General features: G+C 45.2%; 9 protein-coding genes across 13 annotated transcripts in view; 8 read left to right on the forward strand and 1 right to left on the reverse strand.

Moving 5' to 3' along the window:
* LOC121304179 (tenascin-X-like) overlaps positions 1-3,806 on the forward strand; it is a 42,364-nt gene extending 38,558 nt beyond the window's left edge. The window contains exon 19 of the mRNA XM_041235147.1: positions 1,729-3,806. Coding sequence (XP_041091081.1) covers positions 1,729-1,830 — 102 coding nt within the window. The 3' untranslated portion in view covers positions 1,831-3,806. The remainder of the gene's footprint in view (positions 1-1,728) is intronic.
* Positions 3,807-11,527: 7,721 nt separating this feature from the next.
* LOC121304324 (proteasome subunit beta type-7-like) lies at positions 11,528-18,600 on the forward strand. The gene is made up of 8 exons (XM_041235396.1): positions 11,528-11,695; positions 12,858-12,951; positions 13,619-13,716; positions 14,291-14,431; positions 16,811-16,926; positions 17,194-17,252; positions 17,791-17,942; positions 18,149-18,600. Exons 1-8 carry the CDS (start codon positions 11,631-11,633, stop codon positions 18,258-18,260), a joined length of 837 nt encoding a protein of 278 aa, XP_041091330.1. The 5' UTR covers positions 11,528-11,630; the 3' UTR covers positions 18,261-18,600.
* A 603-nt stretch (positions 18,601-19,203) lies between these two features.
* LOC121304334 (histone H3-like centromeric protein A) lies at positions 19,204-28,099 on the forward strand. Of its 2 annotated transcripts, none has more exons than XM_041235409.1 (5): positions 19,204-19,241; positions 21,545-21,739; positions 23,418-23,554; positions 25,076-25,150; positions 25,820-28,099. In XM_041235409.1, the coding sequence occupies exons 2-5, from the start codon at positions 21,580-21,582 to the stop codon at positions 25,952-25,954; spliced, it is 507 nt and encodes a 168-aa protein (XP_041091343.1). In that variant the 5' UTR covers positions 19,204-19,241; positions 21,545-21,579; the 3' UTR covers positions 25,955-28,099. The 2 variants fall into 2 exon arrangements, with proteins under 2 accessions (XP_041091343.1, XP_041091342.1); XM_041235408.1 differs by having other exon boundaries at positions 19,240-19,324.
* Positions 28,100-30,622: 2,523 nt separating this feature from the next.
* On the forward strand, positions 30,623-35,654 carry LOC121304180 (BOLA class I histocompatibility antigen, alpha chain BL3-6-like). Its single transcript, XM_041235148.1, has 5 exons — positions 30,623-30,969; positions 32,382-32,645; positions 33,381-33,494; positions 33,796-34,074; positions 34,995-35,654. The coding sequence occupies exons 1-5, from the start codon at positions 30,915-30,917 to the stop codon at positions 35,132-35,134; spliced, it is 852 nt and encodes a 283-aa protein (XP_041091082.1). The 5' UTR covers positions 30,623-30,914; the 3' UTR covers positions 35,135-35,654.
* Positions 35,655-38,713: 3,059 nt separating this feature from the next.
* LOC121304181 (cyclic AMP-dependent transcription factor ATF-6 beta-like) lies at positions 38,714-56,578 on the forward strand. The gene is made up of 16 exons (XM_041235149.1): positions 38,714-38,987; positions 39,911-39,993; positions 40,332-40,413; positions 42,511-42,596; positions 43,872-43,998; positions 44,169-44,348; positions 47,601-47,809; positions 48,219-48,404; positions 48,565-48,662; positions 48,859-49,074; positions 51,379-51,486; positions 51,751-51,847; positions 54,013-54,080; positions 54,299-54,410; positions 55,231-55,315; positions 55,982-56,578. The coding sequence occupies exons 1-16, from the start codon at positions 38,915-38,917 to the stop codon at positions 56,212-56,214; spliced, it is 2,043 nt and encodes a 680-aa protein (XP_041091083.1). The 5' UTR covers positions 38,714-38,914; the 3' UTR covers positions 56,215-56,578.
* Positions 56,579-59,406: 2,828 nt separating this feature from the next.
* LOC121304335 (40S ribosomal protein S18) lies at positions 59,407-64,042 on the forward strand. Its single transcript, XM_041235410.1, has 6 exons — positions 59,407-59,507; positions 60,771-60,869; positions 61,478-61,564; positions 62,852-62,953; positions 63,344-63,435; positions 63,916-64,042. The coding sequence occupies exons 1-6, from the start codon at positions 59,505-59,507 to the stop codon at positions 63,989-63,991; spliced, it is 459 nt and encodes a 152-aa protein (XP_041091344.1). The 5' UTR covers positions 59,407-59,504; the 3' UTR covers positions 63,992-64,042.
* Positions 64,043-66,188: 2,146 nt separating this feature from the next.
* Positions 66,189-73,412, reverse strand: LOC121304320 (E3 ubiquitin-protein ligase RING2-A-like). 2 transcript variants are annotated; one of them, XM_041235391.1, is made up of 7 exons: positions 73,195-73,412; positions 71,292-71,391; positions 69,624-69,784; positions 69,223-69,438; positions 68,101-68,391; positions 67,546-67,729; positions 66,189-66,920 (listed from the first exon to the last, which is right to left on the reverse strand). In XM_041235391.1, the coding sequence occupies exons 2-7, from the start codon at positions 71,367-71,369 to the stop codon at positions 66,819-66,821; spliced, it is 1,032 nt and encodes a 343-aa protein (XP_041091325.1). In that variant the 5' UTR covers positions 71,370-71,391; positions 73,195-73,412; the 3' UTR covers positions 66,189-66,818. The 2 variants fall into 2 exon arrangements, with proteins under 2 accessions (XP_041091325.1, XP_041091324.1); XM_041235390.1 differs by having other exon boundaries at positions 71,259-71,391.
* Positions 73,413-92,702: 19,290 nt separating this feature from the next.
* LOC121304311 (zinc transporter Slc39a7-like) lies at positions 92,703-104,706 on the forward strand. The gene is made up of 8 exons (XM_041235377.1): positions 92,703-92,835; positions 97,693-98,092; positions 98,966-99,134; positions 99,840-99,917; positions 100,737-100,871; positions 102,623-102,745; positions 102,834-103,036; positions 103,995-104,706. The coding sequence occupies exons 2-8, from the start codon at positions 97,697-97,699 to the stop codon at positions 104,244-104,246; spliced, it is 1,356 nt and encodes a 451-aa protein (XP_041091311.1). The 5' UTR covers positions 92,703-92,835; positions 97,693-97,696; the 3' UTR covers positions 104,247-104,706.
* A 7,184-nt stretch (positions 104,707-111,890) lies between these two features.
* Positions 111,891-129,099, forward strand: LOC121304310 (retinoic acid receptor RXR-beta-A). Of its 3 annotated transcripts, XM_041235374.1 has the most exons (11): positions 111,900-112,633; positions 116,887-117,098; positions 117,995-118,148; positions 121,312-121,491; positions 122,650-122,673; positions 123,414-123,577; positions 123,686-123,815; positions 125,006-125,138; positions 126,014-126,105; positions 126,824-126,929; positions 127,372-129,098. In XM_041235374.1, exons 1-11 carry the CDS (start codon positions 112,618-112,620, stop codon positions 127,517-127,519), a joined length of 1,359 nt encoding a protein of 452 aa, XP_041091308.1. In that variant the 5' UTR covers positions 111,900-112,617; the 3' UTR covers positions 127,520-129,098. The 3 variants fall into 3 exon arrangements, with proteins under 3 accessions (XP_041091310.1, XP_041091309.1, XP_041091308.1); XM_041235376.1 differs by lacking the exon at positions 116,887-117,098 and having other exon boundaries at positions 111,891-112,633; positions 127,372-129,099; XM_041235375.1 differs by lacking the exon at positions 122,650-122,673 and having other exon boundaries at positions 111,895-112,633.
* The last annotated feature ends 5,901 nt before the right edge of the window (positions 129,100-135,000 follow it).

Consider the following 135,000-nt stretch of genomic DNA (forward strand, 5'->3'; position numbering starts at 1 on the left):
GGGGTGTAGTCATGTGTTTCTGGGTGTGTGTGTGTGTGTTCTATGGGGTGTAGTCATGGTGTGTGTGTGTGTGTGTGTGTGTGTGTGTGTGTGTGTGTGTGTGTGTGTTTCTGTGGGTGTAGTGTTTGTCACACACACACACCACAAGATACCCCACATCAGTGTTTGTGGACACCACACCACACACAACAGGGTGTGTGTGTGTGTGTGTGTGTGTGTGTGTGTGTGTGTGTGTGTGTTTCTATGGGGGTGTAGTCATGGTGTTTCTGTGTGTGTGTGTGTGTCTTTCTATGCGCTGTGTGTGTGTGTGTGTGTGTGTGTGTGTGTGTGTGTGTGGTGTGTGTGTGTGTGTCTGTGGGGGTGTAGTCATGGTGTCTCTGGTGTGTGTGTGTGTTTCTATGGGGTTGTAGTGCATGGTGTGTCTGCGGTGTGTGGGTCTGTGTGTTTTTATAGTGTGTTGTGTGTGGGTGTAGTCATGGGGTTTGTGTGGTGTGTGTGTGTGTGTGTGTGTGTGTGTGTGTGTGTGTTTTTCTATGGGGTGTAGTCATGGTGTTTCTTTCCGTGCGTGTGTCAGGTTCTGTGTGTGGTGTGTTGTTGTTTTTCTATGGGTGGTGTAGTCATGGTGTTTCGGTGTGTGGTTGGGTGTGTTCCAAAAAGACCCACACCAACACACAAAGTACCCCACATGGGTGTGTCAGACTACAAAGTGTGTGTTCTATGGGGTGTAGTCAGATACCCCCACATCAGTGTGTGGTGTACAAAGACACACACAGTGTGTGTGTGTGTGTTTCTATGGGGTGTAGTCGTGTTGTTTCTGGGTGTGTGTGTGTGTTTCTATGGGGTGTAGTCGGGTGTGTGTGTGTGTGTGTGTGTGTGTGTGTGTGTGTGTGTGTTTCTATGGGGTGTAGTCATGGTGTTTCTGGGTGTGTGTGTGTGTGTTTCTATGGGGTGTAGTCATGATGTTTCTGTGTGTGTGTGTGTGTTGTCTATGGGGTGTGTAGTCATGGTGTTTTTGTGTGTGTGTGTGTGTGTGTGTGTGTGTGTGTGTGTTTCTATGGGGGTGTAGTCATGGTGTTTCTGGGTGTGTGTGTGTTTCTATGGGGGTGTAGTCATGGTGTTTCTGGGCGTGTGTGTGTGTGTGTGTGTGTGTGTGTGTGTGTGTGTGTTTCTGTGGGGTGTGTGTCTATGGGGTTTTTGGGGGTGTGTGTGTGTGTGTTTCTATGGGGTGTAGGTGTTGGGTTTGTGTGTGTGTGTTTTCTATGGGGGTGTAGTCATGGTGTTTCTGTGTGTGTGTGTGTGTCTATGGGGTGTAGTCATGGTGTTTCTGGGTGTGTGTGTGTGTTTCTATGGGGTGTAGTCATGGTGTTTCTGGGTGTGTGTGTGTGTTTCTATGGGGTGTAGTCATGATGTAGTCGATAGGTCTGGTTCTAAACAAACATCTGAACAGCTGATCTCTGAACAGGAATTAGGAGGAAATACCAAGAAATAATGGATTATAATAGCAAAACAAACAGGACTGTGTAAACCAAATTCTCTCTCTCCTCTCTCCTCTCTCCTCTCTCCTCTCTCCTCTCTGATCTCTCCTCTCTCTCCTCTCACTTCTCTCCTCTCTCTCCTCTCTCATGTCTCCTTTCTGCTCTCTCCTCTCTCCTCTCTCTCCCCTCTCTCCTCTCTCCTTTTGCCTCTCTGCTCTCTCTTCCCTCTCTCCTCTCCCTCCTCTCATTTCAGGGAGTGAGTTGGTTTGACTGGAAAGGTTTGGATTTTTCCATCCCCTTCAGTGAAATGAAGATGAGACCCACCAACTTCCAGCCAGCGAGGAGAAGCGTGTAGACACCACCCTGCCTCAACCTCCCTCCCTCGCAATAGAGACCACCCTGCCTCAGCCTCTCTCCCTCGCAATAGAGACCACCCTGCCTCAGCCTCCCTCCCTCGCAATAGAGACCACCCTGCCTCAGCCTCCCTCCCTCACAATAGACACCACCCTGCCTCAGCCTCCCTCTCTCGCAATAGAGACAACCCTGCCTCAGCCTCCCTCCCTCGCAATAGAGACCACCCTGCCTCAGCCTCCCTCCCTCACAATAGAGACCATCCTGTCTCAGCCTCCCTCCCTCACAATAGAGACCATCCTGCCTCTGCCTCCCTCCCTCACAATAGACACCACCAGTTTAAGATCACTCCAGTATAATGTTGTCAGGTATAGCCGACCCAGGAAGTAATCGTGTGGCAGTGAAGGTCACGTTGTTACGATCTGGAATCTTCTTGTCATCATTCTTCAAAGCAGTTTGTCACTTTAGCGCACACCTTTCGATGACGTACTTCCGCACAGCACAAACACGAGATGACAATGATGAGCGTCGGTGGAACACCTTCCAGCTGCGGCTCGCCAGACCGGCCAGCTCAGCTATACCCCGGGGGAGATAGTGGAGACGAGGCCGGAGCTTGACGGTCCTCATGAGAAGACACTCCTCTCTCGTTTCCACGACACTGTGACACTGCAGTGCCAGTGCGATGCCAGTGACGTCGCAGTGCCAGTGCGATGCCAGTGACGTCGCAGTGCCAGTGCGATGCCAGTGACGTCGCAGTGCCAGTGCGATGCCAGTGACGTCGCAGTGCCAGTGCGTGTCTTACCCTGTGTGAGAATGTCATTCTTATTCTTATGTTAAGTAGCAGTTCCTGAATACAAACCCAGTTATTTGTGATTTTTAATAATTAATCTGTGGGTGTCTCGTTATAATAGGAATCATTTCACCCAGTTTGAGAAACTCAGCTTCATTTCTTTTATAAAGGGTAATCTACCGGTATATTTCTATTGCCTTTAAAAAAAAAAAAAAAGGTACTCTCCCATAGGCAGCTGAAACTGATCGGCAGGTGCGACAGCCAATGTTTACAGAGTTGTAGAGATGGAGGCGTGGCTAATATTGGATGTGGGTGTGGTTTGCTGTTTTAAATTATATACAAAGGGAGGGGATTCTAATTGTACAGCATAGCACTTTCAAACCCCAGAAAAAAAGCTTATATTTTGTATTACATGAATGTCTTTATATATAAATATATTATATATATATATAAGTATTTGTGTTTTTTTATTATACACTTCTATTGATAAATGCAGCTAAACCTTAAAGACATTGGAAATGAATAGAGAAATGTTTTGTCTTCTAAATGTCTCCAATTCAATCAAAGCTACATTTTTATAGTGCCTTTCACCTAGGCATCATAGAACGCTTTGCAATATATATACTGCCCAGCCACTTTATTAGGACCTGTCCCCAGTATCGCACTGGGACACCAGTGGCCCTGATCACAGTCTTGACATGATCTAGACAGCACAAGGTGCTAGAAGGTGAGGCAGTTGATTCAAGCTCATCCCAGCCATGCTCGGCTGGATTGAGATCACTGTGGTGGCCATGCAAGATGCCTGAGAACTCCCTCTGTCTCGCGCCTCGCTGGCAGGATCAGGGTTCAGCAGAATTTTTTGGTTCGATGTTAATGTCAGAGACTGGGTCCTTTGCTAACGTGTTGTTAGTGTGTTGTTCTCTTGGTGTCACACGTTGTTAGCGTGTTGTTCTCTTGGTGTCACGTGTGCTTCTTGTTCAGGTGGACAGGTGGCATCATAAAACCAGGCCAACTGTATGTGTGTGTGTGTGTGTCTAAAACATTTTTAAAAAATAGCTATCAGGTCACTCTGTCTTGTGTGTCTGGTATATTTACATTGATATCTGTAGGTATACATGTGTATATGCAGGAGTGTACCCGGGGAAACACATCCCAGCTGCAGGTTTATATAATAAAACGTCTCCATACTCTGTGTGTGTGTCGCAGTGCTGTTCCAGCTATCACAGGTTCATACACAAAGACAGTCTGTCTTCTCTTCAAAGAGACGATCTGACTCTCAGAGGACAGGGTTTGGTTTTCAATGTAAGCACCAGCATCTTTTAATATTTATCACATTGGAAAAAATGAAAGGAAAGCAGGAGAGAAGGAAAACACAAGAAGTCCTAATAAACACAGTGACACCATGGTAAAGCACAGTAAAGTGTGGTAAAGCACAGTGAAAGCGTGGTAAAGTTTCACACAGTAAAAGCACAGCAATATAGGACGAAGCACACAGAGGTCTGAAGCATAGGGAAGCATTGTAAAGCATAGAGGGGTCTGGTAAAGTATAAGAAGCATTGTATAGCACAGAGAGGCCTGGTAAAGCACAGGGAAGCATTGTAAAGCACAGAGACGTCTGGTAAAGCATAGTGAAGCATTGTAAAGCAGAGAGGTCTGGTAAAGCATAGGGAAGCATTGTATAGCACAGAGAGGTATGGTAACGCATAGGGAAGCATTGTAAAGCACAGAGAGGTGCACTGCAGTAAATGCACAGTACAGCCATGGTAAAAGCATATAGGGATTCCTGTGCATAGTTACAGTGTTAAGCAGGTGCAGTTAATAAACACTTCCTCTGGACGATAGATTCAATCAAGTCGTTTATTTAAAGTCTCTGTGGTGTCACGCCACTGCAGTACCCGGGAGTCCCACAGGACAGAGGGAGGAGAAGCATGGGACAGGCAGGCAGGTTGGCTGAGAGGACAGGCAGGGGAGAGGGGGGAGCGTGAATCCACTCAGCGCTCATCTTCAGCACTGCTCTCCTCTGGCTTCCCACCCCTGAAACACAGAAACAGGGAGGGGGTGGAGAGGAGAGGGGGAGGGAGAGAGGAGAGAGGAGAGAGGGGAGAGGGGAGGGGAGATAGGAGACAGGAGAGAGGAGAGAGGAGGAGAGAGAGAGGGAGAGAGGAGAGGAGAGAGAGGGGAGAGGAGAGAGGAGAGAGGGGGAAGAGGAGAGATGAGAGGAGAGGAGAGAGGCTCGGGAGCGTTGAGGGGGAGAGGAGAGAGGGGAGGGGGAGGGGAGAGAGGAGAGGGAGGGGGAGAGGAGAGAAGAGAGGAGGGAGGAGAGAGAAAGAGAAGAGAGGAGAGAGGGGAGAGGAGGGAGAGGAGAGAGGGGGAGGGAGATAAAGGGAGGAGGGTTGAGGGAGGGAGTGTTTAAGAGATTCATCCCCTGGCTGCTCAGTGACTCACCTTCTCCTGACTCCCAGTGCCAGCAGCAAAACAGCCTGGAGGAGAGCAGCCATGACAATCCCTGAGCTGAGAGACAAGAGCAGCAGAACCAGGATATCATCCTGAGGGAGCTCCGAGCAATTGCAATCCCCTAGCACTGAGAGAGGAGAGAGAGATCAGATACACTCCATCGTGACTTGACCAATCCCGAGTATATGATGAGAAGAGTGCAGACTTGTAGCTCTATTCAGTCCTGATATGCGGGGGTCGGGACAAATTTGTCAAGTTTTGTCTAGTCTTGTCTTGTTGGAGGATTTGGGAGCATCAGACTACTCCTCTCGTCTCTATTAGTCTATATGAGGGATCGTGACTCTCGATATACTAACAGCGCTATGTGAGGGGAGTCTATGTGACTCTCTATCATTCCTGAGGGTGAGGGGAGGGATTTTCATGATTACATTCTATCTCCTATAGTGTATTGTGAGAGGGGACGGGGAGCGTGACTCATGTCCCCTCTCTCCTAGTTAGATGTGAGGAGGAGTTGTTCAGACTCTACACTCTACTCTATAGCTTATGATGATAGGAGAGAGAGATCAGTGAACTTCTCCCATCGTCTCTGAGATAGGAGACGGTTGAGTGTTGGGTCTCTGATACACCCTGACTCCATGTGGGGAGAGGGGATCAGTGACTATGACATCTCTATCCCTCTAGTCTATGTGCCGAGGTTAATGAAGCGTGACTATCCTCTCTCTAATCTGCTCTAGGTATTCTATATTGTATAGGGGCTCGTGCAGTCTCTCACTTATCTCTTTCAGTCTTCTGGAGCTCACCGAGTCGTGACCTCGTGTCCTCTCTAGTCTATGTGAGGGGTTTCCGGGATACGTGTGATGATAGTGATACTCCGTCCTCGCTATCCACTTCCGTTATTGTTGAGGTATGTGAGGGGGTTCATTGTCGGCACTATCTACTTATCGACGTTACCCCTTTCTCCCCAGCCCTTAGTGTTTTGTCTTATATACTCTCTCCTACGGGTGTGTATACGGTCGATAGGTATCTCTCAACGTTCTACAATTTTTCGTTTTTTCTCCCTGTGGGCGGGGTACCGACGGGCCGTTCTTCACACCGCAGTGACGAGCTCCCTTGGGCACTCACGAGAACGTTGCACCCGTGACTGTACTCACACCACCAAACAAATTTTATGAAGGATGGAGATAATTGATAACTATTCCTGTAATATCATTGTTTTACTTTACTCTATTCAAAGTTAACGTTTCTTCTTCAGTTTTCCAAATTTTTTTCTACTGTCCCCCCGTGTTCTTGTCTTGCTCCAGGACGACGACCTACCTGTGTGTAGGGGTCACACGAGGGTCATTACAAAAAACAAGGGACAGTGACGAACAATGACGAGATCACCTCTGTGTACATCCAAGACGAGAGAAGAGACGAGAGAAGTGCTTTCAAACGTGACTGTCCTCCCCACCAACAAATAAATGTTAAGATGGTAGATAATTGATAAAGTAGAAAAGTAATTAAAATGAAAAAGTATTACAAAACCCAGGATAGTTTGTAGCTGTATATGTTCTTTACAAACGAGATGAGGCCATTCGGCCCATCTTGCTCGTTTGGTTTTTAATAGCCTATCGATCCCAGAATCTCATCAAGCAGCTTCTTGAAGGATCCCAGGGTGTCAGCTTCAACAACATATTATTGGGGAGTTGATTCCAGACCCTCACAATTCTCTGTGTAAAAAAGTGCTTCCTATTTTCTGTTCTGAATGCCCCTTTATCTAAATCTCCATTTGTGAACCCTGGTCCTTGTTTCTTTTTTCAAGATGAAAAAGTCCCTTGGGTCGACACTGTCAATACCTTTTAGAATTTTGAATGCTTGAACTAAGTCGCCGTGTAGTCTTCTTTGTTCAAGACTGAACAGATTCAATTCTTTTAGACTGTCTGCATATGACATGCCTTTTAAGCCCGGAATAATTCTGGTCGCTCTTCTTTGCACTCTTTCTAGAGCAGCAATATCTTTTTTATAGCGAGGTGACCAGAGCTGCACACAATATTCAAGATGAGGTCTTACTAGTGCATTGTACAGTTTTAACATTACTTCCCTTGATTTAAATTCAACACTTTTAACAATGTATCCGAGTATCTTGTTAGCCTTTTTTATAGCTTCCCCACATTGCCTAGATGAATATATTTCTGAGTCAACAAAAACTCCTAGGTCTTTTTCATAGATTCCTTCTCCAATTCAATATCTCCCATATGATATTTATAATTTACATTTTTATTTCCTGCATGCAGTACCTTACACTTTTCTCTATTAAATATAATTAGCCATGTGTCTGCCTATTTCTGAATGCTACCTGGATCATTTTGGAAGACCTTTTCTGCTACAACAGTGTTTGCCACTCCTCCTATTTTTGTGTCGTCTGCAAATTTAACAAGTTTGCTTACTATACCAGAATCTAAATCATTAATGTAGATTAGGAATAGCAGAAGATCTAAAATTGATCCCTATGGTACACCGATGGTTACCATACTCCATTCTGAGGTTTTTCCTCTAATCAGTACTTTCTGTTTTCTACGTGTTAACCACTCCCTAATCCATGTACATGTTTTTCCTTGAATCCCAACTGCGTTTAGTTTGAGAATTAATCTTTTGTGCAAGACTTTGTCAAAAGCTTTCTGGAAATCTAAATAAACCATGGCATATGCTTTGCAATTATCCATTATCAATTGTTGCATCCTCAAAAAAATCAAGCAAGTTAGTTAGACACGATCTCCCTTTCCTAAAACCATGTTGACTGTCTCCCAGTACCCTGTTACCATATAGGTAATTTTCCATTTTGGATCTTATTATAGTTTCCATAAGTTTGCATATAATAGAAGTCAGGCTTACTAGTCTGTAGTTACCTGGTTCAGTTTTGGTTCCCTTTTTGTGGATCGGTATTACGTTTGCAATTTTCCAGTCTGTCGGTACCACCCCTGTGTCAAGAGACTGCTGCATGATCTTGGTTAGCGGGTTTGTAAATTACTTCTTTCATTTCTTTGAGTACTACTGGGAGTGATCTCATCCGGCCCAGGGGATTTGTTTATTTTAAGAGCTCCTAGTCCCTTTAACACTTCTGCCTCAGTTATGCTAAGTTATTTAAAACTGGATAGGAACTGGATGACATGTGGGGCATGTTGTCAGTATCTTCCTTTGTAAAAACTTGTGAAAAGTAATCATTTAATATATTTGCTATTTTTTAAAAAAAAGACGTCGAAAGGAGTACGATTTTGCCATTTGTATCTCTTAAACATTTAATCTCCTCTTTGAATGTTCTCTTGCTGTTGTAATATTGGAAAAACATTTTGGGATTGGTTTTAGCTCCCTTAGCAATGTTCATTTCTATTTCTCTCTTGGCCTTTCTAACTTCCTTTTTGACTTGCATTTGCAGTTCTAAGTACTCTTTCTGTGTACTTTCTTTTTGGTCCCTTTTTAATGCTCTGTAAAGTGCCTTTTTTCGATGAATCTTTTTTTTTCCGCTGAATATTTTTTTTAATTGATCTATTAAACCATTTTGGCAATTTAGTTTTACATTTAGATTGGTCTACTTTAGGGATATAATTGTTTTGCGCCTCTAGTACTACATTTTTGAAGAACAACCATCCTTCCTTCTGTGGATGTTTTCTCTATTTTACTCCAATCTACTTTTGTTAGTCTCTGTTTCATGCCTTCATAGTTTGCCTTTTTAAAATTGTAAGCCTTAGCTTTAGTCTTTACTTTTGGGGTTTTAAAAAACACTTCAAATGAGACCATGTTGTGGTCTGAGTTTGCCAGTGGTTCTCTGACCTCTGTTTTAGTTATTCTATCTTCGTTATTTGAAAAGACTAAATCAAGGCATGCCTCCCCTCTAGTGGGTGCCTTCACAAATTGTGTTAGGAAGCAGTCATTTGTCATTTCCACCATTTCTATTTCGTCCTTCGCGCTACCCACCGGTTTGGCCCATTTTATTTGGGGGAAGTTGAAATCCCCCATTAGTATGGCTTCTCCTTTGCTACACACATTTCTAATGTCATTGTATAACAGATTATTGTGCTCACCGTCTGAATCTGGCGGTCTATAGCATGCTCCTATTATTATGCCTTTTGAATTTTTGTCTGTTATTCTGACCCATATTGATTCGGTTTTATTTTCTTTGTCCAGGTTTAACACCTGGGCTTCAAGACTGTTTCTTATGTATAGCGCTACCCCTCCTCCTCTTCTGTCCTGCCTGTCTTTCCTATACAGTGTATACCCACAAATATTATATTCGTCCCCATCACTCTCAGATAACCACGTTTCTGTAACACCTATCACATCATAGTTACCTGTTAGTGCAGTAGCTTCAAGTTCTAGAATTTTGTTTCTGATACTTCTAGCATTTAGATAAATACATTTAATGGTTGTCTTACCTGAGTTGTTAATAGTTCACTATATGTATTATATAGTGAACTATTAACTGCGTTGCAATATCACCAAGGTTGAATTTGAATAGGCGAGAGAGAGGAGATGGGAGAGGGGAAGTAGGGAGGTACCTACCTGAAGCAATGTAACTGGTAATCATAGCTCCCAGTGCTAGGGTCTCAGTGGGCGGGTCCTTAATTTCATTGGCTATCTCAGACTCAATGTGCGGCTTCTGATTGGCTATCGGGGCTGTTGGTTTTGACGCTCCCTCATTGGTTCGTTGGGCAGAGACAGGCTGTGCTGGGCGAGTGACATCAGCAGCCCCGACAGAGAGGCAAACCAGGAGCAAAACACTAAGAGTGAGCCGAGAATACATCACCACTCCAGGACTGTGTGTGTCTGTCTGTGTGTTCGTGTTTGTCTGTGTGTGTGTGTGTGTGTGTGTGTCTCTGCCTGTGTGTTTCTGTTTCTGTGTGTGTAGGGGTCTGCCTGTGTGTTTGTGTTTCTGTGTGTGTGTGTGTGTGTGTGTGTGTGTGTTTGTGTGTGTGTGTGTGTGTGTGTGTGTGTGTGTGTGTGTGTGTTTGTGTGTGTGTGTGTGTGTGTGTGTGTGTGTGTGTTGTGTGTGTGTGTGTGTGTGGGTCTGTACGGTACACCCCCAGACTTGTCTCACAAACACACTGACCACACACCACCTGCCAGACGGACAACGTTTGTGTTTGTGTGTTTGTGTGTGTGTGTGTGTGTGTGTGTGTGTGTGTTTGTGTGTGTGTGTGTGGGGGGGGGGGGGGTGTCTGTGGGGGGGGGGGGGGGGGGGGGGTGATCTTGCCTGTTTAGGACTGTCTCTGTTTTTCTTCAGCTGTCCTCTCGAGTTCTTCTTTTTCTTTTTTCCTGTACTTCTAGTGTCTTCTTCCTTATGTTTGTTCTTTCTCTCTCTCCTCTCTGTCTCTGTCTGTTATGAGAAGCACAGTGACCTCAGAATAAAACAACGATGTCATAAAAGCACTGGCGATGACATCATGGGTCAGGGCAGAGCCAAGCAGCACCTCTTGGCTGATCTTGCCTCTGTGACAGATAGCTAGGACTGAAGGGTAATTCAGTAAGATGGATTTATTTTGCGTTCGTGAATCAAACAAATCTGTTGAATTGATTCACTAAACTGAACGAATCGATTTAATTATTTTTTTTCTTCCCTGATTGAGTTGCCTATGAAAAAATATTATTCTGTTTATATATGTTATTTTAATAGCTTTTTAAGCATACATTACCAACAATATTATTACATACACATGTAAAGACGGTATAAGTAATAATTCAAAACTGATTTTTAAGCACTTGATGCCCACTTTCATTATTCAAAACAAAATTTAACAAACAAATAGCTTCTCAGCACTTGTTAAACATAGTCAGGTCCCTGACGACCTCGCAGGACAGCTTACCTGTCATACAGAACATGAGGACACTTTTACACCATATAAACCAAACATAGGCTTAATCTATACACAGAGCTCTCCAACAGCAGAAGCCTCTAGCACAGAGGTACCCCAACCTTGATCTTTGGGACCCCCAGTGTCTGCTGGTTCCCCCGTGTCTGTCGGCTCTCAATTACGTAACTAGACCCTTAATGAACGGATCATTTGCTTAATTAGACCTTTTAATTGTTTTCAGCTCTTAAACAGTTGCAGATTTGAAGTTAGCCCTAACATTTTCTAAGTAACTTTGCAATAACTCAATTTGCAATAACTACCAACACAATTAACAAATAACAATACAATTAAACGATTTACACAGTAAAACTTGGCAGAAAGGCTTTTCTCCCAGTCCCTGCCATTAAACAAACATTTTATTCAGCTACAATGTATAGCGTAAATGAGTGCCTTTGAATAACCGAACCCATTATACACGCAGCCAGGTTGCAATACACCCGGTTCGCCGCGAGAGGGAGACAGAACACCACAGACAACTTCTGAACTGTCCCGCACTGAGAGGTAATTTTGCTGTAAAGAAATCATGTGATAGAAAATATGAAAGTGAAAGTTTAATTTTTTTTTTTTTTGTTGTATGCATGTTTGTGCGCACGCAGCAAGCAAGTCATCTTCCTGTTTCTCCCTCTCTCTCTCTCTCTCCATCTCCATCTCTCTGTGATCGACTCCCATTCCACGATGCTGCTCAGAGCAAAACCTAGCTTCGCTCCTGTCGGGGGATTCAACTTTGAAAATGTTCAGAGGTCAGTTTTTGAGTTTCGTTCAGGCAGAATCGACACAAGCCGTGTCACGCAGCTATGAGGCCAGTGACCGCGCTGCGCACAACCTGTGTTACCAAATTAAGGAAGTTATAATATGTATATTTATGTATGTTTTAATATATTGTTTTGTTGCAGATAGACGCGATTTTATATGAAATAAATACAACGTTTGGATAAATTTAACCCCCTCCTATAAATAAAAAATAAAAAAAATTACAATGATTTCTTCGGGTATTTCAAATTATAAATGTATGCTGCATCATTTTTACACGCATTGTATTACCAAGAGTTTAAAAAAAAAACAGGAATGGAGTTTTTGTTCACTGGAGCCGGATCATATAGTTCGGCTGTATAAAGTGAATCAGGATCGAATTCCACTCACCCGTAGATTAACTTTTACCCACCGAGTCACCCGCTGAGCAGAGTGGAAAAGAGGCCAGAATTAACAGCTAGGTCCTGCAGACTAAGCTGTGCAATACGTGTGTTGCATTATGATTCACTTGTTGTGGTTATCAGTGAGGTTATGTGCAACAATGCAAGTGTGTTTTAACATTATTTCAGTTGCTCTAGCGTAAGAGTAGACAGGTGCAGTTATAAAATAAATCAGCGTTTTACCCTGTAGAGTAGATAGGTGCAGTTAGAAAAGAGATCAGCGTTTCACCCTGTAGAGTAGACAGGTGCAGTTATAAAAGAGATCAGCGTTTCACACTGTAGAGTAGACAGGTGCAGTTATAAAAAAGATTAGCGTTTCACACTGTAGAGTAGACAGGTGCAGTTATAAAAGAGATCAGCGTTTCACCCTGTAGAGTAGACAGGTGCAGTTATAAAAGAGATCAGCGTTTCACCCTGTAGAGTAGACAGGTGCAGTTATAAAAGAGATCAGCGTTTCACCCTGTAGAGTAGACAGGTGCAGTTATAAAAGAGATCAGCGTTTCACCCTGTAGAGTAGACAGGTGCAGTTATAAAAGAGATCAGCGTTTCACCCTGTAGAGTAGACAGGTGCAGTTATAAAAGAGATCAGCGTTTCACCCTGTAGAGTAGACAGGTGCAGTTATAAAAGAGATCAGTGTTTCACCCTGTAGAGTAGACCGGTGCAGTTATAAAACGTGCATTTATTTGGTATTATGGTGAAATGTGTTCACAGGAACGCCATGCTGGAAGAGCAGATGTCTGGACAGGGGTTCAAGGCCCCCAGAGCACGGAAGACTGGCACCACCATCGCAGGGATTGTATTCAAGGTACCCGCGGTGTAATAGATCTGCTCCCAGCAGCTGATGAGTTCATAACATTGACACTTTACAATGAGACCCTACCCTATCAGTGACACTGCACAATGAGACCCTACCCTATCAGTGACACTGCACAATGAGACCCTACCCTATCAGTGACACTGCACAATACAATGAGACCCTACCCTATCAGTGACACTGCACAATGAGACCCTACCCTATCAGTGACACTGCACAATGAGACCCTACCCTATCAGTGACACTGCACAATGAGACCCTACCCTATCAGTGACACTGCACAATGAGACCCTACCCTATCAGTGACACTGCACAATGAGACCCTACCCTATCAGTGACACTGCACAATGAGACCCTACCCTATCAGTGACACTGCACAATGAGACCCTACCCTATCAGTGACACTTTACAATGAGACCCTACCCTATCAGTGACACTGCACAATGAGACCCTACCCTATCAGTGACACTCTGAGTGACAGCTCACAATGAGACCCCTTTCTCAGCTCCTCTGAGTGACAGCTCACAATGAGACCCCTTTCTCAGCTCCTCTGAGTGACAGCTCACAATGAGACCCCTTTCTCAGCTCCTCTGAGTGACAGCTCACAATGAGACCCCTTTCTCAGCTCCTCTGCAGGTGACTGTGTTTTATCCTGCAGGATGGTGTAATTCTGGGAGCTGACACCAGGGCCACTGATGACATGGTGGTGGCCGATAAGAACTGCATGAAGATCCATCACATCGCTCCCAACATCTAGTGAGTACGAGACCAGAGACACTGAGAAACCCTGCTGGGTTGTATTCATGTGGAGCTGCATTATTATTGCCTTGTTATAAACGGGAAAACATGGAATCACTTTGAACCCTTTGTGAAAGTGTCACATAGTGAAAGCACAGCAAAGTGTAATAAAGCACAGTGATAGCATGGTACTGCACAGTGATAGCATGGTACAGCACAGTGATAGCATGGTACAGCAGTGGATTGCTTGGGATTGTTCTCTCCACAGAAATCAGGGGCTGACAATCAGGTGAGGGTCATTGCTGTTGATCTGTCTGATTCACTATTCCAACTAAAACAACTGAAGAAACAGCTGCTTGGGTTTGTGAGGACCGCTGCTTTTCCTAGACTGCGAAGAACAGCGATCCACACAAACCCACTGTTTCTCTTGGGATGGTAAATTCAGCCCAGTCCACAGGAATGCCCTTCCCCTGTGGAGAGCTGTGCCTAGCAGTTTCGCGCAGGTCTGTATCAGACCTCACCCTTGCAGAGGTGCGAGAGGCACTAGCCAGACCGTGTTGAGTTGATTCAGCCCCCCCCTCTCCTCCCCCAGCTGCTGCGGAGCGGGCGTGGCTGCGGACGCCGAGGTCATCACGCAGATGATGTCATCGCAGCTGCAGCTGCACGCCCTGTCGACGGGACGGGCTGCCCGCGTCGTCACGGTTACCACGCTGCTCAAACAGATGCTGTTCAGGTGAGGAAACCGAAACGAAACCGAGGCACGCGCTCAGCTCCACTGAGATCAACCTGTTTATATTGTAATGAAACCATAGTATATATGGATCGAAAGAAGTCTTATTGCACAGCAGTTTCACCCAACCTAGGTTTTACTACAAGCTTGATCAGCCACAGTGTTTAGGTACTATTAGTGACACTAATAGTAAAACCAGGAATGGCTCTTATTTCCTAATACATATTAGTTTTGGCTGTATGGTAACTGTTTGGATGATTTGATTGTTCTTCTAGTTTATGAAGTTTGGTCTCTCTCTTTGCATTAGTGCTGTATATACACTGCCAGTCAAGGCTGGTCAACGACAGGAAAGTGCACACAGGCTGCATTGCAGTTTAAACGCTTTGTGCTCACTTTTATACACACAAAACAACACAAAAGCCTTTCCAACTTGGAGCACTTTGTTACACAAAACAATTCCCTCAAATGCACCAAGGTGTTTCCCCGTGGAGCCCTAGAGGCTTATGGGATATGTAGTTTTATTTTAATGCTGTCGGCCATGACACCCCTCACATGGACTACACAGTTTCTACACAGAGAGGGAATACCCAGTAATTATACAGGCGGGACTCTCATCAACTCCTTTTAAATATTGAATTTGTGATGCGCGTTTTCAACATGTATAAGTTATATCTGAAAGCACAGATTTCAAAAGTTAAGAGCGTGTTGTAAAAGAAATTGAAAAATGAAAACAAAAGTGCTCCTACTTTTCTGTTCCGTTATTGCTGTGTGACAATGTGGGCAATAATCCTGACACTGCCAGGGCACTACAGCAGACATTTTGAAAAGAGCTTTGAAACAGACTTTAAAGTTAAAAGTGTAAAGTTGTCAGGATGTTTGCAATGAAAATAACAAATTGCAGGTATGTTGTCTAACACAATGGAAGTAATGTCAAAACTTTACAATGCATTAGTAAGACCTCGTCTAGAATATTGTGTCCAGTTCTGGTCACCTGTGCTGAATTAGAGACTCAGAGACAGGAGCTGCAGTGAAGCGCTGAATTAGAGACTAAGAGATAGGAGCTGTAGTGAAGCACTGTACAGAGACTCAGAGACAGGAGCTGTAGTGAAGCACTGTACAGAGACTCAGAGATAGGAGCTGCAGTGAAGCACTGTACAGAGACTCAGAGACAGGAGCTGCAGTGAAGCGCTGAATTAGAGACTCAGAGACAGGAGCTGCAGTGAAGCGCTGAATTAGAGACTCAGAGATAGGTGCTGCAGTGAAGCGTTGAATTAGAGACTCAGTGACAGGAGCTGCAGTGAAGCGCTGAATTAGAGACTCAGAGATTGGAGCTGCAGTGAAGCGCTGAATTAGAGACTCAGAGACAGGAGCTGCAGTGAAGCGTTGAATTAGAGACTCAGTGACAGGAGCTGCAGTGAAGCACTCTACAGAGACTCAGAGACAGGAGCTGCAGTGAAGCACTGTACAGAGACTCAGTGACAGGAGCTGCAGTGAAGCGTTGAATTAGAGACTCAGAGACAGGAGCTGCAGTGAAGCGCTGAATTAGAGACTCAGTTGAATTAGAGACTCAGTGACAGGAGCTGCAGTGAAGCACTCTACAGAGACTCAGAGACAGGAGCTGCAGTGAAGCACTGTACAGAGACTCAGTGACAGGAGCTGCAGTGAAGCGTTGAATTGGAGACTAAGAGACAGGAGCTGCAGTGAAGCATTGAATTAGAGACTCAGTGACAGGAGCTGCAGTGAAGCGCTGAATTAGAGACTCAGAGATTGGAGCTGCAGTGAAGCGTTGAATTAGAGACTCAGAGACAGGAGCTGCAGTGAAGCGCTGAATTAGAGACTCATAGATAGGAGCTGCAGTGAAGCGTTGAATTAGAGACTCAGTGACAGGAGCTGCAGTGAAGCACTCTACAGAGACTCAGAGACAGGAGCTGCAGTGAAGCACTGTACAGAGACTCAGAGATAGGAGCTGCAGTGAAGCGTTGAATTAGAGACTCAGAGACAGGAGCTGCAGTGAAGCGCTGAATTAGAGACTCATAGATAGGAGCTGCAGTGAAGCGTTGAATTAGAGACTCAGTGACAGGAGCTGCAGTGAAGCACTCTACAGAGACTCAGAGACAGGAGCTGCAGTGAAGCACTGTACAGAGACTCAGTGACAGGAGCTGCAGTGAAGCGTTGAATTGGAGACTAAGAGACAGGAGCTGCAGTGAAGCACTGAATTAGAGACTTCTAATGCAAAGTGTGTAGCAAAAGCTATTAGTGACTGAAAATGAATTTAACTTCCCTGAAACAATGTGGATACCCAGAATACCTAACCTAACGTTTTCATTGTGGGCGGAGTCTTGTCATTGTGATGTAACAATGTCCCCTGTTTCTCCCCCCTAGGTACCAGGGCCATATTGGCGCCTCCCTGATTGTGGGCGGGTATGATGTGACTGGGCCACACCTCTACACCATCTACCCACACGGCTCCACTGACAAGCTGCCCTACGTTACCATGGGTACGGGCTAGAGGGTGAGGGGGCGGGCTGTAAATAGAAATCCACTTTCACCTGAAAAAGAAACTTTTGAGGTCCTGAAATCTCCTTTATATCATCCCCAGCCAAGGTCAGCAACCAGAGAATAGGATTCAAACCCAGTGGCATGAGTCACCCTGCACTCGACTAGAGCAGGCACTCTTCAGTGTCTGTGTAAAGCCCCTGTTCCTCAGTGTGTCCAGGACTCTCGTGTGTAAAGCTCTTGTATTCAAGTAGATTTTTCTGTCACAGGGTCTGGATCAGCATCTGCAATGGCTGTGTTTGAAGACCGGTTCAAGCCCAACATGGAGGTAAAACCGACACTAGAAATATAATGTTATAAATGTGTTGGTGTGTGATTCTGGACCCTCTCTCTCTGTCTTGTCTTTGCAGTTCTGTGTGTGTGTGTGTGTGTGTGTGTGTGACTCTGGACTGTGTTCTCATGGCTGTTGTAGTTCTGTATAATTTCTAGACCCTTGTGTGCTCTGTAGTTCTCTGTGTGCTCTAGACTATTTCATGACTAGTCATGTGTGTTCTAGACTATACAGTGAATAGTTGCGTTTGTGTTCTAGACTTGCTGTCATGTGACTAGTTCTGTCTGTGTTCTAGACACTCGTGACTGCAGCCCTGTGTGTGTTCTAGGCTCTCCCATGACTGTAGTTCTATGTGTGTTCTAGGCTCTCCCATGACTGTAGTTCATGATGTGTGTTCTAGGCTCTCCCATGACTGTAGTTCTGTGTGTTTTAGGCTCTCCCGTGACTGTAGTTCATGGCCTGTGTTCTAGACTCTGTTCTGTGTCTATTGGGTTTCTCTGCTGACACTGTTTTTTGTTCTCTCTCTGTGTCTCAGTTGGAGGAGGCCCAGCGGTTGGTTCAAGACGCCATCACGGCCGGTATCTTCTGTGACCTGGGCTCCGGCAGCAACGTGGACCTGTGTGTGATCAGCAAGGGCAGTGTGGACATCCTGAGACCCTTCGACCAGCCGGGCAAGAGGGGGCGCAAGTGAGTACAGAGAGAGAGAGGGAGACAGAGTGAGAGGGTACACATAGAGATCCACTGAGAGAGATCAGAGTACAGAGGCAGAGCCGGAGAGAGAGGCAGAAACAGAGATTGAGATACACACACACACACACACACAGCTATCGTAAAGCTAGTTCCAATAATATGATGAACCTTTCAAAGTAATATTGTCTCTCCCTCTTTCTTAGGCACGGGCAGTACCGTTATAAGCAGGGTACTACGGCCGTCCTGACGAAGACGGTCACTCCCATCGCAGTGGAGCTTGTAGAGGAGACTGTCCAGCGAATGGACACGGAGTAGCGTCCACTGCGGGGACCCTCACCCGTGTATGTGTCTCAGAGGGCTCCTACACACCCCCAGCAGCGATGTCATTCCATAAAGCAGCACACTGCATCGTTCACAGCTGAAACAGCTGAAGTTTCAGAAACAGTTTTTACCAGGATGGTTAGTGAACAGCAGTAAAGAAGAATGACACAGAACACACACACTATAAGATATAAAATCTATTATAAAATGGTCCAATGGTAAAAGCGTAGTAAAGCATAGTAAAAAGCATGCAAGGCATAGGTAGCATTGTAAAGACCAGTATGGTAAAGCATATACAAAGACATGCAATTCAATTAAAAGGATTCTAACTTTATGATGATGTTGTGTTTTGTTTGTGTCAAGTGCCACATTAAATCTCGCTGTCATATTGTCAGTAAGCAACCAAATCAAGCAAGACGGGCCGAATGGTGTCCTGTCGTTTGTAAACTTTCTTATGTACTTATATAGAGAGGATACACCTGAGAGAGTGCTGTGTAGTTATTCCACAGTGTCACCATCCTATATAGAGAGGATACAGTGTAATATTAACACAACACACCCAATAAAGCAAAAGCAAAGCTTTCTACTTTCTGGTTTGGAAACCAGCCATTTCAATCTAACTAGCATCTTCACATTCGCGGCTCCGCCCACGTCGAGGTTCCAGGGCGCTCTGATTGGTTGCTCATTTAAATCCTCTTTCCAATCCGCCTCTATTTTTTTTTTTTTTGTTTCAAAACTCCCCCCGTCTTTTTTTTTTTTTTTTTTTTTTTTTTGTCGTTTTCTGATTGGACGGTGAGCGGCCCAGAATTAATCCCATTGGTTCTCTTTTGGCAATCTCTTACCAAAGCGTTTCGCCTATGTAATTGGAGCCCTTGGCTGCTAATCTTGCGGTTCTCGTCGCTCATTGGTCGCTGGGGCGGGGCGCATTGTTTGAATTTGAACGCTGCTGCTGGAGTTGTGTTTTTGTTTTTAACAGTAAGTGAATATTTGTTGTTGGTTTTTTTTCATGAATGTACCGGAATGGTAAATACATTCTCGGGCGGGTAAATCTAGACAAGGTAAGGCTTTGTTTTATAATATTAATAATAATTTCCAATAACTTTTTAAACTAAATTAGGGAAGATAAACGTAGCTACACCGTCACTAGCGTGTAAACCAGCGTCTCTCAATTGAAATATTTACACAAAATCTTAGTAAATAAACAGATAGCCCACAAAACAAGACCTGTATGTTATGAAACAAAAGAAAAACACAATTTGTTTAGCATGAAATCAGAGATATTTAGTGATCGTAGGCTGCAGTAGCTTTTAATTCAAGCAGTATTTATGTATTTTATTTTTGCATTGATTACAAAAGTGCTGGTTTCATGAGTTTGGCATTGCTGTTTTATAAAACACGATATTTATTTATGTGTTTGTTTTGGGGGGCGTTGCTAAAAACAACAAAAAGCGTTTAATTTCTGTGTTTTACATCTTGCCCGAGTTTGTGTTGAAATTGGATGCCATTTGTAGAGAATGACATGCGTGCAAACAAAGTAAAACTGTTTGTCTGCTGCTTTAATGAAACTTCACTGTGGGAAAAATGCAATAAACGGACCCAGGCACTAGAAGAAATTGTGAAAATGAATGAAAATGATCCAGTCTTCACACGGCGCAAACAACCCGATTTTAACAATTTGATTAGATTTTAAAATGAAAAGTTGAGTTATACCGCGGTGGAAATAAGCCTGCCATTGCATAGCAGTGTGATCCATTCCCTGTTTTACTACAGGTTTAAAACCCACCCGAGCGTGCTACCTATTCACAAAGACCAATTAGAAAGTGGATCGGAGATCTCTTTAACCTGATTGGTCGATACGAGAGCTTTTTAATCTCTGATAAAGGCCTTGCATACGGTTTTCGTGTGCTTTCTTTCTGTTTGAAAGAACATTTCGGTTCTTTACAGACCCTCTGCATGTTTGTCAGTGTAGACAGTTCTGCTTCCCAGCTATCTGTTTAAATTTTGCATAGCAAATCAAGTGGGGGAAAAAAACGAGACGAGTTTATGCTGTCAGAGACAATACAGTCACCACAATAGCAGTGATCTCTGGTAGCTTTATTTCAGCATGTCACTGTAATGCAGGCATGGTGCTCTACTCTAACAAAGCCAGGAAGAGGCTTTGAAAAAACTTGAAGGCACTGTGAACAAGTTACTGAACAAACAGGACTATCAGGATTAACATATAGACAACTAGATAGCTTTAATTACTAAAATTGTTAATGTTAGGGCATAATGGAAACTCTGATTCTGAATCTAGCAGAAATGCCCAAACATGCACTCAAATCCATATAAGTTAGCTGTAGTTGTTGTTCTTTACATGGAAGTATAAGCTTTTATTATTTGGAAATACCCAGGAAGCGTGCGCCTCTGGATTGACCCAAGGCTGACCCTCGGAGCCAGCATTGCATGATAATATAAGTTTATATAAAATGTTAATTAGAATTAATGCAGATTTAAAGAAAGAAGTAAAAATGATGCCACAATATATAGAACACCATTAGTAAGAATAAGTCATGGGTTTGAATATAAACAATAACAAGTAGTTGTCACGTGACAGCTAAGTTTGTATGACTATTTTATAAATACGTTAGAATGCATTGATTCAAAATGGTTATTTATTAAAGATCTAATGCCACCTTTTGAATGTAAACTTCATCTCTCTTTCCTACTACTCGCCTGAAGAGACCTTTGATGTATTGAAAGCTTGTGATTAATTATGGTTTCGTTAGTCCAATGAAAGATATCGCATCTCCTTCTCTTTGTCTATCATATACAGTAAAAAAGCAAACCAAAACTTTCAGAGATTCACCACTGGGTCATAACCTAACAACCCTGTGAATTTGAACTCAAATCTAGTAGGGGGTGTTTTGCTAAAATTGTGCTTTTGTTTATTTCCAGTGGTCACCTAGTGGTGAAGGATAGTAGTGTAGTTATGCAAATTTATATTATGCAGTCAGAAAACAACTGACAGTAAATGTTCAGCTGGTTCATTCAGATCTTTTAAATGATTGCTCTTTTTTTAGAAATGTCAAATCTGGCTTTTCTGCCAACATTGAAATGGCTGCCATTCTTGACTAACACATTTTTTTACCCATGATCTTCTGGTGTGACCCCATTTAGGGAGTAGTCTTGTTTTGTAGAATCGAAGGTCCTGCAACACCGTTTTGAAAATTGAAGTATCGACCCCTTTGCTTGGAACGCCTGTTCCAACTGATGTGTTTGTACCCTGTCTGTCTCAGAGTTCCTGTGCTGTGATTGGCTGGCCAAGGGAACGATGCGTCGCGACAAGTCGGGAGCCTCAAAGAAGCGCAAGGGGACCACCCCCCAGAGGAGGGACCGGTCACCCCCCAAGTCCCCCGCAAGGAGACCCCCGCAAACCCCCCTCAGAAAACCACCGCCCCAAAAATCACCTGTACGAAGAGTGAGTGGTCCTGGTGAGGCACACTAATGAAATGCATTTATAAATAAATAAATCATGCCACCCTACACCAGTGAAAACTCAGTGGGTCATTTGCAGCCTGCCAAATTTAGTGATGTATCTAACTAGTGGATTAAGCAGGTTTAGCCCACTTGATTGATTAAAATTGGTAGCCCTGCTAATCCCTGTTGCAGCGTACCAGAAGTTAATCCTCACAAATGGACCATCTTCTCAATCTGACCATCCTGATTGCAGCCGTGTACCCAATCGGATTCCTGAGGTCCTGTTGAAGTGGATTATCTTAGTACTGTGAAGTTATGTTTTGCAGACGGCTGCATTTTTTCCCCTGAGGTGACTAGTACATCTGAAAACATTATTCCCTACATTTACATGATCTCTGCAGGTAAGAAATTGCAGTGTCCAGTGTGAAAAAAACAACACCAAATAATAAACCAACATCCAAAGTAGCACTATTGCATTCAAATGTTTAATACAAAAAAATGCCTGCTTACAAGCTCTTGCAGCGTTTAAATTTGTAATGTAACAGGAAAGCCTGAATGAGACTGGAGTCTGTATCATCTGATCAGAAACCGCTGAACCCCACGTCTGCTTCATCTGAACCTTCATCACTGATGATGCAAGCAATTGTCTGACTCCAAAGCAACTACTGGGCAGTTTATTTGCACATGCACCGCAATATTTCAGCTCCTGCATTGTTTGCACATGGTTATTAAACAGAATGGTTAAAGGTTACTTTCAGCTTTAATGAAATTAAAGAATGTAGTATATGAACAGACACCGAGAAGGAATTATATCGTAGTGTCAAACTGAACAGGATTAGGGAACATGCAGATACCGTTTTGTTTTTACGCCTTGACTCAAATACAGGCTGCGTATCCCAGATCCCCAGAAGGACGAATCTCACTGTGAACTGCATATTCTCTTAGATTTCTGTCTCTTCTGGGCGTTTTGAAAATAGATGCTGTAACAGAGGTGTTGTGTTGCAGTGTGGGTGTCTGCTGAGACGAGAGACACACACAGGTTTTGATGTTGAAACGCTGCACAGGTGTCCAGGTTTTATTTACAATCGCAAGGGTTGCAAGGTTATTCAGGGTACCTAAAAAGTGCTTTATAGTTGAGTTGTTTTATAAGCAAGGCTATAAAAAATACTGAAGCTACTGCAAATAACAATGTTTTACCCTTTGATTGGTCATCGGATAGCGGATTGCTTTAGCCTAGACTTTTCGGTCCCTTCGCAATAAGATTGTACATTAGCTTTATGCATTATCTGTCATGATTACCTATGAGAGTCACGTTTTAACCAAAATGTGTATTAAATTAGCATAGCTGTGTTATAGCTGCGTGCTGCCGACACCAGGCTTGAGCGATTACCTTTAGAGTTAAAGTAAGATCTCTAACTTGATTCATTGAGCGGGAGTTGTTTTAAAAATACAAAAACATGAAGAAATACCAGCCGATGCCACGATTTTGTGGAAAAATACAAATACGGAGCTAATATCAGCTAGTTGTACACTGCAGTTGTACCTTCTTTCATATAATCTACATTAATCTATCTCTAATCTCTTCCTGTTTCAGGCAGTGCTCAGTCCTTGCTGCTGTGTAAACTCTATATGTGTGTGTGTGTTTCAGGCAGTGCTCAGTCCTTGCTCCTGTATAAACTGTGTGTATTTCAGGCAGCGCTCCTTCCTCGGCGGGCCAAAGCCCTCGTAAGAGGAAGCGGTTCCGACCCGGCACTCGAGCTCTGATGGAGATCCGGAAATACCAGAAATCCACGGAACTGCTGATCCGCAAGGCCCCCTTCTCCAGACTGGTGAGTGACGGGCAGGGGAATAGAGATTGTTTAAAATGCTCTTAGATTAGCTAGTTTACCCTTCACTGTAATGCTCCACTTAGCCTGTGAGTCTCTACCATTCATCTACTGGGGCACTGCTTTTCCAATACAACTGTACTAACCAGGGGCACCTAACTGGGTTTAATAGTAAGGTAAAGAAGAACTGCCGAGCGAAGCCAGGCGAATATACCTTTGCAAAGAAGCTCTGGGAAATCTCATTTCTACTGTTCAGTCTTTTTCAAGTTACTGTTTTTGTAATAGTTGAAATTGTAAAAATTGATTTGCCAAGTATGTGAAATTCACCTGCCCCAGACCCTAGACAAATGATTGTGTATCATGAGCTACACTGGTAAATACTGAGTGGCCCTTTTCATCAGTCAGCATGTATTTCTGCATTTTATACTCATTCAGGGACATAAAACACCTAAATGATTAGTATAAAGTGAATGTGAGATTAAATTAGGGTTCAGTACGCATGTTTCAGTATGAAAGCTGAACATTAATATCAGCGGAAACAACTATGTTACATTTTTTATGAAAGTTATAGCCAATGTTTTCATTAAGATAAAATCAGGCTTGTGTGATTTTGAAGTGCTGCATGTTGATATATTTACTGCATAATCTAAGTGACAAAAAAGATCTTGGTGGGAATTGAACTTGTTCATGGCCTGTGGCAACATTAACCCAATTCTGAAACCCAACATTAATTAATAACTATTATCAATAACTTGTTTACCTTTCCTTCAATAATGATTTTATCAATGTGGCCCATCCTCTGAAATATTTTTATATTTTACTTTAAAGCAAACCAATGCCAAACACAACAAGGTATAATACATAAATAATGAACGAAAAAAGTGGAGGGGGGACCCCCAACCCCCCCCCCACCCCCATATTCAAAGTTGGTGTCAATAATTTTGTGTAAAAAAAAAAAAATTAAAAAAAATAACGAAATAATTAATAATTCCCTGAATGTCCACCAGGAGGCATTTCTGCTTATTGAAGGTGCTTCATTCAGCCCTTAGAATTCTACCCTGCATTCCTCGTCCGTAACCGTTAGTGATGCATTTCGAAAAGCTGAAAGTGCTTCTGTATGCTTCTGTACTGCATGACGCAGCTGGCATCCCCAAGGAGGTTCTGTGACTTTGAGAAGTTTATTCAGCGTTGTATCCTACCAATATAAATAAATCCTTCTTGCCGCTGAAGTTGTTCAACACATACAAACATGCACACATTTCAGAGGTTTAAATAATCCTAGCAGTGATGTGCATAAGAATGGAAGTTTTAAATGATGCCTTGTAACTGATAAGAAGTTGAGCCCCTATTGGAACCTATTAGTAGCTACACTTCTAATGTCACTGAGAGTGTAGATCTCGCACCCTGCATGTCAATGACGAAGCATTTGAAACGTTTAACCAAAACAGGTTCTATGTGTGACAGACTCCTCGACACAGCAAAGAGTTCACGAGAATGAGTCTGTGTGTTTGTGTCTCTTGACAGGTGCGGGAGGTGTGTCAGGGTGTGTCCTCGCAGGATCTCAAGTGGCAGAGCCTGGCGCTCATCGCACTGCAGGAGGTGAGAGGCAGGGGTTTGGAAGAATTTTTTAGGAATCCCACCTAAGTGTGGCTACCTTGTGATCAGTCAAAAAATAAGTGGTGCATTCTCCACTGGGAAGGGGATTGAAGTGGCTCATCTGCTAAAAGCCCAGCTGAGTGGTGTGCAGGGTGAGTCGTACAGTCAGGGGAGCACAGACTCGCGTCCTGGCTGTGCGAAGTCGTCGGTCTTCAACTGGGATTTCGAGGGAGCGTCGCATTGGCTCTGATGCTCCTGTGGGTTTAGGGAGGCAAAACCAGCCGGAGAAGTTGCTTGGTTATGGGACACCCACTGATCCTTCAGTTCTCCTGAGCTGTGGGGGGGGGGGGGTGGAAATCGGGCGTAAAATTATTGGACACTCGTTTTTTTCTTTTTTTAATGTTTGTTTTTTGTCAGATTAATATTGGTTACGCTCTGATGTTGCCTACCATTGACAACATAATATAGGGTATGCACTATGCAGGCGAAATATAGGTGGTAGTAGTTTTCATGATAGATGTACTGTGTAAGACAATTCATGCAATGTTCAATATTCAGTCTTTTCTATACATAAGCAGTAAAATGCTGTTGCAGTCATTTATAATAGCTGTTTATACAATAAACCTTGTTGTTAAGATATTTTATTGGCAGTCTTCTTGTCCCTCTGCACAGGCAGCCGAGGCGTTTCTGGTGCGCCTGTTTGAAGACTCGTACATGTGCTCCATACATGCCAAGAGGGTGACGCTGTACGCCAAGGACCTGCAGCTAGCCAGGAGGATCAGGGGGATCCACCATGGGCTGGGCTGAGACTCAACCCCTCCGCCTTGCGCTGTGAAGCAACCTGAGGTCACACCTTCATGAGCAATTTCACTGTGCGAGCAGCTCTTCCATAACTGTTATTAAACGCTGAAAGAAGCTTCACGAACTCAATAGAGCTGCACAGATCTACGGTTCGAATCAAGATCTCCGCAGGTGAGGGTCGCTGGTGTTGATTGGGCTGATTTACCATTCGGAGTGAAACAAGTAAAGAGACAGCTGCCTGGGTTTGTGTGGATCGCTGCTCTCCACAGAGAAAGAAAAGCGTCGATCCACACAAACCCAGGCAGCTGTTTCTTCATTCATTGCACTTTGAATGACAAATCAGCCCAATCGAGATCTGTGAACCTCGTCTTTGGAGCGCTCAATCCCATAATAAAAGTTTGTGCAGCGCTAAAATTCAGTGACCGACGTATGGACTTTGAGAAAGACATCCATTGAATTTATGAAGTTCCTTTTCCTTCACGTGAAATAGTTTTTGAATTTGACTAGTCTTGTATTATATTAAATCCATCCCTTACTATTGTATGGTGTTTGCAGTCATTCTGATGCTCCTCCAGTATTGCTTTCTTATAATTGTATTCTAAATCTGGCTTTGCGCTTGACTGTAGAATCGAAGTGCCAGGCACTGTACAGCCTTCCTCGTTCCATTCAAATCGTGTGACTTAATCTAACCCTGCCTACTCTACGTGCATATAGAGAGTAGATAGGTAGAGCAGAGTTAAAAGGTCAGTCGCATGATTTGAATGGAATGAGGAAGGCTGTTCAGTGCCTGGCACTTAGGTTTCTCCAGACAAGCTCAAAGGCAGATGACTCAATATTGGAGCAGCAGAACCCAGAGTCCATCGGAATGATTGCAAACCCCACCAAACTTTGTGTTTGATGTATATACATTCTAGATTAAGCTGTGTGCTCCTTTTAAAGTGATGCAGAACAGAGCTGTTTTTAATAATGGTAAACTCAGTCTTCCTGCTGGTTACAGTGTGGCAGTACTGCAAGTCTGTTTTATAGCAACCCTCAAAGAAACTTAAATTCAATAACAGGTGTTTTGAAGTCTTCGGATCAAGGTGTAATTATTGACCAGCCACTTCATGAAATAGCTGACCAATAGTGCTTTGAGGACACTTATTCAAAGCAGTGTGTTACTCTTTCAATACTGCTGAAAGCTTGAATGTGCATACTTATACAAAGAAATGAGATATATGTGCATTAAGCAAACTTAAATGGTGACAAGCCAAAAACAAACAAACAGACAACATCCATGTGCTGGTAATATAATATACAGGTGAGGGAGGCTCCAATCACCAGGAGATGAATCAATTCCTCAATTGTTTTTAATTTAGGCTCGCAAAATTAAAAGCTAGGTCAAGCAGTAAAGGATGATGCATCTGTACTTGTCAAAACGTTTCACGTTGAATTCATATGCTTCTTCCCATGCCTTACAGCTATGGACAAAACTGTGCCTTCACCTAGAATTTTAAGATTGAAACAAAATCGAAAAATATATATGAACACAGTTTTGATTTAACCTCTTGTGATCAAAGAAACGCCAAAATGATATCGCAAAAGTCTACCGGGGAAGTCATAATACTAGTACAGTACTCCATGTTAGATTTTGAAATGTCACATTTTTTTTTAGTTAAGTATATGGAAAACTACCAAGCGGTATGTAATTTTAATATGTTAACGTGACATTATTCAGCAGGTTTCCTTTGACTTTCCGAAGCAAAATCAGTTAATTCTGTAGGGAGATTCTATAGCAAAATATTTGGCCATAGCTATAGTCGTGTGCATCGTTGTGGGTGTGGGGTGTTTTTGAAGTCTGCAGCTGCTTTTGTGGATCCTCGCTGGCTATTCAGAGGAGCTGGAAACTGGTCTCAAAATGAGTCTTGACTGATTCAATCTTCTTGTTCCTAAGAGGGGTTTTAGTGAATTCCGAGGTAAATTGATTAATTGAAGCTAGACTGGGTAGTTGTAGTAAGAATTGAATTTTGAATGAATCAAAACTGTTGTCAAATAGCAATCCAATCAAAAACAGCATTATTATTTCATATGAGGAGACAGACCTCCCAAGGAAGAGACAGTGGGTCATGTTTATTTTAAAATAAATACATTTTGCGTGTTCTGCATCATTTTAATGTACTTTTTAAAATGTTTGTCTTTATTTAGATTGTTTTGGGTTTTTTTTGCAAATGAATAAAGACTATTTACTTTAATTTATCTCTTTGCAGTAGATTGTTTTGCTACACTGGCGTTGGAAACCATGTATTTTTGTTTTTATCAAGATCTGCCTCTCCCTACTTGTCTCTCTTTCTCTCCAAGGTCTCGTTTAGAATGCAGTGGGGTCTGAGGACCTGCGATATAATTAGCAATTAGCTGTCTGTCTCTGTGTATGAGAGGGTGCAACTGGACTTGAAGCTTGTCTGCCCCCCCCCCTGTAGAATAATTACTTGAGGTGTGATCCCCTCCCCCCTCATCCCAAGGATTAGTGTTGAAACGATTCACAAAACTTCTCTGTTGCCACACTAAAGTTTTTTGCGTGCTTGAATCCCGTGCAGACCAACTAGTGCATTTTACTCATTTAATCCAAACGTCATCCTTGTGTGTGTGTGTGTGTGTGTGTGTGTGTGTATATATATATATATATATATATATATATATATATATATATATATATATATATATATATATATTATTATTGTCCCCTTATATTTAATGGTGTAAACTAAAGTCTCTTTAGGAAAGTAACACTAGTTTAGTTTTTTTCTGGCAATACACTGACGATGGACACTACCTGATCTAACCTGTATTGCATGGTGTCTGGCGAGCAGCTCCTGAGCTCGGTGTCTGTCTCCTGTCAGTGTGTATCATCCTAAATTATATACTGAGCATCAAAAGAAACGTATCACTATTGTAATAGTTTTATTTTCGGGGGGGGGGGGGGGGGGGGTATATAAATGGACATTGTCAAAATGCTTTTTGGTTTCTTTTTAATTCATTTGATCGTTCATCCTTGACCATGGCACACTTGAGCGACTATGACTGAAGCACATGCACTTAATCACCTTATCAGCGAGGCAGTTGATTGGACGCTGGATATGGAGTGATTTCAGCTGTTGAATTGCAAGTTTGAATAAAAGCAATGAAGAAAAGCCACGTCTGTTGAGAGCAGCGCCTTCGTGCGATCGGTGTGTTGCAGGCTGGACTGGGGCAGCGGACTGTATTAATCTGTATTATATCTGTATTAGTCTTTGAGTGATAGTGTGTGTATATTGGTCTATGTGTGTGGTGGGGTGTAGACTGTGAACTCTATTGCACTGTAAAGAACTCTACACATTATTATCCCTTGGAGATTATGGTCTGGGACGGTTTGAAAAAAAACAGGTGACTCCTACAAGCACAAAATAAGCATTCCCCTGGGGACAATTGTCCTTTCTGCCAAGTCACGTTTCCCTCGAATCTCTCTCTCGCATTCAAATTCAGAATGGGCTCCATTGTCATAACAAGTCTGTGTCTATCTATTGATCTATGTATCTATCAAACATGTATACAAAATTCCCACTTTGAACAGAGCAGATGTGTTGAATGTATTGACAGGCCTCTACTCTAGACTTGTACAGTGGAGGATGAAGTGTCTCGAGTCTCTCTACTGTCTGTGTTTTATGCAGTGGAGGATGAAGTGTCTCTTGTTCAGTCTCTAGTGTCTGTGTGTTTTATACAGTGGAGGATGAAGTGTCTTGTTCAGTCTCTAGTGTCTGTGTGTTTTATACAATGGAGGATGAAGTGTCTTGTTCAGTCTCTACTGTCTGTGTGTTTTGTTCAGTGGAGGATGAAATGTCTTGTTCAGTCTCTACTGTCTGTGTGTTTTGTTCAGTGGAGGATGAAGTGTGTTTTGTTCAGTCTCTCTACTGTCTGTGTGTTTGTTCAGTGGAGGATGAAGTGTGTTTTGTTCAGTCTCTCTACTGTCTGTGTGTTTTGTTCAGTCTCTCTACTGTCTGTGTGTTTTGTTCAGTCTCTCTACTGTCTGTCGCACTGTTTACAAAGTTCAGCTTTCTGGGCTTCCAAGCTCCATTGCACTAAAATATGATCCCTGTCTGTCTTGGTTCATGCGTTTCACTGCAGACAGCATTCACTGCTCAACCTTCTGGGAACCTGAACTTCATCTGCAATGAGACCTTGTTGGCTTTCCAGTTTGTTTACATACCCCGAAGTTGGGTGCAGCTGCAGCTTGTGTGTCTGTGTATGTATGTATCCTGGCTGCTCATTCCAATCAGGAGGTAGTTCTGGAACCCTGGACTGGGAGCCGGTACCAAGCCCAATCACACCCCTGAACAGGATAAGGGAGTTCTGGAACCCTGGACTGGGAGCCGGCACCAAGCCCAATCACACCCCTGAACAGGATAAGGGAGTTCTGGAACCCTGGACTGGGAGCCGGCACCAAGCCCAATCACACCCCTGAACAGGATAAGGGAGTCTGGAACGCTGAACAGGATGAGGGAGTTCTGCAACCCTGGACCCTAGGATAATCTATGATTTTTTTATTTTTTTTTATTTCCATTATTATTACCATTCGTCTATATATCAGCTCATTGAAAATATGTTAATCAATATGTACTGAAAAACTTCTGAATATTAATAATTTCTACTGTTTTACTTGACCTGTTGTGTGTGCGTGTGTGTGTACACACATTGTAAAATCCCTAGACCCTTGAATATACTGTAGTACTACTATTGTTATAAAATGCATGATTGATATGTATACTGTTAAAAAGAATAAGTGAAAACGAAACTCTCTACGCGCGGTGTAAACTTCTCATTTTGAAAGTACCGAAGTTAGGCTGCAGGGCCGGGTGAAGCTGGTTTTGTTCTGCGCCAGGTAGACGGAAAGTGGTAAAATAAGGCATTCACAGTTCATTTGACGCTGTTTTCGGCTGGATAAAATATATCCATCATGTTGTGGGTCATTTTTGTGTCGTTTCTCTGTGTTTTTGAGACGGTCAGCTCCGGTAAGTATTATAATTCACAATAGAAATTATTAGAACTGAAGAAAAATCATAAAGTATTTAAATTCGTACACGATCCAGTGCTTCTTAATAAGTTTATTGTACAACAAGGCATAATACCCTACGGTTTATATATTTAGAATTAAGTGTTTAATGTCATATCCTTCTATTATACTGTATGACTTACACCCGACGATAATCTTCAATTGCGCTCTTTTGTATGTAAATGTATATTTCACATTTGGAAATGTGTTCCTGATAATATTTCTAACACTGGTGTTTTATGAAGAAGGTTGTGTGGCATTATATGTAGCTGCACCTACTGTTGTTATTATTATTATTATTATTATTATTATTATTACACCGTGTAAAAAATGTTTTTTTTGTTTTTTTGTTCCGGTATTTACAGTATAATCGTAAATCTCGAAAAACTACTCGCTTCTAAATCTTTTGTAGTCATCTTTGTATTACTTTAGTATAAATACATGTTAATTTGGATTCATATGTTGTTTTTTTCTGACTTTATGTGCCCGTTTTCCCATTGGAAATAGTGATATTTTGAAACATCACTGCCCTGGTCACAAAAGCAAAGTTTGTGGGGAATAATAGCCATTTTCTATACTTTTGAGGCATAAGCAATTAGGAAATAACACTTACTACCCATGAACAAAAATTGTGTTACACAGTGTAATTCTTATTATCCAGTGTTCACGCTGTCTGGTTTCCAGGAATAGAGAACAGCTGCGCAGTATTAATGATTTCAGTGGGAGAAGGTGATATACTATTAGAAACTATAAAGAATTTAAAATATATTTTTTAAAACTATTAATAAAATAAATAAATATTGATGATGTGCTTATTTATTTATTTCATTTGTTAAAAGCTATTATTGTATTGTCACACTGCCTCAAGATAATTAATCACCAGAATCAATTTTGCAAAGGTTTAGGGCTCAATTCACATGTTGATTTCCTTCAGTTTAAAGGCAGCTTCAAAATCCTGTTCTGTCTCACAGTGCTCCGGAATTATAGGGCCAGGTAGCTACCCTACCTACCAGCCCTGCCTGCCTTCCCCGTGCACGCTACAATACTTTTCCATTCACAAAATCGTATGATAGACTAGATAGGGGTGTAACGCGACACTGTCACCATACAATAAATATCACGATGTGCAGGTTGCAGTACAGCATGCATCGCACGGAATGGTCCTGAGGGGCTAGAAGAGGAAGAGTTTGGAAACCAACAAGAGCTGCTTTCTGAGTCTCATGGCTAGGAGAGAGATTAGTAGACTTACCAAGAACAGTACTGATTAAACACAGGGCAGTCATATCTGTCAGTACTGAACTGAACACTGTGCCTCATCCCTGTACAAGCGTAACCGTTCTGTCTCCTTGTGTGTGTGTTTCTTTTTCTCAGAAACCTACAGTCTGAAGTATATCTACACAGCCATATCCAAACCCCAGGAAGGGTTTCCTGAATTCATAGCCATGGGTCTGCTGGATGACATGCAGATTGATTACTACGACAGCATCAATCAAGTGAAAGAGTCCAGGCAGACCTGGATGAAGGAAAAGATGGAAGCAGACAACTGGAAGAAAGGAACGAAGTCTCGCAAGAGCAAGGAGCAGTGGTTCAAAGTCAACGTCAGGATTCTGGAGAAAAGGTTCAACGAAACACAAAGTGAGCAACACAGTGGAGGCTTTATTTGTTTGTTTGTTTGTTTATATTTCAATATAAACTGATTTGAAAAACAACCAGGTAAGTAGTGTTTGTACCACTGTGCCCCTGGGGTTGTAGTCCATTGTATCATTATTTATATGCTAGCCATTACCAATTTAATTTATTAACCATTTTTTTCTGTAAATCTTTTTTTTTTTTTTTTTTTTTACAGACAAGATTTTTTAGGGCAAAGTACCAATTCTGCCCCCCCCCCCCCCCCCCCCCCCACACACACACACACACACACACACACACACACATACACCTTAAGTGGGAATTGTAGAACTTCATGAAAACATGATTTTGCTTCTCAAAATCTAACCGAATTTTACAATCTTGAAACTTGCAGTAGGTGACACAGATTTCTAGAGCCTATGTATTGACACTGTCCACAATGGTAATTATCCTGTTGGATCATTTAACCCTTGGCGGTCCGTTTATTTTGTGCTTGTCAGGCACGTCGGGTCCAAGACAGCTGCTTTTGATTCCAGCGCTCAGAGAATATCACAGACATTTGTAGAGCTTTTTGAGATGTTATGGTAATAAAATAATGCCTTGAGGAGGTTGGTGAGAAAACGAGAGATCAGGAGAGGATTTATCAGTATGCACGTCTATAAAAAGGCAAGTACAGTTGAAAGTGCACATTGGCTGCGTTGGGTGTTGATGCTCAAACAAAGCTGTGGTGTCTGATTTCAGGCCCACGCGTTCTGCAGTGGATGCACAGCTGCACGCTGGACGAGGACAACAATGCAGAGGTGCAGGGGTACGACCAGTACAGCTACGATGGGAGGGACGTCTATAAAGAGGTATGTGAAAAACACAGCGAACAAGGGGTGGGGCTTGGGTGGAGATGCAGTACTGAGTGTCCTTTTGCCGTGCACTGCCTTTTAAACCTGTTTTACTGTGAAAAAAATATTTTAAACAGCGTGTGTAAAATAAACAGCGCGTGTGAAAATAAATTGGACTCGACGCGCCTGACAAGCTGAATAAATGGACCGCTAAGGCTTAATCTAACCTGCGCATTGTTACTCTAACCTGTGCATTGTTAATCTAACCTGTGCATTGTTAATCTAAGATTTGTGTTGGTCTTGTTTTATCTCTTGGTGAACAGACAAGCCTGTAGTAACAGTTTTTGCGAAGCCAGTCAAAGGTAAAAATACCCTAACTCTCACCTGCATGGCTACGGGCTTCTACCCCAAGACAATCCACATTCACTGGAACAAGGACAGGCAGAGGCTGGGTGAGGAGAGGAATTCCACTTGGGCCCTGCCTAACAACGACAACACCTTCCAGCTGAGATCGAGTTTGGAGATCGACCCAGAGGAGGGCGTGGGATACTCCTGTGAAGTGCTACACCACAGCTTACCAGAACCGCTCTTCACACCCTGGGGTAAGAGGCAGCATTTAGACTTGCAATGGACAGGACTGAAAAAAGTCCTTCATTCAGAAGACGGCAGAAGTCTGACATAGATGCACAGACAGTGGTTTGACCCAGAGCCTGCACTGCACTGTTTACAACATCAGGAGACGACAAAAAATAATGACACAATTATAGGCTAGGTCGTTGTTAGTTTAGTTTGTTTATAGATATATATACAGTGCAGTGAAAAAGTATTTGCCCCTGTCTGATTTTCTGCATTTTTGCATATTTCTGACACTGAATGTTATCAGATCTTCAACCAAAATCTAATATTAGATAAAAGGGACCCTGAATGAACACATAACACAACATTTTGATACTTATTTCATTTATTTATTAAAGAAAGTTATGCAACACCCAATGCCCCCGTGTGAAAAAGTAATCCCCCCCTTAGACTCAATAACTGGTTACGCCACCTTTAACAGCAATAACTGCAACCAAACACTTCCTGTAGTTATTGATCAGTCTCTCACAGCACCGTGGAGGCATTTTGGCCCACTCCTTCATGCAGAACTGCTTCAACTCGGTGACGTTTGTGGGTTTCCGAGCATAAACTGCTGGTTTCAGGTCCTGCCACAACATCTCAATGGGGTTTAGGTCTGGACTTTGACTAGGCCGTTCCAAAACTTTAAATTTCTTGTTCTTCAACCATTCTGATGTAGACTTGCTTGTTTGTTTCAGGTGATTGTCTTGCTGCAAGACCATTGTTTACTGTTTAAACCAGTTATTCTTTGTGTGACCTTGGCATCCCAGAATTTGTGAATGTAGCCCAGTCTATACGTGCTTGGATAATAATAGCAGCAAAATAGCAAAGATACAGTGGTAACTGTGGTACAGTGTGTGTGTGACTGACTGACCCTGTCCCTCTGTGTGTGTTTTGTCTTGTGAAGATGGAGTCGTGCCGGGTGCGAGGACCTCGAATGGGATTGTGGTTTGGGTTGGGATTTTCGTTCCGATTGGTCTTGCCGCTGCTGCTGCAGGGGTCTGCGTCTTTATCTACAAGAGGAGATCAGATAAGAGACAGAAATAGAAGGAAGGGAGAGAAAAACAGATTGATCAACAGACAAAGAGGAAAAAAGAACACAGACTGACCCAGTACAAAAAAAAAATTGTAATAACAATACCCATTCGGATTTCAGAGATGAGAAAAAGACACTAACAGGGTAGCCGTGTACGTGCATTCGCTGCTTCCTGACAGGCAGGAGATCGAGATGGAGGCTATAGGTGATTCGCCCCTCAGGCAAACAGGATGACATACAGACAGAACAGCTCACGTGACACTGCCAGCAATGGTAGTACATGCAAAAAACAAAAACACTGCAAACAAAACTACGAACTCAAAGGTGGTGTGAAAATGGCGTGTGCTGCTCCTGATAAATGGAGGTCCTGCTTATTCACCTCTCTGTACTTTAGTGGGACCTACAATCCCCAGACCTTAACGCTGGTTCACACACACACAGCTGTCGGCGAATTTCAGCTTTTTATCCGTTCTGATCCCGGGTCACGTTTTTTAAAATTTTTTTTTTTTTTTTTTTAGATTATACTTAACAAAAACCTGACAAATGAACCAATGTGACATTTTAACATCTAACCTGAAATACTCTGCTGCTATTATGGCTTCTGGTCGACTTTTGCGATATCATTTTGAAAATTCTAGCTCTTGCGAAGCTTTTGGCTGTAACAGGCTTTTCCCCTCCCTTCAGGTGTCTCGCTGTTTAATCACTTTCTGTTTCTCTTGTATCAGCAGCAAAGACTGACTTGTCAAGCGAAGGTAAGGATCCCATTGATGGGGGAAATGTTTTTGAATTTAAGAATTGTTGTTGTACTGGTTAGTATGCGAATTATGTTTCTTTTCTTGGCAGAAGAAAAAGTAAATTTGCAGAGACACGGCAGTGAATCCTCTGACCCCAGTAACTCCAGCGAGTCTGTTAACTCCAGCGATTCTAAGTCCAATTAAAAGTGAAAGCATTGGTGACACGAGACAGGAGCAAGGGCTGTGAGGAGTAAGCCCTGGGCCTTGAAATAGGAATTATGCGCAGACAGTAGTGAGGTTAAATGATAGCTTGGCTTGATGAGCTAGGGAGGAGCCCCTGCTCCTGTCCCCTGAGCCACACCCAGTGGTTACAAAACATTCACCCTGTAGACTGTCTCCCTATGTGCTATGTGTTGTAAATGTATTTATTATTAAAAAAAAATATATATATATTGTATATATTATATTGTAATCTTTAATATGTGGATCATTAACAATTGGATTGTACATTTTTCTAGTTCAGAGAATTGGATATATTATTATATATATAGTGCCTTTCATAGCGGACCACCATCACAAAGTGCTTTACAAGATATGAGACTAGGGTGTGTGAACCATGCATCAGCTGCAGAGTCACTTACAACAACATCTCACCCCAGAGACGCAGAACAAGGAGGTTCAGTGACTTGGGTCACACAATAAGTCAGTGGCTGAGCTGGGATTTGAACCTCCTGGTTACAAACCTGTTTCTTTAACCACTGGACCACACAGCCAACTGTATTTCTTGATGTACCATTAAGAGGGCTACCTGTTAAACAGTTATTATTTCATTAGTGTGTGCACGAGCTCTGTCTAGGCTTGCTCCTGTCCTATGTGGTGCTTTTGTGCTTGGTAGGGGGTGTGTTGCTAATAATATTTACGCAGGGTTGTTATTATTTCAGATGATGCCAGTGAAGCAGTCCCGGCAGGATCAGTACCACACACTTCATACCCAGTGCTGGGGGTTCTGCAGCGGCAGGAAAGGAAAGGAACCCAGCACCGTCCCTCATAGCCGTCGTGACTTTGTTATCCTGCAGCTGTGGCTTCAGCCAGACCCCGAAGCACTGCAAGATTCAGGGAGAAGGTGGCACCGAATCCCACTGATTTTACATTGCCGACGCGGCACTTGGCATTTATTTAATTTAGAAGATTTTCCATGATCCTTTTATCTATATATTTTTTTAATAAACTTGAAGGTAACATTTAACCAAACAAACCAAAAAAAAAAAAAAAAAGGATTCAAGAAGAAAACGCACAAGTTATTTTTTTTCTATGCTGTGCAAAATCTACAGATTTATATTTAAATGTTTTGAGCAGGTGTGGGTTTAATGTTTCTTTATTTTAAGTATTGGTCAGCTGTTTCATTTCTGTGTCCCTTTAGTTGGTTTGAATATATTTCCCATCTTTAAATATTGATATAAGGCACGCTTGCGAAGTAATTGGTTATGAGTTGAGGTTGCTGGAGCTGACCAAAATGTAAAAATGAATATTGATCGGTTTTCAAGTCTTGTTTCAAAAGAGAGCTATGATATTTTCACTGAATACTCATATTTTGTAACCATATTGCTATTGCTCAGAAAAACAAGACCCGATCTGCTATTGACATGATGACAAGGGCATCTTTACTTTGACAAATGTTGAAATGCCCAGATAAATTACAAGAATGTGTTAATGGCAAGAATACAGGGAGCAGTCTCTTCGGCTAACGAGTGTTCCGGCCTGTGCAGAAGTGTCACCATAGCAACACAGCGCAGAACTTTCAGACCCACTCTGCCTGATGGATTGGACCAGTCCACTCTGGCAGGGGTGGAGGGGGTGCATTTTAATAGCGCAGTAACACTCCAGGGTGTTCAGATAGGGTTGTAACAACGACACCCCTAGCCGTTCGGACTTTGAACACTCTGGAGTGTGCTTCTGCGTGCATTCACCTCAGTTGAGCTAAGAAATAATTCAAACAGAGAGAGTTTTGTTTCTGAATAAACAGTTTTGCCATGTATGTCTTTTTGGGCTTACAAAAATGGTCGTATTTTTTTATTTGGTTAACTACTGTATACCGTGGTCACAATGTGCATATCCGATGCCTTCACTACAGTTAATGTTAGTGATGTATTTTGAGCAATACAAGTATTTAAAATCCCAGGGTTGGGTCTATATTAATAGGTGTGTTCAGATGAGTGAATACACGGCTGTGTTTTTAAATCTGTTCGAAGGTTCGTTTTAATGTGAGAATTACAGCTGTAATAATTCAAGACAAGCGGTTTTAATGCCTTCATCCTCCTGCAGGTGCGCCTTTTAAAGCGCGATCAATTCGTAGCAAACAAGCTTTGTGTTCGTAGTTCTAAACTCGGGGTTTTTAAGGATGTATTGAATTTAGGGTTATATGTCACTATTACATGACATTTATTTTCAAACAAAACTGAAAGCTCGAATAAAAGCAATAAAGACAATCACAGAAAAACAAAACCCAGTTCGATCTCTAGAATCTATCATTCCACTGGAACGCTCCAAAAACAATCGGAAGGGAAAATCGGAATTCTCAAGATTCGATTTGCCTGTGGTCGTGTCACTCAAGGAACATCACCCTCCTGATTGGACTAACGGGCTTCCTGAGACCGCGTATCTGACAGGGGTGCGTAATTAGCCACGCCCTCTCTCGTATTGCTCTTTAAACTGCGCCCGAGAAACTAGCCCTCTGAGGATTGGCTGTTCTCGAGTGCCAACCAGAAATCAGGCGTCTGATTGGTTAGATATTGGAAAAAGGCGGGGTTTTGTTGTGAAGGGGCGGGTTACAGTTGCTGTAATGTTTCCTTGTATCAGCGTGAAGCGAAACATGGTGATATTTATATTTGCATCTTAACAAAATATATAATAGAAATAGCTTTATATCTAAGATTACTTTTTTTTATGAATAACGAGTTATATCTGTATCTAGCCAGGCGGTTTCATCGCGGTTTATTCAGGTTTATTTTTATTTTTTTTTTTATTTATATTATATTGTAAAGCTCTTTATTCGCGGCGATGGGGACCGAGTTGCTTTCTGAACTCGACAGCCGCTTTTTTGCTGATAATCTTCTGACAAGCGAAGACTGGGGTGAGACTCCAGGTTTAATAAATTCATATTCGTGTAAATGTGCGTGTTTGAAATTGAATTGGTTTCTTAAGTTGCGTTTATAGTGTGGTCTTCGTTATTATCGAATGCATCTGAGGCTGCTATTGCAAGAAACGGCAATAATGTAAAATTGACATGATTCAGATTCGTAATTGTCATTCGTTCTGCAAAAAAATAAAGTCTGACTTGTGAAAACCAGCAAATCTGACCATGTCTAAACAGATCAGAGTCATAAACTAATACATAGTTTACACAGACACGCTTAACAGATATACACCAAGTTATACAGCAGTATATGTTAATACAATCAAATAAAATAAAACCTAATTGTAGATAACGCTCTAGTTGGTCATAATATTCGCGCATAGTTTTCTTTTTTAATTTCCTCCCTCACACGCGTGTGATTTCGTATTGATATCACAGGCCGGCTAATATACCAGGCATTACACTATTACACTATTCGGGTCATGTTGAAATTAACAACTGAGGCAAAGTGATGTTTCTTATTTTGTTTAAGTCTCTTTTGTCGTTTCAATTCAGCTGTACTGCGAGTGGCTTTTAAAAAGTGACGGGTGGAGATCATGAAAGCAGCAGTCTCAGTTATGTTGGGACAGGGTCTGGTGGTTGGGGGCGCTCAGTTGGCAGGTGCTTCCTTCATAATACAATACAATGCAATGCATATAGAGTAGCATACAGGGTATCATCCACTCCATCATTGAGAGGTCACAGTGGTTGTGTGTGTGTCACTGTGTGTTGTGTGTGTAGAGATAGCTCAAGTAGGAAGTGTGTTTGCAGTTAGCAGGCTGTGTGTTAAAATAGCCTCTCTTTCACAGAAGTCACAGTACTGAAAATCTCTCTCTCTCTCTCTCTCTCTCTCTCTCTCTCTCTCTCTCTCTCTCTCTCAGATGCCTGTCTGTATAACTGTGAGAGTATGGAGGAAGGAGAGGAGCCTGCTGACTGTCTACAGAGACTGCACTACGACTCAATGGTAAACATACAGCCCAGCTCCTCAAACCCACTGCCTTCCACACTGCAGCCCAGCGATTTCTCTAACCACTGAGCTCCTCAAACCCACTGCCTTCCACACTGCAGCCCAGCGATTTCTCTAACCACTGAGCTCCTCAAACCCACTGCCTTCCACACTGCAGCCCAGCGATTTCTCTAACCACTGAGCTCCTCAAACCCACTGCCTTCCACACTGCAGCCCAGCGATTTCTCTAACCACTGAGCTCCTCAAACCCACTGCTTCCCACACTGCAGCCCAGCGATTTCCATCTTTCTGTCTCCATTATAAACGCTCAGTTTTGCTTGTTTCCTGGTTCTCAGTTTGATAATGATCTGGTCTTGACGCTGGACCCAGGAAACGTGCGGTCTCCGTGGAAACAAGCAAACGAAGACATACTGACAGGTAAGCCAGCCCAGACCTGTCAGTAGACACCTGACACCTAGCGGTTTAGAAGGAAGCACGCATTGTTTTTGAGAGGGTTTTAAATATTTTTTCTTGGCAATAAAAATTGACTGTGTATCACTAATTGAGGGTTGAGGTGTAGGTAGGCTTTTGCTATAGGTATACAGCGACAGCTGCTATTTGATTTGAAAATGGGGCGCAAGAGGAAAACACTTAATGAGTATTGTGCACAATACCTTGTTAGCTCTGTTCAGCTGTCTATGTTTTGTCCTGTGCAGATTATTTTTACTTGGGGAATGTATGCTATAGAAACTGGTGTAATACACTTTTATAGGTTGTGTTCGCTATGGTTTATTTGAGAACATTTTTAAATTTTATCTATACAAGGTATAGCACCGCTGTGACCAAACGTTATTTCAGTTATAATGCTGGTAACCATATTTTTGGTGCATGTTGAATATGATTAAAGGGGTTTCATTAAATGAGATGTTTCTCAATCTCATAGCAAGCCTTATTTTTTTAAGCATAAAGGTCGATTTCACCCATTCTGTAAATTCTTCCTAAAATAAACGTCAATATTAATCGTTGTTTTGGCAAAAAAATAAAAATCAAATAGTAGCAAGCCTAAATATAATCTGAGAGAGAATCCTACAGTAATAACACAGAGAAATCCACAGCGTCTGTCATATAATCTGAGAGAGAATCCTACAGTAATAACACAGAGAAATCCACAGCGTCTGTAATATAATCTGAGAGAGAATCCTACAGTAATAACACAGAGAAATCCACAGCGTCTGTAATATAATCTGAGAGAGAATCCTACAGTAATAACACAGAGAAATCCACAGCGTCTGTCATATAATCTGAGAGAGAATCCTACAGTAATAACACAGAGAAATCCACAGCGTCTGTCATATAATCTGAGAGAGAATCCTACAGTAATAACACAGAGAAATCCACAGCGTCTGTCATATAATCTGAGAGAGAATCCTACAGTAATAACACAGAGAAATCCACAGCGTCTGTCATATAATCTGAGAGAGAATCCTACAGTAATAACACAGAGAAATCCACAGCGTCTGTAATATAATCTGAGAGAGAATCCTACAGTAATAACACAGAGAAATCCACAGCGTCTGTCATATAATCTGAGAGAGAATCCTACAGTAATAACACAGAGAAATCCACAGCGTCTGTCATATAATCTGAGAGAGAATCCTACAGTAATAACACAGAGAAATCCACAGCGTCTGTCATATAATCTGAGAGAGAATCCTACAGTAATAACACAGAGAAATCCACAGCGTCTGTCATATAATCTGAGAGAGAATCCTACAGTAATAACACAGAGAAATCCACAGCGTCTGTAATATAAGATGAGAGAGAATCGGAGAGGGTGGCGGAGGTCAGAGTGAAGACGAAATCGCCTCTTAGTTGAACACAAGTTCTCAATGGCAGATATCCAGGGCTGCTGTATTCTGGGGCTGGACCTACTGGCACTAGGTTGGCCAGGGTGTCCTCAGCTCACTGTGCACCAGCTCCCCTGCAGTCTGGCCGGGTGCCTGCGGGCTTGCCTGTAAGTCTGCCCAGGGCTGCCTCCCTCCCTGTCCTTCCTCTCTCTAGCTCTGGGTAAATCTCCTTCCCTCCCTCCCTCCCTCCCTCCCTCCATCTCCTGGGGGACATTATATCTGAGAGCTCTTCTCCATTTCTCCCTCCCTGTGTGTCTGCCAGCAGGTAAAATACTTGCTCTTCTCCATATATATATATATCCCTATATCTATTAGCAGGTAAATCACTCCTTCCCTCCCTCCCTCCCTCCATCTCCTCTACCACTGCTCAGCCTCCTCTCTGTCCTCCAACACAGACACACTCCTCTGCCAGCAGGTAAAATACTCCCTCCCTTCCTTCCTCTCCTCTGCCAGCAGGTAAATCACTCCTTCCCTCCCTCCCTCCCTCCCTCCCTCCATCTCCTCTACCAGCAGGTAAATCACTCGCTCTTCTCCATTTCTCCCTCCCTCTCCTCTGCCAGCAGGTAAAACACTTGCTCTTCTCCATTTCTCCCTCCCTCCCTCTCCTCTGCCAGCAGGTAAATCACTCCTTCCCTCCCTCCCTCCCTCCATCTCCTCTACCAGCAGGTAAATCACTCTCTGTCCTCCAACACAGACACACTCCTCTGCCAGCAGGTAAAATACTCCCTCCCTTCCTTCCTCTCCTCTGCCAGCAGGTAAATCACTCCTTCCCTCCCTCCCTCCCTCCCTCCCCCTCCCTCCCTCCATCTCCTCTACCAGCAGGTAAATCACTCGCTGTTCTCCATTCCTCCCTCCCTCCCTCTCCTCTACCAGCAGGTAAATCACTCGCTGTTCTCCATTCCTCCCTCCCTCCCTCCTCTACCAGCAGGTAAATCACTCGCTGTTCTCCATTCCTCCCTCCCTCCCTCTCCTCTACCAGCAGGTAAATCACTCCTGTTCTCCCTTCCTCCCTCCCTCCCTCCCCTCTACCAGCAGGTGCTCGTCCAGCAAAATCACTCGCTGTTCTCCATTCCTCCCTCCCTCCCTCTCCTCTACCAGCAGGTAAATCACTCGCTGTTCTCCATTCCTCCCTCCCTCCCTCTCCTCTACCAGCAGGTAAATCACTTGCTGTTCTCCATTCCTCCCTCCCTCTCCTCTACCGAGAGCAGTGCAGCATGCTAACTATTCTATAACTCCTGCTCACACACTGATGTAACATGAAAAAGGATGGTGAGTAAATAGAGATGGTCCACCTCCTCTTTCTCTGACACTTAATCAATAGCAAAAGGACAACACGTTATTCTCTTACTATGTACCATATGTATTTAATTTAGTGTGTGTGTCTGTCTGTCTGTCTGTCTGTGTGTGTAGTCTAGTGAAAAAAACACCAGTGTAGCTATGCCAGTCCGCATGCATAGCAAACTGTTACACAGTTCTTGTTTCATGTTTTCCAACATACACAGATAAGATTACCACTGCTGGACACTCACAGGAGCCCTCCTGTACCCAGTCCTGGGTTCAGAACCCCTTATTCAGGTATATAGATGACCAGGTAGATGCAGGATTGAACAGTCAGCCTCCTGCTGTGAATGAGCTGAATCTCATCACAAGAGGAATCGGTCTCCCCTGTGTCTATAGCATTACTAATACAGCTTATGCAGGGGGACAGTCCTGGCTCCTGATCATTTTCTATAATCTACTTCATTGAGACCCGGGACTGCGTGCAGCACAGCCAGTGTGAGTTTCAAGCCATGGAGTGAAGGTGGGTTCAGGTGATGAAGACTCTGTGCTTTGAGATGTTGCTGCTTACTCGGTACGTAGCTGCATTCTGTGATTCTCTGGGTCAGGTTCGATTGCTGGAATCGTACAAGAAAAGTCACCCTTCCGTGGCAGTTATTTTGAGGAATGTCTTCATAACAGCAGGGTTATAATCTCCAGCTTTTTTCTCAGGGTGTGGTCTCTAACGGGACAGTTGATGGGGTGAAGGTTGAGAACCCCCCCACGCCCCCCTACATGTTTGGAGACATCCTGACACCCCCCCTCAACACCGTGCAGATCAGCATCCCGACTACCACAGGTGAGAGGGGGAGAGAAGAGAAGGGAGGGTGGAGAGAGGTGAGGGGAGAGGGATACCAAAGCAGTACACTTTGAGAAGGGGGCTGGTTCATTATCTTCTCTGAGCTTTGAGAAGGGGGCTGGTTCATTATCTTCTCTGTGCTTTACTACACTGTGCTGTGTTTTTACCAGGGGATACCAAAGCGCCTCTTCATTCCACAAGCTTTCGGAAAGCCAACACGATCCTGAGCAGCAAGCCGGCGATCCAGCCCAAACCAGTGTGTGTGACCGCCATCCCAGTAGCACAGACCAGCAGCCCGGCCAAAACCATCATCCTGCAACCAGTACAGAACATCGAACAGACACTGCCAGGTACTGGGAGAGGGAAATGGAGACAGTGTGTGTGTCTCTGTGTGTGCGTTGGTCTATGTGGGTCTGAAACAAGACCCTGCAAAGTAGAAAAACCTGACTAATCCTACTCATTCATCCCATAATGTTTCAAAGAGATTTGTTGGATGTGTGCTGATGTCACAATTGCAGAATCGTATGTCCAAATCTGATTGTGATGACCCTTGCTATGGGGGGGGGGGGGGGGGGGGGGGGCTGTCTAGTTCTGTCACACTTCACATTTTTTCCATATATCTGAGTGAGGAGGGGGAGTCGTGGTGTACTGGGGAGGGTGTGTGTGTGTGAGTGAGGAGGGGGAGTCGTGGTGTATTGGGGAGGGTGTGTGTGTGAGTGAGGAGGGGGAGTCGTGGTGTATTGGGGAGGGTGTGTGTGTGTGAGTGAGGAGGGGGAGTCGTGGTGTATTGGGGAGGGTGTGTGTGTGTGTGTGAGGGGGAGTCGTGGTGTATTGGGGAGGGTGTGTGTGTGTGAGTGAGGAGGGGGAGTCGTGGTGTATTGGGGAGGGTGTGTGTGTGAGTGAGGAGGGGGAGTCGTGGTGTATTGGGGAGGGTGTGTGTGTGAGTGAGGAGGGGGAGTCGTGGTGTATTGGGGAGGGTGTGTGTGTGTGAGTGAGGAGGGGGAGTCGTGGTGTATTGGGGAGGGTGTGTGTGTGTGAGTGAGGAGGGGGAGTCGTGGTGTATTGGGGAGGGTGTGTGTGTGTGTGAGTGAGGAGGGGGAGTCGTGGTGTATTGGGGAGGGTGTGTGTGTGTGAGTGAGGAGGGGGAGTCGTGGTGTATTGGGGAGGGTGTGTGTGTGTGTGAGGAGGGGGAGTCGTGGTGTATTGGGGAGGGTGTGTGTGTGTGAGTGAGGAGGGGGAGTGTGGTGTATTGGGGAGGGTGTGTGTGTGAGTGAGGAGGGGGAGTCGTGGTGTATTGGGGAGGGTGTGTGTGTGAGTGAGGGGGAGTCGTGGTGTATTGGGGAGGGTGTGTGTGTGTGTGTGAGGAGGGGGAGTCGTGGTGTATTGGGGAGGGTGTGTGTGTGAGTGAGGAGGGGGAGTCGTGGTGTATTGGGGAGGGTGTGTGTGTGAGTGAGGAGGGGGAGTCGTGGTGTATTGGGGAGGGTGTGTGTGTGAGTGAGGAGGGGGAGTCGTGGTGTATTGGGGAGGGTGTGTGTGTGAGTGAGGAGGGGGAGTCGTGGTGTATTGGGGAGGGTGTGTGTGTGGGTGAGTGAGGAGGGGGAGTCGTGGTGTATTGGGGAGGGTGTGTGTGTGAGTGAGGAGGGGGAGTCGTGGTGTATTGGGGAGGGTGTGTGTGTGAGTGAGGAGGGGGAGTCGTGGTGTACTGGGGAGGGTGTGTGTGTGTGAGTGAGGAGGGGGAGTCGTGGTGTACTGGGGACCCCTCCCACACCAACACTCCTCCTCCTCATGTGGTCAGGGGACCTGTTGACAAGGGGGGAAGCTACCCCTCCCATTGGGCACTTACACATGTGTGAGTGACACACAGTCACTCCTCCCCCCACATGTGTGTGTGATGTGACACACCACAGTCACTGGTCCACCTGGGGAGGGGTGTGACCCTCACCACACAACCACACTCACTTCCTCCCCCTGTAGTCAGGACACCACATAACCCCTCCAAGGGGACACACACTCCTCCCCTCCACCCACATAACACCTCTCCCATGTGTGTGAGGAGGAGGGGGAGTCGTGGTGTATTGGGGAGGGTGTGTGTGTGTGTGAGTGAGGAGGGGGAGTCGTGGTGTATTGGGGAGGGTGTGTGTGTGTGTGTGAGGAGGGGGAGTCGTGGTGTATTGGGGAGGGTGTGTGTGTGAGTGAGGAGGGGGAGTCGTGGTGTATTGGGGAGGGTGTGTGTGTGTGAGTGAGGAGGGGGAGTCGTGGTGTATTGGGGAGGGTGTGTGTGTGAGTGAGGAGGGGGAGTCGTGGTGTGTTGGGGAGGGTGTGTGTGTGTGGATGGGTGAGGAGGGGGAGTCATGGTGTATTGGGGAGGGTGTGTGTGTGAGTGAGGAGGGGGAGTGTGGTGTATTGGGGAGGGTGTGTGTGTGAGTGAGGAGGGGGAGTCGTGGTGTATTGGGGAGGGTGTGTGTGTGAGTGAGGAGGGGGAGTCGTGGTGTATTGGGGAGGGTGTGTGTGTGTGAGTGAGGAGGGGGAGTCGTGGTGTATTGGGGAGGGTGTGTGTGTGAGTGAGGAGGGGGAGTCGTGGTGTATTGGGGAGGGTGTGTGTGTGTGTGTGTGTGTGTGTGTGTGTGTGTGTGTGTGTGTGTGTGTGTGTGTGTGAGGGTGTGTGGAGTGTGTGTGTGCTGTGGGAGGGTGTGTGTGTGTGTGAGGAGTGGGAGTCGTGGTGTATTGGGGAGGGTGTGTGTGTGTGAGTGAGGAGGGGGAGTCGTGGTGTATTGGGGAGGGTGTGTGTGTGAGTGAGGAGGGGGAGTCGTGGTGTATTGGGGAGGGTGTGTGTGTGTGAGTGAGGAGGGGGAGTCGTGGTGTATTGGGGAGGGTGTGTGTGAGGAGGGGGAGTCGTGGTGTATTGGGGAGGGTGTGTGTGAGTGAGGAGGGGGAGTCGTGGTGTATTGGGGAGGGTGTGTGTGTGTGTGTGTGTGTGTGTGTGTGTGTGTGTGTGTGTGTGTGTGTGAGGAGGGGGAGGTCGTGTGTGTGTGCTGTGTGAGTGAGGAGGGTGGAGGTGTGTGAGGAGGGGGAGTCGTGGTGTATTGGGGAGGGTGTGTGTGTGTGAGTGAGGAGGGGGAGTCGTGGTGTATTGGGGAGGGTGTGTGTGAGTGAGGAGGGGGAGGCGTGGTGTATTGGGGAGGGTGTGTGTGAGTGAGGAGGGGGAGTCATGGTGTATTGGGGAGGGTGTGTGTGTGTGTGAGGAGGGGGAGTCGTGGTGTATTGGGGAGGGTGTGTGTGAGGAGGGGGAGTCGTGGTGTATTGGGGAGGGTGTGTGTGTGTGTGAGCGAGAAGGGGGAGCTCCTGTGTTTATATGAAAGCTCTAGAAAGACTGTAAAGTGACAGGGATCTGAATGAACTAATGCAGTGCTGGTTTTACAGAGGGTTTATTGGTCTGTAATAGTTTTGTTCTTGTACTTGTATGTTTAATTATTTTAACTTTTTTTAAAAATATTGTAGCTTTAGTTTATATTTATAATGATAAAATAAAGGGATTTTAAATCTCTCTCTCTCTCTCCCTCTCTCTCTCTCTCTCTCTCTCTCTCCCTCTCCCTCTCCTCCAGTCTCCATTCCCCCAGTGGTTCTGTCCCAGTCAGACCTGCTGCGTCTTGGCCCAGTTCCCAGTTTGATTAAAATGGAGCCCACATCGCCAGTCACTGGAGCCACTGGTCCCAGTACCGCCCCCTTCAACAGCGCTGCCAGCAAACCAGTAACCAGCAAATCCATTGTACCAGCACCCTGTCATACTGGGACCAGCAGCTTCGACATTGACGTGAGTTTACAGTGGGCTAGAATACACTCACCTGCACATTCATTCATTTTGTATTAGAGATGGTAGTCTGGTACCATAAGAGACGGTCTAGTTTAGTGAGAAGACAGGCAGTTCTTAACCTGAAGGGGTCAGTTCTGTTTCTGTCCACTAGGTGTCAGTGTAGACCAGACACGTCAGATTCAAAACTGATTCAGAGGTGAAGTGATTAATGTCTGAAAACCCAGGTCACAGTTTGAGATAATAATAATACTAATAATAATAATAATAATAATAATAATAATAATAATAATAATTTACATTATATTGACTATGCATCTATTGTAGTTTTTTATGAAAGTACAATCCCTTATTGTATCTCCGCACTAAAACTAAACTGAGGGGATGCATTATTTCTCTGTCTCTCTCTCAGGTGAAGGTGTTGAGAAGGCAACAGCGCATGATAAAGAACCGCGAGAGCGCCTGCCAGTCCCGCAAGAAGAAGAAGGAATACCTGCAGGGTCTGGAGACCAAACTGCAGGAGGTGCTGTGTGAGAACGAGAGGCTGAGGAGAGAGAACACAGCGCTCAGGAAGAGACTGGACTCCTTCATCACAGAGGTGAGGGGCTGGGAGACTGTGTGTGTGTGTGTGTCTGTCTCTCGGTGTGTGGATTCTGACTCTCTCTCTCTTTCTCTGTGCATGATGTTTGTAATCCTGTGTCTCTCTCTCTCTCTCTCTATCTATCTCTCTCTCTCTCTCTCTCTCTCTCTCTCTGCAGGGTTCTGATCCGGTCCGGTTTGGCTCCGCTGGCAGCAGGAAGGTTGTGTGTGTGATGGCCTTGCTGCTCTTCATTGCGTTTAGCTTTGGACCCATCAGGTGAGTACAGAACTGAACAGAACCGCGCAGTACAGTACAGCGAGGCTCTGACCAGCAATGCCAGCGCACTAGATTGCAACTCTATAGACACCATGCTGGATAGCTGATGTAGTTCTATACAGGGCTTTATAGTCATGTAGGTGTTTTTTGTTTTATTTTTTTAATTATCTTTTTTTCCCTGATCTTACCCACACAGTATCACGGACAGGAAGTTGAAGCCGGCGAGACAGGAAGGGGCGGTGCCTCCTGCAGGAAGACACCTGTTGGAGTTCCAGCAGAGACAGGAAGTGGAGCGAGAGAAGGAAAGAGAGAGGGAGCGAGCGATCACATTGCAGGAGGAGGAGGAGGAAAAGAGGGGGGTGGTTGAAGGGGAGGAGGAGAGCGAGAGAGCTGGTAAACAAGCATTGTTCAGGTATTCTATCTCTGTGAGATTATTATCAGCTCTTTTCAGCTTTGCACATATCTAGAGAACCACTTGACCCATGAAACTTGCTAAGAACATTCTTTGGCAGTTATTGAAGCTCTGGGTGGGGGCGCTTGACTGCATTCCAGGTCCTTGTTCGTTCGTGTGGGAGTCTTCACTGTGGTTTGCTAGCCGCCCCCAACAAGCTGAGTGGTCTTGTGCTTTCTCTATTATCCCTGATGGGTGCAAAACTCGGGGCAGAGTCGCTTGATCACAGATTCCAAAACCCGTTCAGCACGCTGATGACGAAGAAGGCGCTTGCGTCTCTCCTTTACTTTTTTATTTATTGTCAGGGATGGAAATTAGACTCCTGTTGCATAGCAGTTCCACCCATTCCAGGTTTTTCTACAATCTTGATTAGCCCCACTGTACAGGTAACAATCTCAGGTGTTTAAACCTGTTTTACGCTGAACAAAAATATATTTTAATCAGCATGTGTAAAATAAACAGCGCGTGAGAAAATAAATTGGACTCGACGTGCCTGACGAGCTGTGAATAAATGGAATGCAAAGGGTTAAAGGCAGCTGCTGATGCTTGCCTTTCTAAATCTGTGGTGAGGTTTCAGTCAGAAGTGAGACAACATGATAGAAAAGCAACTAACCCCACGTAAAGACTCTGTCCCAGGTGCAGCACAGTGTATACAGCCCCTACAATCAAAGAAACTAAGGACAAACAGATACAAGCGTTTTAGCTTGTGCCTTCGTCAGCGCTACTGAGGGGAAACTAGAAGAAACTGATCTCTTGTGGTGAGGAGGGGGTTAAGGCTGCAGTTCCGATCAGCAGCCGCTCTCTTATCTTTGTTTTAGGGAATGTGGGCTGAGGGAGGGCGAGAATCTGTTGAACTGCGTTTTCTGTGACAAGCTTGTTAGAGTTCCCGTTCAGAGTAACCATTCTGCACGGTGTCACCAAACTCGTACATACACAGAAAACCCATTCTCATAGACGCAGTGTAATGTATCTGAAAATGTGAAAAAAACGGCAAGTCATCAAAAGTGCCCAGCCATTTAAAGATATAAAAAACACAAGCCGAGTTTTCAAAATCTCCAATTTAAGAGTCTGTAGAATCTCAGCTGGCTGACTTCATCTTTCAAAATAGTGCTTGTTTTCTAATCGAGTAGCACTGAGACTAACACGACCCGCTTATAAACTGAAGATTATAGGTTCAAATCTGACGTATACTAGACCTTCTTTTATATTTATATAAAGAAAGATATGGTTTGCATGCAAATGTTCCATTGTAAAACAGAAATATAGATGTCACAGTAAGCGAGTTCCCTAGTAGATTCCCATGTTGACAAAGAAAGTTAACTATCATTTAACTCAGATGTCCTGCAATATAATAATAATATATGCATGGATTAAAACGGGGATCTGCAAAGAAATACGTAAGAAGGAGGAGAGGGACATTTTTACCTTACATTGGCGACTTATTTCCCTTACTGTATGACAGGTATTGACTTTTATTTCTACGTTTCACCTAAGAGTTTTGGGATCTAAATCCCAAGTAATAAGCAGTCTAGGCGGTCCAGTGCTTCTACAGGTTTAGCAGCATTAGTTCTTCAATACAGTAATACGAATATGGTTATCATCTGCTTAGCTTTTATAAAATGCAAAAAGCTGAAGAGGCCACAGCTACATCCTACATCACTCTCCGCAGCTAAAATATAAATCATTTTCCTTATAGCAATGCATTCAATGTAAAGGAGATTAATAAAGACACACATCGCTAATAAATCAGCTCGATTCGAATTCTCCTCCTGGCTCAGTGAACGCCACAACAGGCCTGTGCACGCAGCGTTTTACATCACAGGTGTGGGCGACCAGGGTCAATACTTGATACCTGCAAAAACTTCAGTGTTGTTAGCTGGGCTGCCATCTCTGCATTCTCATTGCCATCATCGGTGGGCAAACCTCAATTAAGTTAAGCTGCTTCTATCAAAGAAACATCTCTGCCGCAGTCACCTTTCACTCAAAACAGGGCAAACGGGCTTTAGGGTCACTCCGTGACGAGATGTTTCAGATTGCATTGGGAAACAATCCGATAAACTCTCGATTTTATATAAGTCTTCTTAACCTCTCAGGCGCTGTGCGACTGTTCGTGATTATGAGGACCCCCTCTGTGTGTGTGCGTGCGCGCGCAGGTTCATTTTCTTGTTTGTGTGTTCATTTCCGTCTTGTTGCTTGTTTGTTTGTTTGTGTGTGTGTTTATGTGTCTGTTTACCCTTTCCTTCTTTTCTGCGTTGTTTCTCTCAGGAATGTGACGGCTGCGTTCTCGGATGTGAAGGACCTTGTTCTCAGAGACATCGACCGGCTCTTCACCTCCACAGATTGCCGGCAGTTCAACCGGACAGAGTCTCTTAGGTACAGCCCCCTGTCTCCCTGCCTCCCCTCAGATGTAATTAAACAGTTACCTGGATATTATCCAGAATTAGCTTAGTTGTCGTGCCCCTTTAAAGTCACTCAGATCTTTCTGCTGTCCCGTAATTGTTTCTGAATAGTTGCACAAAGGGAGCACGCATTTTCAGTTTGGTTGATGAATGCCCCCTGCCCGTGTCTGGGCTGGGATCGGCCAGGATCGCAGTTTCTGCTCTCGTCCCTAGTTTCGCTCCTTTTCTTCTTGTTCAGGCTGGCTGATGAGCTGAGGGGCTGGGTCCACAGGCACCAGATCAACCGCAAGAAAGGAGAAAAAAGCCCCAGGGCAAAGAAAGCCAAGATAGCTCAGGTATCCCCTCAACACTGAACATTATACACTGCAGCACTGAACATTATACATTGCAGCACTGAACATTATACACTGCAGAACTGAACATTATACACTGCAGCACTGAACATTATACACTGCAGCACTGAACATTATACACTGCAGCACTGAACATTATACACTGCAGCACTGAACATTATACACTGCAGAACTGTACCACTGCAACACTGTACATTATACACTGTACATTATACACTGCAGCACTGTACATTATACACTGCAGCACTGAACATTATACACTGCAGAACTGTACCACTGCAGCACTGAACATTATACACTGCAGAACTGTACCACTGCAACACTGTACATTATACACTGCAGCACTGAACATTATACACTGCAGCACTGAACATTATACACTGCAGCACTGAACATTATACACTGCAGCACTGAACATTATACACTGCAGCACTGAACATTATACACTGCAGCACTGTACATTATACACTGCAGCACTGTACTGCAACACTGTACATTATACACTGCAGAACTGTACCACTGCAACACTGTACATTATACACTGCAGAACTGTACTACTGCAGCACTGAGCATTATACACTGCAACACTACATTATACACTGCAGAACTGTACCACTGCAACACTGTACATTATACACTGCAGAACTGTACCTTACCACACTGCAAAACACTGTACATTAATACACTGCAGACACTGAACTGATACCACTACACACATACACTGCAGCACTGTACATTATACACTGCAACACTGTACATTATACACTACAGCACTGTACCACTGCAACACTGTACATTATACACTGCAGAACTGTACCACTGCAACACTGTACATTATACACTGCAACACTGTACATTATACACTGCAGAACTGTACCACTGCAACACTGTACATTATACACTGCAGAACTGAACATTATACACTGCAGAACTGTACCACTGCAACACTGAACATTATACACTGCAGAACTGTACCACTGCAACACTGTACATTATCACTGCAGAACTGTACCACTGCAACACTGTACATTATACACTGCAGAACTGTACCACTGCAACACTGTACATTATACACTGCAGAACTGTACCACTGCAACACTGTACATTATACACTGCAGAACTGTACCACTGCAGCACTGTACATTATACACTGCAACACTGTACATTATACACTGCAGAACTGTACATTATACACTGCAACACTGTACATTATACACTGCAGAACTGTACCACTGCAACACTGTACATTATACACTGCAGAACTGTACCACTGCAACACTGTACATTATACACTGCAGAACTGTACCACTGCAACACTGTACATTATACACTGCAACACTGTACATTATGCACTGCAGAACTGTACCACTGCAACAATGCAACACTGTACATTATGCACTGCAGAACTGTACCACTGCAACACTGTACATTATACACTGCAGAACTGTACCACTGCAACAGTGCAACACTGTACATTATGCACTGCAGAACTGTACCACTGCAACACTGTACATTATACACTGCAGAACTGTACCACTGCAACAATGCAACACTGTACATTATACACTGCAGAACTGTACCACTGCAACACTGTACATTATACACTGCAGAACTGTACCACTGCAACACTGTACATTATACACTGCAGAACTGTACCACTGCAACACTGTACATTATACACTGCAGAACTGTACATTATACACTGCAGAACTGAACATTATACACTGCAGAACTGTACCACTGCAGCACTGTACATTATACACTGCAGAACTGTACCACTGCAACACTGTACATTATACACTGCAGAACTGTACCACTGCAACACTGTACATTATACACTGCAACACTGTACATTATACACTGCAGAACTGAACATTATACACTGCAGAACTGTACCACTGCAGCACTGTACATTAAACACTGCAGAACTGGACCACTGCAACACTGTACATTATACACTGCAGAACTGTACCACTGCAACACTGTACATTATACACTGTAACACTGTACATTATACACTGCAGAACTGTACCACTGCAGCACTGTACATTATACACTGTAACACTGTACATTATGCACTGCAGAACTGTACCACTGCTCTGTTGTATGCAGCTCAGCTCTGTCACTGATCTTGCTGTGTGTTACAGAAAGCCCAGCAGAGGAAGATTAACCTGGCAAGATACCTTCCAGTACATCCACAGAGAACGCTTGACAGGTGAGAGAGAGAGAGAGAGAGAGGAGGAGGAGGAGGAGGAGGAGGAGGAGGAGGAGGTTGAAGAATTGAGAGATAAGACGAGATGACTCTGGATAGTATGACCATGATTTCTAAAGGTCTGTGCACCACAGTGAGCATCAGGACTATATGAGTCGTCGCTTTGGCTTACTAATATAAACTCCCTCTCTCTCTGCCCACCTTCTCCTCTCTCTGCTCAGAGTCTCCTCCAGTCAGCTGGAGCTCTACCCCGGACTCCAGCCCAGGCACCAGGACTTCATGGAGGCCATCGACCGCAGAGAGGACACCTTCTATGTGGTGTCTTTCAGGAGGGTGAGAGTGAGGGTGTAGGGGCAGAGGAGAGGGAGGGAGGAGAGGACAGGACAGGACACCTATGTGGTGTCATTCAGGAGGGTGAGACAAAATGTAACCATTACCGTACGGGTATTTACCTCCTAAAGACCTGAAAGCTGATATTGACATGCCAAAGCTGCTCTCTGAGCCAGTGATGCAGTCATGACCCGCCCCCGAGGGCACAAAAGGACTGTGCTCGCAGATCTCAGAGTCATTATTCCTTTAAAGGCTGACCTGACCGGAGAGCTATGTCCTGTGGGCTACTCTCCATACCTTTACTAGGTTCTAAAGACTTAATGCCGTGGATCCTCAAAACCCTGGTTCTGGAGCTAGTGTTAAGAGTGGTTTTTCAGTCGACCCTTACAACAGAGGAATAGAGTATTCCAGTCGTTCTGCAGTCTTGCCCTAGCGATGGCTTTGGCGCACATTTGGTTACATTTCGTACTTGAAAGGGAACATTAGGTTATCATCATAACCCTGGTCCCTGAAATAGAAGTGTAACCATTAACCTTCAAGGTCGCTGTGTTCGTGATTGCAGCAGGCTTGAAGGAGAAATAGAGATCTTTTGTGCCCTCGGGGGGCGGGATTCGGGTCTCCAGGAGGTAAGTACCCCTACGGTAATGGTTACTTTTCTATTTCTGGGAGCCAGAGTTATGATAATAACCTAACATTTGTATTCATTTCACGAATGTGAGAGGGGGAGATGTGTTTATAGTGTCCCCTGTGAAGGACGGGCAGGTTAGTCTGGTGCAGGGCAGTCCTGTGTGTCTCTAATTCCTGTGCCGTGTCCCCCCCCCAGGATCACCTGCTGCTCCCCGCTATCAGTCACAACAAGACCTCGCGCCCCAAGATGTCTCTCGTCATGCCAGCCATGGCACTCAACGGTACCTAACCAACGCACCCCTCGCCCTTCTTTGTCTCTCTCTCTCGCCTTTCCATCTCTTTACCTTTCTCTCCCTGTCTCCCTTCACCTTCTCTTTCCCACATTCTTACTGTACCACCCTCCTCTCTCTCCCTCTCCCTCTATCTCCTCCCCAATCGCTTCCCTCTCCTCTCTCCCTCCCTCTTCCTCTATCTCCTCCCCCTCACTTCTCTCTCATCTCTCCCTCTACCTCCTCCCCCTCGCTTCTCTCTCATCTCTCCCTCTACCTCCTCCCCCTCGCTTCTCTCTCATCTCTTCCTCTATCTCCTCCCCCTCACTTCTCTCTCATCTCTCCCTCTATCTCCTCCCCCCTCGCTTCTCTCTCCTCTCTCCCTCACTCTCCTGTCTCAGCTTGCTGTATCTTCTTGCTTTTTCTCTGCCTCTGCTTTGTTGGCTTGTTTGTTTTATTTAGCTCTGCAGGCTGTAGTGTGTGTGTGTGTGTGTGTGTGTGTGTTTGTGTGTGTGTGTGTGTATGTGTGTGTGTTAATGTTCCTGGTTCATTGGAGGCTGTGGTGTGTGCGTGCGTGCGTATGTGTGTGTGCGATGTTAGTGTGGGTCAGTGCAATGAGCTTCAGGACTGAGGGCACTCTTGTTTTAGATTAACCCATTATTTTATTCTCTCTCTCAGAGACTGTGTATAACTCCTCTCACGGGTACGAGGTGATGATGCAGATAGACTGTGAGGTGATGGACACACGCATCATCCAGATAAAGAGCTCCACAGTGCCCCCTTCCCTGAGAGAGCAGCACAGCACCCACAATGGCACCGCCTCCTCCCTGCACAGTCACCAGGGCAACCAGCATGCCACACCCACCCAGCCTGACCCCGCCCTCTACATCACACAAGGGGGCGGAGACTGAACCCGGCTGCAGGACAGAGGAAACTCCCTAAAACCATTTACAAATGAGGTCATTTAACCCATACACTTTGATGGCAGATACAAGTAACCCTCTTTCTATCCAATGAATTTTTTTTTTAAATAAAAATCCCATTCATAAGTCCTTCAGTTTGTGTGCTTTGCTACATAATGCGTTTGTGTGACTCATTTTAGATTTAAACAGCGCCTGCTCATAATCCTGGCGTGCACTAGAATGGCCCCACCCTCACATTATGGTATGCCAAGAGGGGCAAGGCAGGAGTGGGATTGGCATGTGTGGTCCAGTGGTTAGAGAAACGGGCTTGTAACCAGGAGGACCCCGGTTCAAATCCCAGCTCAGCCACTGACTCCCTGTGTGTGACCCTGACCCTGTGCTCTGTCTCTTGGGTGAGACGTTGTTGTAAGTGACTTTGCAACTGATGCATGGTTCACACACCCTAGTCTCCTATTTTGTAAAGCACTTTGTGGTGGTGGTCCACAATGAAAGGTGCTAATAAATATAAATTTGTATTGTATTGGGGGGACCTCGGGAGATCTATATATATATATATATATATATAAGTTCAAACCAGCCTTATTTCATGATTGTAGTGTGATTTCTAAAATGTAGTTATAATTTCTTATTATTGTTGTTGTAATGACTATCAATTGTCTATTATTATTATTACTGGTAATTTGTATATCTAAGTTTCGTATTTAAGTGTGCGTGTTTTTTTTTTGTTTTTTTTTTATATGTAAAAATATGTACCCTCCCACTCAGACCCCTCCTTCAACAATTTAGACCCCTCCCCCTGTCAATCATACCCCTCCTCCTCTCCCCCAACACTCAGACCCCTCCTCCTGTCACTCAGCATCCTCCTCTGACCACTTAGACCCCACCCTGTCACTCAGACCCTGTCCCATGTCAATCAGACCACTTAGACCCCACCCTGTCACTCAGACCCTGTCCCATGTCAATCAGACCCCCCCCCCCCCCTGCAAAAAGTTGTGCCCCGTATTTATTTATTGTGTTCTTGGATAATAATGATAATGAAATACTAAAAGAAACACATTTTGTGAGACTTGGTCATTTGAAGACGTTGAGAAAGACTTCTAGTGGAAACATGTCTCCTTGAATTCAATTCCATTTGCTTTTATATTTCTACATTTGAGCTCTGTGGCGTGGATGATAACAAAGTCAAACTTGTATTTTTGTTTTGTTTAATTTCTTTTTTGTAAATATTGACTGTTCTGTATTTTGTTATGTAAAATAGATTCGTGATTTTAAGAATGTTTAGGAATTTATTAAAAAAAAAAAAGTTTCATTTTGTTTTTAAAGTAAAGTGAGGTTGAGGTTTAAAAATGACAAGCAGAGATACTTCCTCTATAAATCTGAGATTGTAAATATTAAATACTTTAGAGTAAGCTTGTCTGGTTAATCATAACACACGTACATGTATTTCTATTTTAACAATAGACGAGATGTATAATCTGACTGTTTGTTACATTGCCAGTGTGTGTGTGTGTGTGTGTGTGTGTATAACAATGTTCTTGTGTTTCTTAGTTTGTTGAGCAGCTCTTACAATATTATTGGTAGTTTAATCTAGAACTTCAAAAAAACACTCAATTTTGAAACTGCACAAAAATAGAAGAAGCTAAGAAAGTCAAGCTGCTTGACTCAGTCTCGTCTAGTGTCAGTCACACTGATGAAGGCACTAGCTGAAACGCTTCTCTGTTTCTAGTAGTTATTTCATTGTATCAGAAGCTCTGAATTGTAGTGAAATAAACTGAGACTTCCCTGACTATCTGTACGGCTCAGATCTGTCGGATGGAATGTATTTCAAGGTGTGTTTTGTTGCATTTTGTCCTGTACAGTGGTTGAGTGGGTGCTGTGTACAGCTCTCGGAACAGTGACCTCATTGCCTTGCTGTAGTTATGGTACATGGTGGCATTCTGGGATAGTGAGCTGGAACACATTCTCTGCCATCTGATTGGACCGCAGGGCCTGGGGTTGAGAGACAAGCATAATAGGGGTGGAGCGAGAGAAGCAGACAGACTGACAGGCTCTCACACACAGAAATCAACAGGCAGCTCGCACAGACAGACTCAAACACACAGAAATCAACAGACAGCTGTCACAGACTGACAGGCTCTCACAAACTCACAGAAACATACAGACAGCTCTCCCGGACAGACTGACAGGCTCTCATGATGAATCTCTTTAGACCAGTAAACATGGTTCTGATTTAATGTACTGTTATTGGATAGGTCTGTTGCGGTGGTATTCATCGAGCTGCAGCGCACAGCAGGCTAGCACACAGAACATAACACAGCCCATCTTTATACCTGAAGAGAGAAGAGCTTGAAGCAGGGCTGCCAAGAGCGAAGACTGCCTGTGTATCCTACTGCTGTCTGACTACATCTCCTCGTCTGAATCACAAATCAGCCGGTCACTCGGGTCAGGATCTCTGCAGATGTAATTTTGGGAGTGAAGCAGCACCCTCTACTGGGCAGTGTTAATGACACAGATAAGGGGTTGTCTATTGTATGTACTGTGCAACGACAGGAAGCTTCCATAATCCCCGTCCTGTAAAGATAACGTGGTGTCGGTGACTCCTGCGACAGTGTTTTCATTTTTGCTATCATTTGGACGAGAAGCAAGACCCACTTCCAACGCCATTGCTGTCAACATCCGAGTACCACCCGAAACTACCCGAGCAAAGATGACAACATGCAAGATATATCAGACAGAGTTATTTCTGACAATACTAAAATGCAGCGTCTCGTAGCGGTGGCGAATTGTTCCCTGATGCTAATCTGGGAAAGACAGCTGAGAAGAACTACTATTCCCAGAGGGCTTTGCGGCACTGAGTGCCTCAGGTTTATTACTAAAAAGTAATAAAATTAACCCACTTCAGTTCAGTATTGTGTGCTAGCACAATATATAATTCATTCACAATTTCTCAATTAACTATTTTTTTGAAAGGAGGAAAAAAATTAAGGTTTTATTAAGATGGTCCAGCCCAACGGAGGTGGGTAGAACTACCCAGCAAATTCTACTAACGACTAGTCAGTTCTAGAATGAATAACACAGAGAACAGTTTTAACGTGTATAATATCAAATGCTGCTTTTATTAAAATGAATAACATGGATTGTTGATTTTTTTGTTTGTTTGTTTGTTTGTTTGTTCCCCGGTCGGGCGAGTTCTAAAGGGGAGCCGCCCCCCTCTCGCCTGTGATATAGTCTCGCGAGAGCGGCTTCCTTTCCTCTTTCTGACGGGACAGGCGGACAAGATGGTGAGGAAAATAAAAAAAGGCAGTGCGGCGAACGAAATCTGAAAACATCGCCGTTAAAACCGGCCGGGGCGCCGCAGAAACCCGTCAGCCGGCCGCCGAAGCGATGCACTCAACGAACTAGCCCGTTATCGGGGGGGGGCAAGACGCGGATTATTGCTTAAAAAGTTACCTAAAAAAATAAATGCATGTCTGTGAGTTGTTTTGCGCTCCGGTTTAAGTGCCGCCACGCTGCGTTTAAAGGCAAATGCGTGCGGATTAACGAGCCGCTTTTAATTGCCCGTAGTGATTGGCATGTTTAATGCGGTTCAGGGGCCGTGAGTCTCTGCAGAGCACCGACTGCGCTCACTACACGAGTGAGGGCTTGCATTTGCACTCAAGTGTTTACTCGCTTCCCCTCGGCGTGCGTCCCCTGTGGGGTGTCCCGTTGCCTCGGTTACTGCAGTTTGTGTCGCTATAACGCGGGTTGCATGCGGGAGCGTTTGTGTTTTAAAACGAGAATCGTGTGCCCGCGTTTTGATTTGAAATGTCTCGGCTCTTTGCGTTGTGTGTTTCGGTGGTCGTGTTGCAAGGACTCGAGGTGATGCTGTCTCTCTGTGTTTGTAAACGTGTGTTCGCGTTTGATGGTCGTGTTGCAGGACTCGTTGATGTTAGAACATAAAGTTTACAAACGAGAGGAGGTCATTCGGCCCATCTTGCTCGTTTGGTTGTCAGCAGCTTATTGATCCCAGAATCTCATCAAGCAGCTTCTTGAAGGATCCCAGGGTGTCAGCTTCAGCAACATTACTGGGGAGTTGATTCCAGACCCTCACGATTCTCTGTGTAAAAAAGTGCCTCCTGTTCGACGTTTTAAACCCAGTGCGTGTATTTAATGTGACTTGTGAAGTTTAGCTGAGCAGAATGTGTATTGTAAAGCGGTCCTGTACCCTGAATGCGTGTTTTTTTTTTGGTTCTGCAGTGTCCCTGGCTGGAACCGTGGGCTTTAACATTCCCTACACAAATCATTCAGCGTCTCTGCCTTTGGACGCCTGAAATCGGGTTGCTGTTTCTTTTAGGAGTATTGGTTTCAGTAGATTGGGTCGGATTTCAGCGATTGGTTCAGGTCTCGCATTGGGTGCTGTGGCTGTATACACTGAAGGCCCATCAGGAATGAGACTAACTGCTCTCTCATGAGTTTAAAAGGGTGATCCGGACTGTGAGATGCACAAACCCGTTTAATATTGTACTGTGTTGCTCTGGCAGTAACCCATTTTTTTTCTCTTGCAGTCTCTTGTAATCCCAGAGAAGTTCCAGCACATTCTTCGTGTTCTCAACACCAACATCGATGGGAGACGCAAAATCGCCTTCGCCATCACTGCCATCAAGGTAGAGAAACGCAGCGCTGTGCAGTTTGGCATGGCTGTGAAATGCCCTCGTGGTGTCTGTGTGTCGAGTGCATTCTTCCAGAGGTATCTTTCATGAGAGGGACAGTGTGATGGTTGGTGTATTTATCTGTGCGCCCCTATGTGGGGTTGCTGCAGATATATTGTAAGGACTTGTCACACTTGAGCAGTTAGAGGGAGAGTATTTGGGTATTCAAACATTGGTATATTCGAATGTTGATGTTCAAAATTCCCTGTGTGTATATATAAAAAAATAACATTTATTAATTTCGCATATAGCTCGAACTCTTGTTAACTTGCAATTTTTTTTAAACTGTCTTGCAAATTCTGGTGAGCCAGTAAATAATTTGAAGGTATTTCTAGCCCCATTCAGTTTGACCTATGCATTTACAAATCACACACTATTTGTTAACTTCATCACATTATTTTTGCAGTAATATTGGGGTCAGAAACCAACTTGCATTGGAGTAGAAAAAAATAACTACTATACAAGGGTGTAGAAGGGCAGTTGTGTGTCTGATTCTTGTGTTGTCTAATCAAAGTTGCGTGGTTTCAGTGTTTTAACCCTGTGTGTTTCCTCCTCTCGTTCAGGGCGTGGGAAGGCGTTATGCTCATGTGGTGCTGAGGAAGGCCGATATTGACCTGAGCAAGCGAGCTGGAGAACTGAGTGAGGATGAGGTGAGACAGGGAGGGAGGGGAGATGAGAGCAGAGTGAGGATGAGGGGAGACAGGGAGGGAGGGGAGATGAGAGCAGAGTGAGGATGAGGGGAGACGGAGGGGGGGGGGGGGGGGGGGGGGGGGGGGGGGGGGGGGGGGGGGGGGGGGGGGGGGGGGGGGGGGGGGGGGGGGGGGGGGGGGGGGGGGGGGGGGGGGGGGGGGGGGGGGGGGGGGGGGGGGGGGGGGGGGGGGGGGGGGGGGGGGGGGGGGGGGGGGGGGGGCGGGGGGGGGGGGGGGGGGGGGGGGGGGGGGGGGGGGGGGGGGGGGGGTGGGGGGGGGGGGGGGGGGGTGTGGGTGGGGGGGGGGGGGGGGGGGGGGCTGGGGGGGGGGGAGGGGGGGGGGGGGGGGGGGGGGGGGGGGGGGGGGGGGGGGGGGGGGGGGGGAGGGAGGGGAGATGAGAGCAGAGTGAGGATGAGGGGAGACAGGGAGGGAGGGGAGATGAGAGCAGAGTGAGGATGAGGGGAGACGGGGAGGGAGGGGAGATGAGAGCAGAGTGAGGATGAGGGGAGATGGGGAGGGAGGGGAGATGAGCAGAGTGAGGAGGGAGGGGAAATTCTGCATTGTAATTCTGAAGTGTCAGTAAATTGAATTTCAGAGATTAGTACAAGACTCCCTTTGGGAGCTGTTCCTGCTACCCCTGTGGTCTTGGGGTGCCCAGTTATTTGTAGAATTAGTTGGATAATTGTAGCATGTTTTGGGGTCACGGAATGCAGGGCGCTAGATTAACTGCGGCCATGCCCCTCCAAATGTACAGTGTTCTTTGTAATTTAAGACGCCCTCGAATTTAAGACACAGCCCAAATTTCCCACCTTCTAAATATTTCTTATTTTTAAAGATACAGCCTCAGTTCAAGTTGAAATTGTCTACCTGTATATCATGGTTGATTTGAGATTGGACAGTAATGTTTTGTTGGGCAGTCAGTCACGTTGCTGTTTGCGTTCTTGGGTAGTCGCGTTTCTTGTTGCCTGTTTTTTGTACCCGCATCACTATACTCGGTAAGACTTTAAAAAGTGCATCCTATCCTCTAAGGGATATGGAGTGTGTGTGGATAGATCGAAAACACGTATATACCAGCACTAAAAGATTGTTTCCACACTTACTGCAAAGATGATGACAAAAATCCCAAAGCGCAAGTCTATTAATTGCAACATAATCTTCATCAGAGCACTTGATAAAAGTTTTATTAGGTTTACCAGCAGTACGGGGTCTGGAACAGCCTCTCACTCCCCCTCTCCTATGTGTGTGCAGGTGGAGCGTGTGATCACGATCATGCAGAACCCCAGGCAGTACAAGATCCCAGACTGGTTCCTCAACAGACAGAAGGATGTGAAGGATGGCAAATACAGCCAGGTAACCCAACCCTACCTCTCTTCCTGTGTTTCTTATTCAGATTCCTCTGCCTTGCAGGTCAAATGTCAATAGTTTTAGAAGACCATTTCCTTTCATTTAAACTTGCATGGCTCTCTAGAAATCTACCCAGAGTGTTTATCTAGCAACAGAACAAATGCAGTGAGAGGAAAAAAAACAAAACCAGAAAAGATTTAGTTTTAATGTAGCATTGGAATATGCACTCTGAATCTGGGTAAGACTAACCCTACTCCCATTGTATGCAATGCTGTTATAGTCTGAGCCTCTATTCTGTGGTGTGGACTTGAAGGTCAATGACTGACCAGAAATATATTCAGTACTGTATGAAGTTTGTAGATGTGGATGGTGGGTTGAGTTTGTTCTCTGTCTCAGGTACTGGCCAACGGTCTGGATAACAAGCTTCGTGAGGATCTGGAGAGACTCAAGAAGATCAGAGCTCACAGGGGCCTGCGCCACTTCTGGGGGTAAGAGACCAGTCTGCCAGCAATGCCAGTGTTCAGAATTTCATACAGTAGCTGTTTGGAGCCGTATGCAGCGAGAGCATCCAAGCTGCTGGTGCTAGTGGTATAGCAGCTAAACTAAGGATTACATGTCATGAAGCATACAGAACTTGGTCTTAAATTGGAGTACTGATCCTGTTTACATCAGTTATTGTCAAGTGCAAACTCTGACATTCTTTTAGTTGTTTGCAAATAGTTTCCTTTTTTTTTTTTTTAAAAGGACATGGTACTGTTTGGGTAAATGTCACAGACTGCCTTTGACAGTGACCACGGTCAGTCCTCAAGCAGAATGACTGATTTCAGTGTGAAGTCAGACAGAAGCTGCACTTAACTACTTATGACAAATAAGACCCTTCTGATTCTCACAGCTCTAGCTAGAGGAGCGACCTATAAGTAAATCTGTCTCCCCTCTCTCACGTTCTCGCTCCCCCTCTCTCTCCACAGCCTGCGTGTGCGCGGTCAGCACACCAAGACCACTGGCAGGAGAGGCCGCACTGTCGGTGTGTCTAAGAAGAAGTAATCCTCTCTCCCTCCCGCTCACGATACCTTTTCAATAAAGTCTAGAAAAAAAAAAATAACCTTTGCGTTTGTCTTTAATGCACACACACATGCCTGTCACACTCCGTCTGCACGGCGAAGACGATCACCGCCTGGATCCTCGTTCTTGAATCAGTCACTCCTAGCCTCCTATAAACTTACCAGTCCCTGGGCTTTCATTGGAGAAAAAAAAACAGACAGAATCTGGATCTGTTTTATGGAAATGCTTTTTCATTTTTTATTGTGTTTCCTGAAAGGCACAAAGTCCTGTAATACAAAAATGCAATTTTGCGTACTTGCAGTTTTTCAAAATAATCGCGTGCTGCACAACAAATTTGGATCCCTTGATAACTTTGGACCCGATCAGGCTGAGCACTGGGCTTGGAGGGGTTGGGCGTTCAAGCCAGTGTTTTAGGTGAATTGTCACGATAGTGTTTTATACAGTCATCAGTAATGCAGAGAATACCAGCGATGTCGGGGTGCAGCAGTCAAATTAATTTTTTTGTTTCATATACCTTTGTTTAGAAGTTAAAGCTGAGGTATCTACTAGACTTTCCACAAGAAATATCAAACCCATCAAGTGTAAATTGAGAAATAGGCACTGCAGGGTATTCAGTAACCCTTTTAAACGTACCGTAATTCTAAACTCCATCAATAAATCGTGTTTCTTTTTTGCATCTTGATTGTTCACAGGTCCGTAAGGAATACAGTCACCTTGACTTCATTTCAGGTCAACATGACTCCCAAAGCCAGGCTATCTGGAGTGGGAGGGTTCTCATAGTAAAGTCAACCACTAGCGCCTCTGATTGGTTTAAAAAAAAGAATTGAAGTAATGCATCTTTTGTAAACACCATAGCATATAAGTTCCACTTACAAAGTATGTGTTTGTGGTGCAGAATGATAGAACGTCCAAACAGTACAGTTGCAAAAGAAGCATTCCAATGCGATTATAAGACCCAGATAGAAAGTCTGAAGTTACATTGTGGAAAGCTGTATTTTTTTTTTTTTTTTTTTTTTACTGTAAAGGGATTTAAAGAAACTAAATGCTTTTAAACTCAGGTGTTGTAAAAAAAATAAACTGAGCCACCTTTTTATGAAGTGAGTTTTGTATTGGGTGACGAGCAGTGGTGGTAAATAATGAAGTCTAAGCCCATTTCGAGTTGAATGGATACATTGTTATTGTCTTTAACCCAGTATTTGCATATCACGGGAGAGTAGAAGCAAGTAAACTCTATATCCCTTATATGAGAAGTGGGTAAACGCCGTTTACCTGTGTATGCCCTTGACTACACCACTGGTGATGAGCACAGACAAGGCTTTAAATGAATATCAGTATATGTACACCTCTGTAGTGTTGGCTTTGTTAACACCAGACCTGTCCTGATAAATGAGCACTAAATCCAGGTTCTTAGTGTGATGGCCGCCCCTCACCTCTTTAAAAGCGTGCTAACCAAGGCTTCTTTAAAAATCTATTACCACTGACCAGCACGGGCAAGATCATCACTGGTGACCCTTTAAAAGCGTGCTTTTTAACCTTTTTTATTGTGCTGTTAACTGTTTGATTCTTCACTTGCTTATTTCCTTTCATTCAAGGTAAGAACACGTTTCAATCACAATGCATTGTGTAACTAAAATAGCTGCTGCCTTTAGTGCTGTGGGTCTCGCGGCAGACGGATCGCAGGATTGATCGAACTGCAGCACCTGTCATGTCCATAAACTTTTGCGGTAAACTTCCACATGAATCTGTTTGCTGTAGACACAGCAAGAGGCCAGCAAACATTTCTATTCTATGCAGGAATTCACAATAGAGCAATGTTCAGCTCAACTGAATTCCAGCAACAAACAATACAATCGACACAGTCTCTTTTTGGTTTTTTTTGTTAAGAAAATAAAACGACAACAACGGCAGTGCGATTTTGCTAAAGCTTGTGAACGGTATTTCAGAACCGCTTTTCCATGAGAAAGGTCACTCGTTTTTCACTGGTGGCCCAAAAAGCATCACAGTGTGTCTGTCAGACATTTTCCTTTGAGCATCACCAATCGCCAATTATCAATCGCCCTGAGTATTTCAATGTGGCAGGTTTACATATGCAGATACATCTCAAGCACTTACAACTTATTTACATGCAACTTCCATTCATGCTTCTCGTACACACACATAAAAGCCACCCTCAAAAATCTATATTTGGCATTTTATTATAATTTTTTTTTTTTACAAAGGATGTTGCCTAGATACATGGCGATACTATTTTTCCATATAAAAAGTTAAGGTAATAATTAACAAGGTAACGCCTACAAAGCCTTCAATCATGTTTCAATTAAAACCTGTCCTGGAATAGAAGTCCAGTTAGCTCAAAGGCAACTGGAAGTGCTAAGGACTAGGATTCTTCTAGGCAACCCTGCAGTGCCTTGAGACTCTTTCACATCATGAAAACACAGCCATCACTGGAAAAGCCTGTATGCGTTACTAGAAAACAGGTCCAACTTATTTGTGCAAGAAAGGGAATTAAATATATATTTAACAAAAAAAGAAAACCACACACTCACACACAGACAGAACAGTAGTTGTGGTCTGCCTTCCAAAAAAAAAAAAAAAAAAAAAAAACAGAGAACCGCCCAAAAACGCAGCTCTGCCATTGAAGATCCTTTCGCAGGGTTTTTAAACACAGTCTTTCTCCCAAGGTTTACACGGCCGTGTTTCATTCTGAATGCGGCGGCAGCGAGCGAGTGCTTGCGTAGGAGCAAGAAAGGTAAGAGAGCGAGAGGGAAGCAAGGAGGAAGGGGGGGGGGGGTGTGCGCACTTCTGCCTATCACTTCTGCTCTTTGGTGTGGGCGTAGTACAGTTCGAGGGGCTTGCTCACTTTCCAATATTTTTCGTTCACAAGTTCCAGCGTCAGGGATCCATTCAGTGTCTATAAAGACAAAAGATATGAGGAGAGGGTTCAACTCATTATACAACTACTGTACACCTGTATATTGGTCTAGGAACTATAACGCCTTTCAGTACAGGGATGTAAATAAGACTCCTATTGCAGTGTTCTGTTTGTTAAACATGCTTGTTGTGTGGCATTCTGACTATGCCCTCAGCCAAAAGACAACCATTTTGTGCTTCCATTCTTTTCAAACCTTTCCAGTCTTAAATGTTTTAATTCAACTCTAAATCAAAAGAGCCACACTGCAGAGCTGTGGAGCCCGTCCTCCACCAGCGGCTCTCAGACTGGGGTTCAAGGACCCCTGGGAGTCTGCAGGGAATTCTGCAAACTTCTATTTTATGTACAAGAAAAGGACTACACAGAAAGCATATGCATTAAAGAGCCAAAGTTTTTCTTTCTTGTTTGTGGTTTTGCCTTTTTCCCCCCCAGTGTGTGTGACCCAGTCTGTGTGTGCGTCTGTGTGTCTCAGTGTGTCTGTGTCCCAGTGTGTGTGACTCAGTGTGTCTCAGTCTGTGTGTTTCAGCGTGTGTCCCTTGCCCGCCCTGCATCTCTCTCAGCGTGTGTCCCTTGCCCGTCCTGCATCTCTCTCAGCTGGTACACGTACAGTGAACTGGCCTCCAGAGGTGGTGATGTAGATGGTGTACTGCTTCTCGCTCACTTCCTCCAGGCTGACGGCCCCGCCCCCTGCGCTGCTCTCCAGCGCCCTCTGCTGCTCCTCCAGGGCAATGCGCAGGGCCAGGTATTTGGACAGGTGGTCAACCGTGGCGTTGGCTGTGGTCTTCACATACCTGCATGTGAGCGAGGAGAATGCAGAGAGAGTCACATACCACAGAGAGACAGACAAACAGACAGTGGTTGCTGCAGCCTTTGGAGGTGTCAGTCATTTGGTAAGCAACCAATGGTTGTTTAAAAAGACCTCAAACGGGCATCTGACGTCACCATTACATCATCGTTTATACATTAACGACTTCTAGCGATGTCGTAGCGGAAGAGTTAAACTGATAGTAAAACCAGGAATGGATCTGCAGTGGGAGTCTTATTCCCATCCCTGTATTACACCCCCATCGATTGATAACCGATTAGCTGATCGATATGTCTCGCTGATCGGTTCTCCGATTCCACCCCAACTGACCTCCAGTTTCGTTCGCCGGCCCCTCACCTGGTCTGCGAGTACTGATCCTTGTCCACCAGCAGGGGGTGCGGCCTGAAGACCAGCTCGATCTCCGAGCTGGATGATTCGTGGGGGCTGGTCACTCCCCCCTCGTGTGACTGGTCGAGGTCAGGGCAGGACTCGTCGGAGGCCTTTGAGCGCTTCCGACTGGGCCCCGCCTCCTGGGCAGCGCTGTGGGCGGAGCCGTGGCTCAGGTGGGAGCGGCTGTCGCAGTTGTCCTCGGCGCCGCTGAACGTGGTGTTGTCAGACTCCTGCTGGTGCTTCCGCACACGCTGCGCTCTGAAACACGGGGCGGAAAACACTGCCGTCACACAGCGTGCACAGGAAAACACTGCCGTCACACAGCGTGCACAGGAAAACACTGCCGTCACACAGCGTGCACAGGAAAACACTGCCGTCACACAGCGTGCACAGACAAAACACTGCCTTCACACAGCGTGCACAGACAAAACACTGCCTTCACACAGCGTGCACAGACAAAACACTGCCTTCACACAGCGTGCACAGGAAAACACTGCCTTCACACAGCGTGCACAGGAAAAACACTGCCTTCACACAGCGTGCACAGACAAAACACTGCCTTCACACAGCGTGCACAGGAAAACACTGCCTTCACACAGCGTGCACAGGAAAACACTGCCTTCACACAGCGTGCACAGACAAAACACTGCCTTCACACAGCGTGCACAGACAAAACACTGCCTTCACACAGCGTGCACAGACAAAACACTGCCTTCACACAGCGTGCACAGACAAAACACTGCCTTCACACAGCGTGCACAGGAAAACACTGCCTTCACACAGCGTGCACAGACAAAACACTGCCTTCACACAGCGTGCACAGACAAAACACTGCCTTCACACAGCGTGCACAGGAAAACACTGCCGTCACACAGCGTGCACAGGAAAACACTGCCTTCACACAGCGTGCACAGGAAAACACTGCCGTCACACAGCGTGCACAGGAAAACACTGCCATCACACAGCGTGCACAAGGGCACTCAGCAAGACACTGACTTCACAAGGCTCAGTCAAAACAGACATGCACTAACGCAAACGCGCGTCCTCGAAGCTGTGCAGTGCTGTGTGTTGCACTGCACTGTGCTGTACCTGTGCATGGCCTGCATCTTGAGCCCCTCCTCGATGCTGGAGCTCAGGGCCTGCTGGTTGTGCAGCTGGCTCAGCCTGGCCAGCACCCTGTCCTGATGTGCCTCGTACTCGTCCCGGCTCGGGTAGATCTTGGAGATGAGGGCGTCGAAGTTCGGGTCAGGGCGTAGCGAGCGTTTCGAGACAAGCTTCTTGCGACACGTTGGACACTCCTTGTTACTACGTGGTCAGAAATGAAACAACAGGACAGGCGTCACCATACCCAGGTCTATTTTACTGTATTTATCCTTTATTATACAGGATAAGCAACTACAGCCTCATGCATTCAGCATAGCTTGCTGTTTTACAGTGAGATCCTGTGTAAACGCTATACTGAGCTCGTTGTATTGCACTGTGTTTCTTACCCGCTGCGCAGTGCGGTGACGATGCAGTCGGAGCAGAACCGGTGCAGGCACTCCTTGGTGGTCATCGTGTTCTTCAGCATGTCCAGGCAGATGGGGCACATGAGCTCGCTGTGCAGGCTGCGTGGGGACACCGCGATCTCAGTGCCATCCATGATCGCCTCCTGCAGGACACACAGCACCGTGAGAGGGGGTCCACTCATTCATTCATTGCTTAATTCATTCAATCTCTTTCCTTCAGGCTCTCAATCTTTCTTTCAACACTGTCTCTCAATCATAACTTTTTAAAAAAACATTTCCAGTTAAGACATGAAATACCATCACACAAATGTTTAATGATATCATAAAACGGTTTTTAAAATTCAAAACTTTAGCCCTGAAAAATCAGATCCACACTTTATAAAATCACACAAGAAATGAAAGCATCAGACAAATGCAGCACAATTTTATTACAAACTGTGCAGAAAGGGAGGCCTAGGCAGCATGCAAGGTAAGAAAACACCACTCTGTGTGGCTAGCATCTACAAAGAGACAGTTAAAAATCATACAAGCTGAATTCCAGCAGTGGCTTATCCCTGACAGGGTATATAGGCTGAACAAGTCAACCCTTAAGGAACTTTACAAAGTAGAAATGCTGAAAGAAACCAGTTCAATGACAAACGTTCCAACTAGAAGTGTTTTTCAATGACTAGTCTTCACTTTGAATCATTAGTCGTTTAATGCATCCAGTTTCATTTAGAGTTTGAGAATGAAGGGAAATACAAAGTGAATCGAAACACAACATATCGGTTAAGAGAATGGGATATTTCACCCTTACACCAACAGAGTCGCAGATAAGCCACTGCAAGGATGGGAATAAGACTCCTATTGCACAGCAGTTTAACCATTCCAGGTTTTAATGCCTGTTTGATTAGACACATTGTATTGGTAGCAGGGCTGTCAGATAAGCCTCTGAATAGCAATCGATTAATTGGGCACACCAAAATCTAATCGTTAAATATCGATAATTGTACTCCGTGCCCCTCCTCACCTGGAGATTATCTGAAATTCACTGGTGCTCAGTAAAAGCACAGCAACGCAAAGACAGGGGCACTTCTCCTGTAATATAGCGTTGTGTGTGGTAGAGGGCGGGTACTTACAAAGCATTCTCAAAACCGATTCGCCGATAGTCAGGACGGGACCAGCAAATCAGACGATACTTAACACTTAAGCAGGAATGAAAGAACACGCCCACTTGCTTGTCTTTGGCAGGAATACTGCAAATAGCCAGTCAGGGCGCTTGTGAAACTATACAAAAATGTAATTACTGAATCAATTACCCAGCATGTATCTTGATGAATGTAATGAGGAATTGAATCGATTTAAAAAAAAAAAAAAAGAAAAAAAAATGTTTTATTTAGTCATAGCAGCAACAAACCCAGAGGAGTCTTGTAAAACCTGGAATGGATCAATCTGCTACACAGAGTCTTACTTCCATCCCTGCAGTACAGTCTGTGAATAACCCTGGTTGTAAAGTGCATTGGTGAGGTAATCGGCTTGTATTGAGACACAGTGGCCAGCCCCACGTGCATTGCTGATGTAACCCCACAGCTGCAGTCTGGCCCAGCTGTGCAGCGTGTTCCTTCCCCTGGTACACACCTGTGCAGTGGGCTTGTCAGCGGTAATACAAACCTGGGGCGTCCTGTGGAGCTCGTACAGACTGAGCTCCCATGTTTTACTGGGGTTCTGAGCGCTGGCTGGGGTGGCCATGGTCAACAGCGGGGCGATCCTCCTTAACAAACAAGATCAATAATAAATAAATAAATCATCTTCATTTTTATATAGCGCCTTTCACAGTGGACCACCATCACAAAATGCTTTACAAGAGGGTGTGTGAGCTGTGCATCAGCTGCAGAGTCGCTTACAACAACGTCTCACCCCAAAGACGCAGCACAAGGAGGTGAAGTGACTTGCTCAGGGTCCCACAGTGAGTCAACAACAAAAAGCCATCTGATCAGTTACAATATTTCTTATATGGCCCTTCATTTTAAGGTACCGGTAAACTTTTAAGATAAGCATTTGCTATCTCTCAGTTTTAAAACTTGGCTATGGCTCACAACACAACAGAGTGGAATGATCACATTATCGTGTAGTAACTGCAGGACATAATGCCACGTGTGGAAACTTTAACAATATAAAGAAATCATTTCAAACTGGTTAATAGACGAGCAAGCACTGGCAGAATCTCATACGCCGCAGATCTAATTTATTTTACTGTTTTGTTTATGGATTTTGAGACAGCAGCGTCTTCAGGAATAGGGTCAGAATAATTTCAGAATCCTGGAGTCGCCGCTGTACCTTTCGAAGGTATTCCGACGCGAAATAAACGGGGGAAAAAAACCACGATACAGATCAGAAAGCCGCTGTGTGATTAAATAGTCTGCTTCGTTTCTAATCTCCACTCGTTCCCAGCACACGCCATCACTGTTTGCAAGCAACGTCAGTGAATTCACTTCCCACCCCTACACCGGCTCTATAGTCCAGATCACGGCTTCTATCAAAGTGAAAAACAAGGTCCACAAACTTGAACTTAAAGCAGATCTACAAACTTCAGGTGCTTTCAGACGGTATCCCAATTCCAAAAGAAAAGCAGATAGTGGCAGACAAGGGGGAAAAGGCATTGAATAGAACAATCTTGCTAGAATATCAGACAGTGTTCATTGGGTAAACTGTTCCCCCACTTCTAACACTAGTTGAATGAAAATTGATTTGAGTTTGTTGCAAGGACTCGGACTCCAAACTCGAACTCGAGGTTTGAGGACTCGACTACAAGTCTGATTTTATATATATATATATATATATATATATATATATATATATATATATATATATATATATATATATATACAATAGTAATATTACAATACGATGTAAAACTGTGCTTTTCTCCAGCACTGGTGTAAGACTGGGTCCCGAGACGCTACAGCTAAATACGTGGTCACCGTAAACAAACTGGAGTGAGAACAAGGACCGCGCACAGAGGCGTGAGCTGCACGGATCCAACGCGCAGACTCGCAAAATCCAGTAACGACACAACCAAGATACTTTGCAATAGTCGTGACTGGAGTTCACTCTCTGTTGCCCAAGCCAATAATAATAATAATAATAATAATATTTAAAAGAAGCCATTGGAAACGCTAGTTCACCGATGCAATACATTTCATCGTACCCCAAAACCAGCTAGACTTTGAAATCCATTATTAATACAGATCGGCATGCAGGTGTGGTTTTAATTCCCAGTTTGTGAAGCACATTGCGCTACAGAATCAGCAGAAGGATGCGGAGTTTTCGCTGAGGACACACTTTGCAAAGAGGTGCTGTCTGGTGACCTGGATTACGCGCACACCCCTATATCAGATCAGCGAGCGTGTGTCTCCAGGGGATCTGACTGCCATGCAACCACACGAAGCACCAGCATTATAACACTAGCAAAAATAATAATCGCTTTTATATGCAATTGTATATTTGCATACCGGCGAAAGCTAATCCGCCAGGCAAGCCCCCCCCGGCTCTTCTTCACACGATCAATACTTACAGCTGCAGATCTGAGTATCTGAATATTTAATATCTGTCAAAGTGTTTGAAAACACGGTCCTTCTCGGAGTATTTTAATCCCACTCTCCGTTTTGCTTGCGCTTTTTCGTATTTGGCTGAAAACCCCTTTGTTTGTTTTATTGTTATATTTCTTTTAGTTGTTACAAGATAAACAAACTAATGCTGCCTTTCTCGGGCGGCCATTATCCACCGTGCCCTTGCGTCACGTCCTGTACATGCAAGCCAAGAGGAAAGCAATGCTGCGCCAGACTGCGGGTGGCGCCACCTGGCGGGCACTTTGAGGATAGCGCATTGCTGCCGGTACTGACTCTGCGGGGAAAACTATTGAACGCAGGGCTATGAAACCCGTCAAGAGGAGGCACCACGCAGCATTATACACGCATAGGGGGGCGCTCTAGGCTACTTTAATATGGTGCAGCCGTACATGCTTAGCTAAGTAAAACTTAAAAAAATAAAAAGTTTTGGTCTCGGCTCACCGCGCACCAGCGACCCCAGCAGTCTGGCCGGGTGCAGGCGGGCTTGCCTGTTACCTGCCCGGGAGCTGCGTTGTCCTCCCACGCTGTAGTTTCTGGGTGGCGGCGTGGTGAATCCGCAGTGTGTAAAGAAGCTGCCGGCTTCATTAAAAGTTGATTTTCACCGAGTCCATTCTGACTTCTCAGTTGTGCTGCGGGTGTAGTTTGTACCCATCAGCACTCCGTACTGTATCTTATATAGTATATCGTATTCTATATGCTGTTTGTATACAGTAGAAGTGCCTGCATAATATGACCACTAGGTGTCCCCGTGCAGCTAATTAAATCGAATTCCTTTGAGGATAGTTTCCTTGAGGCATAGAGACAATCCACTTACAGCGTGAACTTATCAAACCATTGCATTGAGTTACAGTGAAGCCTTATCAAACCATTGCATTGAATTACAGTGTGAACTTATCAAACCATTGCATTGAATTACAGTGTGAACTTATCAAACCATTGCATTGAATTACAGTGTGAACTTATCAAACCATTGCATTGAATTACAGTGTGAACTTATCAAACCATTGCATTGAATTACAGTGTGAACTTATCAAACCATTGCATTGAATTACAGTGTGAACTTATCAAACCATTGCATTGAATTACAGTGTGAACTTATCAAACCATTGCATTGAGTTACAGTGTAGCCTTATCAAACCATTGCATTGAATTACAGTGTGAACTTATCAAACCATTGCATTGAATTACAGTGTGAACTTATCAAACCATTGCATTGAATTACAGTGTGAACTTATCAAACCATTGCATTGAATTACAGTGTGAACTTATCAAACCATTGCATTGAATTACAGTGTGAACTTATCAAACCATTGCATTGAATTACAGTGTGAACTTATCAAACCATTGCATTGAATTACAGTGTGAACTTATCAAACCATTGCATTGAATTACAGTGTGAACTTATCAAACCATTGCATTGAATTACAGTGTGAACTTATCAAACCATTGCATTGAATTACAGTGTGAACTTATCAAACCATTGCATTGAATTACAGTGTGAACTTATCAAACCATTGCATTGAATTACAGTGTGAACTTATCAAACCATTGCATTGAATTACAGTGTGAACTTATCAAACCATTGCATTGAATTACAGTGTGAACTTATCAAACCATTGCATTGAATTACAGTGTGAACTTATCAAACCATTGCATTGAATTACAGTGTGAACTTATCAAACCATTGCATTGAATTACAGTGTGAACTTATCAAACCATTGCATTGAATTACAGTGTGAACTTATCAAACCATTGCATTGAATTACAGTGTGAACTTATCAAACCATTGCATTGAATTACAGTGTGAACTTATCAAACCATTGCATTGAATTACAGTGTGAACTTATCAAACCATTGCATTGAATTACAGTGTGAACTTATCAAACCATTGCATTGAATTACAGTGTGAACTTATCAAACCATTGCATTGAGTTACAGTGTGAACTTATCAAACCATTGCATTGAATTACAGTGTGAACTTATCAAACCATTGCATTGAATTACAGTGTGAACTTATCAAACCATTGCATTGAGTTACAGTGTAGCCTTATCAAACCATTGCATTGAGTTACAGTGTGAACTTATCAAACCATTGCATTGAGTTACAGTTATCAAACCATTGCATTGAGTTACAGTGTGAACTTATCAAACCATTGCATTGAGTTACAGTGTGAACTTATCAAACAATTGTATTGAGTTACATATGTGAATGGATCAAACCATTGCATTGAAACAGTGTGTATTATCAAACCATTGCATTGAATTACAGTGTAGCCTTATCAAACCATTGCATTGAATTACAGTGTATTTATTACTGATTACAGTGTAGCGTATCAAACCATTGCATTGAATTACACTGTGAACTTATCAAACCATTGCATTGAATTACACTGTGAACTTATCAAACCATTGCATTGAATTACAGTGTATTATTATTATTATTATTATTATAAACCATTGCATAATAATAATAATAATAATAATAATAATAATAATAATAATAAACCATAATAATAAAATACAGTTTGAGCTCACTAGACTAGACTGTATTGAATTACATTGTAACTGCAGTTTTTTAGATCACTAGACTAGACTGTATTGAATTACATTGTAACTGCAGTTTGAGATCACTAGACTAGACTGTATTGAATTGCATTGTAACTGCAGTTTGAGATCACTAGACTAGACTGTATTGAATTACATTGTAACTGCAGTTTGAGATCACTAGACTAGACTGTATTGAATTACATTGTAACTGCAGTTTGAGATCACTAGACTAGACTGTATTGAATTACATTGTAACTGCAGTTTAAGATCACTAGACTAGACTGTATTGAATTACATTGTAACTGCAGTTTGAGATCACTAGACTAGACTGTATTGAATTATATTGTAACTGCAGTTTGAGATCACTAGACTAGACTGTATTGAATTATATTGTAACTGCAGTTTGAGATCACTATGGTGGTGGTGGAATTATATTGGGGGGGGGGGGTTTAAAATTCTGGGGGGGGGGTGTTAAAATTCTGTTCCCACATTTTAAGAATTCATCTGCCCTCCCTCTTTAAAACGAGGTTCAAAGATCAAACATCAAAACAACAAAGTTCCACCTCTGTCCCAGGTTGAGTCAAGTGGAATAATTTTTTCGTTTTGTGAAATTATGATATGGAGCGTGAATTTGATTTGCCAGTCCGCGGGACAGGCAGTGAGAGTTCATTTTCCCAGACCTCCCCTATAGCCAGCTCCCCTCCCTCCCTCCTCCCTCTCCCCCTAAACATTATTATCCTGCAAAGAGTAAGAGCTGGTGAGTTCAGCAGTGTCTCCCCAGCAGGGAGGGTATTGATCAGCCTTGATTGATTACCGGCCCAGAATAAATGTTTCTCTGCGCGCTCTCAATGCTGTGAGCTGGAGGTGGCAGATGGCTCTATTCAAGGCATTTCTGGGAACGGACATGGGGAGAGAAGGAGAGGAGGGGTCAGTAGTTGACCAGGGCAATAAGGCCCCTTCATTCTAAGAGCTCCACATTCCATTTGGACTTCCTCCATTCCAGTGCAACATATAGTTTGTGGCCCTTAAAACTTTGTCTTTATTAACTATACACTTTGTAAACCAAGTTAAAACCACAGAGAGACAGACATGCTGTGTCTCCTTAGTATAGTTACAAGTTCGTGTGTGTTAGTTTCCTTCAGTCCTGTTCAGCACAACACCATACCATTTCTTCATGGTGTCTGTGTTAGTTTACTACATTCTGAAAAGAGTTTAGTTTCATCAAAGCTGCGGGCAGACAGATAGTCAGACAGACAGACAGACAGAGCCCCACAATCCTGTGAGTTGTTGCACAGTGTAGTTACAGTCATGTGTGCTATAGTCTACTGCAGTGTATACTATAATATAATACACTAGTGTGCTATAGTCTATATAGTGTCTAAGTTTGCGATGGCTCCACTATTCATGCTGAGAGGTCATTTCTCTCTCACCTTGATCAGAGGTAGCCATCAAAATACCTTGAAACATTAGAAGTTATTCAATCTAAATAAGCAGCAGATGAAAAGCTAATATTCACACATTGAGTCTGTTTCTGTAGATCCTGTTGTGGTTTAAACATGCAGGATTCCTTGTCAGTGACATTCTGTGTGTGAGATCCACACTCTCAGTGAAATTCTCAGTGTAGATGCTGCTAATTCTTTCCAGTGGGAGTCCTATAATATAATAATAGAACAATAATCTCCCTTGATTTTGATTCAGGTGGCTTCTTGTAATGATTGTTTCAAGCCGTTCATGTGCACTGGTATCAGTTTTATAGGGAAAGTTTCAGTATTTATTTATTTCATTTATATAGTGCCTTTCATACCAGAGTAACACAAGGCACTGTACATAAATACATAAAAATACAAAATAATAATAATAATAATAATAATAATAATAATAATAATAATAATAATAATAATAATAATTAAAAGCTAGCAAATTATGTTGCATTAAAACTACTAAGATAAAAAAAAGCAATTTTATAAAAATGTGTTTTAAAAATACCCACAGCCTCAGCTTCCCTAACACATTGAGGTTGTGCATTCCATAGTGCAGGGGCTCAAAGAAGAAGTAGATTTCTATAACAGTGAATCCGGTCTCACTGCTGTGCCACTGCTGTTTCCACGGGTTAGAATGGAATTCCTGCAGTAAAACTGTAATCCTTATTCAAGGACTAAATTAAACTGGGGAGGGAGCAGGAGGAGGGTCACAATTGGCATTATTAGCCCCCCCCCTCTTCCACCCTCCCCAGCCTGTTCCCACTCTTTGTCCCCAAAACTGGACATCTGCCACCGCTGACCACTGCTGTCTCCATGGGGATGACATCAGTGAGGGCCAGCGTGGGAAAGTTGCCGCGTCGGGGTTGGGAGATCAGGGGTTGGGGGTCGCAGGCAGTCAGGAGGATGATGGGTGATAGATTACTCTTGGGGTCCCGAGGGGACAGCTTGTGACAAGTTGTTTAAACGAGGACAATCGGCACCTCTCTCGCACCTCTCCCTCCCGCACTTCCCAGGACAAACATTGACATTTAACACGAAAACCCCGTGGCACAGCAGTGGCTCTGTATTACACTGAGTGGGGCTAACTATAACCTTCACCAAATGCATACAGACAGACCGTGTCACAGCAATGGTTGTGTCTCATACTGAGGGGTGATTCTAAGCTTGCTGCACTTCGCTGCATGCTTACCATGGATTCTGCAGTAATGCAGAGAGGGCTGCAGCCTGTGGCTCTTCTCTTTGAGGAAATATTTACTGTGCCTCTCTCTCTCCGGTGATGCTCTTTATTTCCCGACCTTCATCCCTCAGCCTGCTGAGAGAGAAGCTGGACTTCCTGCACTGTGCACACAGAGAGAGGATGCCATGCGCTCGTACATGGAATCCCTCTCCTCCAAAACAGAATAGAGGGCTTCCTGCACCAGAGCTGTTCTTTTGGGTTTATATATTGTATCTTTGGCAACACTTGTTGAACTTGTCATGCCAATAAAGTATCTGAACTTGAACTTCAGAGAGAGAGAGAGGGGAGCCAGACTCCCTACACTGTATAGAGAGAGAGAGAGAGAGGAGCCACACTGGGGTCCTGCTGGGGGAGGGACACACAGTCCCTGTCACAGCCTGAGACACACCGTGAAGACTCTGCACAGGGACACTGACAGGAGAGGTTGTTTTATCTAGCAGTGTTCAGCGATCAGTTTTACATTTCCTGTCTCTTTATGTAATTGTTCCTTTTCATATATTATCTTTTATTGATGTTCTGAATGTTTCTATTGTATTTTGAAACTGCTTTGGCAATACTGCTAATGCTGTCATGCCTTTGAATTTGAATTTGAGAGAGAGAGAGAGACTGATACACACAGACACAGATACATGCACTGACATACACACTGACACACACACACACACACACACACACACACACGCACACTGACAGACACAAACAGAGACAAAGACACACAGAGAGACACAATGAGAGAGACAGACCACACATAAACTAACACACACACAGATGCACACACTGATAGACTGGAGACACACACAGAGAGACACACAGAGATGCACACAGAGAGAGAGAGAGAGAGAGAGACACACACACACACACACACACACACACAAAGAAATAGAGACACACTGAGACAGACACACATCTACACAGAGACACACATACATATACAATTGCAGACAAAAATATTTGGGCAATTTAAAAAAAACACAAAAAGTCATTTGTATCATTTCTAATAGTTCTATTGAAAGATAGAAATTAAAGTAAAGCTTCATCTCTATAATAAAACAACAAATTGTTACATAAAAGGAAAAATAACATGCAAAAACGAATTAGATACTTTGACAAAAGTATTTGGGCAATCAACATATTTCATATGAAGCCCATTTGGCAATTATCATGATTGAAAACCAACACCTGTTGATAATTGTAGAATAAGTAAATGCATCTGAATACAGTGCTGAAAAATACATTTGAAATTTGTGATTTAAAAAAAAAAGCAACAAAAATAGTTAAAACTAAAAAGTACAGCAGCAATCTGAAAATGCCAGCGATACAGCTAAACAGAAAAGAGGAAACTACCAGAAAATAGCAGAAAGACTGGGTTCATCGTGTGGGCTTGTGAACAGCATGGATTGGAGGTGACATCACAGACCAGGAGATGCAGGGACACGCAGGGACTTGCTGCGGGAGTCGCTAACCTTTAAACAAAACCCTTTTCATAAACCAAAGAGGCACGGTGGCCAAAACTAAACAGACAAGAATTAAAACAAGTATGGTCTAAAGCCAGCAAGAGTAGCAATTGTTTTTAGTTTTTATAACTCTTACTGTCTCTCGGTCTCTTTCTCCAAACTCTCTCCAACTCTCATCAACACCACAGGAGTCGCTTGTATATATGTGACCATCGCCAAATTGGTCATTGCTTGATTATTTGGGAGATGAAGGATCATTCAGGCTGCCGGGAAAAATCCTCGGATTACTGCAAAGGATTTGGCACAAGATTTGAGAGAAAACGGTCAAGAAATTCACGAGCGAACAATTCAACGATACCCAACCAAACAATGCACAAAAGAAAGCGATTGGAGTTTTCCATTGAATACCCTGCAGAAGCCTGATGATTTCTTCAACCATATTTTATGGTTAGACAAAAATATAACTTTTTTCACCATGAAAGGAACATGTTCGGAGGAAGAGAGGAGAAGAGTTTTATGAAAAGTTCATCACGCTCAGTGAAGATGATCTCAGAGTGAGTAGTGATTTCTTGCTGTGACCTAGATGCAAAGAAATGCAGAGTCCTTTTCTTAAGATATTAGTTTGGTTTATTCAATATATGCAGGGAATCGTTTTTCCAGTCAAGAGTTTCAGCTAGTGCCTTCAGCAGTGTTACTGAAACAAGAAGAGACTGAGTCAAGCAGACAAACGTTTCAGCTAGTGCCTTCATCAGTGTTACTGAAACTAGAAGAGACTGAGTTAAGCAGACAAGCGTTTCAGCTAGTGCCTTCATCAGTGTTACTGAAACTAGAAGAGACTGAGTTAAGCAGACCAGCGTTTGGGCTAGTGCCTTCATCAGTGTTACTGAAACTAGAAGAGACTGAGTCAAGCAGACAAGCGTTTGGGCTCTAGTGCCTTCATCAGTGTTACTGAAACTAGAAGAGACTGAGTCAAGCAGACAAGCGTTTCAGCTAGTGCCTTCATCAGTGTTACTGAAACTAGAAGAGACTGAGTCAAGCAGACCAGCGTTTGGGCTCTAGTGCCTTCATCAGTGTTACTGAAACTAGAAGAGACTGAGTCAAGCAGACAAGCGTTTCAGCTAGTGCCTTCATCAGTGTTACTGACACTAGAAGAGACTGAGTCAAGCAGACAAGCGTTTCAGCTAGTGCCTTCATCAGTGTTACTGAAACTAGAAGAGACTGAGTCAAGCAGACAAGCGTTTCAGCTAGTGTCTTCATCAGTGTTACTGACACTAGAAGAGACTGAGTCAAGCAGACAAGCGTTTCAGCTAGTGCCTTCATCAGTGTTACTGAAACTAGAAGAGACTGAGTTAAGCAGACAAGCGTTTCAGCTAGTGCCTTCATCAGTGTTACTGTGTTACTACTAGAAGAGACTGTGTCAAGCAGACAAGCGTTTCAGCTAGTGCCTTCATCAGTGTTACTGAAAAGAAACTGAGTCAAGCAGACAAGCGTTTCAGCTAGTGTCTTCATCAGTGTTACTGAAACTAGAAGAGACTGAGTTAAGCAGACAAGCGTTTCAGCTAGTGTCTTCATCAGTGTTACTGACACTAGAAGAGACTGAGTCAAGCAGACAAGCGTTTCAGCTAGTGTCTTCATCAGTGTTACTGACACTAGAAGAGACTGAGTCAAGCAGACAAGCGTTTCAGCTAGTGTCTTCATCAGTGTTACTGACACTAGAAGAGACTGAGTTAAGCAGACAAGCGTTTCAGCTAGTGTCTTCATTACTGTTATGTAAAGTACTTAGAAGATACCTGTGATATATTGCTATAATATCAATGTATATAAGACTGCCTCTTAGGGTATAACACACTCGCGTGATTATAAAGGCAGTATTGGTCAGAGCAGCTCTGTGTGAAAGCACACAGCTCTATTGACTGAGCCAAAACATCTCCCAGCTGTCAGAAACATGAACAGCGCTGCTGCTGTGAGCCTGTGAGCAGAGCTATTGTACTGTACAGTGAATAGAGACAGTGGGGCTCGCGATCCTAGTACCAGCAGACTCACAGCACTTTCTTTAAAGACACACACACTGGAGAGCAGGGATTCGGGGGCTTCAAGCTGCCCTGCCCTGGACTGGCCTGGAGGGAGCTACTTTCTCTCAGGGGGTGAGGGAGGGAGGGAGCGCTTTTCTCTCAGGGGGTGAGGTAGAGAGTACCCTTTCTCTCAGTGGGTGAGGGAGGAAGGGGGCAGCAATGCAGTCTCCAGTCTAATATACCTCTGACTCCTGACTCCTCAATTTCTAAACCTCCCTCTCCCTCCCTCCCTCCCTCCCACTCTCTCCAATTCTCTCACACTCCCTTTCACGCTCTCCAACTCTCTCCCTCCCTCTTACTCTCTCCAACACTCTCTCTCTGCTCTCTCTCTCTCTCCTTTCACAACTTCCTCTCTCCCCCATTTTACCTTTTCTTTATCTCCGCTCTTTCTGGCTACACTTCTCCCTCACTTTTTATCTCCCTCCTTCCCTCGCTCAGTGCGCTGTTCTGGGGTTTCCAAAGAAACTCAGAGTGAAAGGGAGACATTTCAGCAGAACAATGAGCTGAGAGAGAGGGGGGTGGAGAGAAAGGGGGAAGGGAGAGAGAGGTGGAGAGCGTGAAAGGGAGTGAGAAAGGGGGGAGAAACTCATATTAAAGAAATGCATAGAATATTATGCTTCATAAGAGTACTGAATACAGGACAGGTCTATAGTATAGGGAGAGAGAGGAGAGAGGATGACAGGTCTGCTCTGACCTTGAGGGGTGAAATACTCCTGAAAGAGTTTTAACAAGAGCAAAGAAATATAAACATTGACCCCTCTGTGAGTGCTGGCTTCCTGTATGGGTTAGGAGTGATTTTAAGGTTCTGCTTTTATTTCACAAAGCTTTAAATAGCTTTGCTCCCCTGCATCTAAAAGATTTGCTGAGCCCTGTACCCCACCCGTCTCTTAGATCACAGGAAAGCTTGTTCAGTATTCCATGGGTGCACAAAAGGCACAGCGTTCAGCTGTGAAATGATCCGCTACGATTAAAAAGCACGGTGCCTCTCTCTGGCTGCTTTTAAATTAAGAGTAAAAACACATTTTTATAATTTAGCAACTGTATTTTAAAGGGGAAAACTTTATCAATCTGTTTTTTTTTTTATATATTTTTTAAAAAATGTATTTATGTTTATGCTATTTATTTTTTTATCGCTGCTCTATAAAGTGTTATTAAAAATTTTAGTTGAAACACGCTATTGATCAATTTTCAGAGGGCTGGATCTCATCAATATCAGGGTCTATTATAAGAACATTTCAGAGGGCTGGATCTCATCAATATCAGGGTCTAGTGCTGTATATTATAAAGACATTTCAGAGGGCTGGATCTCATCAATATCAGGGTCTAGTGCTGTATATTATAAAGACATTTCAGAGGGCTGGATCTCATCAATATCAGGGTCTAGTGCTGTATATTATAAAGACATTTCAGAGGGCTGGATCTCATCAATATCAGGGTCTAGTGCTGTATATTATAAAAACATTTCAGAGGGCTGGATCTCATCAATATCAGGGTCTAGTGCTGTATATTATAAAGACATTTCAGAGGGCTGGATCTCATCAATATCAGGGTCTAGTGCTGTATATTATAAAGACATTTCAGAAGGCTGGATCTCATCAATATCAGGGTCTAGTGCTGAATATTATAAAGACATTTCAGAGGGCTGTATCTCGTCAATATCAGGGTCTAGTGCTGTATATTATAAAGACATTTCAGAGGGCTGGATCTCATCAATATCAGGGTCTAGTGCTGTATATTATAAAGACATTTCAGAGGGCTGGATCTCATCAATATCAGGGTCTAGTGCTGTATATTATAAAGACATTTCAGAGGGCTGTATTGCATCAATATCAGGGTCTAGTGCTGTATATTATAAAGACATTTCAGAGGGCTGTGTCTCATCAATATCAGAGTCTAGTGCTGTATATTATAAAGACAGTTCAGGTGGCTGTATCGCATCAATATTAGGATCTGCTATATATAAAGACATTTCAAGCAGCTGTATCGCTTCATTATCAAGGTCTGCTATAGCTATTCATTTCAGCATAATTCAATTATCACTGCAGCAAAATGAGCAAACTGTGTGTGTGTGTGGGAGAGTGAGGGAGTGAGAGAGGGGGACGGGGGAGAGAGACAGGGGGCGAGAAAGAGTTAGAAAGAGGGGGGAAGAGAAGATGAAAGGGACGAGATGCTAGTTTAGAAAGAGAGAGACGGAGGATGTCGCCAAACTGAAAACAAGGAAGGATAAACGTGTTTTTCCTCTTACTCTCTCAAAGAATAGTTGAAGATAGACCTAAGATATTAGAATAGAAAATCACTCTAAACATCGATAGTTATTTTTTTCTAAATTATTTGTGGACTTTGTTTTTAGTTGCTGTTTTTTTTTTTTTTAAGGAATGAACATAACGGAATATTGAGAGAGAGAGAGAGAGAGAGAGAGAGAGAGAGAGAGAGAGAGAGAAAGAGGCAAAGAGGCGTGGGGCTCGATAATTCGAAGAGAAAAGAGATATGCAGTTGCATTTTCAAAAAAATAATCATAAGGCTGCAACACAATAGTCGGCAATCAGCAATCCAGTCCGTGGACGGGCTAGAAGAATACGCTGCTACCCACCAGAACCGCGACACACGAGTTTTTTTTTATTAAATAAGTATTTACATTTTTTTTCCCCTACGACCCAGCCGCAGAATGGAGAACCCCACCTGTCTGCCCTCCAGCCCGACGAAGTAAAGAAGCAACCGGCCGCAGAAAGTCTTTCTATATCGGGGAGAAAGGGCTATAACGCGGCTCAAAGAGGAAGAGACTTGATGCACCGCACAACATCGCAGGAGCTGGGTAACTGGGAGGGGGAAATAATTCATATTTTCTTTTTTTATTTTTATTTTTTAAATACATTTTGTCTTTTTTTTTTTTGGTTTTAAATGTTAATGGTAAACAGTGCTAGTATACATTTGATTGATTGATTGATCGATTTATTTATTTATTTTATGTAAACTAACTAACTAACTAGCTAAATTAAATTAAATAAATAAAAACCGCTCATTTAGTTTATGGGGGTATAGATAATAATTTATTAATAATTAAATATATTATTTTGGTATTATATATATATATATATATATATATATATATATATATATAAATTGTGTGTGTGTGTGTGTTTATTGTAGTCGCTAGGTGACTTGTAACCTTGTCTTCTAGTTTTCATTTCAACCGCGCTCTACATTACTTTACTAGACCCTTAATTGAACTGATAATTTGCTTAATCAGACCTTTAAAGACCTTTTTCAGCTCTTAAATTTGAAGTTAGCTATAACATTTTATAAGCACTTGAACTCTGCAACTGTTTAAGAGCAGAAAACAATTAAAAAGGCTTTAAGCAAACGACCCGTTCATTTAAGGGTGTAGTTTAGTAATTGAAAGCCAGCAGACACAGTGTGTCCCCAGGACCAGGGTTGAGCACCATTGGCCGATGAGAGATATAATATCCACGTGTGTTTGGATTTAGTTAATTATATTAGTTCCAGTATTTTTTACTACAATTCACTCAGCAAAATTTTTTTTTTTTTAATCAGTTTTGTTTTTTGCAATGGTTCAAGTTTTAACAAACTCTGAATAATAATTAAATTCTAACAATTTCAAGCAACGATTAACAACACCATACTGATAAGAAATAACGAATTCATTAAAAAAAATTACAACAGACGGATTTCTAAACTTTTCCAACTGCAGTGTGTTACACAGTCACTGATACTGACACACTCACTCAGCACACAGTCCTGTGATTCTGATTGCAGTGTGTTACACAGTCACTGATACTGACACACTCACTCAGCACACAGTCCTGTGATTCTGATTGCAGTGTGTTACACAGTCACTGATACTGACACACTCACTCAGCACACAGTCCTGTGATTCCGATTGCAGTGTGTTACACAGTCACTGATACTGACACACTCACTCAGCACACAGTCCTGTGATTCCGATTGCAGTGTGTTACACAGTCACTGATACTGACACACTCACTCAGCACACAGTCCTGTGATTCCGATTGCAGTGTGTTACACAGTCACTGATACTGACACACTCACTCAGCACACAGTCCTGTGATTCTGATTGCAGTGTGTTACACAGTCACTGATACTGACACACTCACTCAGCACACAGTCCTGTGATTCTGATTGCAGTGTGTTACACAGTCACTGATACTGACACACTCACTCAGCACACAGTCCTGTGATTATGATTGCAGTGTGTTACACAGTCACTGATACTGACACACTCACTCAGCACACAGTCCTGTGATTATGATTGCAGTGTGTTACACAGTCACTGATACTGACACACTCACTCAGCACACAGTCCTGTGATTATGATTGCAGTGTGTTACACAGTCACTGATACTGACACACTCACTCAGCACACAGTCCTGTGATTCCGATTGCAGTGTGTTACACAGTCACTGATACTGACACACTCACTCAGCACACAGTCCTGTGATTCCGATTGCAGTGTGTTACACAGTCACTGATACTGACACACTCACTCAGCACACAGTCCTGTGATTCCGATTGCAGTGTGTTACACAGTCACTGATACTGACACACTCACTCAGCACACAGTCCTGTGATTCCGATTGCAGTGTGTTACACAGTCACTGATACTGACACACTCACTCAGCACACAGTCCTGTGACTCCGACTGCAGTGTGTTACACAGTCACTCATGCTGTTACATTAACACTAAAGTTAGTTTCCTGATCATATCGTTTTGTTGCAATAAGTAATGTAACAAAAGTGTCAATACAGTGTAGTTAATGTATTATTATTTATTGGATTGGATTGTAATACTTTTTTTTTTTTTTTGGTTATCTTCTTTAATTATCTTATTTTTTAAATAAATAATACATGTTAATACATACTGCATGGTAAAAGCATGGTGATGCATGGCCAGGGGAGCATGACAAAGGGTACAGCCCAGGGGATCAGAGCAGGGTACAGCACAGGGGAGCAGGGTACAGCATGATAAAGCATGATAGTGCAGGGTACAGCACAGGGGAGCCAGGGTACAGCACAGGGGAGCCAGGGTACAGCACAGGGGAGCAGGGTACAGAACAGGGGAGCCAGGGTACAGCATAGGGGAGCAGGATACAGCACAGGGGAGCAGGGTACAGCATGATAAAGCATGGTAATGCAGGGTACAGCATGGTAGCATCTGGAGGACAGTGTTCAGTGGTGGCAGCAGGGTGTCTTCCTCAGTTTAACTGAAGTGCAGCCTGAGTGGAACTCTAGCTCCTGATTGTCCAAACGCAATTCTTGTGAATTTTACTGAACAAAAACCGAGAATTGTGCATGGACATCTTGAGCTGCTGTTTTCCGAGCATCGAGGACAGAGACTCACGAAACGCTGCCAGACCCACTGATACATCGAACCAGGTGAGTGCTGAGAATCACTATAGCGTAGTAGTCTTAGTCTGCAGTATGAGATCACTATACTAGACTGTATTGAATTACATTGTAACTGCAGTTTGAAATCACTAGACTGGACTGTATTGAATTGCATTGTAACTGCAGTTTGAGATCACTAGACTAGACTGTATTGAATTGCATTGTAACTGCAGTTTGAGATCACTAGACTAGACTGTATTGAATTACATTGTAACTGCAGTTTGAGATCACTAGACTAGACTGTATTGTAACTGCAGTTTGAATCACTAGACTAGACTGTATTGTTAATTGTAACTGCAGTTTGAGATCACTAGACTAGACTGTATTGAATTACATTGTAACTGCAGTTTGAGATCACTAGACTAGACTGTATTGAATTGCATTGTAACTGCAGTTTGAGATCACTAGACTAGACTGTATTGAATTACATTGAGCAGTTTGAGATCACTAGACTAGACTGTATTGAATTGCATTGTAACTGCAGTTTGAGATCACTAGACTAGACTGTATGAATTGCATTGTAACTGCAGTTTGAGATCACTAGACTAGACTGTATTGAATTGCTTTGTAACTGCAGTTTAAGACTTAACGTAACATTTGCTATGTCATTGTACAGTGTGATGTTGTCTGAACATTTAACTGAGTGTCTGGGTCAAATTCTAGTGACTGTATGGGACACAAGTTCGGACTAAGTGTCGTGGACGTCACTGTAGTGCCCGTGTCACAGCCTGGTCTCACAGCCCTGAATACAGCCGTGTCACAGCCTGGTCTCACAGCCCTGAATACAGCCGTGTCACAGCCTGGTCTCACAGCCCTGAATACAGCCGTGTCACAGCCTGGTCTCACAGCCCTGAATACAGCCGTGTCACAGCCTGGTCTCACAGCCCTGAATACAGCCGTGTCACAGCCTGGTCTCACAGCCCTGAATACAGCCGTGTCACAGTCTGGTCTCACAGCCCTGAATACAGCTGTCACAGTCTGGTCTCACAGCCCTGAATACAGCCGTGTCACAGCCTGGTCTCACAGCCCTGAATACAGCCGTGTCACAGCCTGGTCTCACAGCCCTGAATACAGCCGTGTCACAGTCTGGTCTCACAGCCCTGAATACAGCCGTGTCACAGCCTGGTCTCACAGACCTCTTTGCACTGTGTTTTAGTTTTTTGCAGTAATGTTAATAAGCTGGTCTACAAATCAGCCCACATTGTTTTTATACCCACCACTTATTAAACAATTAAAAATGGGTTTCTTAGTCTTTCTTCTGTCCCCTTACTGTTCTGTTTACCTGCTGTTTACATTTGTAATGTAGGCTAGATTAGACAAAGTTCTATGTTAGGAAGTGCCGCTGCCATCTAGTGCACAGCTGGTGTATTGCTAGAAAATGCTTGATCCAAAGTGGCAGACCACTAGATGGCGCTGCCTCTTATGTCTATAAAGGCATGTTGGCTGAACTAGCCGGTGTAGTGTGTCTATGACGGGCAACTGAAGAGCAGCTCCTGTAGTTAATATCACAACGCTTACATGCCTCAGAAACTGTTTAATAATGATATTATAATTCATTATCCATTCTAATAATAATAATAATAATGATAATTATTCATATTGTTGTTATTATTATGAGTGACGTTTCATCTTGTTCTTTACATGAAAAATAACTATAATAAAGTAAATGTATTTTAATATATGTGTGTGAATTTTGTTAGACTATCTATCTCTATCTATCGCTATCTCTATCTCGCTATCTCTATCTCGCTATCTCTCTACCTCTATCCCTATATCTATCTATCTCTCAATATCTATCTATCTCTATCTCTCAATATCTATCTCTCTCTATCTCTCTCTATCTCTATCTCTATCTGTCTCTATCTATCTATCTATCTATCTCTCTCTCACTATCTCTCTATCTATCTCTCTGTCTATCTAACAGTGTACTACACTAGTGCAGGGACACAGGCTATAGTAAGGCTGCCCCACCCCTCTCTCCTTCCCTCTCCCTCCTCCATTCTCAATTTCTTTCTCACAGATCCACCAAACAGAGGTAACACAGATTTTCAGCGCAAATCTCAGTCCTAATCCTCTCCATTGAAGCTTCCGCACTCAAAGTCTCTCTCTCTCACACACACACACTTGAGAGCCTCTCCATTCTCTCTCTCTCTTCATGTCCCTCTAAATCCCCATTTTAATGGAGTCTGGCTTAATCCTCATTGCAGTGTTTATTAGCCCTGGAGGGGGTGAGGTAAGAGAAACGATTTAGGGGTCTAGGTTACGTTCAGACCCTCTCCCCCTCCCCCCCCCGTCATTAATACCCTACCTTACCTCCGTCCACAACCCTAGGATCTTGGGAGGATTTCAGGACTATCAGACTTAGCAGACTGGACCAACGGTCAACTATGCGCAAGTGGTTAGTATAACTTTCCACAGTAGAATATCAGGTTTAGTCATTCTCTGTGCACAGGGGGTTGAAATGATCTTCAGTGGCAATGCAAACAGATAGGCAGTGGCCCTGCAATGTCAATACAATGATTCTGTATTATACAGATGAGGCAATGGTAGCACAACTATAGTGCAACTACGATGGAGTGGTAGAATGGGCCCACAGTACTCTTCAGTGGTATAGCCCCTTGGTCATGGCTGGTCTGTGATCTTTGAAATATTTATATTTAAGTGCTTCTGCGCACTTTTAATTAACATCAAAACCAGCAAAACACAGGAACAATAAAAAGTGTAAACAGAACCCTAGAAATCCCAAACTCTTCTTTGAAATAAACCAATCTTTGGTTATCCCGGTTTAGAAACTCTCCCTCTCCTCAGCACTCTCACTCTCCTGATCACTCCACTCTCACTCTCCTGAGCACTCCACTCACCATCCTGAGCACTCCACTCTCACTTTCCTGATCACTCCACTCTCACTCTCCTGAGCACTCCACTCTCACTCTCCTGAGCACTCCACTGAGAGTAGCGAGGAGGTCGTCGAAGAACAGAAAGAACAGGGGGATCATATCGGAGATTTTAATAATGAAAGTATGATCATTGAGGAAGACAATACTGGAAATGATGAATAGGGTTTTAAAATGCCCAGAAATAAAATAATAAAAAAAGTGAGAAAGCGCTGCGCTGTAGAGATAATACGGAGACACTAGGGGGTTTCTGATGGAGCAGAAGGACTGAAAAGGAGATCTGTGACAATAACCTTTTGCAATACTTCACAATTATTACAGAACTCTGTTTTTACCAAGTCAAGAGATATTACAAGGAGTCAGTGGTGCAGGACAAATCAGGGCACAAAACAGATAGCAGGGTTTAGGAGAATGTAGCTTGTCTGCCTCTGTTAGCAGTGCTGATAAAGAAAGATGTGGAAAGCTCTGAGTGCGAGACTGATTGAGGAGGTGTCTAAAGACTCTTCACAGCGCTCTGAGCCCTCTGTCAGGCAGCCTGCAGAGAAGAGATACGATACAGAGAACATCAAAAGCTTTTCAATACAATGGTCAAGCGAGGGGTGAGTGTGCAGGATGTGCCCCCTGATCCGAATCTGATTGCAAGAACTGCTCGGTCCATTTGATCTGTGAACTCAATAACCCTGAGTGATACAGAGTACAGAAACTGACAACTTGCAGACAGTTTCAAGTCGAGAAATTATAACCACTGAAATGTTTCCTCTCTTTGTCGCTGCTCTATTTCTGTCCTATGTCATGGTGTTTCTTCTCACTATTTTGACGGATAATTTTGTAACGGGCACTTTTAACATAAATGGGGCTAGAGACGTATAAAACGCTCATGGGTGTTTGAAACACTAACACACAGAGGGTGCAGTTTTTTCAGATTTTAGATAGACTTTTAGCACATGATGTGATTTCATTTCTAAGGGAGGGGGGTAACTGCACTTTAAATGACTCTGTGGATAGGAATCGCACAGAGCCACACCCCCAGTCTGCCAGAGAAGTTGCTTCTATTGTGAATCGTTATGATCTAGCTGATGTGTGGAGAGACAAGAGCCCCAATGAAAGGCACGTGGGTGTACGTGGGTTCCAGCTAGCGGTGCTATTTGTTCATGTGCCAGCTCAGACCGTTTTTATATGTTTAATCATCATTTTAACCGTGTGAAGAATTGTGTTATTGAGCCTAGTCGGTCGTCTGGTCGTGGGATTGTTTTAGTCACTGTTGTAAACTTTCTCCTCCTGGAGGCAGTGGTGGGGTTTTGAGAAGATGTAGATAAAACAGCTTTGTCAGCAATACAGTAAGTCTAGTGAGGTGGAGGCTGAGGTTATAGAGCTGCTTAGATCTCTAGAGTGCTAAGGTAATATCCAGTTCATTGAACATCTCAAATTTAAGAGGAAGATGTTGCAGGAATTGTTGGACCCTCATACAGGATGTGTCAGTGCAGGGGGTTCCTGGAGGAGCGGGACCCTCATACAGGATGTGTCAGCGCAGGGGGTTCCTGGAGGAGCGGGACCCTCATACAGGATGTGTCAGCGCAGGGGGTTCCTGGAGGAGCGGGACCCTCATACAGGATGTGTCAGCGCAGGGGGTTCCTGGAGGAGCGGGACCCTCATACAGGATGTGTCAGCGCAGGGGGTTCCTGGAGGAGCGGGACCCTCATACAGGATGTGTCAGCGCAGGGGGTTCCTGGAGGAGCGGGACCCTCATACTTGATGTGTCAGTGCAGGGGGTTCCTGGAGTGGCTCAGTGAATCTTGATGAATCTCATTCTATCAATCAAACTCATTCTATCAATCAAACTATGAATCAATCAAACTCTGTATCAGTCAAACTCATTCTATCAATCAAACTATATATATCAATCAAACTCAGTATATCAATCAAACTCAGTACATCAATCAAACTCATTCTATCAATCAAACTCAGTACATCAATCAAACTCATTCTATCAATCCATCAATCAAACGCAGGAGTATTAACACAGAATAGGTTAAAAATAATAAAAAATTGTTTTTAACATTGCCATGCATTGAAGCCTGCCATTCATGACAAAGCAAACTGAAAGTGCAGAATATTGGCGCCACCTAGCAGCAGACAATAAAACAACAGCTTTATTTAAAAAAAAAATAATTGCCAGCGCCATTTTTGTCAGGGGCTGTGCAAAGCGGGCCAGTGAATTAACTTCCGCCCCACATCCGCATCCCATCGGGCTTTCCCAAAAGAAAACACCGTCCCCAGAAACTCTCGCGATATCTTAACCCCGCTTTGAATGGGGGAATGAGCCGAGCTGGCAAACCACGCGAGAGTTGCTGTGTTTGTTTGCCACGTCTGTTGTGTGCTGCAAAAAGCAGAGTGAGTGGAAGGAAAGATTAGGAAACAATAAACAGATTAAACATCATTTAGCGCAGATTACCAGAGACGAGGCGAGGGCGAACTTGGTAAGTTATTGCATTTAAATGTGGCCCTGCGTTTTTGTAATTTACCCAAAACAAAAGTAGCTTGTATATCGCGTTTCGTGTCTCCCAATACAAATGAATGAGAAATAATCGGTACACTGTAAATTAAAAACGCAGGTATGTTTAACCGACTGCAGCTAGTGTAAGGAACATGTTTTGTATGAAATGCGTCACTCCAAGTGTAAATATTAAATTAAGTCTTGCGTTCATGCTGCGCTGCGGATAATGCAGTAATAGAATAACTGTACACAATTACAGTTACACTGTGTTTATAAAGGCGGCGCGGTTTTTTTTTTGAAATGCGTTTTGAAAATATTACAGAGATTTTAAACACTGTACGTTTTATTCTTATAAAATAACAATTAACCTAATAACCCAAACAGTCCTCATTACATCCGCTGACTTTAACAGCTGGAATGCATGATATACAGAAGAACTCTTATTCCGATAGAGCAAATGTTTCTCCCCATGCAACGTCTGTGCTGTGCTCTGCGTCTCTGCTCGGTTCATTCACTCCGGCTCCAGCCTGTGCCGCTGTGCTCTGCGTCTCTGCTCGGTTCATTCGCTCCGGCTCCAGCCTGTGCCGCTGTGCTCTGCGTCTCTGCTCGGTTCATTCGCTCCGGCTCCAGCCTGTGCCGCTGTGCTCTGCGTCTCTGCTCGGTTCATTCGCTCCGGCTCCAGCCTGTGCCCCTGTGCTCTGCGTCTCTGCTCGGTTCATTCGCTCCGGCTCTAGCCTGTGCCGCTGTGCTCTGCGTCTCTGCTCGGTTCATTCGCTGTGGCTCTAGCCTGTGCCGCTGTGCTCTGCGTCTCTGCTCGGTTCATTCGCTGTGGCTCTAGCCTGTGCCCCTGTGCTCTGCGTCTCTGCTCGGTTCATTCGCTCCGGCTCTAGCCTGTGCCGCTGTGCTCTGCGTCTCTGCTCGGTTCATTCGCTGTGGCTCTAGCCTGTGCCGCTGTGCTCTGCGTCTCTGCTCGGTTCATTCGCTGTGGCTCTAGCCTGTGCCGCTGTGCTCTGCGTCTCTGCTCGGTTCATTCGCTGTGGCTCTAGCCTGTGCCGCTGTGCTCTGCGTCTCTGCTCGGTTCATTCGCTGTGGCTCTAGCCTGTGCCCCTGTGCTCTGCGTCTCTGCTCGGTTCATTCGCTGTGGCTCTAGCCTGTGCCGCTGTGCTCTGCGTCTCTGCTCGGTTCATTCGCTGTGGCTCTAGCCTGTGCCGCTGTGCTCTGCGTCTCTGCTCGGTTCATTCGCTGTGGCTCTAGCCTGTGCCGCTGTGCTCTGCGTCTCTGCTCGGTTCATTCGCTCCGGCTCTAGCCTGTGCCGCTGTGCTCTGCGTCTCTGCTCGGTTCATTCGCTCCGGCTCCAGCCTGTGCCGCTGTGCTCTGCGTCTCTGCTCGGTTCATTCGCTGTGGCTCCAGCCTGTGCCGCTGTGCTCTGCGTCTCTGCTCGGTTCATTCGCTCCGGCTCTAGCCTGTGCCGCTGTGCTCTGCGTCTCTGCTCGGTTCGTTCGCTGTGGCTCTAGCCTGTGCCGCTGTGCTCTGCGTCTCTGCTCGGTTCATTCGCTGTGGCTCTAGCCTGTGCCGCTGTGCTCTGCGTCTCTGCTCGGTTCATTCGCTCCGGCTCCAGCCTGTGCCCCTGTGCTCTGCGTCTCTGCTCGGTTCATTCGCTCCGGCTCCAGCCTGTGCCCCTGTGCTCTGCGTCTCTGCTCGGTTCATTCGCTCCGGCTCTAGCCTGTGCCCCTGTGCTCTGCGTCTCTGCTCGGTTCATTCGCTGTGGCTCTAGCCTGTGCCGCTGTGCTCTGCGTCTCTGCTCGGTTCATTCGCTCCGGCTCTAGCCTGTGCCGCTGTGCTCTGCGTCTCTGCTCGGTTCATTCGCTCCGGCTCTAGCCTGTGCCCCTGTGCTCTGCGTCTCTGCTCGGTTCATTCGCTCCGGCTCCAGCCTGTGCCGCTGTGCTCTGCGTCTCTGCTCGGTTCATTCGCTCCGGCTCCAGCCTGTGCCCCTGTGCTCTGCGTCTCTGCTCGGTTCATTCGCTCCGGCTCTAGCCTGTGCCCCTGTGCTCTGCGTCTCTGCTCGGTTCATTCGCTGTGGCTCTAGCCTGTGCCCCTGTGCTCTGCGTCTCTGCTCGGTTCATTCGCTGTGGCTCTAGCCTGTGCCGCTGTGCTCTGCGTCTCTGCTCGGTTCATTCGCTGTGGCTCTAGCCTGTGCCGCTGTGCTCTGCGTCTCTGCTCGGTTCATTCGCTGTGGCTCTAGCCTGTGCCGCTGTGCTCTGCGTCTCTGCTCGGTTCATTCGCTGTGGCTCTAGCCTGTGCCCCTGTGCTCTGCGTCTCTGCTCGGTTCATTCGCTGTGCGCTCCAGCCTGTGCCCCTGTGCTCTGCGTCTCTGCTCGGTTCATTCGCTGTGGCTCTAGCCTGTGCCCCTGTGCTCTGCGTCTCTGCTCGGTTCATTCGCTGTGGCTCTAGCCTGTGCCCCTGTGCTCTGCGTCTCTGCTCGGTTCATTCGCTGTGGCTCTAGCCTGTGCCCCTGTGCTCTGCGTCTCTGCTCGGTTCATTCGCTGTGGCTCTAGCCTGTGCCCCTGTGCTCTGCGTCTCTGCTCGGTTCATTCGCTGTGGCTCTAGCCTGTGCCGCTGTGCTCTGCGTCTCTGCTCGGTTCATTCGCTGTGGCTCTAGCCTGTGCCGCTGTGCTCTGCGTCTCTGCTCGGTTCATTCGCTCCGGCTCCAGCCTGTGCCGCTGTGCTCTGCGTCTCTGCTCGGTTCATTCGCTGTGGCTCCAGCCTGTGCCCCTGTGCTCTGCGTCTCTGCTCGGTTCATTCGCTGTCTAGGCTCTCTGCGCCTGTGCCGCTGTGCTCTGCGTCTCTGCTCGGTTCATTCGCTGTGGCTCTAGCCTGTGCCGCTGTGCTCTGCGTCTCTGCTCGGTTCATTCGCTGTGGCTCTAGCCTGTGCCGCTGTGCTCTGCGTCTCTGCTCGGTTCATTCGCTGTGGCTCTAGCCTGTGCCGCTGTGCTCTGCGTCTCTGCTCGGTTCATTCGCTGTGGCTCTAGCCTGTGCCGCTGTGCTCTGCGTCTCTGCTCGGTTCATTCGCTGTGGCTCTAGCCTGTGCCGCTGTGCTCTGCGTCTCTGCTCGGTTCATTCGCTGTGGCTCTAGCCTGTGCCCCTGTGCTCTGCGTCTCTGCTCGGTTCATTCGCTGTGGCTCTAGCCTGTGCCCCTGTGCTCTGCGTCTCTGCTCGGTTCATTCGCTGTGGCTCTAGCCTGTGCCCCTGTGCTCTGCGTCTCTGCTCGGTTCATTCGCTGTGGCTCTAGCCTGTGCCGCTGTGCTCTGCGTCTCTGCTCGGTTCATTCGCTGTGGCTCTAGCCTGTGCCGCTGTGCTCTGCGTCTCTGCTCGGTTCATTCGCTGTGGCTCTAGCCTGTGCCGCTGTGCTCTGCGTCTCTGCTCGGTTCATTCGCTGTGGCTCTAGCCTGTGCCGCTGTGCTCTGCGTCTCTGCTCGGTTCATTCGCTGTGGCTCCAGCCTGTGCCGCTGTGCTCTGCGTCTCTGCTCGGTTCATTCGCTGTGGCTCTAGCCTGTGCCGCTGTGCTCTGCGTCTCTGCTCGGTTCATTCGCTGTGGCTCTAGCCTGTGCCGCTGTGCTCTGCGTCTCTGCTCGGTTCATTCGCTGTGGCTCCAGCCTGTGCCGCTGTGCTCTGCGTCTCTGCTCGGTTCATTCGCTGTGGCTCTAGCCTGTGCCGCTGTGCTCTGCGTCTCTGCTCGGTTCATTCGCTGTGGCTCTAGCCTGTGCCGCTGTGCTCTGCGTCTCTGCTCGGTTCATTCGCTGTGGCTCTAGCCTGTGCCGCTGTGCTCTGCGTCTCTGCTCGGTTCATTCGCTGTGGCTCTAGCCTGTGCCGCTGTGCTCTGCGTCTCTGCTCGGTTCATTCGCTGTGGCTCTAGCCTGTGCCGCTGTGCTCTGCGTCTCTGCTCGGTTCATTCGCTGTGGCTCTAGCCTGTGCCGCTGTGCTCTGCGTCTCTGCTCGGTTCATTCGCTGTGGCTCTAGCCTGTGCCCCTGTGCTCTGCGTCTCTGCTCGGTTCATTCGCTGTGGCTCTAGCCTGTGCCGCTGTGCTCTGCGTCTCTGCTCGGTTCATTCGCTGTGGCTCTAGCCTGTGCCCCTGTGCTCTGCGTCTCTGCTCGGTTCATTCGCTGTGGCTCTAGCCTGTGCCGCTGTGCTCTGCGTCTCTGCTCGGTTCATTCGCTGTGGCTCTAGCCTGTGCCCCTGTGCTCTGCGTCTCTGCTCGGTTCATTCGCTGTGGCTCTAGCCTGTGCCGCTGTGCTCTGCGTCTCTGCTCGGTTCATTCGCTGTGGCTCTAGCCTGTGCCGCTGTGCTCTGCGTCTCTGCTCGGTTCATTCGCTCCGGCTCTAGCCTGTGCCCCTGTGCTCTGCGTCTCTGCTCGGTTCATTCGCTCCGGCTCCAGCCTGTGCCGCTGTGCTCTGCGTCTCTGCTCGGTTCATTCGCTCCGGCTCTAGCCTGTGCCGCTGTGCTCTGTGTAAGTTCTCAATTATAGGTACAGTGTTTTAAGTGTATAATTCCCACGACCAGCTGGTTGATTTATGTGCTACTTAATGGCAGTTTAGACTCCCATCCAAAATCTCCTCAGGTGCCATTTAGACCAAGTCATGTACGTGAACTCGATTCGACGAATTGCTGGAAATATTTAATGAAACAAAATTGCTTGGGGCATATTTTACATTTTTCCAACAAATAAATACATGTTTTGTTTTAAGAGTGCTGTGTGTAAGATATCCTCTTTACAACCAATAATAATAATAATAATAATAATAATAATAATAATACAGAATGTATTCCAATTCCACCCCGTAGGAAAATGTCTGCCACTGTCTCTCGCAAGACTAGGAGCTTGTGTTTGGCCACGCTGGTGGTGTGCGCTGTGATGGTGCAGCTGACATGTGCTCACGGGCACGCTCACTCCCACGAGCACGGGCACGCTCACTCCCACGGGGGCCACGAGCACGGGCACGCTCACTCCCACGGGGGCCACGAGCACGGGCACGCTCACTCCCACGGGGGCCACGGGCATGACTGTGGCCACGCGCACCACGGAGGGGCCAGCAAGTGGAGCGCCGAGGCCAACCTGCCGCTGTACGAGGCAGCGGAGGCAGCCTCGCAGCACGGCCACTCGCACGGAGCCAAGAGCCAAGAGGAGCACATCAGTGCAACGCCACCGAGGGAGAAACCAAACACTTTCCAACTGTGGACACAGGTAGGGCTGAGTGTGTGTGTGTGTCTGCAAACACATTGTATTGCTAAGTATTCTGGATATGAGTGCTTGCCTCGGCTCAACGCACCTCGCAGTGCTGGCTCAGCCTCTGTGACAAATTAAGAACGCTTTCTTCTGTGTATAAATCTATATGAGAGCTACAGATCGTGAGGAATTAAAGTCCGTCTTCATTCAACAGTGCGTTACTGACTGCCCACAGGCATTGACAGCCTATCGTGTCTAACTAACTTGCTTGATTTTTTTTTGAGGATGCAACATCGATAATGGATAATTGCAAAGCATGTGACATGGTTTATTTAGATTTCCAGAAAGCTTTTGACAGTCCCGCATAAAAGATGAATTCTCAAACTGAACACAGTAGGGATTTAAGGAAACGCATGAATGCTTAGAGAGTGGTTAACATGTAGAAAACAGAAAGTACTGATTAGAGGAGAAACCTCAGAATGGAGTGTGGTAACCAGTGGTGTACCACAGGGATCAGTATTAGGTCCTCTGCTATTCCTAATCTACATTAATGACTTAGATTCTAGTACAGTATGCAAACTTGTTAAATTTTCAGACGACACAAGTAGGAGGAAATTCAAAGTGATCTAGACAGCATTCAGAACTGGGCAGACACATGGCAAATTACATTTAATATAGAAAAGTGTAAGGTACTGCACGCAGGCAATAAAACTGTGCATTATAAATACCATATGGGAGATACTGAAATTGAAGTAGGAATCGATGAAAAAGATCTAGGAGTTTTGTCATCTTATGACTGTTAATTTTTGAACCTACTGTATATATTTTTGCTTTTTGTTTTGACTGTAATAGTAACCCTAATAAAGCCGTGGTTCACCCTCTCTCCCCCAGGCTGTGGGCGCGACCCTGCTGATCAGTGCGGCCCCCTTCCTCATCCTCTTCCTCATCCCAGTGGAGTCCAACACCTCCCAGCACCAGAGCCTGCTGAAAGTGCTGCTGAGCTTCGCCTCCGGGGGGTTGCTGGGGGACGCCTTCCTGCACCTCATCCCCCATGCACTGCGTGAGTACTGCGCCCCTCACCCCCGCAGGCACTGCGTGAGTACTGCGCCCCTCATCCCCCATGCACTGCGTGAGTACTGCGCCCCTCACCCCCGCAGGCACTGCGTGAGTACTGCGCCCCTCACCCCCCAGCACTGCGTGAGTACTGCGCCCCTCACCCCCCAGGCACTGCGTGAGTACTGCGCCCCTCACCCCCCAGGCACTGCGTGAGTACTGCACCCCTCACCCCCCAGGCACTGCGTGAGTACTGCACCCCTCACCCCCCAGGCACTGCGTGAGTACTGCACCCCTCACCCCCCAGGCACTGCGTGAGTACTGCACCCCTCACCCCCCAGGCACTGCGTGAGTACTGCACCCCTCACCCCCCAGGCACTGCGTGAGTACTGCGCCCCTCACCCCCCAGGCACTGCGTGAGTACTGCACCCCTCACCCCCCCAGGCACTGCGTGAGTACGGTGCCCCTCACCCCCCATGCACTGCGTGAGTACTATGCCCCTCACCCCTCAGACACTGCTGCAAACACACTAAGACACTGAGAACAGGGCCCTGTCCCACAGACACACACACTGGGAGTGGGGTCACAAGGTTTCTGTGTTTTTTTTTTTTTGTTGTTTGGCCAGTGTGCTTGTGAAAGTACAGAAAGTTGTGACTGTATTGAGGCAAATTGGGAAATCTGATTTTACCTCTCTCTCCTCCTCTCCCTGCAGAGCCTCACTCTCACCATGAGGAGGGAGGACACGCCCACTCGCACATGGAGTCACATGACCACGGCCACTCCCACTCGGGTACGATCCAGCTATAAATAATAAAACATAACATCAAAAGTAAAATCTAAAAGGTAAACCCTATTTTACCAGACTGTACCCTGATCTGATACACCAGAGAAGCCACGGGTTCATTTCATAAAAGAACATAAAAAGAGTTTGAAGACTGGAAAAGGTCTGCCAAGGCTCATCCCTTGTAAGCAGACCATTCTCCCATAGTGCGCAGATTCTGGTCTTTTTTTAAAAATGTTGTCAGTGTTTTAGATCCTGCTACTTCACCTGGCAGGCTATTCCATGCATTTATAAATCTCTGTGTAAAAAAAGTGCTTCCGCCCTTCTGTTCTAAACTTACTTTCTCAGCTTCCACTTCTACCCACAGCAGCTGTGCATGTTCCTGATCCTTTACAAACTACCAGCAATGACAAACACAGCAGCTGTGCACGTTCCTGATCCTTTACAAACTGTACCCAACAATAATGATAGACAAAATGACTACAGAAACTATTTATAGAAAACTTCTCTCCCCAAAGGACCACACGAAATACAGCCCTTCTACCTCTACTGCATGCACACACAATGCGGTACAGCACTGACAACCCCCTGATCGTAGCACCCACTTGTTTTTAGGGGTTATCCCGGGATCGCCAGGAAGGGGTCACTGATGTAATCTGGGGGTTCCAGCTGAGGCTCATCAGGGTGTCGGCTGGTGAAGCCAACCCGTTAAGATATTTTATATAGACCCCAGTATTGATGTGGTGCAAATTTTGATGCATATTAATTTCGGATGTGCATATGTATGAAAATAGATGATAATTGGGCACTCTCCCCCTCTCTGTGCAGGTGGTGATCATTCTCACTTGATGTCGGTGGGTCTGTGGGTGCTCGCTGGCATCGTGGCTTTCCTGGTGGTCGAGAAGTTTGTGAGACACATCAAGGGGGGCCACTCCCACTCCCACTCCCACTCCCACGCACATGGTAAGCCATCCCCCCAGCATCGCTTAAAGCACTTTGAAACAGTTCTCTGCCATGCACATATATTCATTATACAGATGAAATGTGCCGTTTTGAAAGAAACGCATGTGTGAATATGCTGGCTGGTAGTGACGTCAGACCAGAGTGAACAAATAAACAGGTTGAACAAAACACTGAACAGAACAAAAGTTGCGTTGGCCAAAATAAAGAGACAGACAAAATAGACAGTGGACAAACCCCAAACAAATATCGCGCTGCTCCTTCCGGTACGAGGAGCAGTTGCTATTACAGATTTATAATTTTATTTTCTTTCTCCTCTTCCTGTCTCCCGTTATCCACACCAAGCCTGTGTGATTGAAACGCTGCGTCTTTTATGCAGCTGTACCGAGACTCGATTGCTAATCACTCATTCGATTGGAATCTCAGTACATCTGCACGTAAACTAATTGTGTTCCCTGTGTTTACATACTAATATCCACTTAAATTTGCACGTGGAGTGATTGTTCAATCCCCGTGCCTAAATACAAATATACACTTTATATCACTTGTGATAATCTTTATTTTTCTATAGCGCCTTTCATAGTGAACCACCATCACAAAGCACTTTATAGAGGTAGGCTGTGATCTGACAACACAGCAGCCAATATAAAACACGACACAAAATACGCACCGGGCCGGGCCGCCCCACCACAGCGCGTCATAGCAAACGTGTGCTTTCAATTTTAAAACATGGTATCTGGTACTGCACCAGGCTGCAAAAATCTGTTTGCAAGCCTTGCTTTCGGTTAGCGTTGCGCTTCCTGGCTCGTTTCTCGTCCCTCGGTCAATCTTATATGTTGATGTACTTTGTTTGCAATAATAATAAGCAAGTTATACGCCACTGAACCTCCTTGTGCTGCGTATTTGGGGTGAGACGTTGTTGTAAGTGACTCTGCAGCTGATGCACAGTTCACACACCCTAGTCTCCTGTCTTGTAAAGCATACTGCAGATACTCATATTTACTATTGAACATGTATAGGAAACCAACTAAGAGCTTTCTAAAAATCTCTTGGACTTCCTCTAGTTCAAGGTCAAATGGACGTGACTGTTTTGACAGCTTATAATTCCTTTAAAAAAACTTTATTATGGCCTTTGAATTCACTTATACTACACTTTTAAGCGACCAGTTGAACAGGCAAACACTGTCAGTGCTTGCGTTTTACAACAGATGAAGTTTCCACAGAAACTTCCATTCTAGTTGTTATTGGTATTATTCTAACAGTATAAAATAAAAGTAAACGAGCAACACTGAAAATAAACTGTACCAAAATGAAAGTAAATACTTATATACACACACACCATTAGATCGCAGTGGTTTGCTGCAGTATCTTCCATTCTCAATGCTGCTCTCAGACACAAGGGATGTTTGCGTGAAATGCGATCGGATAAAAAGGTCACGACAAACTCCCAACCTCCCCCCACAAACATTCCACAGCATTGACACGACCTACACAGCACGCATACTGGAAGAACCCCGCTAGAACAGACGGAAAACCTGGACGTGTGCAGCCACAGCATGACATACCCATGTACGTCCTGGAAAAAACCTTTGTAATTTCGGTAGGATGTTGTCGCATATCTGATGGACACCTGGAACCAATGAAATCAGATACGAGGCTCTACTGTATGTTGTTCATTTAGCTTTCAGGTAAATTTCAGGGCGCCACAGATCAAGGATCCCTATATAACCACGCCCCAACCCTTATCTTTGCAGAGGCTCCCGCAAAAGTGGAGGAGAAACAGGGGAGTGGTGATGAGAAGGAGGGGTTGAGACAGAGGAAGAAAGCGTCTGCAGAAGAGAAAGAGGCGGTCTCAAAGACAGTGGAGCGGAAATCGGGTGAGACTCAAATTGTTGAAGGTACTAGCTGAAGCGCTTGCCTGCTTGACTTGGTCTCTCCTAGTAACAGTGTTGGGGTTTGCCTCAGTCTCAGAAATCAAGGTTTCGGGGTACCTGAACCTGGCCGCTGATTTCACGCACAACTTCACGGATGGCCTGGCGATCGGCGCCTCGTTCCTCGTGAGCCCCGCGGTAGGCGCGGTTACCACGGTGACCATCCTGCTGCACGAGGTTCCGCACGAGATCGGAGACTTCGCCATCCTGGTGCAGAGCGGCTGCAGCAAGAGAAAGGTGAGAGATACTGTACCAGAGAGAGCGTGTGTGTGTGTGTGCGTGCATGTCTGTGTTTTCATGCCTGGTACTGTATGAATTCCCCTGTCTCTGTGTGTCTGCGTTAATTGCCAGCTCCTGGCAGCAGGGGGCACTCTGACAGGGACAGTCGGCTCTATATTAACCCTTTGCGGTCCATTTATTCAGCGCTTGTCAGGCGCGTCGGGTCCAATTTATTTTCACACACTCTGTTTATTTTACCTGCGCTGTTTAAAAGTATTTTTTTCACAGTAAAACAGGTTTAAAAGCCACTGCATATCAACAGGACACTCAGCACTGCATCTCCAGCCAAGCCCCACCCCTTGCTCGCTGTATTTATCACCTCTTTATAGACGTGCATACTGATAAATCCTCTCCTGATCACTCGTTTCCAAGTCATTATTTTATTACTACAACATCTCAAAGCTCTGCAAATGTCTGGATGCAGAAGCAGCTGTCTCCTTTGTTCGTGTCCGTGTTGTCGCTGTGGTGCAGGGGCTCTGTGTATTGCTCAGATACGCCCCCTTTTTTTTTTTTTCAGCTTTTCTCGGCTCCTATCGCTCTCACTCGGCCATTGAAAGGTTTTCTTGTCTTTCTTTGGAGAAAAACCGACAAGAGACCTGTGCTTTACGTCTTTTTGATGATGTCGGAGAGGGTCTGACATCGGACTGGAAAGGGTTAATCCATCATTGTATTGCTTTGTATTAATCCCCAGGCAATGTCTGTCCAACTCCTGAAAGCAGTGTGTGTATTGTATTATATTGACCGCCCTGTCTCTCAGGCAATGTCTCTACAGCTCCTAACAGCAGTGTGTGTCTTTATTGCGTTGTATTGTATTATATTGACCACCCTGTCCCTCAGGCGATGTCTGTCCAGCTCCTAACAGCAGTGTGTGTATTATATTGTATTGTGTTGATCCCCCTGTCTCCCTGTCCCTCAGGCAATGTCTCTCCAGCTCCTGACAGCAGTGGGCGCTGTGGCGGGGACGGTCTGCTCTCTGCTGGCGGAGGGGGTGGGGGAGGCAGCCACGGCGTGGATCCTGCCGTTCACCGCGGGGGGGTTCATCTACATCGCCACGGTCTCAGTCATCCCCGAGCTGCTGCACGACTCCAAACCAGTGCAGTCCTTACTGGAGATACTGGCCTTGCTCTTCGGGGTGGCCATGATGGTTCTCATCGCAGAGTACGAGTGAGAGCGCCTCCTAGCGCACGGGATGAAGCAGTGCAGCACGGGACCAAATCAGAAGGGGAATGCTTCGTTCTGAGTGGCATAAGCAAGTATTGAGTTGCTATGCAATTGCACACGTGTGGTTCAATTCCATGTTAACAGACCGTCAATAGAAATGCCATTGGACTGCTTGTGTGTGTGTTACACTATTACACTGCCATTGCAAGGCTGAGCTCATATTCCTTATGGGTGTTGAGCTGTGTTTACTGCATTGGTAGTTTCCTGCTGCACATATGAAACAGCTTTTTAAACCGAGCTGATTGCAGTTTTGGAATCCTGCTCTTACTGTGTTGTTTTCACTTGGTTACATTCCCCAGTGGCATGTCTATTGACTCTGCATTAACAGGGAACTGAACTTCAATATGAGGGTCAATGCTTATCAGTTTCTTATTTATGCCACTCAAAGAAAGTGCTGAACGCAGGTCCAGGGGGGTTGGTTGGGGGGGGGGGGGGGGGGGGGGGGGGGGGGTTTTTTTTAAAGGGGTGCTCCATTTGTGGGGTTTATTACATAAGTACATATGTTTTCAATCATGAATTGTCACACATGAAACAAACTTTCAGGTAATGTCAAATAGTGAGGGGGTCAGTGCACAAATACAGGGGAGAGAGTGAGTGAGGGGGTAGATAAACAAATACAAATGTTTTCAATCATAAACTCAAGTTAGAATCTTTCATTTTAAAAAGTGAGCCAGACAGAAGTAAAGTAAACAAATTACAAGTAAATAGGTGGTGGGCAGGGTGTCTCTTGTTGATGAGAGTTTTGGTGAGAGGACAGTGAAGCAAAGCTTGTTTGAGTGGCTCCTGCGATTCCATACTGTAGGTAGCTCATCCAGAAGTGTAGAGGCAGTTGATTTTAAAGGCATGCTAACCAATGCTGTTCAATCCATTCTCTTCTCTCTAATTAGCCATATTAACACTGCCACCGCTCACCCTTTTATTGTCCTGTTTTCGTTCTTAAGCAGCTATTTCAAATGCAGCGCTGTGAATAAACTTCTGCATCCTGGTACCTTTGCCTTGGGCGAGAGCATTGGAGTGAGTTTTGAACTTCAATACATGGACTGATCAGCTACCAGGAAGCAGCAGCAGCCTTTCAGCTGGAGCATTGTGTGTTATTCCACACTGAACGTACAGGCATACAGATCTTCAGCACAGGGACAGGGGGAGCAGACACACAGATCTTCAGCACAGGGACTGCGGGAGCAGACACACTGATCTTCAGCACAGGGACTGGGGGAGCAGACACACTGATCTTCAGCACAGGGACTGGGGGAGCAGACACACAGATCTTTAGCACAGGGACTGGGGGAGCAGACACACAGATCTTCAGCACGGGGACAGGGGGAGCAGACACACAGATCTTCAGCACGGGGACAGGGGGAGCAGACACACAGATCTTCAGCACGGGGACAGGGGGAGCAGACACACAGATCTTCAGCACGGGGACAGGGGGAGCAGACACACAGATCGTCAGCACAGGGACAGGGCAGTGATTAATGTTGCTAGTGCGAACAAGGGTAAGAAAATAGATTTAAAAACGTTGGCTAACACTGTTAATGGGGACCAGCAGTCTTACTGTTGGTGCTGGAAAATGAATTTCAGTCTCAGCTCTGTGTGTTTTTATTTGCTGTGAAAAACCGGTTGCATGTGTTGTCGCTGTTTTATTTCTGTGTGAACCTATTATTACAAACTCCCAAGCTGCCAATCTCATTCTTCTTTTATATTAAAAATAGATGCTGAGTATTTTCTTTCTGTTTTATTAGTTTTATTTTGTCTGTTTCTCTCCAGAACTGTGACTCCTAAAAATAAATTACTTTTCAAGTAAAAAAAAAGTTCAGTTAGAGTTTCAAAACCTAAAATTGGAGCACAGAGATAAGGTCAAAGTAAGAAGGGGACCTCGACAGTCCCTAGAATCCCTGTGTCTTCCCTGTCCGGCTTGTCCTCTTGTTTGCTTTATATGGGTCTCAAATGTGCAGTTTCAAAAGAAACACATAGTTATAGCAAACATACAGTGAAGGAAAAATTACATATACATATCTAGAGTTTTGTTAAACTTGATTAGTTTCAATGAAAATATTATGCAAGTGTAAAGGTCGAGGAATTACTATGAACACGCACAGCCCAGACAAGAAGTTGTAATCAATAGCAGCAGTTTATGGAAATACAGAAATATAAAAGAAACCAAAGTCTTCAAAAGTACACTTTAACACATCGCAGCACACAGCTCTCCCTGTACAGGAACTTCAGCTTAAACCAGGAAACTGATCCCACACACACAAGCTGCTAACTTCTAACAGCTTCCCTAATTCTAACAGTGTCGCTGTGAGCTGAAACACTGTACCCTAAGCATCACTTATCTAACACAGTCCCTGAGCTGAAACTGTACCCTAACCATCACTTATCTAACACAGTCCCTGAGCTGAAACACACCGTACCCTAACCATCACTTATCTAACACAGCCCCTGAGCTGAAACACACTGTACCCTAACCATCACTTATCTAACACAGTCCCTGAGCTGAAACACACTGTACCCTAACCATCACTTATCTAACACAGCTCCCTGAGCTGAAACCATCACTAACACAGCCCCTGAGCTGAAACACACCGTACCCTAACCATCACTTATCTAACACAGTCCCTGAGCTGAAACACACTGTACCCTAACCATCACTTATCTAACACAGTCCCTGAGCTGAAACACACTGTACCCTAACCATCACTTATCTAACACAGTCCCTGAACTGAAACACACCGTACCCTAACCATCACTTATCTAACACAGTCCCTGAGCTGAAACACACTGTACCCTAACCATCACTTATCTAACACAGCCCCTGAGCTGAAACACACCGTACCCTAACCATCACTTATCTAACACAGTCCCTGAGCTGAAACACACCGTACCCTAACCATCACTTATCTAACACAGCCCCTGAGCTGAAACACACCGTACCCTAACCATCACTTATCTAACACAGCCCCTGAGCTGAAACACACCGTACCCTAACCATCACTTATCTAACACAGCCCCTGAGCTGAAACACACCGTACCCTAACCATCACTTATCTAACACAGCCCCTGAGCTGAAACACACCGTACCCTAACCATCACTTATCTAACACAGTCCCTGAGCTGAAACACACTGTACCCTAACCATCACTTATCTAACACAGCCCCTGAGCTGAAACACACCGTACCCTAACCATCACTTATCTAACACAGCTCCTGAGCTGAAACACACCGTACCCTAACCATCACTTATCTAACACAGTCCCTGAGCTGAAACACACCGTACCCTAACCATCACTTATCTAACACAGCCCTGAGCTGAAACACACTGTACCCTAACCATCACTTATCTAACACAGTCCCTGAGCTGAAACACACCGTACCCTAACCATCACTTATCTAACACAGTCCCTGAGCTGAAACACACTGTACCCTAACCATCACTTATCTAACACAGCCCCTGAGCTGAAACACAGCTTATCTAACACAGCCCCTGAGCTGAAACACACTGTACCCTAACCATCACTTATCTAACACAGCCCCTGAGCTGAAACACACCGTACCCTAACCATCACTTATCTAACACAGCCCCTGAGCTGAAACACACCGTACCCTAACCATCACTTATCTAACACAGCCCCTGAGCTGAAACACACCGTACCCTAACCATCACTTATCTAACACAGCCCCTGAGCTGAAACACACCGTACCCTAACCATCACTTATCTAACACAGCCCCTGAGCTGAAACACACCGTACCCTAACCATCACTTATCTAACACAGCCCCTGAGCTGAAACACACCGTACCCTAACCATCACTTATCTAACACAGCCCCTGAGCTGAAACACACTGTACCCTAACCATCACTTATCTAACACAGCCCCTGAGCTGAAACACACCGTACCCTAACCATCACTTATCTAACACAGCCCCTGAGCTGAAACACACCGTACCCTAACCATCACTTATCTAACACAGTCCCTGAGCTGAAACACACCGTACCCTAACCATCACTTATCTAACACAGCCCCTGAGCTGAAACACACCGTACCCTAACCATCACTTATCTAACACAGCTCCTGAGCTGAAACACACCGTACCCTAACCATCACTTATCTAACACAGTCCCTGAGCTGAAACACACTGTACCCTAACCATCACTTATCTAACACAGCCCCTGAGCTGAAACACACCGTACCCTAACCATCACTTATCTAACACAGCCCCTGAGCTGAAACACACCGTACCCTAACCATCACTTATCTAACACAGCCCCTGAGCTGAAACACACCGTACCCTAACCATCACTTATCTAACACAGCCCCTGAGCTGAAACACACCGTACCCTAACCATCACTTATCTAACACAGTCCCTGAGCTGAAACACACCGTACCCTAACCATCACTTATCTAACACAGCCCCTGAGCTGAAACACACCGTACCCTAACCATCACTTATCTAACACAGTCCCTGAGCTGAAACACACCGTACCCTAACCATCACTTATCTAACACAGCCCCTGAGCTGAAACACACCGTACCCTAACCATCACTTATCTAACACAGTCCCTGAGCTGAAACCACACTTATACCCTAACCATCACTTATCTAACACAGCCCCTGAGCTGAAACACACCGTACCCTAACCATCACTTATCTAACACAGCCCCTGAGCTGAAACACACCGTACCCTAACCATCACTTATCTAACACAGTCCCTGAGCTGAAACACACCGTACCCTAACCATCACTTATCTAACACAGCCCCTGAGCTGAAACACACTGTACCCTAACCATCACTTATCTAACACAGCCCCTGAGCTGAAACACACCGTACCCTAACCATCACTTATCTAACACAGCCCCTGAGCTGAAACACACCGTACCCTAACCATCACTTATCTAACACAGCTCCTGAGCTGAAACACACCGTACCCTAACCATCACTTATCTAACACAGCCCCTGAGCTGAAACACACCGTACCCTAACCATCACTTATCTAACACAGCCCCTGAGCTGAAACACACCGTACCCTAACCATCACTTATCTAACACAGCCCCTGAGCTGAAACACACCGTACCCTAACCATCACTTATCTAACACAGCCCCTGAGCTGAAACACACCGTACCCTAACCATCACTTATCTAACACAGTCCCTGAGCTGAAACACACCGTACCCTAACCATCACTTATCTAACACAGCCCCTGAGCTGAAACACACCGTACCCTAACCATCACTTATCTAACACAGCCCCTGAGCTGAAACACACCGTACCCTAACCATCACTTATCTAACACAGTCCCTGAGCTGAAACACACCGTACCCTAACCATCACTTATCTAACACAGTCCCTGAGCTGAAACACACCGTACCCTAACCATCACTTATCTAACACAGCCCCTGAGCTGAAACACACCGTACCCTAACCATCACTTATCTAACACAGCCCCTGAGCTGAAACACACCGTACCCTAACCATCACTTATCTAACACAGCCCCTGAGCTGAAACACACCGTACCCTAACCATCACTTATCTAACACAGCCCCTGAGCTGAAACACACCGTACCCTAACCATCACTTATCTAACACAGTCCCTGAGCTGAAACACACCGTACCCTAACCATCACTTATCTAACACAGCCCCTGAGCTGAAACACACCGTACCCTAACCATCACTTATCTAACACAGTCCCTGAGCTGAAACACACCGTACCCTAACCATCACTTATCTAACACAGCCCCTGAGCTGAAACACACCGTACCCTAACCATCACTTATCTAACACAGTCCCTGAGCTGAAACACACTGTACCCTAACCATCACTTATCTAACACAGCCCCTGAGCTGAAACACACCGTACCCTAACCATCACTTATCTAACACAGCCCCTGAGCTGAAACACACTGTACCCTAACCATCACTTATCTAACACAGCTCCTGAGCTGAAACACACCGTACCCTAACCATCACTTATCTAACACAGTCCCTGAGCTGAAACACACCGTACCCTAACCATCACTTATCTAACACAGCTCCTGAGCTGAAACACACCGTACCCTAACCATCACTTATCTAACACAGCCCCTGAGCTGAAACACACCGTACCCTAACCATCACTTATCTAACACAGCCCCTGAGCTGAAACACACCGTACCCTAACCATCACTTATCTAACACAGCCCCTGAGCTGAAACACACCGTACCCTAACCATCACTTATCTAACACAGCCCCTGAGCTGAAACACACCGTACCCTAACCATCACTTATCTAACACAGCCCCTGAGCTGAAACACACCGTACCCTAACCATCACTTATCTAACACAGTCCCTGAGCTGAAACACACCGTACCCTAACCATCACTTATCTAACACAGCCCCTGAGCTGAAACACACCGTACCCTAACCATCACTTATCTAACACAGCCCCTGAGCTGAAACACACTGTACCCTAACCATCACTTATCTAACACAGCCCCTGAGCTGAAACACACCGTACCCTAACCATCACTTATCTAACACAGCCCCTGAGCTGAAACACACCGTACCCTAACCATCACTTATCTAACACAGCTCCTGAGCTGAAACACACCCCTAACCATCACTTATCTAACACAGTACTGAAACCCCTAACCATCACTTATCTAACACAGCCCCTGAGCTGAAACACACTGTACCCTAACCATCACTTATCTAACACAGCCCCTGAGCTGAAACACACTGTACCCTAACCATCACTTATCTAACACAGTCCCTGAGCTGAAACACACCGTACACCATCACTTATCTAACACAGTTTGAGCTGAAACACACCGTTTAACCATCACTTATCTAACACAGCACTTTACATACATATATAAGAGGAAGACAAAATTTATAGTTGCTTCAAACGCAAGTTGTGTTACCCTAACCATACTTATCTAACACAGCCCCTGAGCTGAAACACTATCCGAATGTATTTTACAATTACATTACACTGTGTTGGTTTAGCTGAAACACACCGTACCCTAACCATCTATCTAACACAGCCCCTGAAACACACCGCTGAAACACACTGTACCCTAACCATCACTTACCTTCCTACTAATACACGTGTTAATGGTTTAGCAAGTTTACTTTAAAAAGCACTTTACATACATATATAAGAGGAAGACAAAATTTATAGTTGCTTCAAACGCAAGTTGTGTTACTAATAATCAACTGAGCAATTCTATCCGAATGTATTTTACAATTACATTACACTGTGTTTTTTTGTTCCTGGGTAGTAAATGTTATTTCCTAATTGCTTATTCCTCAAAAGTATAGAAAATGGCTATTCCCCACAAACTTTGCTTTTGTGACCAGGACAGTGATGTTTCAAAATATCACTATTTCCAATGGGAAAACGGGCAAATGTGTGTCTTTTCGTTCACATAAAGTCAGAAAAAAAACCAACCAACATATGAATCCCAATTAACATGTATTTATACTAAAGTAATACAAAAACGACTACAAATGATTTAGAAGTGAGTAGTTTTTCGAGATTTACGATTATACTGTAAATGCATTAATGGTGTTAATAGTTCTGTTTCATTTCTCTAAAGGCATTGGCTTGTGCAGATCGACCACTAGGTGGCGCCAAAGAGCACGAAGCGCTTCATTTGATTCGGATCAAACCTTCAATTGATAGTTCAATTGACGAGGCATCACTTTCCCCATCACTACTCTTTTTTTAAAAAAAAAAAACTGCTACGATTAGCAAGGGATAACAGTTACAACAATAAGCGTCTGACTGTGTTTGCTTTCGCATGCGTTTTTTTCCCGTGGTCGCCATTCTGTGTCCGAGCTGCATGCTCGAAGCGGACCCCACTGAGCCAAAATGGCTCCAGTTTCACAGCCTGCGCGGTTTCCTGCGCATAGGAAACATTAATAAATACTAAATAAACAGGGCTTACCTGATTCCTGTATACCCTACCTGCCGACCAGGTGTTATAAGTCACATTTACCTCGCTCAAAAACAGTTTTATATACTATAAAGGCTTTGGAAACGGGCACACCTTTGCCTAGGGTCACATATTATGTATGTAAACAATGCCTTTATTTTTTTGTTTTGCGGGGTGAGTTTGCTGGCAACGAGGCACGTCTACCTAGGCGAGATCTTGCCAGAGGGTGTTAGTTTGGCCGGGGACGGTTTTGCAGCGAAGGTTTCGGTCGGGTTTTTTGATTTAAATCGTTTTGTTTGACCTTCTTGTCGCGCCGCGCCAATCCCCGGGCAGGCGGGTAAGAGTTCAGAGGCTGTTCGGAGGCCCGAGTTGCTTCTCCCGGCGGTCTGGCTGAACGGGATGGGCGACAGCCGAGGTAAGATTAAACCGAGATATTGCAATGCTAAACTGCACACGGTGAGAGTGGAGACGTGTGAATGAATCGGGTTTACTTACAGATCCCTCGGAAATGTGTTTGAGTGGGGCTTTTAACATTGCTGGGGGTCCTGTGAATAATCGCGGTTTATTACACACACACACCACATCACTGGAGCTTGCATGGGTTGTGGTTGTTGTGTAAATCTGTTCTTTAATCATTACGTCTTAGATATGCAGACAAATACACGTTTTTTGTTTCTTTTTGCAGTATTTGATACAGACTAGTGTAAGCTATATATCCTTTTAAATTGAGCGATTACGGTTCATCTTGTTTTGTGTGTGTATGTGCGTGTCATAGTCATGTTTAAATTATTCAGCCACGAAACAAAAACAAAAAAATGATTTTTTGAAATGATTTTTTTTTGTTGTTGTTGTTGTAATTGTCGTGTTTGGTGTTGGTGGAAGTTGCTGGTAGATTATGGGTGTTGTGTCAGAATACATCAGTGTGACTGACCTGTGCACAGGCTGAGCGCACAGAGGTGTGAGTCAGACAGGCTCCTCCGCGGAACTGCAGATTCCGGTACAAGCGATATGTAGCATAGAGCAGCCGACACCCCGAGAAGCCACAGCTGGGTTTATTACAGCCTCAGGGAACCCCCAGATTGCATCAGTGACGTCTGCCTGGCGATCGCGGGGTCACCCCTAAACACGCCGGTGCTGCTGTCATGGGAGCTGCCAAACACTGGAATGAAACCCAGCTGTGACTAATCATGGGGGAAAGTTAATCTTTTTAGAAGCTTTAAAAAAAAAAGTTTTTGTTACAGAAGGAAAGACCTCATGTTTTGATTGGTCATGTTTTTCTCTCCTCAATTCTATTTAAAATCGAATTCCTTCACGTCTTCCTCAGTTTAGCCTTTCAGGGCCAGCAGCGGACAGTGTTGACAAGCCAGTTTATCTCCATTCCCCACCAAGGAAGGTAATTTTTATAGCTGTAGGAACACAAGCCCCCCCCCCCCCCCCCCCCCCCCCCCCCCCCTGCTAGCCACTACGTGTGTGTCACACTGAGCCCAATAGAATAGAACAGGCACGCTCCAGCACTACCAGTGTGTCACTCTGAGCCCAATAGAATAGAACAGGCATGCTCCAGCACTACCAGTGTGTCACTCTGAGCCCAATAGAATAGAACAGGCATGCTCCAGCACTACCACTCTGAGTGTGTCACTCTGAGCCCAATAGAATAGAACAGGCACGCTCCAGCACTACCAGTGTGTCACTCTGAGCCCAATAGAATAGAACAGGCACGCTCCAGCACTACCAGTGTGTCACTCTGAGCCCAATAGAATAGAACAGGCACGCTCCAGCACTACCAGTGTGTCACTCTGAGCCCAATAGAATAGAACAGGCACGCTCCAGCACTACCAGTGTGTCACTCTGAGCCCAATAGAATAGAACAGGCACGCTCCAGCACTACCAGTGTGTCACTCTGAGCCCAATAGAATAGAACAGGCACGCTCCAGCACTACCAGTGTGTCACTCTGAGCCCAATAGAATAGAACAGGCACGCTCCAGCACTACCAGTGTGTCACTCTGAGCCCAATAGAATAGAACAGGCACGCTCCAGCACTACCAGTGTGTCACTCTGAGCCCAATAGAATAGAACAGGCACGCTCCAGCACTACCAGTGTGTCACTCTGAGCCCAATAGAATAGAACAGGCACGCTCCAGCACTACCAGTGTGTCACTCTGAGCCCAATAGAATAGAACAGGCACGCTCCAGCACTACCAGTGTGTCACTCTGAGCCCAATAGAATAGAACAGGCACGCTCCAGCACTACCAGTGTGTCACTCTGAGCCCAATAGAATAGAACAGGCACGCTCCAGCACTACCAGTGTGTCACTCTGAGCCCAATAGAATAGAACAGGCACGCTCCAGCACTACCAGTGTGTCACTCTGAGCCCAATAGAATAGAACAGGCACGCTCCAGCACTACCAGTGTGTCACTCTGAGCCCAATAGAATAGAACAGGCACGCTCCAGCACTACCAGTGTGTCACTCTGAGCCCAATAGAATAGAACAGGCACGCTCCAGCACTACCAGTGTGTCACTCTGAGCCCAATAGAATAGAACAGGCACGCTCCAGCACTACCAGTGTGTCACTCTGAGCCCAATAGAATAGAACAGGCACGCTCCAGCACTACCAGTGTGTCACTCTGAGCCCAATAGAATAGAACAGGCACGCTCCAGCACTACCAGTGTGTCACTCTGAGCCCAATAGAATAGAACAGGCACGCTCCAGCACTACCAGTGTGTCACTCTGAGCCCAATAGAATAGAACAGGCACGCTCCAGCACTACCAGTGTGTCACTCTGAGCCCAATAGAATAGAACAGGCACGCTCCAGCACTACCAGTGTGTCACTCTGAGCCCAATAGAATAGAACAGGCACGCTCCAGCACTACCAGTGTGTCACTCTGAGCCCAATAGAATAGAACAGGCACGCTCCAGCACTACCAGTGTGTCACTCTGAGCCCAATAGAATAGAACAGGCACGCTCCAGCACTACCAGTGTGTCACTCTGAGCCCAATAGAATAGAACAGGCACGCTCCAGCACTACCAGTGTGTCACTCTGAGCCCAATAGAATAGAACAGGCACGCTCCAGCACTACCAGTGTGTTACTCTGAGCCCAATAGAATAGAACAGGCACGCTCCATCACTGCCAGTGTGTCACTCTGAGCCCAATAGAATAGAACAGGCACGCTCCAGCACTACCAGTGTGTCACTCTGAGCCCAATAGAATAGAACAGGTCAAACCCGGGGATTATAAATAAAGTGATACACGCGCTGTATGACTTTACAACATTATTATTTACAGGTGTTTGCCGTCAGGCTCTGGACAGTATTAGCTCAATAAACACCCTCGTTCCTGGATACCGTTGTCTGCCTGTTCCTTCTGCATTTCTGCATTGCCTTCACCTGCACTCACTCGCTCACCTGGCCGCAGTGGGGGGAGAGATTTTTAAGGTGTTTATCTTGTGTGACACGTACCCAGCGGGGCAATGCTTCAGCCTGGCTCTTCAATTCACTGCATTTGGGAGGGGGGTACGCAAAGGGGGGGGAGTAAACCCCCCTCCCGAATGTAGTGAACTGAAGGGCCAGGCTGAAGCGTTGCCCCGCTGGGTATGTGTCACACAAGATCACATTCTTCATTTGGCTTTGAGACTGGGAATCCTAATTTACTGCGCGCTGCGTTTCAATCCAGTTCAGTTACCAGGGGAGGTCGAGGCTTCAGTTAAATGCGAGAACCAGAAAGCTCACCTTCAGTTACTTGGCACAGTCTTGCGCCTGGGGGGGGGGGGGAGGATGTCTCTCTGAACAACACCTGTTCTGTTGGGTGTGATCCAGGATCCCAAGTCTCTCCTCTCTGTTTGTTTGTCTGCCTGAATCCGTGTTATAGAGAAGTGAAAATAGAAGCAGATGAGCGTTTGGGCTCTAGTGCCTTCAAGAAGACAAGACTTGTACTTCAGCTTGGTTTTTGCCTTGGGTGTTGTCAGTTTCTTCTAGCATAAGATATAACCATTGCTTTGCTACTGAAGTGTCACTCTCTGTCTATATTGCCATTGAAGATCATTTGGGAAGGGTATAGTTTGGCATACTGTGGTGCCAGTGGCAGCCTCACCCCATTGTAGCTATACGTGTGATCATCAGTAACTGTGATGAAGGCACTAGCTGAAACGCTTGTCTGCTTGATTCAGTCTAGTTTATATCTTTTATCTTGTTTGTTTGTGTCTGCACTGTTTCTGTCTTCAGAAACCTTTCCAGCTGCACTCGGGCAGTTGACAGAAGGAGAGAGGGGTTACATCGTTTTAAAGTTTAAGATCCATTTAAAAAACAAATCTGGATCCTCTTGAAGACCCTTTAGTGTAGTGTGTTGTGGAAACCATCTTTGATAGCTCAGTCTGTGATGAGAGCTTTATTTAGATGGAATGCCTTGGAAGTTTGAAAGGCCGGGCGCTGGCGTGCAGAGCCTGTTGGGTATTTTCTCCAATTTTTCCGGAACATTTCCTTGGCACGTTTACACTACAAAGTATACTGGTCCCCTTGTCTGCTCGTTGCAGAATATTTGTGCTAGCGTAAACGCACCTGAAAGAGTTAACCACCCACCCGCCCCTCCTTTGAATGTCTCTCGCAGACTCAGTGTTTGTGACCTCCACTCGCTGAATGTGTCTCTCTCTCGCTGTCTTTCTTGCAGACTGTAGAAGTCCAGACAGTTCTTCGGTCAGCTCTCCTGCAGCCCAGCGCAGCCCCCCCCTGCCTCCCCTCCCCCCCGCTGCCATGACCTCATCGCTGAACTCTCCAATCAGCAGCCTGGGGTCTCCCTTCTCTGTCATCAGCTCCTCCATTGGCTCTCCTAGCCTGCCCAGCACCCCTTCTATCGGCTACGGACCTATCAGCAGCCCCCAGGTAACCAGTAGCGTCCTGTACCTCCAACTCCCAAAAAGCATCCCCTCCATCCACAGCCCTTGAAAAGGCATGCACCCAGATCTGTACCCCTAAAACAAGACCTATTCTCAACATGCACCCAGATCTGTACCCCTAAAACAAGACCTATTCTCAACATGCACCCAGATCTGTACCCCTAAAACAAGACCTATTCTCAACATGCACCCAGATCTGTACCCCTAAAACAAGACCTATTCTCAACATCCACCCAGATCTGTACCCCTAAAACAAGACCTATTCTCAACATGCACTCAGAACTGTACCCCTAAAACAAGACCTATTCTCAACATGCACCCAGATCCGCCTCAGTAAAGACCAAGTAAATACATCCTCACTGTATCCCTAAAACCAATCTTATACTCAACAATAGAGCACTGAGGCACAGGCCTGTGAGCATTAACAATGAATTGACCAGAGTAAATCAGCCGGCCGCCAGTCTCTTTGAATGTCGTCGAGAGGTATTTATTTGAGTTTCGGTGAGCTTGTCAGTCCAGGACTGTGTTCTAATCCAATCTTAAATTGGGAAATGCTCTGCTGACGTCTGCCCTCTGTCTGTTTGTAACCGCAAGTCGCTGATGGTGGATCTCCCCCTCCTGCCTCTGCAGGTCAATGCCACGTGAAAACGTACAAACTAACTAGAGCAGCCTTCTTTGCAGTCCAGGGATCGGAATACGCTCCAAGTGCCTAGTGGTTTTCTATTCCTGGTTTCACTATGAGTTGAATCGGACACGCTGTGACTGAAGCATGTAATAAAACCTGGAATGGGTGAAGGTGCTACGCAATAGGAGTCTGACTTCCATCTGGGCAGTCGTATATGTAGTTAACTGAACCTGTGCTGTCTCTGTGTGTCTCCCCAGATTAACTCCACAGTCAGCATGTCGGGGCGCCACGCTGTCAGCAGCTCGGATGACGTCAAGCCCCCCTTTGGACTCAAGGGCGTGCCAGCGCACAGCCCGGGACCCATGACGTCACAGAAACGGCTCTGCGCGATCTGTGGGGACAGGTCCTCGGGTAAGGACGCAGGGGGACAGGGAGAGAGGGACTGGCTTTGTGTACGAGTCTTCAATCCTGTGTCTTTCTGTAGGTGAGCACTGCGGCACGCGCAGCTGTCTCTCTCTGTATGAAACCCCTGTCTGTGTTTCTCGCCGTATTAAACCGCTTTGTCTCTGTTTCTCTCTCTGTATTAAACCCCTCTGTCTCTCAATTTTAAATTCAATAAAAAAAAAAAGCTTGTGGCAGAGTGGTTTGCAAGTGCGCAGGTGTAGAGGTGACGCAGAGCTCAGTAATAACAAACACGACACAGGTGGAGGTGTTCTGAAGCTCTCTGCTGTTTAATATGGCTCAGTTGGCTGAGCTTCAGTACCAGTTTGCTGAGATGATTCTCATCTGGAGACAATGTGGAGCTCCTCAGTGCTGTGTGCTGATTGGACGGCTGATCAGCCTGCTGTAGATGGACCCAGTGTATTCAGCGCTCATTTCTGCATGGAGTGCAGTAAGGGGACCCGGCCCAGTTCAGCCCTGCAGGCGCTGCTGGCTGCAATCCTGTGAACCTGCAGGAGGGTTTTGCAGAATTCTAAATGGAAATTTTCTGTTGGTCTTTGATCCCATTTCTTACACTGAGGGTTAAGGGGAGCCCAGACTTCACTACAGTGCAGAAGAATTGGCTGACGCTGTCAAAGTTTTAACCACGTTTTTATTGGTGGTTTAATTTTGTAAAGCCTTTTTTTATGGCATAAAGCCCTTTGTTCCTTGTCTTTGAATGCATTTATAGCCATATTAAAACTCCCTGATGCACTGATTATCAGACCCAGGTAGTTGTAACTGGTGTTCTAATCTAAGGTGGTGGTGTCCACAGTGAAGCGGATCTGGCTTTCTTCTGGAAGACCATAATTCTGGTCTTGTTCATGTTTACTGCCAGGGCTCAGGTCTGACAGTGCTGGTCTAGCAGTGCCAGGCTCTGCTCTGTGGGGGACAGCAGGACCAGATCATCTGCATAGAGCAGGAATTGAATTTCTGTGTTGTGTAAAGTGAGACCAGGGACTGTGGGGCTCAGCCTGCAGCCCTGTCTCACTCCATGCCCCTGTGTGAAGAACTCTGTTCTTTTGTTACCAATTTCCACACTGCACTTATTTTCTGAATAAATTGATGGTGAAAATTGTCTGTTTGTAGACAAAATTCAGTCAAATTGGCCTTTCCCAGGACCAGACTTGTGATGCAGAGTATTAATCTTAGTTAAATATACTATATTGCGGCACGTTTATGACATGGGAACGCTGCTGTTTGAGAGAGATTTGAGCACCATGGCTTGTTCCAGAACTTTTTATGTTATTCAGTTTTGCTTTGTGCTTCTGTGTTGCCAGTGTTTGGGCGCTGGGTCACGCCATCTAGTCAGAGCGGAGGGGTGTGTGTGTGACTGAATACCGCTGCTGGACAGAGGTGGTCAGGACCATTCCCCACCCCCACCCCCGCTCTCTCTCCCGGCGTTGGTGGGATCCGGTTGGCTGATCAGGGTGGAGTGGGCTCACAGGGACAGTGAAAGTAGAGTTGTGTAGGAGAGTGGTCCTTACATTTCCTCCGGTTGCTTTTGCATTCTGAATCTGAAAGCCAGAAAACGACTTGGGTTTTCACGACAAACCTTGCCGCACAAGAACTGGGCTGTTTTCCGTTTTCCAGTTAGAAATTGGAAAATCATTAATGCAAAAACAAATAATGAAATACCTTTTTTAATTTGCGTTCTGCTCGTCTCCCGGAAGTCAGGGTTTACCCTATAACTCCACCCTCACCCGGACAGGGTGGGACAGTTTTGTTTGGTACAGACCCTGCCCTGCCCTGCCCTGCCCCAGAGCCAGGTCAAAGCAGAGGGAGAGGTGGATCAGCAGCAGTAATCCGCTGTTTACTAATATCATGTCAGGACGTTAATTGTTGTTTTTGACTCTCTGTTTTAATAAACCAATAGATTTTCTATTTATTATTATTATTATTATTATTATTATTATTATTATTATTATTATTATATTATTATTATTATTATTATTATTATTAACTGCTTAGTCAGTACGTTTCACTCATTCACTGCCCTGCTGTGTTCAATCAATGCGTTGTGTTTACAGCAGCTTTCAATCAATCAATCTTTTTTATATAGCACCTTCAAAGGACCTCCATCAAAGCGCTTTACAAGATGCACTAACAAGAAAATCCATAATACTTTAAATACAGGGAAATGCATCATACATGATATACAGTAAAAAAAAAACAATGCCTTATACCTTAAATAGAGTGGAAAGTTCATAATGCTTGTTAGTAGCTTCATACATGAAATAGTACATTAAATACAGTGGAAAGTGCAGAATACATGAAATAGCAGCAGCAACACAGCAGCTAATAGCAGGTATCAGGCTTAAAGAGCACGGAAGAGAACAGGCGGGTCTTGAGAGCTGATTTAAAGCGAGCGACGGTGGGAGCATCACGCACCAAAGCTGGGAGAGAGTTCCAGAGAGTCAGAGCCACGAAGCTAAACGACTGACACGTGACTGGCACACTGCGCCACAGCGCCTCCTGCAGTTGCTGTACTGCAAGAACGTTCTTTTGTTAATGTCTGTTTTTGTATTACAGAGTTTCCAATTTAAAATATTTCTTTGCGACAAGCAATATGAAAAATGGGGAAACAAACCTGAATCTGTGTTTTTTTTTTTTTTTTGTGTATTTCAAACTCTGAAACTCTTTCCTCTTCGCTGTATTTTTCAGATACCTCTTTATAGACGTGCATCCTGATAAATCCTCTCCTGATCACTCGTTTTATCACCAAACTCCTCAAGAATGCGACCCAAGTCATTATTTTATTGCTATAACATCTCAAAAAGCTCTGCAAATGTCCGTGATATTCTTTGAGCGCTGGATGTGGAAGCAGCTCTCTTGTTTGTTTGTGTCCGTGTTATCTCTGTGGTGCAGGGGCTGGGTCCCCGAGACACATACGAGTCCAGCCCCTGCCCCCCCCCCCCCCCCCCCCCCCCCCTTTTGTTTCCCCCCCCCCCCCCACCCCCCCCCCCCCCCCCCCCCTTTTTGTCAAAGATCAGACTAAAGATATGACATTTCATTCCAAATTACTAATCTCTCTCTCTCTCTCTCTCTCTCTCTCTCTCTCTCTCTCTCTCTCTCCCCCCCCCTCTCTCTCCAGGTAAGCACTATGGTGTGTACAGCTGCGAAGGCTGTAAGGGTTTCTTCAAGCGCACAGTGCGGAAGGACCTCACCTACACCTGCAGAGACAACAAGGACTGCCTGGTGGACAAGCGGCAGAGGAACCGGTGCCAGTACTGCCGCTACCAGAAATGCCTGGCCATGGGCATGAAGAGGGAAGGTGAGGGAGGCTGCAGGACTGACACAGGGCTGGGAGTGACTCTCCTATTGCACAGCAGCGCTGACACAGGGCTGGGAGTGACTCTCCTATTGCACAGCAGCGCTGACACAGGGCTGGGAGTGACTCTCCTATTGCACAGCAGCGCTGACACAGGGCTGGGAGTGACTCTCCTATTGCACAGCAGCGCTGACACAGGGGCTGGGAGTGACTCTCCTATTGCACAGCAGCGCTGACACAGGGCTGGGAGTGACTCTCCTATTGCACAGCAGCGCTGACACAGGGCTGGGAGTGACTCTCCTATTGCACAGCAGCGCTGACACAGGGCTGGGAGTGACTCTCCTATTGCACAGCAGCGCTGACACAGGGCTGGGAGTGACTCTCCTATTGCACAGCAGCTTGACCCATTCCAGGTTTTACTACAAGCCTGATTAGCCCCAGTGTACAGGTCACAAGCTCAGGTGTGTCTTATTAAACTCGTAGTAAAACCAGGACTGGATCAAACTGCTCCGAATCCTTCACTCTGCCATGCAGAAGCCCCGCCCCCTTGCTGTTTCACAGTGTTTGCAATCTTTGTGTTGCTCCATTTGTGGCGTTACCAATCATATTGATTGCAGAATGTCAGCAAACAGTAAATAAATTATATCTGAAGCTACTTTCATCATAATGATGATGATAATAAGACTCCCATTGCAGAGCCGTTTGAGTCAGTCCTGGTCTTGCATTGCTGTAATCTTATTTGTAGCTAATATCCCCCCTTGACATTTTCTATATAGGTCTAACGTTTGCAGTTTTAAAAGACGTGTGTTCATCTTAAAACATGTGTGGTACTAAAACAGATTAAGTAGATTTAATCAGAATGTCAACACCCACGAACTGATCCCAGACCCTCTCTCTCCCTTATGGTATGGACAGGGGGACTGTGCTGAAACAGATGCAATGATTAGGTAGTGGGGAGAGAGAGAGAGAGAGAGAGAGAGAGAGAGAGACGCTAGCATTATATCAACCCCCTCTTTCTCTCCCCTCTCTGTTTTAACAGTGGAGAGAGACAGAAGGCTTGTGTCGGCCCCCTCTTTCTCTCCCCTCTCTGTGTAGTTTAATGATGGAGAGAGAGAAGACTGTATTAATGCCCTTTCTCCTTCTCTCTGTCTCCCCCTCTAGTTGTCCAAGATGAACGACAGCGCAGTAAGCAGAAAAAGGGAGTTGGGGAAGCTGTGTGTGTGTGTGAGGGTGTTTCTGAAAGCTTGTCTGTGCGTGAATAAACCTGTGTTCCATCAAGGGCAAATCTGTATAAATTCAAAGCAAGTGTTTATTTATATTTTATTAAAGGTTACAACACCAGTGGTTTCAAGTTGTGAAAATGCATTAGAAATGATTTATATATATATATATATATATATATATATATATATATATATATATATATATATATATATATATTTTTTTTTTTTTTTTTTTTTTTTTAAACAAATTTTACAGTGGAAGAGCGTTTTGAATATCAAGGAGAACTCACTGGGGGGGTGGGGGGTTGCTTGAGTTTAAGATGTAATTTTATTTCTCTGGAGTGGTTTCAGTGTATGTACGAGGTCACATTTATAGTGTTACAGGGTTAACAAATCCGCCCAAATCTGGAAAACCTGATAAAACAGGCCATGTCCTTGTGTTAATGTTTAAAGGGATATTTTGAACAAAGCAGACGTTAAAAGCATTTGTTTTTGCCACAGCTTTTTATAGTTGATCCTTCCTCCCTCCCCCAGGCCCCTCTGTTTCCCTTTAGAATAGGAAATCTGCACTATATGGGAGTCTATGCAAAGTCCTTATAAACCCGATATACATGTGTGTGTGAGTGAGTGGGGTGGGTGGGTGTGTGTGTGATGCTGCGCTAACTAGGTGTTATCCCTGTCTGTCTCTGTCTCTCTGTGCAGCTGTGCAGGAGGAGAGGCAGCGCAATAAGGAGAAGGAGGGCGAGGTGGAGTCCACCAGCGGGTTGAACGAGGAGATGCCAGTGGAGAAGATCCTGGATGCAGAGATGGCCGTGGAGCAGAAAACAGAGCTGCATGCCGATGGCACAGCCAGCACAGCAAACTCTGTGAGTAACACTGACACACGCACACACTGCAAACTGTGAGTAACTCTCTCTCTCTGGCTATATTAACTCCCCTCTCTCTCTCTCCTCTCTCTCCTTCTCTTTCTCTAGCCCAATGACCCCGTCACTAATATCTGCCAGGCGGCTGACAAGCAGCTCTTCACCCTGGTGGAGTGGGCCAAGAGGATCCCTCACTTCTCAGAGCTGCCGCTGGACGACCAGGTCATCCTGCTCAGAGCAGGTGAGTGTGTGCGAGCCTGTCTGTCTCTGTTTGTCTGTCCCTCCCTTGCTTCTGAGGGGTGTGTATTACCCCCCCCACCCCCCTCTCATCACATTATCACTGTGAAGAACAGTGTCTTGCTCTCTGTCAGCTTACACTTTCCTCTCACGCTCTCCCCACCTGTTTTCTCTCACCCTTACCTCTCACTCTCTCCTCTAGTCTCCTCTCCTCTCCTTCCCAAGTTCAGTATTGCCAAAGATACAATGTATTGACACGTGAAATGAACAGTGATAGTCTGTCTCGTCTATTATCTGTCTCTGGCCCTGTGACAGGACTCTATAGAATTAGATACTCTGCCAGGGTGTAGTCTCTGTTGTAGATCTGTAGAGATGGCATCTGTTTTGATATTTAATCTACATTGGGTGTAGTTTTCTACCAGGGTACTGGTGCCTCATGTCTGATGGGCTCAGTGCCAGGGCTCTCCTGGATATTAATGCCAGTTCTGGAGGAGAGGGGTGCATGCAGGTGGGCAAAGATGGTTTAAGTGCACTGCCCGAGACTGATTCCAGTGTTTGAAGTGGAGGGAGTTTGAGCTGCTTTCTGAACTGAGTTCTTCTTTTCTGTATAGGGATCCGCAGAGGGACTCTCCCCAGCTCTGCTCTGCAGCCGCTGTTGGGGGATTCTCTGTGTGAAAGTTGGTAGGCAGATCATTGATATAAATGTTGAAGACAGTAGGGTGGAGGCTACAGCGCTGTCTCACTCCTCGCTCCTCTCTCCTGCCTAAATGGGGTAAAAAAGTTATTTTGGGGAACAGCAGGACGAGGTTGAACAGCCTCACAGAGCTGCCTGCAGAGCACAGTCGCTGTGCTTCAACATCTCATTGAGGATCTGATTGAGGCCACTTGCTCTTCTGGGTTTTCTCTCTCTCTTCCCCCCCCCCCCCCCCCCCCCCCTCTCTCTCTCTCCCCCTCTCTCTCTCCCCCTCTCTCTCTCTCTCTCTCTCTCTCTCTCTCTCTCTCTCTCTCTCTCTCTCTCTCTCTCTCTCTCTCTCTCTCTCTCTCTCTCTCTTTTTTTTTTTTTTTTTTTTTTTTTTTTTTTTTTTTTTTTTTTTTTTTTTGCTCTCCCCCCTCTCTCTCCCCCCCTCTCTCTCTCTCTCTCTTTGCCCCCCTCTCTCTCCCCTCTCTGTCTCTCTCTCCCCCTCTCTCTCTCAGGCTGGAACGAGTTGCTCATTGCCTCGTTCTCTCATCGCTCCATCACTGTGAAGGACGGTATTTTGCTGGCGACTGGTTTACATGTGCATCGGAACAGCGCGCACAGCGCTGGAGTGGGGGCCATCTTTGACAGGTGAGCAGGGAACCAGTACCAGCCAATGCAGGGCCTGTATGTTGAGATGCAGAATTCACACAACATTGTTTTGCGTTGCTTTCAATTCTACCTAAAGTCATTATTTTATTACCATAACATCTCAAAAAGCTCTGCAGATGTCCGTGATATTGTTTGAGCGCGGGATGCGGAAGCAGCTGTCTTGTTTGTTTATCCCTGTGGTGCAGGGGCTGTGTGTATTGCTCAGATACGCCCCCTTTTTTTTTTCAGCTTCTATCGGTCTCACTCGGACATTGAAAGGTTTTCTCTGCTTTTTTCGGAGAAAAAAATGACGAGAGACCTGCGCTTGACGTCTTTTTGATGATGTTGGACTGGGTCCGACATCGGACCGGAAAGGGAAAATAGTAATGTCGGACCTGGTTCACCCTGTTCGTACAGAACTCAATCAGAGCCAGCACCCTGTTCATACAGAAAGCAATCAGAACCAGCACCCTGTTCATACAGAAAGCAATCAGAACCAGCACCCTGTTCATACAGAACGCAGTCAGAACCGGCACCCTGTTCATACAGAACGCAATCAGAATCAGCACCCTGTTAATACAGAAAGCAATCAGAACCAGCACCCTGTTCATACAGAAAGCAATAAGGAGACACGTTATAATTGGTTTAATACAGGCTTAATACAAAATACACATCTACAGTGTGGGGGGCGCGTCTTTCACAGGTTCACAGCCACTGTTGCCATACTGTTTAAAAGGTGTTGATTGTGGCTGGGACCTTTTTATAAATACAAGACTGCCCTAGAAATCTCCAGCACTGCCAATAGCGAGGCTGTGTGGGAAAGGTAACCCGCGACCGTCCGCAGCTGCTACTGTACTGAAGCTGTGTCTCTGCAGGGTGCTGACTGAGCTCGTCTCCAAGATGAGAGACATGCAGATGGACAAGACTGAGCTAGGCTGCCTGCGAGCCATCATACTATTCAACCCAGGTGAGAGGGACAGGGAGAGACTGTGTAAACAGAGGACATTCTCAGGAGTGGTGTGGTTATTCCATGAATGAGGGCGGCTAAAAACCCATAAGCCCCTGGAAGGAAGGATGGTCTCCGCTGCGTGTGCGTGGTTGTGAAGGGTGGTCTCCGCTGCGTGTGCGTGGTTGTGAAGGGTGGTCTCCACTGTGTGTGCGTGGTTGTGAAGGGTGGTCTCCGCTGCGTGTGCGTGGTTGTGAAGGGTGGTCTCCACTGCGTGTGCGTGGTTGTGAAGGGTGGTCTCTGAAAATAGTGTGTGTGCATGTGCGCGAGTGCTTTTTCAGTCTGGCAGGAGGATGCATGTTAGTTTATGGATGGATGAAGAATGTTATTCTAGTTCCTCAACTACCTCATCCATAACGATGCTAATATATAGCTTAGTAATATTTATATTTGATGTATTATTCGCTTCTAAAGCCCTGTCCTGAGCTCCATGTTCCTGTAAAGCTGCAGAGAGAGGGCTGTGTGTAAAACAAAGCTGGTATAAGACTGGGGGATGGAGACCTGCATTCAACAAGCTGGCACTTCCCTGTAGCAGTGTCCAGCTATTTTATTTAGCTTGTGGGTTTTGCCTTGGTATTTTATTTTCTGTCTTAATTGGCCAACCACTATAGTTACTCCATTGCTTCTGCCTGTTCCTGTTCATCATTGAAAATTAACACCAGCCATTTCGATTTGCAAGATGCGAAGGGGCTGTCTAACCCCAGTGAGGTGGAGCTGCTGAGAGAGAAGGTCTACGCTTCCCTGGAGTCCTACTGCAAGCAGAGATACCCAGACCAGCAGGGCAGGTGAGAGAGTGTGTGCACCATACTGCATCGCTGCTGGGGTGTGCTTTTAAAATTGAAATTGCCTGGCTTCAGGGAATGTTCTTCCCAAGAGATTCTGAGGTCCCTGTTTGTTTAGCTGGCAGTTCCCACTGAAACTTTCAGGACTGCCGTCTGGATTGTGAGACACAGGATTTGAGATCTCGCAATAGGATAAGAGTTATTGCAAATATAAGGGAAACTAATTTGAAGCAACTAAGTGGAGACTATAAAGCAATGCTAAAAATGTAGACAATTCTGCAGCAATCATCCTTGACTTCCAGTCTAAACAGTCTTCATTCAGTTTCACACATTCAGGGTTAAGAAAAATAACCCCTAGGGAGAGGTTGCTCTTATAGCAATGGGTCCAGTACTTCTGTCATCTAACACTATTTTCTTCCCTTTCTCTTGTGGCCCCTCCTCCCAGGTTCGCTAAGCTCCTCCTCCGCCTGCCAGCGCTGCGCTCGATTGGTCTGAAATGCCTGGAGCACCTGTTCTTCTTCAAGCTGATTGGAGACACTCCCATCGACACCTTCCTCATGGAGATGCTGGAGGCACCACACCAGCTCACGTAGAGGAGAGAGTGAGAGAGACCGCCATTCAGGGCTGGACATGACGGAGCTCCAGCAATCAACCAAGACTGAAGAAGCTGCCACGCACAAAAAGATTCGTTCCACCTGTTTTGCATCTCCATTACACGGCTTGAGACTCCTGCACCCAGTCCTGAGGTTCAGAACTCCCCTCAATGAAGTCTATTACTGAAATGATCAGGAGCCAGGAGTTTGAGCAAGGTTAGAAACTCACACTAGCCCTACTGTACCCAGTCCTGGGTTTCAGGACTCAATATATTAATGTGATCAGATGTTAAATGGTTCTAGTAACCCTCCAGACTCGCAGATGAGACGATGTGATGAGAATCAGTTCACTCAGAGCAGATTCGCCAGTGGCTTCGTTTCTCAACCTCCTGCACCTCCCTGCTCATTTCAATAACACACCTGAGCAAGGGGAGCCCATTCGCTAGATGACTCTCGGACTGTCTTGAAACAAACGTGTCAGAGAAAACCGGTATTTCCATTTTGAAGCGTCTGATGCAACGGCAGGTTAAAAGGAGTCTCTGTTTGCGTGCCTTGGACTCAGGAAATCTCTTACACTTGGACCTCCTCGGTCAGTAGTGGCTTGAGGGAGGATTGTTGTCACCCTGCAGCTGACCATGGAAGTGAAACACTATCCAAAAGCAGCAAGGCTTGTGCAAACGGATTTCTTTACCCCACGGTAGTGCCTGATGTTTTGCAATGAAAGTCCCATGTTTACTGGAATGCGTTTTTCTTCAGAGCTGCACGATTCAGAACTGTGGAACTAATTAGTGCAAAAAAGATTGGTGGATTTGTTTTGTCAGTGGCGATCACTTTCAGCACGAAATACCAATAAGCAACCTTATCTACAGAATGATTTTAACCAAAAATGGAGAGAGACAGAGAGAGGGGGGAGGAAAGAGGAGGGTCCTTGCTTGCAATGTGGAATTAGAACAACTTCCTAATTTCTAAGTTTACAAAATGGGCCTGGCAATATTTTTTTTTTTATGATGGCTGCTGCTTGCAATAACAGATGGAACTGCCCACATTTTATATACAATAAAAACAATAGTCATTTTATATGAAAGACTTCAAATAATGTGATGCAGAGACATTTTGTAGAAGACTTTAAACAAAACCGAGAGACAAACTATGAGATTTGAACTCTGAGCTTCTGTTAAATAAACTGCAATTTGGGTTGTACTTTTGAGTTTCATTTTTATTCAGCAGAACAAAGTTTATGAACGAGAGGAGGCCATTCAGCCCAACAGAGCTCACCCAGTTCCTAGTAGCTGATTCATTTCAAAAGGATACCAGAGATTCAGCATCAGTTACATGACTCAGTAACCCTTGGAAACCCATTCCATCCCCTCTCCCCTTTCCCGTCTCTGTGATGCAATGCATTCTCAGTTTCATCAACTAAACTATGAAGGGCCTGTGTGAAAAACACATTTGGAAATCAAAAGGTGTGACTTCATTAAAACCAGTCTTCTGTTCAACCATGTGAAAGAACTTCTTTGAATTCTCTCTCTCTCTCTCTCCTCTCTCTCTCTCTCTCTCTCTCTCTCTCTCTCTCTCTCTCTCTCTCTATCTCTCTATCTATATATATATATATATATATATATATTCTATATATATATATATATATATATAATATATATATATATATATATCTATATATATCAGTCAGTTATACAAGTGGAGTACAGTGACTGCCTGTGTGTGGTTTGTACCAGTATTGCTTAGAAAAATCCACCTTTTATTTCAGTTTGAAATGTTTCCATTTTGAATGGATCAAAATGGAAACTTGCATTGAAGCAGCCCCTCTTAAAAATAACAAAGGAATGAGAGAAGGATTGAAAGACACTCCAGAAAGAAATGAAATTGGACGAGAAATACTAATGAACTAAAAAGAAAGCAGTTTCTGGAAAGGAGAGAGAGAGAGGAGATCTTGTTAAACAACATATAACGAGGACAGTGAACGAGGAAGAATCAGTTGCAAAACCAAACCAGTTTCTAAAGAAAAAAACGTGCAACTAATATTAACTATAATGATGACTAATTCTTCTTGCTTTCTGTGTTCATTTTGGGAAAGGGTGTTTGGAAATTGATTTTTAAGAAAGCTGATGGGCTTCTAAATGTACTGCTCCTTGTACTAATGAATATTATTATTATTATCATCATGATTACTGCTGCTTTCTGTGAATGGCCATTTTGGTGTCTTTTTCCTTGTGTTGGTTTTATTGTTTTGGTTAATTCTCTTTTTTGTGGACTTGTGTATATTTGAATTTGTTTTGGGGTTTTTTTTTTTTTTTTTTGGCTTGAATACCTGTAACAATGTACCACCCAATTATAAGATCACCTGCTCCCTGAAAACTGTTTCTTTGTTTCCTTATCTCTAATATTAATAATGTGTTATATGATATGAGACTCCTGCCTGTTCTTTTGGGCTAATCTTCAGTTTTTGCTGTCCCTCAAGATTAGTTCAGATTGTTAATAACACACAGCCTGGTCGCTTCATTAGGACATGTCCCTAATGTCGGGTTACACTTCGCTGACCAGCTTGACGTGACCCAGACTGCGTAAGGTGCTGGCAGGGTCCCGTTCACACAGCTTGACGTGACCCAGACTGCGCAAGGTGCTGGCAGGGTCCCGTTCACACAGCTTGACGTGACCCAGACTGCGTAAGGTGCTGGCAGGGTCCCGTTCACACAGCTTGACGTGACCCAGACTGCGCAAGGTGCTGGCAGGGTCCCGTTCACACAGCTTGACGTGACCCAGACTGCGCAAGGTGCTGGCAGGGTCCCGTTCACACAGCTTGACGTGACCCAGACTGCGCAAGGTGCTGGCAGGGTCCCGTTCACACAGCTTGACGTGACCCAGACTGCGCAAGGTGCTGGCAGGGTCCCGTTCACACAGCTTGACGTGACCCAGACTGCGCAAGGTGCTGGCAGGGTCCCGTTCACACAGCTTGACGTGACCCAGACTGCGCAAGGTGCTGGCAGGGTTCCGTTCACTCGGCAGTGTTTCAGTCGCTGCAGAGAAGATTCCAGTTCATCCCGGACATGCTCGTCAGATTGAGGTCATTGCCGTGGCTGTGGGAGGTGCTTGATGGGTTGACTGCACGCCCTGTTCTTCATGGGACACACTCATTGATGCTTGTTGTCTGCAGCTCATTCCTGTGCCTTCAGACGTGGCTGGCCTGGCTTTAACACCTGCACACTGAGGTCAGATTAGCAAAAGCTCCTCGCTGTGTTTTGATGAGTCTGTTGCTTTGACTAAGGTCAGGAGCAGCTCTTCCGTTTTAGTTGCTGTTGTAGATCAGTTTTATAGCAGTAAGTGCTATCCAAAACCAACCCAACTTCCCCGGGTCACACTTCAGGCAGAAATAAGACAGTACATTGAAACTAGGGGGTGCCATGCCCAAAAAAACAAACAAAAAAAAAAGAACGTTAATATCTCAACATCTTTTTCTCCAGATTTAACTCAAATCTTATATTTTTTCCCCAGATTTATAGATATTGTGAGTGTCAATATATTTTTTTGAATGTGTACATTCAGATATTTATAAATCTAGTTACGAGATTTAACATTTAGCTAAATATTAACTGGCCTGCTAAATCTGGAGTTTGTATGCAAATGAGCTCCGCCCACTGTGCTTTCACGCAATTTGATTGGCCTTTTAATGCTGAAATCTACATATTCTGCAGGGCTGGGACTGGCTGCGCCTGACGCTAGCTGTCTATAGAAAGGAGGTATTCTTTGGTTCATACAAAGCTATGTCGTTCAGCCCTGTATCCTATAACGGGCCGATGGGATATTTGATTTACACAAAGTATCATTAGGATTCACAGTCAAATGAAGTTGGTTTGAAACAGTCCAGAACGGTGATATGGTTATGAATATCAAATCAATATCGAACATCAAACCAAGTTTATCAGGGTACAACACCTCTTCAGCAGAGTCGGTTAGTTTACCCGATCTGCTTTCACGAATTGACGTTGAAAATGCGTCCATATGAGGAAACCCTACCGGTAACAACGGGCAAATATATTATAGCATTTGTTATTCAATTGGGAAAGAGTTAGTCTGCATTTCTCCGAAATGACCGTTTCCTTTTGCATATAGCTGATATACTGCGTATCTGATTTACAGTAAGAATCAAACCCTGCAGTACAATCTAACTTTCTTTATCCAAACTACAAACTTGTTGTGGGTCAAAAATACTCACTGCCTTCAGACACCGGTGATCTGCTTAAATAAAACGTGCTTTCATTCTGCATTGATCAGGGTTACAGTGTCTAGTCAACTTCTCATAAACTTCGTGGACAGTTTTTAACAACACTGTTTGTTCTGCCATCTGTGCTGTGCGACCCTTGTGCCAGTGCTTGGTATGTATGTATTCATTCTGCAACTTTATTATACGTTTCATTTACTCTATAGTTACGGCTTTCAAAATAAGTTATAGCCTTGCCGATCAGTGTGTAGCATACCAGGTTGGGGCAATTTTCGCGTGACACCGGCCCTCCCTTGAGCTGCTGCCGCGGTCTGCACACCGCGCCCGGCTGCAGTCCCTCAGTCCGCCAGGACCCCAGGGCTTCCAGTCTCTGCGCGTCAGCGGCACTACCGCGCTGCGGACACCAGAGGGCGGTGGCGCATCTTCAGGAATCCAGCTCTGGCCAGTCCTGCGAGGCACGCTGTAACCGCGAAGTCTAGCTCCGTTAAGCAGCGCTTAGCTAAACTTCACCAGCTATCCAAGCTATCAAACCGGACCGCTAACCAAATGTGTAATACAAGCATTACACGCAGTGCCATTCCCAGGACAGCGGTCTCTCCATCTACAATACAAGCATTACACGCAGCGCCATTCCCAGGACAGCGGTCTCTCCATCTACAATACAAGCATTACACACTGTGCCATTCCCAGGACAGCGGTCTCTCCATCTACAATACAAGCATTACACGCAGTGCCATTCCCAGGACAGCGGTCTCTCCATCTACAATACAAGCATTACACGCAGTGCCATTCCCAGGACAGCGGTCTCTCCATCTACAATACAAGCATTACACGCAGTGCCATTCCCAGGACAGCGGTCTCTCCATCTACAATACAAGCATTACACACTGTGCCATTCCCAGGACAGCGGTTTCTCCACAGGTCTTTGGTTAGCCCTGCTTCTATAACCCTGCATGCTTATTTACAGCAGGTGTCCCTCATTACATTAGTGACAGGTGATTCTCATCCTGGTTCAATCCACAATTTACAATGACACACGTTTCTCAGTGTGCAGGGCCTCTGCCCTGTCACAATATGTATATCACACTTGCCTTTGCTTTGACAAGTTAATACTCCCTCTTTCTCTGTCTCCTCCTCCTCTCTCTCTCTCCCTCCTCTGTCTATCCTCCTCTCTATCTCCCCTCCTCTCTGTCTCCCTCTCCTCTGTCTCCCCTCCTCTCTGTCTCTCCCTCTCCTCTGTCTCCCCTCCTCTCTCCCTCTCCCTCTCCCTCTCCTCTGTGTCCCCTCCTCTCTCCCTCTCCTCTGTCTCCCCTCTCCTATGTCTCCTCCACTCTCTCCCTCTCCCTCTCCCTCTCCCTCTCCCTCTCCTCTGTCTCCCCCTCTCCTCTGTCTCCTCCTCTCTCCTCTGTCTCCCTCTCCTCTGTCTCCTCCTCTCTCCCTCTCCCTCCCCCTTCTCTTTATCTCACAAATTCAAATGGTCTTTATTGGCATGACAAGTAATACAAGTATTGCTGAAGATAATGTAACAAATAAACTGAAACATTTGTAACTGTATACATGTGCACATTTATTAGAACACTTCTGCTTGATATCCTTTATCTACCTGCCTGCACGAAACCCTCTGGGTGTGAGAGTTTCAATTTCCGCTCAGTAATCAGTGATATTGAAACAATAGGCACGCATGTGTGAAATTGTCAGACCACTTTGTGCTTTAATTGGGCAATTTCTAAAAAGTCTCATGCATTTTATCATTTGTGGCTATGTGTTCCTTTTCTCTTACTATTTTAACATTTTTCAATACAGTCATCAATTAAATTGGACAATCACTAATTTGCCTATTTGGACAATTTTCAAAATGTTCAGTGGGGTGTTCTAGTACAGACAGAGCAGTGGGGTGTTCTAGTACAGGGGTTAGAAAGAGTTTAAACATGATTCTGAGAGCTCTATTGAGGCCATGGGGTTTGCTTTAAATATTAAAAAGGTCTCCACATCATTATCTTCTCTGTGCTTCACTACACTGTGCTGTGCTTTTACCGGGGGGGGGGGGCAGTAAACTTTGAGAAGGGGCTGGGGGAATCTATTGGAATGTGTTCTATGGGGAGTGGTTAAGAGTGGAATGTACCATCGGGTCACGGAGGACAGGGAGGCAGGAATGTGTCTGGAATAGAGGGGCCAAAGAGATCAGCAGAAAGGCAAATTGAGACGAGGTTGATACTGGAAAGAGAGCGGGAGGGGGCAGGAGGAGAGAGAGAGAGAGAGCGTGTTAGTCTGTGCGTGTGTCAGTGTGTGTGTGTGTGTGGGTCCAGGATTATCCTTCTGTGTATATTTATTGGTGTTTGGTGGTGGTTGGCAGGGATGGGGTTAATTCCTCCCTGCCAAAAATCGTTAATTATTGATTAATTAGGCTCCAGCCACAGAAAAGGAGAGCCCAGGGTTTGGTAAGTGAACCTGCATTGTCTTTGTCTCGTTAGCAGGTCAGTGAAAGCTCGACTCGGCTTGAACAGTTTCTGTATGTTTGTTTAAACCTTTATTTTGCCCTTGTGCCTTTTTGTTTGTACTTTTGTGTTAGTTTGTTTATTTATTTTGTTTGTTTTATTTTTGTTTACTTTAAACTGCAGTTTCCTGGCTTCTGAGTCTCTGTCTCTCCACTATCCTGGCACACCTCCCCACAACAAAGCAGAACACCAGGAATATCTACACCCTGTCGTCTCTTCCTAGCCAATCTCAAAAACACCAGAGACTTTGACACTGCAGTCAGCTCTAAACAGCGCAGGGTTCACATTGACACTGCAGTCAGCTCTAAACAGCGTAGGGTTCACATTGACACTGCAGTCAGCTCTGAGAAGCGCAGGGTTCACACATTGACACTGCAGGCAGCTCTGAACAGCGCAGGGTTCACATTGACACTGCAGGCAGCTCTGAACAGCGCAGGGGTCACATTGACACTGCAGGCAGCTCTGAACAGCGCAGGGGTCACATTGACACTGCAGTCAGCTCTGAGAAGCGCAGGGTTCACATTGACACTGCAGTCAGCTCTGAGAAGCGCAGGGGTCACATTGACACTGCAGGCAGCTCTGAACAGCGCAGGGGTCACATTGACACTGCAGGCAGCTCTGAACAGCGCAGGGGTCACATTGACACTGCAGGCAGCTCTGAACAGCGCAGGGGTCACATTGACACCCAGTGCCGTGTAACCAAGACGGACCCCCCCCCCGTGTGTCTCTGTACCTCTGTGAGTGTGTGTGTG

The sequence above is a fragment of the Polyodon spathula genome, chromosome 37, assembly GCF_017654505.1.
Source record: "Polyodon spathula isolate WHYD16114869_AA chromosome 37, ASM1765450v1, whole genome shotgun sequence".
Taxonomy (NCBI): Eukaryota; Metazoa; Chordata; class Actinopteri; order Acipenseriformes; family Polyodontidae; genus Polyodon; species Polyodon spathula.

Coding starts and splice junctions, on each gene's coding strand:
- LOC121304324 (XM_041235396.1), top strand. CDS start 11,631: ATGCTGCTCAGAGCAAAACCTAGCTTCGCTCCTGTCGGGGGATTCAAC. Junction 16,927..17,193: donor GCTGCCCTACGTTACCATGG/GTACGGGCTAGA, acceptor TTTCTGTCACAG/GGTCTGGATCAGCATCTGCA. Junction 17,253..17,790: donor GGTTCAAGCCCAACATGGAG/GTAAAACCGACA, acceptor TCTGTGTCTCAG/TTGGAGGAGGCCCAGCGGTT.
- LOC121304334 (XM_041235409.1), top strand. CDS start 21,580: ATGCGTCGCGACAAGTCGGGAGCCTCAAAGAAGCGCAAGGGGACCACC. Junction 21,740..23,417: donor ACGAAGAGTGAGTGGTCCTG/GTGAGGCACACT, acceptor TGTGTATTTCAG/GCAGCGCTCCTTCCTCGGCG. Junction 25,151..25,819: donor CGCTCATCGCACTGCAGGAG/GTGAGAGGCAGG, acceptor CCCTCTGCACAG/GCAGCCGAGGCGTTTCTGGT.
- LOC121304180 (XM_041235148.1), top strand. CDS start 30,915: ATGTTGTGGGTCATTTTTGTGTCGTTTCTCTGTGTTTTTGAGACGGTC. Junction 32,646..33,380: donor AAGGTTCAACGAAACACAAA/GTGAGCAACACA, acceptor GTCTGATTTCAG/GCCCACGCGTTCTGCAGTGG. Junction 33,495..33,795: donor GGACGTCTATAAAGAGGTAT/GTGAAAAACACA, acceptor CTTGGTGAACAG/ACAAGCCTGTAGTAACAGTT.
- LOC121304181 (XM_041235149.1), top strand. CDS start 38,915: ATGGGGACCGAGTTGCTTTCTGAACTCGACAGCCGCTTTTTTGCTGAT. Junction 49,075..51,378: donor GGTAAACAAGCATTGTTCAG/GTATTCTATCTC, acceptor TGTTTCTCTCAG/GAATGTGACGGCTGCGTTCT. Junction 54,411..55,230: donor ATGTGGTGTCTTTCAGGAGG/GTGAGAGTGAGG, acceptor TCCCCCCCCCAG/GATCACCTGCTGCTCCCCGC.
- LOC121304335 (XM_041235410.1), top strand. Junction 62,954..63,343: donor AGGATGGCAAATACAGCCAG/GTAACCCAACCC, acceptor TCTCTGTCTCAG/GTACTGGCCAACGGTCTGGA. Junction 63,436..63,915: donor GGCCTGCGCCACTTCTGGGG/GTAAGAGACCAG, acceptor CTCTCTCCACAG/CCTGCGTGTGCGCGGTCAGC.
- LOC121304320 (XM_041235390.1), bottom strand. CDS start 71,369: ATGGCCACCCCAGCCAGCGCTCAGAACCCCAGTAAAACATGGGAGCTC. Junction 67,730..68,100: donor GATCAGTACTCGCAGACCAG/GTGAGGGGCCGG, acceptor GCTCACATGCAG/GTATGTGAAGACCACAGCCA. Junction 66,921..67,545: donor CCTCTGGAGGCCAGTTCACT/GTACGTGTACCA, acceptor TTGTCTTTATAG/ACACTGAATGGATCCCTGAC.
- LOC121304311 (XM_041235377.1), top strand. CDS start 97,697: ATGTCTGCCACTGTCTCTCGCAAGACTAGGAGCTTGTGTTTGGCCACG. Junction 100,872..102,622: donor CTCCCACTCCCACGCACATG/GTAAGCCATCCC, acceptor TTATCTTTGCAG/AGGCTCCCGCAAAAGTGGAG. Junction 103,037..103,994: donor GCGGCTGCAGCAAGAGAAAG/GTGAGAGATACT, acceptor CCTGTCCCTCAG/GCAATGTCTCTCCAGCTCCT.
- LOC121304310 (XM_041235374.1), top strand. Junction 117,099..117,994: donor GACCTATCAGCAGCCCCCAG/GTAACCAGTAGC, acceptor GTGTCTCCCCAG/ATTAACTCCACAGTCAGCAT. Junction 123,578..123,685: donor CAGCCAGCACAGCAAACTCT/GTGAGTAACACT, acceptor CTCTTTCTCTAG/CCCAATGACCCCGTCACTAA.